Below are 121,896 nucleotides of genomic sequence, written 5' to 3' on the forward strand. Positions count from 1 at the left end.
TCTCCTTGCTCTTCCTGTCGAGGACTGCAGGCTGGGAGAGCTCAACCTTGATGTCCATCAAAGCGGCCCCTCAAGGAGGAACAACCCCCTGAAACATGTAGAATTGGGGTCTCTCATCCCACAGGTTCCCGTAATTAACCTTGCCCCATGTCATGGAGTGATAAACTGCAGGCAGTGTCTTTGTGTCCTTAAAACATTAAATTCCCTAAAACATGCAAAGCGTCTATTGGTGAGTAAAAAAGGGAATCAAAAATGTCACTGACTGTCCTGATGCCTGTGACCCACAGGAATCCCAGCCTGTACACCTGCCGCTGGTAGCAAGGACTAGATGCCACTTCCACAGGCACACAGAAACCAGAGCATTAAAGAAAAAGGTGAAATCGGTGGGGTTAGTGGTTTTGGTTTGTTTTTTCTTAAATAACGCCATTTTTTCATATTTTCTTTACTTTTCAGCTCTGCTCCACACCCCGGCAGCAGGTTTCTGCAAAGGCACAGCGCCTTGCTGGGCGGCTATGCTGATGGGGCGCTGGGCTGGGGTAGAGGTTTGGAGCTGCTGTGGCATCTGGCATGAAAAAATGTCCCGGGAAGCTGTTACATTAAATGGCCAAATCGATTTATTGAATGGCAGGTGTTAGCTACAAACAGATGGAGAACATAAAGGCATAAGCAGGCATTTGTATGGAAAAGAAGCCATCGATTTGTAGCGAGAGACTCAATGGTGATCGTTACAGCCTTTAACAGAAATGCGCTTTTTTTCTCGGGCCGGGCGCGGGGCGGCTCGGGGTGAGCGGGCAGCGGGGAGCGCAGCCCGGCCGGGCCCGGGCCCGCCGGCGGCGGCTGCCGCGGGCTCCCCCGGCGCCCGGGCCGGCCCCGCGCGGGCGGGCGCTGCGTGGCGGTGCCGCCCGCCCCAGTTGCGGCGCGGCGTGTCCGGGCCGCCCGTGGCAGCGCCCCGCGGCAGATGAGGCACGCGCCGGCCTCATTACAATGAGAATGGGCAGGCTGGAGGGGCCATGTGGCAGCAACAGTTTGCAAATCCCCCCTCCTTCTGTGCGAATCGGGAAACATTTCCAAACATTTGTACCCCAAATCGACCACATTAACACCCCTCCGAGCGGCGCTCCCTGGAGGGATGCTCCACGCTACGGGCTTTTAGGTAGAAACAAAACAAGCAAGGGGTATTTTTTTTTCTCTCCTTTTCTTACTCCTTTTTTTCTTTCTTTCTTTTTTTCTTTTTTTTTTTTTTTTTTTTCTTAGAGGCTCTCGGGGTGTGTCAGCGCTGAATCGATGCGCAACTTTCTAGCTAAGGGGTTTAAAGCCATCGGGGAATCTGTCTCAGAAAGTGGGGTTGCGCACATGGAAGGGCTGGCGAACCCTGAATAAATTGGCGTATCTCTGACTAAGAGATCAAACTCACTCCGTGATCAAAAAGGCGACCAGCGAGGCAATCCCAGAAACAAAACGCAGAGCCAGGAATCAGGAGCGCTACCGAGAAAGGCGCGCAAGGTGCACAGTAAAACACCGCACCGCGCTCGTACAGGCACTAGGGATGCTGCACTGACCGACAAACTTGTTATGATAAATTTGAACAAGTGTAGGGCAGCCCGCGGGGCTCTGGAGTTGAGAGGGGTCTCTGGGCGCCCCGCAGCCCACGGGTGAGGGGGTCGGATCCCGGGAAAGGTGACTAAAGGGCTCCAAGGCGCGAGTGCGCTACTCCGCGCCCCGCGCCCCATGATCCGCTCCCAAATGAGTGCGGAGAAGGAGAGGTGGGCAATGGCTGGCGCGGAGGGCAGGGGAGGGGCGTGAGCAGCCGTGCCCCTCGGGCATCCGCACCGTTCCCGGGCACAGGGAAGGGTCAGAGTTAGGGGAAAGGGGAAGACGCAGGACGCCCCCAACTAAGCTTGACCCGGCCAGGAAGCCAGGCCAGCCTGGCTGTGGGTTCATGCTGCTTTAGGGGACAGCCTGGGACAGCAGGGACACAGGAGAGGCAGGGACAGCCTCCGGCGTGTCCCATTCCAAAAACCCCTAGTGGCACCACGGCACGGCCGGAGCATCAGGCAGGTCCTGCCGCGGCCGTAGGTACGGGTGCTCTGTATCTTCAGGATCTTAAAAGCGGCCCAGGAGAAGCCACGCAGAAAGCGCATGGTGGCAACAACATTGCCGGGAGCCGCTCACGCCCAGACCCGCTCCTCGCGGGAGTGTTCCCCCGTGAGTGATGTAAGCAGATTAGAAATCATGGAGCCTTCAGAAAAAGAGAAAAGAGGGGCTGGTGGTCGCGGTGCAGGTGCTGCTGGCCGCGTCTGTGCGGACGATAGCGAGCAGCTCCTTTCCCGGGGTTTGGCAGGCTAAGAGTAGCAAGGACACGGGCGGCCGAGGGCGGGAGCGGCTCGGGCACATCCCGCGGGTAGGGTAGCGCAGGACGTTCCCCCGGGAACGGAGAAGGGCAGCCTGGCACGAGGGCTAGGGGGGAGGGATGGCTTGGGCAGGCTGGCAACTTTCACCCGCCCGGAATTAATTAACGTTGTCTCGTTAGCGAGATGCGTTTGGCCCGGCCACGCGTATGCTGAGCCGGGCCAGCCTAGAGATAAACCGGCAGCAAATGGGGCGCGAAAGAGGGGAAGAAAGCGCCCTGATCTCGAGTAAGTGAGCTGGAGAGAGAGGGAGCAGGGTGGAATGGACGGGGAGGCAGCGACCACCGGCTATGTCCGGTTCGGTCAGTGCCCAGCATCCCGACAGGAGCCGCTGGCACCACCCCCCCCTCCACCCTTGGCAAAGCCGGGGGCTCGGGGGGCTTCCCCCCGTCCTGAGGACAGGTACCCCTCGAACTGAGCCGAGGATCTTAGGGGAGGTGTCTGGGCTGTTGCTCTCCAAGTGACCCAGGATGGCGTGCTGGGCACAGGAAAGAGTTTGCAGGAGTTGCGCTTCTAATCTGCTCTCGGCCGACTTTCAGGCTCAGCTGTTTGATGCTATTAGTGAAACTTTTTTTTTTTTTTTAATCTGAACTCCCTGTGCGTGTGTGTCAACATGCAGCAGGTGGTTTATTATATTCCCCTGTTATTATTTTATTACAAACTCTTTTTATAGCTGCAATCAAAATAATGGTCTGGAGTTTTGCAGAGGATTTGGCGTCTGTTTTGCACCACTCACTTGATCTCCTGAAAATATTTGATTTTTGGGGAGGACGACACGTGCGGAGCTGGAGCGACTTGTGCTCCCACCGGGAACAAGCAGAGCTAGGTGCAAAGCTTGACTCAAAAAACAGTGGCCACCCAAGAGTGGTTGAGCGGGTTGAGGTGTGCTTGGGGGGCTTGCTCCCTTTTCGTCAGATCTGGGGGAAGGCAGAGGTGGCAGTTCTTCTCCAGCCGCCAAGGTGCACTCCACCAGGATGGCAGAGAGGTTTGGCAGAGCTGTGAAAAGCAGAGAAGAGCTTGTCTTGCTTTAACCTACATTAGCTCTGGGTCCATATGGTAGATGCTGCCTGTGGATCCTCAGCACCAAAGCAAGGCCCTATTCTTGCACGCCGCCCTGCTTGTGCCAGATGGTGCCTGGACCAAGTGGCCATGCGTGGGGTGGCTCTGGTTAGCCTAATAAACGTCCAATACAAGTCAAAAATCAAAACACACACATACTAACATCTGCTAGAGCCTGCAGTACCCAGCTAGCCTTTCAATACTGAATTAAAGAGCCCCACAGCCCTTCTGTTCCCCTAGGTTAGACACTCATTACCATTTATCAAGCACTGATGTTATCTGGCCTCTCATTTTATTTAGTACCGAAGCTATTAGCATCAGATTTGATTTTGACAGTTGACGCTGCTGCTGGTAAAGCCGGGATCTGGCCGGGTGGATCGCTGCAAAATTCCGAGTTCATCAGCGGCGACACATTCCTCCTTCCCACTTGTTTACGAGGCCGAGACAAAAGAGCTCCTCGCCTGTGCCTCTCTGCCTCGCGGTTTATCTCCACCACGGACACGGCTCCCGTTCGCGCAAACACGTACCCCGGGCGACAGCCGGGCTACGCGGGACGGAGCCAAGCCAAGGCTGCCCGGCCTCGGGTGCAGTCTCCCGACATTGCCAGAGTCTGTGCCTCCCGGCTTCGGCTTTCGCAGGCGCAGTGGGGACCGGGAGAAGTTTTAATCCTCTTTTGGTGCGACCCCGATTTCTAGCCTGCTCCTCTGCCCAAACCAATCCACGGCGGCGGTGCCCGTGGCTTTCCCCCACACTTTCTCAGCGAAGCCGTGTCGTGTTCCCCACCCCCTCCCCCGGCCCTCCCAGTGACACCTCGGGCGTTTGGACCCTGACCACATCCTGGGCCAAAGCCGGTCTCCAGGGAGAGCAGCCGCTTTAAACGTACGAGGGAGCGCGACAGCCTGGGAAGTTTGGCTGGAGTGTGCCCTCCCCATGATGCCTCGCCTCCAAACGATCCAGACCCCCGGTTTTCTTTATCCCCCCCCCCAAAGAACTCGGAGTGGGGAAGTAACGCCGCGAGAAAAGACCCTTTGGGAGAGGAGAGGGGTGGAAGGGGACCGGCAGCGCTCTGCGCTCCGCGTTGCTCCCCAGGTGACCCACGCCGCGGAGGCCCGCAGCCTGGCGCGCCGGGCCCTGGCAGAAAGGTGGCAAGACCTCATTACCATACAGCTGAGGGTTTATCTCTCCCTCCCTCCCTCCCTCCTTCCCTCCCCCACTCCGGCCTCCCATCCATTTAACAAGCTGAAATAAAAAGCCACATGAAAGGCCTTCTCTGTGCTTGGCTTTAATGAGGGACACGCGACCCAACAATAAGCGCACGCTGCAATCAGGCCAAGGGCTTTATGGCACACGCCAGACCGCAACCCGGCCGCGGCCAGGCGGCCAGACACGGCCCGCGGCCACGCTCCCGCCCCGCTGGCCTGCAGGCGCCCGAGTTTTCCCCTTGCCCATGTTTCTGGGAGCGGGGGCAGCCCGGGGAAAACCCAGCTCCGTCCCTGCTGTGGACCCCGGCCACCTCGCAGGAGCGCTCGTTCGCCACCGAATTCGGAAGGGCGACCGAGCGTCCGTCGATCCCCGCCATGCCCGCGTCCCCTGCCATCACCACCCCTTCCTCGGTGGGCTCCGGTAGCAGGGGTCAGAAATGGGGCCGGGCCTGCGGCACGGGCGCCCCAGAGCCGGGCGCTGCGCCCCGGGAGCCGCCCCGGGTGCCCGCCTGCCGGGCAAACACCGTTTTACTTTTGGTTTCTAGCCGGGGCCAGCCCCCGCCGGGCAGGGCAGCTCCTGCCCGCGGCTGCGGGGCACCGCGCCGCCCCGTCCCGCCGCCCGGGACACCGCCGGAGAGGGGGCACACGCGTGGAGTTGTGGGGTGGAGGGCAACGGGGAACGAACAAACTAACTAACTAACAAGCGTATTTTTGAAACATTTCATCCTCTATTGTTCGGCCGCCGTAGAAAGCTGCCCTGTGGAGAGGCGTCTGATTTTCGAGGGAACTCTCTCTCCCAGTGTGAGCGCCGTAAATATCTCAACAGATGCTCGGCTCGTTCGTAATCAGCTCGGCTCCTCGGCGGGCAGCGCGGCAGCAGCAGCGGCGGCGGCGGCAGCAGGGTATTAATTCGGGATATGAGGGCTCTCCGCAACATTTGGTTCTTTTTTCCAGAAAGGAAAGATGGAAAAGGGGAGGGATCGCCCGTGAGTCTGACTGACAGTTTACATAATGAGCTTGTGAGGATGCGAGGCAACTATATAAACAGCTCGAAGCGAAGCAAGTTTTCCATTTACTGAGCGCTGTTAGCACCGGTTAAAGGAGGAGCGGTTCCACACTAAGCACTCCCCTCCGCGTCTCTCACCAAACCCACCCGGCTTTGGAGTTTATAAAGGCGACGACAGCGATCAGAGGTCGGCGGCTGGCTGCAGGATTAATTCCCAGAAGGGAAGGGATCGACATCTGGATTTTACCTTCCGATTTCTGCTGGTGCTCGGGGAATATTTGGAAGAGCAGGTTGCTCCCGGAGAATCGCCGTGACGCCTCTCTTTTCTCCCTCGACCGAGAAGAGCTTGCTTGGTCCATTTGAGGAATACAGAAGGAAAACTAAACCCACTAAGAACTGGGAGCTCGAATAGCACAAGGATGACAGCCTTGCGCATCTTTGGCTTGACGTTTCTGTTAACGATTTTGCAGCAGGTAATCGCAGAGGCAAAAAAAAAAAAAAAAAAAGGGGTTCGCGAAATGTAAAGTGGGTGATGGAAGCAAGTTTGCATGGCAAAGCCGGGTAAGGTCTGATTTGGCTATTTTGTGTGTCTCCCCTTTGTGCAGAGGGTGTCCGGCTCCGGTGTCTTCCAGCTGGAGCTACACGAATTCGTGAATAGCCACGCGTCTCTAGCCAGCGGGAAGCCCTGCTACCCCCACTGCAGGACCTTCTTTCGCGTTTGTTTGAAGCATTTTCAGGCAGTGGTTTCCCCGGGCTCCTGCACTTTCGGCAGCATCATCACCCCGGTTCTGGGAATAAACTCCTTCAGCATCAAGGATACAGAGAGATTTGACAGCCCCATTAAGCTGCCCTTTAACTTCACGTGGCCGGTGAGATTCTACTTTAAACCTGATTTTGATGGTGGGGCAGGAGGGTGGCAAGAGCAGGCTAGCCGCGGCGGGCGGATAACCTGTAATGTAAACAAACTACTTTTGCTTTTAGATTTATTTCCAGAACTTCCTTTAAAAAAAAAAAAAAAAAGAAAAGAAAAGAAAAGAAAAGAAAAGAAAAGAAAAGAAAAGAAAAGAAAAGAAAAGAAAAGAAAAGAAAAGAAAAGAAAAGAAAAGAAAAGAAAAGAAAAGAAAAGAAAAGAAAAGAAAAGAAAAGAAAAGAAAAGAAAAGGGGGGGAAAGTGCAATGAGAAAGCTCATTTAGATCAGAAGCCCTTGGGTTAACTAATATTATTAAGAGAAATAAAGCAAGTGGCTGGGGGGCTTGGAGGTGGGGATGTGTATCCATGGTCTGCGGGAGGGAGGGAAGGAGAGAAGTGTGTAGCCGCGGGGACAGAACGCAAACGCGGGGCAGGGCAGGGTAGGGCCGGTGTGCGGTGGCGCGGTGGGGCGCGGCTCGGCTCGGTCCGGCCGTGCGCGCTGGGGTGCGGGGCTGACGCTGGTTTCTCTCCCGCAGGGAACCTTCTCCCTGATCATCCAGGCCTGGCACGCGCCCGACAACTACCTGCCGGAAGGTGAATACTGCGCGCGCCGCCGGCAGGGGGCGCCCGCGCGGCGGGAGCGCCCCCGGGCCCGTCCCGCGTCCCCCCCGGTCCGAGCAGCCCCCCCGGCTCAGCTGTTTATACCATAACTCCAGGGCCGGCTTTATCCCACCATCAGGAGCCGGTCCCCCAACGATATCCATCAGGGGCCGCTTTGATTCTTCCCCGGCCTAATCTCCAACACAATTGCGTTTCCTCCGGTTTATTTTTGGCGTGGGAAAGCGAGGCGGGCTGCGGTGAGAAAGCCGGGAGCCTGCCAGCAAGCCCCGTCCGCCTTTTCCTGTATTTTACACCTTGCTCGAATTCCGCCCTTTGGAAAGGAATAATGGCTTTGGGATGTTTTTCTGAGAGGAGAGGAAAAGGATATTTCACAGCAGCTCTCCTTTCACAGGCCCCTCGGCTGAGTCCCTTTGGCCCGGGTTCGCACACCCTGGTGGCCACCTTTCTGTACCCTTACATACATTAACATCCACACGCGTGCCTGTGCGTATGTGTATATATGTGTGTGTACGTATGTATGTGCGTATGTACGTGTACACATGTGCGAGCGGGGTATCCCGCTCCGCTGGCCCGGCGGGGCGGGACGCGGCGGGCTCAGAGCCGCTGACCCGCGCCCGTTGACCCCGCAGGCTCCCGGCCGCCCCCGCAGGAGTGGCTCATCAGCCAGATGTCGATCCAGCGGTCGCTGTCGGTGGGCGAGGACTGGTCGCAGGACGTGCATCAGGGCCCGCTGACCAAGCTGCGCTACTCCTACCGCGTGGTCTGCAGCGAGAACTACTACGGCGAGAGCTGCTCCCGCCTCTGCAAGCGCCGCGACGACCGCTTCGGGCACTACGTGTGCGCGGCGGACGGCAGCCTGGCCTGCCTGCCCGGTTGGGCCGGCGAGTACTGCACCGAGCGTGAGTGCCGGGGACAGCCGGGCGGGGGGGCAGCGCGGCGGGCGTCGGCCGCGGCTCTAAAGCTCGGAGGCCTCCCGTGGCCCGGGCCGTGTTTTCATGCCGACCTCTCCACTCCCTTGTCTGGAGAGGCAAAGTTGCGCGCTGAGGACTTTGGCCCCTTTGGCTGCAACCACCCAACGCCGTGCTGCACCTATGCGCGCCCTAGCAGCAAAGAGCAGGCTGACAGGAAAGCGACCTTGGCTGATAGCCCTGAGAAGCAGTAGCTGTTGCAAGGTAAAAGGGTAGCAGCATGCTCTCACGAAGTCTGCCACCAAGCATCACCTGCAGCCAGAGGACATGAGACGGGTGTTGCAGTGTAGTAATGGGAACTTTTACTCTGAGCTTAGGGTATCTTTGGGTTTTTTCAGCCTTTCATTAGCACAAGCCAAAGCCTCTTTCTCTTGCTGCTTTTCTAGCAAGAGTTGCAAGAGTTCATGTTTGTTGCATAAACAGAAAAACTAAAGGACAACTTGTCAAGTGTTGGCTCTCCCTGTTCACTTCCTCCTGTTCCAGAACTCCCCATACAAAGAAGTTTTAAAACAAAGCTTTGAAAGTGTAAAACTCTTTATAAAGTGTTTTTTAAAAGCTTTTTATCCTTTAAAAGTGTATTCTGTAGCACCATGTGTATTTACCTAAACATTTATGCTTTTTTATGTTCTTTTCACAGCCATCTGTCTGGCTGGATGTACCGAACAGAATGGATATTGCAACAAGCCTGGAGAGTGCATGTGAGTAGATGGCAAATGCAGTCTGAACATCAGTTAAAATGTCACCTTGTAATAGAAACTTAAACTCTTCTCCATGTCATTAATGTTTTAATTGGACTTTTCTTTTAGCTGCCGTCCTGGTTGGCAAGGCCGCTACTGTGATGAATGCATTCCCCATATAGGCTGCCGCCACGGGACTTGTAAAACACAATGGCAGTGCATATGTGATGAAGGATGGGGTGGCCTCTTCTGTGATCAAGGTTAGTTCTGAAGCTTGCACTTACAGCAATAGGTTGGGTACTCCTTAGTACTGCACTAAGGAATCTGACCCACTGGATTGGGAATTAAACTTCCCCAAGGTACATCTTCACAGGCATTAGTTTGTAGCACTGCAGCCTTGCATACCAGTTCTTGTAGTAATTTTGTTTGAAAACAAGGAAACCTTTTTGGTATCTGCAGTTTTTCTCTTGCAAAAGAAGTTTCTCTTGGAGAAAGACCTAATAATCTCAATGAGTGTTGAACAGACAAGTTTTCTGCCTGCTCGAGCTAAGTTTAACTTATTCCTTGTACAAGTATAAGAGTTTACTAAATAGTTTCCAGCAGCAGTAAACACCATAATTTGGGCCTTCCTTATTTTGCATACAAGGAAGTTAACTCATGTGATAAGTCTGGAGCATGAGAGAAAAATCATGTAAGCAAGAATGAAAAGTACAGGTTCCATTTTAAGGTACACCAGACCACTTCCACCTATTCAACCCACTGAATCACTGAACCGTAGCCAGCTGAGCAGTCATGTCCTCAAGGCCACATATATGCACTGCTGGCACTGAGATCATTAAGTGCTCAAAGCAGGCTAAGTGTTTCCAGGACAGTTATAGGATTAAGAGGGTGAAGGCTGAATTAAGCAGGAAAAGTAAAGCTGCAGATTTTTTTTTTTTTGCTTATAGTTATCTATTAATCAGTTGCATTCAAATTACTCTATAGTATTTATAGAGATAATAAAGCTTTTCATACTTACGTCCTATGAGCTTATGCTTAACCTCTGTCTCAAATTTAAAGGAAAAAAAATAAAACCGTCAAGCTTGGCAGGGCATTTGACAGTTTAATCTACTAACATCCATAACAAAAGAGCAAATAAACAATAAAAGATTTCTAGTGCTTGTTTAAATCTCAAGGCCAAAACATCTTTTGTTTTTCCTCCCTTTCTAGAATGTGCCTCAAAGCACACCTTTTTAAGATGGGGCTCACTCTTTTAGTGTGTAACATGCTGTACATGAAGTGGCCATAGTGCTGTGTTGTGTGTTTTGCAGAACACACACTTATGAAGTACATTTTTGATTGTGGTACCTAAATCCCATTGCAGCTAACAGTTTTATAACCACAAAAAAGGGAGAATATACCAAAACACTAAGAAAGTTATATTTTTGCCAGCTCTTTCAAAATTCAGAGCTCAAGTGATAGATGGTAATCTGATTATTACTGATGATAACCAAGATATCAATCTCCAGTATTCCCATTGATACCAAAATGAAATGCTTCATTGGAAATTCTGTCTTTTTTCTTGACTACAGCCTTTCTGTATGTATATCATTTCCCAGCCATCAAAGATGCGTTTTCCTAACTCCTGGTATCTTTGCAGATCTGAACTACTGCACTCACCACAGGCCATGCAAAAATGGAGCAACTTGCATGAACACTGGCCAGGGCAGCTACACGTGTGCGTGCAAACCCGGCTTCACCGGCGTCGATTGCGAACACGAGATCAGCGAGTGCGACAGCAATCCCTGTAGGAATGGTGGCAGTTGCACGGTAGGGGCATTTTAAATGCAAAGCCTTTGTGTGCAGCAAGCCCCGGTGTACCTTTCCAGCAATGGTTCTGTAACAACATAATGGGAATTCGATAGGACGCGGGTTCATTACTGACGCTCACAACTATCATACTGAACCCTTTCCGAGAGGTGTCAGGGGAGGAAGTCTGTTACAGGAGGAGATGTATCATCTAGATTAGAACTGGTCAACTGATCCTTGGGTTTCTGTGGCAGCCATTATGAGAGCTTGGCAAGATCCAGGGTTGATGAGGGAGCAGATCTGTTAAAAATAAGCTTCTCAAACCACCGTTCATACAGAAATGCACTAAGTATGTATTTTAATAGCAAATAAAATAAAATGTTGCTTTCTGCTATAAAAAGTGAGAAGATAGTGTCAAACAATTTGGGGGCAATCAGCTGAAACATCCTGTGAAACAGAATTCCACACTTTTGGATTCTCGTAGTTTAGTGTTTCAGCCTGTTTTTGGATCCACTTAATGATGGATTCGTACCAATGATGGATTGGTAAAGGCTGATTGATTATAGATATCAAATGTAATCTGATGCATGTTTAGATTAAAGCCAATGCAATTTTTAGATTAGAGCATAAGACCCTACCTCCCTTCTCCCAAGGCCTTGGACATACAGCCCTTGGAAAGTAGAAACAGTTTGTTGTGATTTAAGTGGTGGGACTTACACAAGCCAAAGCAACTTAAATCCTTGTGAAATAAAAAAGGGCTCTCACACTGAGGATAAATGGCCTGATCACAGCTCTGAGGTCAACACATACACCCTCCTCTGGGAAGATGTCTGGGCAGACCTCTGGATGCCATTAGACAGTAGTGGTGTTAGCAGTGCTTTTGTGTAGCTGCCTGTGTGCTCCCTACAGCTTCATCTGCTCTGCGTGCGTAGCTCCATGATTACTCCTGTAACGCTGAGTATGGCTGATCCACAGCTCTGTCCCTCACAGTCCAACCTGCAGTTGTTTGCTCTCCTGAAGTCGCTTTTGCCACATCAGGCTGTGGAGGAGAGGAGACTGAACAGTGCTTGCTGCTGACCAGAACTAAGCATGCAGGGAGCTATCATTTCTTTCCATTAAATAACAGTGGCCTAATGTTGTGTTTTGCAGGATATGGAGAACGGTTATCACTGCCTGTGCCCCCCTGGCTACTATGGCACTCACTGTGAGCACAGCGCTCTGACATGTATAGATTCTCCGTGCTTCAACGGTGGCACGTGCTTGGAAAAGGATCAAGGGGCCAGCTACACTTGCGTTTGCCCTTTTGGCTTCACAGGGTCTAACTGTGAAAAAAAAGTAGACAGGTGCACAAGCAACCCGTGTGCAAATGGTGAGACTTTTTATCAAAAAATCTCATGACCCTGACTCATTTGTGCTTTTCAGTGCAGAAGTGATAGAAATCCAATCTGACCTCTACTCTTCCTCTAGAACATTAGTCCCTCTCTCCCACTGTATTCCACATCCACCCTAATTTTAGTCTCTTGCTGGGGTGGGACTTGCACTGCCATTTTCTATTCAACAAAACAATGCATGAGGTTTATCATATGGTGGGGAAGATGGTGGAATTAAATTAAATTAACTCTATTACATATTTAGAAGGGACATAATTTTAAGGCGCGGTGATACAATTAGGCAAAGCGGAATGAACTTTTAGATGTGCGGTTGTTTTTTAAAATAACCTCTCTCTCCTTGAGGTAGTATAACATGCTGACCAGAGAAGGGTTTAGATTTCTGAGTGAAGTGCATTGCAAACTAATTTTTATTTCACTTTTTTCCCCTCAGATGGTAGTTGCTTTTACCTTGGGCAGATTCGTATGTGCCGCTGTCGGGCTGGTTTCTCTGGTCAGAAATGTGAGATAAACATCGATGAATGTGCCAGAAAACCATGTTCCAATGGGGGAACTTGTCATGATCTGATCAACGATTACACCTGCACATGCATGCCAGGCTACAGTGGCAGGAACTGTGACATCAAAACCAGAGATGAATGTGCTTCTGGGCCATGTGAGAATGGAGGCACATGCTACAGTGGACTTTATAGTGCCAACTTTGTTTGCTACTGTCCTTCTGGCTTCATGGGCAACCGCTGTGAATTGCCAGTTTATTCAGTGCCCGTTACACTTCCTCCTAAACCAGTCCCCTGGATTGCTATATCCATGGGGGTGGGGCTGGTGGCTTTGCTCATACTGTTCTGCATGATAGCAATGGTCATCAGGCAGATGAGGATGCACCCAGAGCAGGAGTTGGAGACAATGAACAACCTGTCTGACTTCCAGAAGGACAATCTCATTCCAGCTTCCCAGCTGAAAAACACCAATAAAAATAAAGACCTTGAAGTGGACTGTGGGCTGGAGAAATCAAACTACAAACCCAAGAACCATAAACTGGACTACAATCTGGTAAAAGATCTGACAAGTAGAGGGACACCAGAAGATAAATATTTCAAAAGTGAAAAGTGTTTAGGAGAGAAGTCTCCCCTCCGACTACACAGGTGAGAATGCAGTTTTTATTATAGTCTTAAGGCCACTCATCTTCATATCAGTCTAGAAGCAGGTAATATACAAAACAAACCAGATCAAAGCCAGGAATCTTCGTACTGGAGTATGCGTGTCACAACCAAGTGCTATCCTTAGCTAAGTCAATGAATTTGAGTGTTTGTGCAGGGTGCTGCTGGTATGGATACTGTGAAGGAACCTGGAGTGGCTAGGCCAGTGGTGAAAGGAAGAAGTATCTTTCCTTCCTCAGTAGATCTTGGAGGAATGACATAATGTAAAGGCATACAGTGATTAAAAATAAGTATTTCACGTTGTAGGAAGGCAAGATGATCTACTTACTGAGAAGAATGATGGAGTGAAAACAACTACTCTTTTTCAAAAGGAGAAAAGGGCAGGTGTTCAGTGGCTTATCAGTCTTCCGATTCACATGCTGAAGGTCTTGTGTGGGATCTGCATGTGGTTGCTAGACCGAGGGCTCTGAGGAACCCACTCTTAGGTTGGACATGGCAGGAACATAGGAAGACTCTCACTGTTCCTTATTTCCACTTCTCTAGCATAATATCCTGACAGACACAGAACATGAGAAACTTGATCCCATGCACTTCCCTTCCACACCTTCATGGCTATCTCGTTCCACCGCTCCATATTCATGGTAGATTTTGAGAGTCGGGCTTGTCAGTAATCAGCTAATGTTCTTTTTTTCTCTGCCCTGCCTTAGTGAAAAGCCAGAATGCAGAATATCAGCGATATGCTCTCCAAGGGATTCAATGTACCAGTCCGTCTTTGTGATAACAGAAGAACGGAATGAGTGCATCATAGCCACAGAGGTAAGTAAGTGCAGAGGTGGACAGGCATAACTTCACAAGGTAAAAGGGTAAATTATCCTTTAGTATTGTATCTGAGAAGGTTCCTTTATTTCCAGGGATTATGATACTTCCAGCATTTTCCTCTCCTCTTCTGTGGCCCACACAGAACATGTAGTAGGGAAAATAAAAAAATAAGCTGCTCTGACTTTATTAAACCAGAGGTTTTGGGCATAGATAAGTCAGTGGTAGATGAAAACACAGAACATCAGCCCATAAAAATTCAGCACATTGTAGGATTATTTCCTCTTAAATAGGTGGTCAGAAAAAAATGGACATAATAATCGTTCTTAGGCCCATTGATGTAAAGCCATGTTTTTTCCTGTGACTACAATGGATAATCTTTGTTCTGTGGAAGCAGGCAAAGCTATAGATTTCTAGCTGAAGATGGAAGGTAGCAGGATGTGTTAATGGATAGGCATAACAGCCATTTAGGAAGTCTATTATAAGGTAATTTCAGCCTCTTAGCATTTAAGCTCCAGCTCAATACTCTCTAGCAGAAGTTAATGCTGTTACTGATAAAAACATCTCAATTTTTATGTTACATTGAAAAGTTGGATACACAAAAAAAGGAAAGGCCTTTCTGAACTTTAAAGACTTTGAAAAGCAGATATTGAGGAACCAAATAGTTCCTGAAGAACTACCAGCCTTTTGGAAAAAGTCTCAGTGGAAGTTAAAGGCAATTTGACTTTAACCAATACCTGCCTTCTTCGGTGTATCATCTATAGGACTAATTTCAGCCTGTAGGAAAGAGAAGCTTGCTGTGCCATACAGCAGTGATCTGTGAAGTCAGATCTGCAGGATTCAGTCTCCCTTTCCAGGGTGGATATCAGATTTCCCCTTGAAAGCAAGCTGGAACACAAGTCAACCAACAATATTAAAAGTTTAAGACTAAGCGAAAGGATTCAGAGATACAAATGACAGCTAGACACTTCATTTCCATTAAGGACCTAAATACTGTATCTTCAGAGATCTTGCTGACCAAACCTAGGCTCCCAAATTTACATCAGGCATCTCCAGAAATGCTTCTGCTTTCAGAATGACAACCCATAGAATCTCTCTGCACACCATTCACGCTTAATACTTCTAAACACAAACTATTTAACTATACCATGTACTTTTTTTACAGATCCCTAATGTTACGCACCCAGGTTTGTAAGCATTCTCCCCCTCAGGCCAGGTAGAGAGGCCACTTATCACACAGATGACTATTTTTTTTTTTCGCCTGTGATTCTTTGCCTCTGGACCCAACTGAAAACATTAAACACTGAGAGTTAAACTGCAGTAATATTTGGCTTAAAATGCTTTGGTTTGATATAGCTGAATTATAGTTTTTAGTTCTGCACTACTCTGTATTCTGTGATTCCTTCTCATTCCTGGTGTTATTTTATATCCTGACAGGTATAAGACTGAAGATCAGACCATTTGCACCTCAGATTTGATGATGCCAGTAGATGGACGTTCCTGCTGCATTGTTTACAATTCAGAACTGGATTGGACTGTTTTTAATTACATGCAACTTGCTGCTCTCAGGCGGAGGATGGAACTGAGTGAACTGGACAGACTGTGAATTTACTGAAAGATGCAATACACCTTTTTGTTCTTACTGCCCTTGTTTGAAGTTTGATACCAGAAATCTCATTTCCTATTGAAAAGGGGAGGCAGAGGGAAGAGAGAGGTTAAAAATGTTGGTGTTTTAAAAGATGCTGAGGCCAGTTCCTCATGGACAGACCCCTGGCTTTCCAGAACTCTGGTTATGGGAGGTGCTGGTAGATAAGGAGGCACATAAGTGTCACAGATGTTGCCATGGAAGGTGCGAAGCAAGACACATTGCTATGCAGATAATGGATACAGTATAAATGAGGTCTCAATTTTTTCTGGGTTTAAAAGTGCCTATAACGTGTCAAGAGAATCTTACAAGCCCAAACAGAAACTTGACTGCTCTTTTTGCAGTTACCTGAACAGTAGTAGAGGTAGTTGATACTTCCTGCTAAACATCCATTTGCATCTCCTCTCTCCTGCTGCATGAACTGGAGACTGTGTAAGGGGTGAGAGGAGGAGGAAAGAAGAAAACCCAATTTACATGTCAGCTCATTTGGTGATGCTCTGGAGAACTGATTGACTCAAGCCATGATGTGGAACGTGATTTTTGTGGAAGCTGTGATAAGGAATGTGTACTGCCTCATCCCTATTGATAGGGAAGAGGTGATCCCAGCTCTATATAAGGCCTTACAAATGTGTTTAAAATGAATCAGCTCCTAGAACCTTTATGTGCTGAGCTGTCTCAGCTGTTTTCATGCCCTTTGCACTACCAGTGATTGTGAATAGAGATTACTTCTTTTCTTCTCCTTCCTCATTCTCTTTCCCCTGCCTTATTTTGACACAAATTCAGGGGTCTATGTAGTGTTTCTGAATTAGATGCCACCTTTTACTGCAAATAGTCTCAAAATTGCAGCTGTAACTTTCTGAAGAAGCAGCAGCAGTGTGACACAACCCACTTACTCACCCCTCCATTTCTCAATCTGATTACGAAACTCCAACTCTTGCTCTTCATCCCGGTTCTAAATGCCCAGTAGTGAAGCACTCACTGAGATGCCCTCTGCCTAGACAGGTGGAGATTAAAGTTAGAAGGCTTTAGGCTCATCCTGTTTCTTTCTTACCCACCCAGTGCTACATGGAAAATTCGCTGTGTCTGTCCCTGGCAGCCAGAGGCGGGCAGAAGCTCCTTTCTTCTATACATATTTACAGCAATAATACCGGCCAGCCCAGTGGAAAGTGCCGTGACACTCATGAATGAGACCAGGGCAAGGGGCAGAATGAGGAGGGAGGAACAAGATCTCTTCAAGGAAACCCGGACTGTGCTGTCTCTCTGACAGAGATATTCCTGCCCTTGTAAAGCCTGTTGGACTAGCCCGTCTACTCCCTTGAACTTTGCAGACAAGACCCTTTCATATTGTCCACTACTGACTTTCTGCTCTGACCACGTAGGACCATTTTGAAGATGACCTTCAGAAATCAATAATATGGGTTTTAGTTTGTCTGTTTGTAGTTTATTTTGAAGACTAGTATTTCAGTAATTTAAAAAAAATCAGAAGCACTGAACTTTCTACGTTTTATAACATTATTTTGTATATAATGTATATTTATAATCAAAACAGAAGTGTAAATATGTTTATTACTTCTCATGTAATGTTTTTAATGTGATGACAAAGTTTGAATTTTATTTTTTTTTTCGAGCAATGAAAATACTTTCCTGCTACTACAAAGTTTGTTGTGGTTCGTCCTTTTACACTTTACTCTGTGACAGCCAAAGTTAGCAAAGCCCCCCAGAAGTAACCTCGCCTGCCTGGTCCCCGCCTTTACATTTTGCACACCAACTGAGGTCAGCTGCTTTTTATAAAAAAAGTTTTAGTGTTAACACATGTCAACAAAGTTGTTCAGCTGAGTGGCATTCATCTGACATTTTGAAATGTTATACATATTTACATTTTGATAGATAATATTTAAATTACATGTATACACACACGTATATATATACACACATTCTCTTGCTATGTGTGGGACTGAACTGTCAAGAAAGTTATTTTTATTAATGCTTCACTCTTCCTCTCCCCTGACAACTCATGAAACAAAAGATGCAGATTTAATACCATATCAAGGTGGCTTAATAAATGTGTTGTCTTGGGCTTCACTTACAGAACAAAACACTATTACTGTCTTTTTTAATCCTGTTTCTTTAAACACTTTTAATAAGATCCAAAGCTAGTCCGCAGGTTACTCTGGCACAGCCTCTGCACCTACACATGTAAGACTGTACCCTTGTTTGTTTGATTGCAAAGGGTAAAATCTGTCTTTCACTTGTGCGATTAGGGGGAGTTTCAGGCTTTCTCCTCCCGAGTTCCCCACACTACATCAGCAGCTGTGTCCTCCCGGGGCATCACAAAGTCGTTATCCTCTACAGCCCTTTTGGAGGACATTTCCACCAAAAAAAAAGTATAAAAAGCACACTTGTATAAACACTCCCAGCAGGTTTAGTAGCCTTTGAAGCACATACATTTACAGGCAATTAAGTCTCTCACTAAATCAGCTAGGTGCAATACAGCCAAGATCTGAGTGCACAAAAGCAAAACTATAAGAACAGGAAACTACTGCTGCTCTATTTTAAAATCAAGGGTTTTGCTGTTGTTGACAAAGTGCCAAAAAATCATCTGAATATTGGATGCCTTTCCTATCTTTCCCCAAAATAAAATCAAAGCAAAATTTGCTAATTTTTTTCAAAAAATAAAAAATTAAAAACCCCAGTGACATTTAAAAAGCACCATAACAAATTCTTTTTACTTCATTAAAAATGAGTCATTAAAATACTGCAAATAACGATTCATAAGGGTCCTTCTGAGTGTATTATTAGGGTTACATAAATACTGTTTACTTTGGGTGGTTTTGTTTCTCCGTCTTTAGACCTTTTCACAGCAAAATTAACTTTCAAATACCAGCCAATTTCCCCAGCTACCATAAAAATAAATTTAAGATGAAACTCAGAAATAGAAAGCCACCTCCCCCTCCCCAAACATTCACCCTGTAGAGCAAATTATGAAAAACAAGCCATTGACAAAAAGCTGAGCAGATGCTCCCTGCTTGCAGTCCTTCCTCGGCAATGTGAAATAAACCCAACAGATGCCTCTCTTAATTGAGCACATGGATTACATACACACATGCACTCTGTCCTGCTTAAAACAAAACACACACAAAAATCAAACAGGAAAATAGACAGAGAACTCTTCCCAATGCCTAGGCAAGCAGGAATGCTAAGACCAAAAAAGACTCAGCTCTTCCTGCTCAAAACATGACAGGAAACTGTACCCATAGACAGAAAGGAGTTGAAATCCATTAAAACCTGTGGACCTGATTATGTAGATCCCATGGGGTAAAGCAGGTACAACACATGCCTTTGTGTATCCACACAGGAGAGAGGAAAAAAAAAATAGCATCATCTTACAAGGAAATCTGTGAATATTTACTGGAGGCAGCACTGCACAATGCAGCTACCGGAATAGATCACAGATCCTACTCAGGAAAAACAGGAGCAATGCCTGCTTCCACACAGGGGGACATGGAAAGCATGTGTGAATCCCTGCACGTGTGCACATCCCCAAGTCCTTGCCAAAGAAACCACAAGAAAGTTAGCTGAACAGATAATATGACCTGGATTTAACCCACATCTTTGGCCAAAACCTTCCTCACTGAGGGCCACTGTGCTCTGCCTGCTCAGCAGCCTGGTCCCCCCCAGGTGAGTACATCTCTGAGCCACAGTGTGGGAATTCACCAGGAGGAGATGAGATCCTTCTGGCTGTAAAGACTCCTCAACCTCAGTTTCACAGATTCTTCTTGAGGACCACAGACCATGTCAGGACCAAAATATTGTGATAAGCAGTGCCTTTTCTCTCAAAAAGCTCTTGACAAGCTTATAGACTTCTCAGACCAAACTGTACAATTTATTGCTTTCAGCATAATTTGCAGTAACTATGGTAAGATTATGGATTTGGCTCAAGGACTGTAGCTAAACTTGGCATTCAGTTTTAAAAGACTTCACAAATTCACTTGAAAGCCATGTGACAAAACAACAATTTTAAGAATGGACTCTGCTTCTGAGAAACTCTTGCATGTTTCCTTGTATTAGCACCTGTTAAAAACTATTCCACAGCCATGCAGAGCACTGCAGGCTAAGTAATTCTGGAGCTGGAATGAGTGAGAGGTACTGCCGCGGGCAGTGCCTCCCCTGAGCTGTTTCACGCTCGGCTCCGGCCCTACATCACTTTCCTCTTTGACGACTCCGCTGCTGAAGGGAGACATGCCGGGATATACCCGTAGCTATAGCACCCACTGGTGCTGAGACAACATGCAGCAGGACACAGCACAGGGCACAGAGTTTACTTAAATTAGTGTAGGTGAGGGGCGCTTGTAGAACTTGGGGTCGATACAGGACATGCACAAGACTTGACCAGCAACAGCTTTCAGCCTTGAAAGAGCTGCTGAGGAAGAGTAAATTAGTTATTGTGCAATTGCAGCCATCTAGTTCAACAGATGAAACTATCTCTGGAAAAATGCATATCAGGTATTTTCTTTACTCCTCAGTCTCTCCTTTCACTAATTCATGCTAAAATGAGAAAGGCACCATAGGTCACTAACAAACCCTCACTCTGGCAGCCTAAGCGACAGTTACCTATCTGTGTTTGCCTGTCATTCCCTTATCTCCCATACCTGACCCATAAATACACATTGCTTTCACGTAGCAAATATGACACTCCCAGCACATTTTGCTCTCGATCCAAACTCCAGTTGTGGAGAACTGACATCACTCAGTGGCCCTCTGGCACACTTCACTGTTTTCACAACTTCAATTTTACACCCTCTCCATCAAGATTCCCTGCCCTCATTGTGCCTCTCCCTCCCTAAGTCCTGCTCTTTCTTTTGAAGTTTTTCCAGCTCAGCTCCCAGAGCTGTCAGGTTGGCCAGTGACGCCCAAAGCAGTGAGATTTCTCCTTGATCGCTCTTCCATCTGCTCTAAACCATCCTACTCTGCTCTCAGACCTTCTCTGGGAAATGGTGTGACCAAGCAGCATAAAGCTACCCTTTCTCCTGTCTCTGCTGGGCATTACCATTGCCATCCTTGCTTCTCTGCCCCTGTACAGTTCTGGGGCATATTTCTGCAGCACAGTGGTCTGTCATGCTGCAGGGTTAGGATGGAACTCTGGTCCATCAGGTAATTGATTGTGTACACAGCAATCATTTCAGCCGCCAATGCAATTGTTCCACTCACAGCACTTGATTCCAAGGACCTTTGTACTTTGTGGAATGTACCCTTGTTTCCTCCCTTTTAGATCTTGATGACAGATCATCAGCTTCCCAGAGGTGCTCCATTCTCAGATACATCAGCTGTCCCCTCCAAAGAGCTTTTCACCTCTCAGGAGACCAAAAGGGAAAGAGACACACCACTGATCTGCTTACACAGCTCACCCAGCAGTCACTGCCACCCAGAGGTCTTCACTGCCTTCAAGCAGCACTCCACACATGTCCCTGAGGAACTCAATGGCGACAGGCTCTGTGCAGCTCCCCACACTGCAGGAGTGCTCCCCTGGACAGGAAGAGGTCAAGTTTAAAAGCCCAAGGCATGGAATGGACTGGAAAATAACTCCTGCTGCCCAAGTCTCCATCTCTCCATCCTCCCCTCTGACTGGGTCACTTCTGGCTGACATGTCATATGAGAGGGGACACCCACAGCTACGGCACCATGAGGGGTATACACCTGGGGGTAACATAGCCCTGGCTGTTGTGTGACCTGCATAACACAGATGATCCCATGACTACCTTATCTCTTCCACAGACTGTACAATAGTGATGGGCTTGCCTCTCACAGAGATTGCAGCATAATATACAACCACCATGGAAGAGCTTAATCCTTCTTCGTTTCCTCTGCAAGCATTCTGTCTTTCCTCTTGCCAGCCAAGCTGGAGACAGCGCTCAGACTCCATCTATCCCTGCAGCCAACTCACCCTGCCAGCTGCTCAGCATGAAGATCAGGTCATCCCCAGGGAGAGTCCCAAGGTTCAATAGGAGCACCTTGCTCATAATCATGTTTTGCAAATACACATTTAATGGAGGAAATCACGCAGTTTGAGGAGAGGCTGTTTGGTGATGGTGATTATATTTTTAACTAACTGTCTAGAAGGTCACAGAGACACCATGTGTGTTTTTATAAATGAAATCAAACTAAGTTGTATTTAACATCCAAACAGATCTGCTGAGAGTTAGGTTAATAGCTGGAGAGGCCTTCACCAGTTAGAACAGGATTTGGCCATTCCTGGCATCATGCAAGAGCTCTGATGATCCCTGTACTGGGACACATGGCTCCCATGGAGGTTTGTGAGGAGGGCTGAAATTCCTGGTGCAGATATGAATCACTGTGCATTTGAAAGTACTTCTCTATTAACACTATTTAATATTTGCCTTACATTTTATGCTTTGGCAGAAAATGCTGAAGTGTTGCCAAAGCATTTTGTTCTTGATCATAAACTCATTTGTTCTCTGGAAAATTGTCAACAAAAAAACAAAAGACAATTTGAACAACATGTATCTGGGGGGTAAAAATCCACATGAGATAGAAGCATGGTAATTAAAAAAGAAATGGCCCTGTTCTAATCCGCTCTTTCAATTCAGCCCACCAGGTCCTAGTGTTAGTTTCTTCATCAATAGTTTCCTGTCCTCTTATGCCTCCTTATAGTACAGAGGCTCTTTTCTACCTCCCAACCCTCTCCTTTCACGAAGATTATATTGATTTTCATGCTTTTAATGGTATTTATGTTTGTCATAAGTTGCTTAGGAGGAGGTTTTTGAAGTTCTTCAAAACTCTAGCTACAATTCACAATGCCTGTCCAGGTTTCTGGAGATAGAGTTCACTTACATCCTAGGAAGAGGTAGAAATACCCGTGTGCTTATAATTCCAAAAATCTCCTTTTTCATGGAGACGGTAATGTGTTAAGGAACCCTTGCATCAGATGCACATTTTTCAAACATGAGGAGGAAGAATTTCCTTGCCTTTTTTGGCAGTTGCTGCACAATCTGCTCTCAGTCATCTCCAGCAGATGCAGATTCATCTCACCTCACTGCAGCCATCCAAGCGTGAAGCGTCTCGTTTAAGCCAACCGTGTGACTGATCTAGGGGTCACGGAGAAAGGTAGATCCTTCCAATGCTTGCTCCTGGACAGGCATCTGAAATAACTGGGGGGAAGGACGACGCTTGGAAGGGACAAAGTCAATAACTGAAACCTGACAACTGCTTTTAAGATGGTTTGAGCTGCGCAAGAGGCATCCTAAAGCATGAATTTGAGAAGCAGGCAGTGCTTCTCTGAAGCGAGTGGGATGCAGACACTTAACCCCTACATGCCCTTGAGGAGGTCTCCGTTTCCATGGCTGGCCGCTTCTCTCTCCTGAAGTACGAGGTGGAATTGTTGCCGCTAACGCGGCTTAGAAGGATGTTGGAAGGGCTCGCTCGTATCCTTCAGCCTCCTCATGGCTGCGGAAGTGTAAACAAGCCTTCACCGGTTTGCTCTGATTGTTTAAGTAGCTGCTAAGGATAAACAGCCCCTGGGCACGGCGAGGACCGTGCAGAGCAGACGCTGCCCCGCCGCCTCCCTCACAGCTGAGGGAGCCGCGCTCCCCTTCCCTCGGAGCCTGCGCTGGGCCGCGCTGGGCCGCCATCGGCGCTTCCTGTTTGTTACCTCACAACACCATTTCCCGTTTCCTGCCTGATTATGACCATGCCAACTGCTTTTCCCAGGCCTGAACCAGCTTCCCAGCACCCTCGTTTCAACTCATATGGAAACACCATGATGGACACTGTCCCGGTGGCAGAGGGTGCTCCTGGCCGCCATGTGAAGTACAGCCCTCTCCCACACCGCCACCTTCCCGCTCCCTGCCCACGTGGGTGCCCAGTCCCAAGTTAAAGAAGTGAGTCTCACACATTCCATAAAGTGGGAGAGAACAAAATGAAGCGCTGATAATTCCCAGGGTTTTACTGCAAGCCAGCAGAAGGCAGCAAGGTTTCCTGCAGAGCAAGAGTCAGCCGGACAGAGAAGGTGGCGACATGAGGGACTCAAGGGGCCCATCTCGACAGACACCCTCTCTGCCACTGGACTTTCTGCTTCCTCAGACACCTGGCACTGAGCTGCCTAAAGCAAAACACTGGGAAATCACGTGAAAGCATCAAAATACAAGGGATTAACATGGTCTCCAGCAGCGAGTCCCAGTACCTTATCACCCCCATGGTAGAAATGCTTCCACTTCCATCGCTGAACTTGCTTTCAGCATCCAGATACTTCTGGTTATGTCTTTCTCCACTCTATTTTATTAGTGTGTGGTATTTTCTCATTACTTGTAATAAAGTGATGTTCCCAGTCTTGTTTTGGTGGCTGAGGCAGCTGAGCCCTTTCTGTCTCTCCTTGAATGTCACAGCCTCTAAAGCTGAGGTGAGGTCCCTGGCTCAGGTGGGAAGAAAACCTTCCTCCTACTATTCTTCACACTCTTGTTTAAGCACCCAAGGAACTCGTGGCCCTTAGAAGATGTCCCTTTCCCCAGTTAGGGGCCTTAGTAGGTGTCCCTACCCTTCTAGTAGCCAGTTCAGGGCCTGACCCAGCTAATATATATTGCCAGTAACTTACTGTGTTGTGTCACCACTTTTCAGATATGCAAAAAATAAATAGCTTTGCAGACAAACACCAGGGGTATGGTACTTTTTAGCTGGTGCTTTTATTTCCATTCATCTCACCTACAGTAGGTAAAAAAAAAACAAAAAACCAACAAAAAGCAATATTCCTGTTCCTTCACCTTTTGCCTGTTCAGTCTGTTTAAACTGTGAGGTATTTCAGGAAGGACTTGTCCTTTGCTGCAGCTTTCATAATATTTAGGTGTTTCACAGATATAACACTTGAAAGATCCTGGGCATTCTAAACTGCAGAGTGAAGACATGGAAGTGGTAATAACTGATCTATAACATAAAAAAACAAAAGCTGATTTCCCTAGCTGACCCTGAATGAACACAATGTGCATGTTTGTACTAGGTGTTTTCTTATTAAAACACCTGGCAGTAAGACTGTACCACTATGGGTGGTCCCCTTGCAGTATAAAGTTTTTGACCATTCCATTTGAGGGTTCTTATGAGAAATCTGAGCAGGCAACGGTAGCAGGGCACTTTCTGCACATTATATTTGGAATAGGCTCTCCCACAATGAGTAACTGTGGGGCACACTGCTGGAAACAGGCTGGAGAGGAATGGAGCATACCAGGTGAATCCAAATTGGCAGCATCTGAGAGTGGAGACAGTGCTGGTGTGGAAGGAGCTCTTCACCATGGACAAGCTGCTGCACTCAGATTTTGTCTTTAAAAAGCTGAGTATATTCATCTGTACCAGAGAGTGGGGAGAGCAGCAGGAAAAGGGAGCACGCGTTTGCAGCAGTTCCAGAAGCCTGCAGCCCGCGGGAGCCGGCGGTACAGCATCCCTGAGCAGCCCAGTTCAGCCAGCAGGGGTCTGTAGAGTCGGCACAGCCTGAGCCTGCAGCTGCTCAGGGTAGGTGGCAGACTACATCTTCCTGTCACAAGGCACCTTAACTGAGCAGAACTGTGGGTCTCTTGGAACTGAAGGCACACCAAGCTCTGTCTCTGTGCACTGTGGTTACTGGGGAACAGAAAAATGGGGCTAATAGAGGGTAAATATTGCAAGATTTGTGGCTGCGGGGATCCCTTACTAATATTGGGAGTATGGTCACATCATTGCATGGTCACAGTTTGCAGATGTCTGGCCAAAATGGGGTTTTTAACATAGTTAAAAGGTTTTGCACAGGTCTGGAACCCCAACTGCAAGGTCACAAGTGACCATGGAAAGTGCACTGAGGCACTGCAAAACACTGCCTTCAAGGGTCAGGTTGGAGTCATGGGAGGAGGGTGTGTGGCACCCAAACCCACATTACAGTACACACAAGGGATCAGAACGTTCCCCAGTAGCAAAGGGAGGCAACTCAGGCATTTTCAATGAGACTCAATGTTAACACCCTCTCTAAGCTGTAAGAGACAAACCAAACTCTACCCTTTCAAAAGCCCACAGGGATCAGGGAAGCTTCATACCCTGTCCTTCAGTGACTAATTTCTGCATGGCAGATGATGCAGCACATCAGGTAACACGCACTAATTCAGTGCCAGTGTGCAGAGCCAGGAAGGGCATCTCTCTGAAAGTCACTGCTCATGTTTCACCTTCAGCCTGCAGCTCCAGATGGGGAGCATTACTGCAGAGCAGCAGGCACAGGGAGGAAACAAACAGCATTGTTCCCCCTCAGTACCAGATTCCCACCCCAGGACCCTCCTCTGGTGCGCTCCCTGGCCATGAGCTGGATTGGTGGGCTGGAGATGTAGCACCAGGAGGAGCTCCTCGGTGACAAAAGACAGGCTAACAGTGTGTGGGAGACAGCAAGTTGCATCTCTCCCCAGCCCATTATCACAAAACTGACAGAAAATAGCTGAACCAGAAGGCTGCAGCACAGCCACCCTGTAGTTGGTGCTTTGAGGGCACAGAAAAGCTTTCTGCTTTTCTCTTTTACAGGTGTCCCCTTTGCTTCAGGGGACAGCTTAACACCTGCTTCAGCAGCAGTAGGGTTCTTGGCAGCACTGGAGCCCTCGGGGGGCAAGAATCAGCTCCAGATGTCCAAACAGCAGCCTGTACATGCAGCCCTGTGTTTCTTGTTAGAGGCTCATTAACATACAGCTATTTAATCGGTGCCTCTAAGGCAAACAGGGAGAGAGGCCATGGAGTATTGGGCTTCTGAATGTTTGCAGGAGAGGCAGCAATCCTGTCAGTGGGACTGCAGGCTCAGAAAGCCTGACCCCCATGGCAGCCTGGAGGCTGGGAAGAGCAGACCATGTTCTTCTTTAGCTGTGGCTAAAGATGTCACCAGAACCCCTCAGGGTCAAGCACAGTTAGTCAGTTCTGCAGCCCTGATGTTTTGGGTGTGGTTGGTTAGCTTCAGTTTTCCTTTTCTCAGGCTCACACACATGCTGGAATTATACTACTGAAAGGGCAGTTAGAACAATTTAAGGGCTATTTGTAAGCCTACAGCACAATTAGATAACAATACCTGATGGGGAATGTGAGAGACAGAGGGTGAACTCTGCAGTGGGCAGTTGCAGAGCCTGACCAAAAAATGGATGCCCCATCTCTGGAAGTGTTCGGGGCCAGACTGGATGGGGCTTTGGGCAACCCTGGTCTAGTGGAAGCTGTCCTTGTCCTTGTCCACAGCAGGACAATTGGAACTAGATGGTCTTTAGCGTCCCTTCCAACCCAAATGTTCTGAGATTCTATAAAAAGGCATCAGAATGTCATAGCAAATAACTGCACTGTGTACATTTACTTTGAAAAGGATTTCTCACTGTCTACCTCTGCTTCTCTTTCACTATTGTTTCATTGCTAGAGCCTGTTCCCTCCTTCCTGAGTAAGGGAAGCTAACTGCAGCTCTCCAACTTTTTGAGTCATGTTCCGGAGAGACAGAGGCATTCACGGCACTGCTAGGCAGCCACACAGGACAGATACCTCAGGAGAAGACACCCCCCCCAGACCTGCAGAGAACAATGGCTGATCTCTGCAGGTCTGGGGCGGTGTCTTCTCCTGAGGTACCTGTCCCAGGAGGGTGGATGCCATTCTCTGTATCTTTCTAGGTGCAATTGTTCACTTCCACAAACACCACCTCTGTTTTAACAGTAAGTCCAGCCATGTCCCTGTGTCCTGTGGCAGCTAATGCCACAGGGCTGCAGTTGCCAAATGAAAGAGAACCCTCTTCATGCAGGCACACGTCTGCCTTCAGGGTGCTGAGCAGCCTCACCCATAATTTTGCAGAGCTGAATGATTATTAGGTTCAAAATGCCTTTGCATTAACCTGAGCAGTATTTTATGCACACATCTTGTGTTCTCCTTTTGTCCTCTGCTTTAGTTTTATATAAAAAGCATTGCTAAACAGTTGCAGCATGTAATTTCCTGTAAGCTGGATGGAGTGTGTTCTGGAGTGTGAAGAAAGCTTTGCTAGTAGTACAAAGAACAACTGATGAAGTCACATGGAGCTAATTTTTTTATTTCTCAGTCAGCTTTCCTACTAATGCAATGGCACTGACTCCAACAGTTACATTTGTGTAAATCAGGATGAGAGGGATTCAGGGTTAGACATCCATTCCCTCTCTTCTCTCCCAGCTCCTACTGTACAGTCTCTGCAGGTGCCCTCTGCAGAACCCCCCATTTCTTTGTCCACCATATTCTCCATCAGGCATTGTTTATCCACTGTAGTGTTACAGCACTGTCCAGTGCTTGGAGATCCTCTGTCCATGGAGGCAAGAGTTAACATTAAGGACAAACGCCTCTCTGCAGTCCTGCCCTCCGCCTTGCTGTCACTCAGCACCGTGTGGGATGTGCCCAAGCAAATGGCAGAGCTTACAGGGACACGAAGAGAGCCCTGAAGAGGCACTACTGAAGGGATTCCTTTTGGCTGCAGACCCGCGCTGCGGGAGCCGACTGCTTGTCCAAAGAGAGGTGTTACCACAGCATGGCGCTGTGGGTCCTGCGGGCACTCCTGCTCCTCCACTCTCAGCTGGACAAGCTTTATACTGGGGAGACAGAAGAATTAAGAGAAAATAAGAAGGATTGGTGTTTACCTGGTGCTTTAGTGGCTTCAAAAGCTTTCGGCATGAGTTCATTCTTTGCCCCTTCATCCGTGTCTCAACAGAGGGACTCAAGATCCCTATACCAATAGATTCACATGCAAACAGAAATCTTCATAAAAAGGAGAGCAGCTCTGCCACTGAGGACTCAGTGCAGACTTTTTGCTTGCCTGATGTGAGACACACACATTTCCCATTCTCAACTTTCCTTTAGGGAACAGTTAAGGTGTGCTTTTTCTAATCTTTTCCTGTGGGACCATGAGGACTGCTCAGGGCATGGGAGTGTTGTTAAGCAGTCACATGAGTCTTTTGAATAAGTCCATAAGGAATTCACCCTTTAGGTCATAATTAAGTGTATTATATCTTTATTGCTGTATTGTGGGGTTTCCAACAGCCACTGTCACTGACACAGGACTTGCTCTCCAAATTGTTTTGAATGCCATAAAGAGAAGGTTTTTTTCAATGGCTTCTGCTGGAATTCTCCAAGCTCAAGTACCTGCTCAGTATGTGATCAGCTCTCTAATTCTAATGTTCAGTTAAAAATTCATCCACTATAGAGGATGTTTTGATTGGTTGGCTTGGGGTTTTTCTGGGTTTTGGGGTCTTTGGTGGGAGGGAGGGGGGGTATTGGTTTGGTTTTTTATGGGTTTTTTGGTATTTTTTGTTTTAATGAATACCTCATTACTTCCATACTTTGTCTTAATATTCCAAAGCAGCAGCTGGTGGTGAAGTTTGAAAACAACTTTGAAGGATGAACCTTTATGCTCTTTGGATCACAGAGGAACTCACTTTTGATCTCTTTAAACCTACTTGCTCACACTTTTTTGCAGAAAAATTCCTACTAGTTCCAGGATGACATTCCTGCCAGACTCTGAATGTCATCATATGGAGATCTGCTCCCACACAGAAGGGTGCAGAAAAGATGATGTGCTAATGAGCTACCTTCTTATCCCTGCTGTCAGTTCAGTGACTCTCCCTCCTCCTCTTCCCCTCCCCTGAACTGCAAATGTAATTGCTTTCCAGCAGCCCTGCAAACAGCCCAGTCCATCTGCAGCCCTGGAATCCCTCCAGAGGGCAAAGCCTTGGCTTTTTGCTTCAAATTATCTTGTCTTTTCTTGAGAGGAGAAGGAAGGAAATACCAACCAGGGCACTGATGCAGCCAGACTGAGCAGTTGAAATGAGGCCAGCATCCCTTTTGCCATCAGACTACCCAGGCTGTCCTCCTGCCAGTGCTCAGCAGGCCACTGAAGCCTGTTGCCTGACTACCATGTCACTAGCACTGTTATTCTCCTTGGCAATGCAGCTTGTGCCCCTGAGCCCACCCCCCTCGTGCATTTCTCAACACATTACCTGGCACCCACCATGCAATATAAGATCTAACACAGAATGTTAGCCCAACACTTAACTCCTCTTCCATGTTCTGCAAGGAACTTCATCACTTCTGCATGCACAGGGCTCGGGTGCAGGCAAACAGGGTATTTGACATTGCTCACACTGGTTGCCAATTAATCGTGGGTCAAGAAACTTTCCCCTCCCACTCTTCCTAGGTGTAAAGTGGGGCTGGTACTCACTCATCTGCCAAGAGGGGTAGTTAGACTCAATTAACTGGTGTTAAAAGTGTTCTGTGTGTTACTAGAGGACACTGATGCAACGTCTGGGCCTGCTCAGGCAAGAGGTATGCTCAGGCTAGAGCATACTGAAAGGAGCAAGGTCAATACAAACTTTGATAGATATTTGTGGTCTACTAAAGCCATAAAATAATTTCAGAAGTCATGGTCATCAGCGTCTTTCTTTCACATCACCTCTCCATATGCAGATTAGAGCTTGCTAAGAGGCACATGATGTGATTCTTGAGGCTGTCCTGTGCAGGGCTTGGAGTTCAACTCAGATGATCCCATGGGTCCTTCCAAACCAGAATATTCTGTGATTCTCAGTGGTCCTGCTTAGGGCACTTGGAAATGGGGAGAATGAGAGATCAGAGGGAAAAAACCTGCATGAGAAGAGGAATTTGCCTGCTCAGTTTTCTTAAGAGGATCCATTGGTACAATATTTGTCAAATAACACTATCTAAGCGGTTGCTTTAATTTCTCATACAGAGGCAACATACCAGGAAAAAGATTTGTCAATAAAAATCTGACAAAAGACAATGATGCTTTCAAATTGTGTTGTTCCCCAACTCCCTTGTTTATGAAATCTATGCCAGCCTTTTATAGCTTTTTCAATTTAAAGGGTCATATTGAGAGCTCAGCTCTGTTTCCTGCCCTGCCTTTGTTTCTCAGTTTCCCATTTGTAGCTGTTTTTTGACTAGCCTGGTCACAAAGCATGAAATCAATTGTTTTCAAATCTAGTGCACTATGTTCCCAACAAACACACAGAAAAACTGGGGGATTCAGCTTGTAACTATTTTGATCTGATATCTTCTGGGAAAAGCCACATGTGAAAACCAGCTGGCCTTCCCAGCCAGCTGGATTTCTCCCACTTAAAGGATCTTTAGATGCTCTTTAATGCTAATGCTCAGCCTTATGATGCAATCTTTGCTACATGTATCATGGATGCTGTATCATGCCACAATGACCCTTCCACCCAGGTACTGAGTCCTCTCACAGCACGTTCCGCCGTGAGCAATACCTAAAACGTGAGGCTATTGCACAATCATATCATGACACCTTCTTTCCATTACCTCCAGCACAGCACCTTGAAATTCCTCTTTAATTGTTCTCATTATCTTCCTCTACCACATATATCTCTAAAGAACAGCCAAAAATAGCTCAAAGAAAATAGGCCAGCTCTGTTACAGGAAAGTGGCTGAAGTTTGTCGGAGGGGTTGCCTCTCAGGTTCAAGGCTCCACAGAGGATGCTATGGAATCTAGCTTTGACTTTTCTTTGGTGCATAACCCAATGTTATGACAGAACTAGAAGACTTCACACCTGCTGATGTTTGAAAGAAGACACATGGCAAAGCTATATTTATGTTCAACATACACCAAGTCACCCTGGCATGAAGGAAGGAAGATAAGAGACTGTTCTTGGCTTAGATTTGGTCTCCCATTGCCTGTATTGCAGTATTGCCTGACTGCAAAGAAGTGCAGTACATGGGCTTTGTTAGATGAATGGAGCTCCCCTCAGCTACACAGTCACAGCTTGGTGCCATTCCATCACCTTGCAGCGAAATCTAAATCCTTTCTGCTGCTGCATTTAACCTGCCTATCCGTGTATCCACCCGCAACTGCTCTTTTACAGCCAAGCCCTTGACACACAATAGTTGTCTGCTCCCTTTCCCTTTGTCTGCTCATTCATGGAAATCCAAGGGCTAAGAAATCCTAAGGCTCTACTGTGATGCTTTGCAATACAGGGAAGGGAAAATTTTGTAAAGCCAGTTTAATGAGGCAGTTAAGGAAAAAGAGGGATGCTTGGAGGTGCACTTGGAGCACTCTAAGCTACTGTGCCATCAGATGTCATCTTAAACTGCTGAAGAGCAACTTGCTTGTCCTGCTCATTTAGGATAAAACATATACACACAGCTCTGCCAGCAGCTCTGGAGAAGCAACAAGAAAAGCTGGGGCTTTCCCGCCTTTGGGATCGAGAAGAGAACAGCCATCCACAGAAGGAAACTTCGTGTTAGAGGCTCCCATTTCAGCACAGAAGGTAATGGAGTGAGGGATAGGAGAAGAATAGATGATGATTATTCAATTGGAGATGCATCATGAAACAGTCCTTGGGCAATAGTGTGATGCCACAGCCATCTTCAGGATTAGACAGAAAAGGCACTGGCAGATTTGGAGGGATTCTTTCTATCTCTGACTCTGAAGACCTCTCATGCATAGGCTCGGACTCAAATTAAAGGAATCACTAACTGCTTAATCTTAAGCACATTATTAAGTTCTGCATCAAGTGATTTAAACACATTCTTATCAATCTTCAGTCAGGAACCTCTGATCCTTATTTTCTTGTCTGAGCTTTAAAACACAACGGGGTCTGATCATAACATTATACATGCAGATGGTCAATCTATGAGAGGGCAGCATTGTCACTGCCTATTCCACAGTTTGAGGCAGTGTGACAGGGGATAAAGCTAAAGGCTTTGGCATTAGCTTGCAGTGACAGACTTTAGGAATAAGCATCTTCTAACTAAGATCTTAGAGAGAAGAACACTACTGTCCTTTCACCCTGCATCCACCTCTGCACGAAGCTTCTCTCCTCCAGACAGTGCCCAGGTGCTCCAGCTGATGCTGCAAGCTACTTGCTGCTAGACTGGGGTCTTGGCAGATTGTAGCCAAGTGCTCTCAAGAGGTTGAGATTAGAGGGCAATTTTAAAAAGAGAAAATTATTATCCTGAAGAATCATTAACCTCTTAAAATCAATAAGACAACAGCCTTCCTATCTTAGCTGGCACAGATTTCCTAAAATGGGAGCACAACTAGAACAGATTAAAATATATTGGAAACCACTCATTGTTCCACAACGTGACATGTATGTGTAAAATTAAGAATAGGTTGTACATGTCCCAGCACTGCTGATAGCAATGCCACATTCATCAGAAACTGCAACACAAGCAGCTGTACAGCCACTTTGTTATAATGGTCTGGAGGCTCTGGGGTAAGACCTTATTTCTTCTTTTACTGAGAAGATGTACTCAAGGAACTGTTTCTATCCAAAACACGCAGATATGGGACAGAGTCTTTACTCAGTAGTGCAAACTGTACCAAGGTGGGATTCACTCATGTCTGAGTATTTGAAATACATGTGTTAGCTGAGAGTCCTGAAATCTTATACTGAGGATACCATCAAGGGAACATTTAGAGGCTTTTCCTTGAAATGAGGGGAGGGAAATACCTCTCAAAAAAAGCTGACATTGTCAGCTGCTGTCCTGGCACCAGTTAGTGTTCCCACCTCGAGAATCTGTCTGTGTGCTCTTTAGCCTGATGTAACCTCAGGCTATGTGTAACATCAGAGTTAGTAAACAGGTGGTGACGGTGCCTCTGCTTGTGTACAACATTCCAGTCCAATCATTACGTAACATACCAACCACTCAAGCTATGATTTTGATATTCCACTGACACACCAGTCATCAGCTTCCAGTGTCCATGCCACCAGAGTGTCTGCAGGTTTCGTCTGTCTCAAGAGCAGATTCCCCGTGGTCAGCACTGTACTGCTCACTGCCAAATTTCACACTGGCCATTAAATAGGGATGGTCCTTGCTAAAATCTGGATCCAGTTTCAACCAAAACATATCACCCTTTACTCTGTGTCATTACAATTGGCTTTGGAAGGATGAGTTCTACAAATGTTGTTATAAGTAGAATGCAGGTAGAATTCAGATTGGATTAATTTAAGTAGATTACATCTAAAAAAACACATAAGCCAAATCAATCTCACTTCTCCCTCTTTTCCACCTCCTCTCAAAAAAGTCCCATTGTTTTTTAAGAGCCAGTCGAGTCCAGATGCATGTAATACTGCACCCTACACTATCCTTTACTCCAGACAAGGCAGATAAACTGTACTTACATTCTGCTTTGGTGACATCGTTACTGTCTCCACATACAGATAGATGTAACTTGGCAGGGTATTTGGCATTGAGAAGATACCACAGCACCTCAAACTACTGGAGAGCTGCTAAGAGATGACATTAGAATGGGAAGAATGACAAGAAAATCTCTGGCCTTGACATAAAGACATGAAGTTACTGAATTCAGCATGGCTCACCTGAGCTTCTGCTCTCACATCCATTCCAAAAAACTCAGCATGTAGCAGGGTTTCAGACAAGACAAGGTTAGGAACATGAGAAGAATTAAAATCTGCAATGGAGATGTGTCACGGCAGAGCTGGAAAAGGTTAATGCCAGAACAGGATCAATAGCAGAATCAGACCAGACAGAGAAAAGCAATCTCACAGGGAACATTGATAGGTCAGAGCTAGCCAAAAGAGCAGCAGTATCAGGACATGGTGAGTGCAGCAAAGAGTTCAGACTGACACTGCAGTTACATGCACAGAGAAGTTATGCAAGCAGACAGGTTAACAGTAAATACCTCATTCTGTCAACACTGGATGCTGTTTTCAGCCATGGCTATTAAAACCTTGGCACAGTATGACAGCTCTGGACGGAGCAGAACTCTATTTGCTGGTGCCCACAGGTCATTGATAGCTGAGGAACTCCTAAGAGGAGCTCAGATGACCTCAGTTGGGACTTTAACCAGCCAAGAGCTTGGTCACTGTCAGCCTATATCATTTTGCTGTCAATCCCACAGCTTCTGTGTGGTCCAGTGCCTGTTCTTCAAGTCACCATGTTGCCTGCACAGAGGAGGATGCAATGTCTCGTGAGTCACTTTCCTGTTGCTTCCCAATTAGGAGCACGGCCCACAGAACTGCACTGTCAACACTTCCCACACACTGCTTACATGGCAAGAAGGTGTAGAGAAACATCTCTGCACCTAGAAAAGCTGTTGAGCTACCCTTCCTTGCCACACATTCCATCAAAAAGCTGACAGAAACCTTCTCACACATGCAGTGGGAGCAGAGATGTTATAATTAGCTCACGGAGAGGCTGCTCAGGGCTGCAGGAGCCCTGCTTGCTCAGGCATTCTGACACAGCACAGGAACAGAGCTACCATTGCACAAAGCGCACCCAAGACCAGAGAAGAAAAGCAAAGACACAGTTTCTGGGTAGGGACTTGTGGTTTCTGCCTGGAGGAGGGAGGTGAAGCCAGTGCCTGCAGGCACAGGCATGTCTAGGTGACACAAAGCTGGGGCAGAAACACCAGCGGTCACTGTAAGCCCGGCTGCTAGAGACGCGCAGTCCAGGGCTCTGCACTGACAGTGCCGTGTGTCACAGGCAGCACAGGTGAATCAGCCCAGTCTTATACGTGCCTGGAGTCAGCTTCCCCCAAACACACCCCCTTACACACAGTGCAGCCACAGGGAATTCACCTCAATTCATGCTAATGCCTGACTCACCCTGTTGATCAGCTTCTCTCTTTGCAGCCACTACAACAGCAGTCTTGGCCCGGCAGTCAAGCGCCTGAAGCCAGGACACTGGTGCTCCTCCTGCCTACCTTCTGTTACCACCACAGCCTATGACTTGACATTTTCTCACAAGCCCTCTGTTTCCATCTTAGTGCAGGACAGCACAACCCTCTGCTATGTGGCCCCAGTGTTCCATACAGAGCAGAAAGGAAACCTTCCCTCCCCCAGAAGAGCACAGTAAGACACACATATTGCTGGGGTTTTTGTAAAGCCAAACCAGCTTTCAAAGAGGCTGTGACCAGAGCCACTGCCTGTCTGGTAACAAGACCACAAAAATCACGCCTTCTCTTCAAGACAGGATTCATCTCATTTCACTAGAAAAATTCTGTTTCTACATAGGCTACAGCTGCACTTTCTGACCTCTCATTCCAGTAGACTTGGAAGCATCATATCTGCTTAAAACTCAACCGAAAGAGGTTTAATGTTAAATAAATTTACCTTTGTAATCAACAATGGTTTTAAAGTATTTGAGGGTCATGATATCCCCATGATGGAAATGATAACACCAATATTTCAAATGCTTCTACAGCAAACTGCCACAAAGGTTATGAAGCATGGAATGCACCAGGACAACCCAGGACTGGCCACAACCAACACGCAGGACAGCTCTGTCCAGGCAGATGCTTTTCCTGTTTTGATCTTGCATGTGGTTGAGCTTAGGAGGACAATGCCCATCCTTGGCCATACAGAAAATCCAACAGCCACTGATTACTTTTGAGTATTCTCAGCTGTCCAGCCATGCAAGTTTTTGCTGTTCCCACATGTAAGAAGGTGGCAGGCACTTGACTTCAGAGAGCAGCATGACTGGTACAGGCAGGAGTCTACCCAGCTTTGGAGAGATGCTCCAGCACTGACTGCTGGCCCACAAGACGGGAAGGATGGTGTGGACTGACTGTTGGGCAGCACATGTTACTTATACATTTGTGCTCCAGGCTGAATGAGAAGTGTTTCTGTGGAACCTGCATGTCTTCACACAAGTTCTCATGCCTGTTATCCTGGCACTCATTTTTGTCTTCTGGAGCAGAGACAGCATGAGCTGATACACAGATGCTCTCTCTGAATTAAAGAGCTGGCAGATCTTGCTTATCATATTTGCCAGGGCACCACAAGGAAGACAGGCAACACTTAGCAGGTGTGTGAGTCATGTCTTGGCTTATTAAGTAGCTTTTTTCCATAGCATTTTGCTCTAAATAAATAGCATTGGGCTTTAAGGAAGGTGGTGATCATTGGCATGTTCTGCTCCTCGTCTTAGGGAAGATCCCCTGTAATTAGGAAGGACAGGTCTTTGGATCTGCTGGGCTAATCACAGGAAGATTCGGAAAAGGAAACTGCAGACTTAGGTTACCAAATTAAAGGGCAAAGAAAGCAGGGTTTTATTTTGAGACAGCTAAGAAATAAGTGTCCAAAACCTAAGTGGACATGACTTAGGAAATCACAAAAGGAATGGAGCTACTGTTGAGACAGAATCTGTCCTGTTAATGCCACAAAACCAAACATGCTAGATCACATACAACACATCTACATCTGGTTTTCAAACCACAAACAGTTTTCAATGTATGTGCCAGAGACACTAAAGCAGAAAGACAAATATTTTCAGCAGGACTGCAAATTTCCTTCAGACAGAAATGTAGTCTTTACATCAGAATACAAAATTCTGCCCAGCATGGCCACATTTAAAGCAAAATCTTTCAGTACTTGTCACTAACAATAATCTGCTTGCTATGAGCCACAATCTCAAGACTATTTGGGGTTTTTGGTCACAGCAATGAGACTTTTAGTCATTCTAGAAATAAACAAATCCCATTTACTGATACAACAGCAAAAGCATCTGTCTTCCTCTGCATTAAGCATCACATTAGGTAGGTCATTTGCTTGCAAATGTTCAAAAGAGTGAAATACAAAATAAGTGAGTCATATGGACACATTAAAAACTGTAAAGGAGAAGGGATGCAGTGAAGGAGGAAGTTCTTATTGAGATAACTACTTATCACTCTTTCTCCACACTGATTCATAAGTCCCACACATTGAGTGGCAGGGTTATTGATTTGATTGTAAAGTCAACACACACATCTTCCTGCCCTGGAGCAATCAAGAGTCAAAAGCACTGTTCCTACTCTCCTTTTTGCCTTGATAAGGACTTGTATGAAGGGGTAGCAGGTGGATTTTCTTCCTCTCTCAGATGAAGACTATTAGTGACTGTTCCAGGTGCAAATCCATCCCTCTGGCCATTACAAAGAGGGGCAGGGCTGCTGGGAGGCTGGCTCTCTCCTTATAGTGGGATATGGCAGTGTTACCAGATGCCTGGTAGAGGGAGGACTTTGTTCCTCTTTGGGCTGTTCAGTCTTGTTGTAGACTTTGCTCTTTCTCTCATCTCTTTAGCTGTGTGTTTTATGGGTTTTCTTCCCAAGGAGAAACCTCTTGTGCCTTTATTATGCTTGGCAGCTTGCTGCTTCCTCTCCTTGAAAACTATGCTGGCTACTTGTAGTTCTTTCTTAAAGCTTGGTGGCTGACTTTATAGCTCACTTCTCTGCTGCTAAGCAGAACATGAATTTGAACTTCCTTCTATCCTTCAAAATTCCAGATGATACTGTAATGTTGCTTTATCTGGGCTTTCTCAGATAGTCAAGGGATGAGGTAATGTTTCACAGGGTTTGCATTTGTTCTGTAGCCCTTGTTTTGTCATTAATATATCAGTCAGATATTTCAGAACTCTCAGTTTGTGCTTGTTTAGGGCTTTGTGGTTATGTTCTAGCCAGCAGTGTTGTAGAAAATGAATCCATAGCAGAAGAGAAGCAATGCTTGTTACAAAGACACTGTGACAATCTGGGTAACAGCTGCAAGCGTGTCAGGACAAAACCTCATCACTGCAAACTGATGAAGCCTCTCTGACACTACAAATCTGGGGAAATTCTGGTGCTTGGCTATACTTCAGCTACTTCCTGTGATACTCCTGAAATGAAAACTTTCTGCTCATCAAACAAGAGTGCTGGATGGAAAGGCAGCAGGTAATAGAGGTAATGACATCACATAGTCTCTGTTGCAGTTAAAGCTACATAAAAAACTTATTTTCCTGTTATTGGCCCTTCATATAGAGGAGTGGTGGTTGCAGATTTAAAAACTTGCTGCTCTGCAGGTTAGGATATTCTTAAGCTTCAAGCTAAGCCACTCATATCTAGTTAATGCTCATATCCCTTTGTGTGAATTCAGTTTCAATAACAGGGCTTTAGTTTGCTCAATTGTGATTTATTTTCATGTCTCAAATACAGGAACCACTTGCTATATTCCACTTGTGGTACCTGCCACATTTATATATTTACATTCTTTGCTAATAAACTTTTGGGTTGTGTCTCTTTTTTTCACCTCCCTTGACACAAGCACCAGGAGTTCTAAGAATAGTGCTTTTCTTCAGATGTGGTAATTTTTTTAAAGGACTCACAGCAATCAGCATCCTGACTTTTATTGGTTTGCATCTAAGGTATCTTTGGTGTTGACCAAAGTCATATCCCTGCCAGTAATCTCACTTTTATCTTAATCCTCTTTTTATTTGAATAAAGAGCTTCTTATTGCGTTTTAAACTCTTTGCAAATGTGCAAACTGGCCCAAACTTCTGCAGTTCTTACTTCATTACATAGCTAAGTGCCAAAACAGAAGTTTCTCTGTTGCATTATTCCTTTTCCATCCCATTTAAGAAATAATAGGGAATTCCATAAATTCCCTATTATTTCTTAAAGTGTTATTGAAATCACCTGGTTACTTCCCTAAACAGTTATCCTTTCCTACTTAGGATGCGAATCATAGATTTGCTTTCTACCTTTGAATTAAAATTTCTGTTGTTCTGCCATATTTCTGTCTTTGGACTCTTCAGTCTACCTGCTTGTATCAACCAGTTCCTTCAGGTTTTTCCTTGGACCTGTTTAAAATTTTAGCTGTAAACCCATCTTTCTTCTTTTTGTACTGGAACTGAAACTAAATCACTTCCTGCATTGAAACTAAATGAAATTACATCAGCCCAGAAAAGATGCTGACTTTTACAGCCTGGGTTGAGGTTCCCAACCCCGGCCTTGTGAGCCCATGCCTCCTCCATCCCTGTCTCACCTTAAAGCTGCCCGTGTGGACATCCACATGACTCCTCACAAAGCCTCTCTGGTGTTTGGGCAGCAGAGTGAGGCCATGGGGACCAAAGAGCAGGGGGTTATACTGTACCAAAAGATGAGCCAATTGAGTTAATGACTCACAGCATGGCACTCAGATGAGCTCCTACATTTGGGATGCTGTGGGCTCAAGCAAAAGGAGTTTCCACAAGTCTGTACTCTGATTTAAAGTTCAGTCTCCAATTTGTTCATGCCTCAAGCTAAGCTACTAGGAAGTGTTTGAGCTTCTTTCCTACCCTGAAGGGAGGAAAGCCAAAATTCCCTAAGCTGCTACAACTCTACACAGTTTCTTCAGTCTCTGCTCACTATATCTACCTTTACCCTTTAAAAAAACAAATCTGAATTTGTGGTTCTGATTCTTTATAGAGAATTTTTTTATGTATTAATGCTGAGAGGAACTTTGTCAGCAACATGGAATATGAGAGAGGGACAGGATGACCAGAGCAATCAAGTCCAGCTCCTGCCAGGGGAGTCAAAACTGCCCACCAGCTTGAAGTGAGAACAGGGTGGGGGCACTCAGCAAAACCCATTGTGCAGCAGATCACTCTGGTGTACAACTCAAAAACCAAAATGATAGTGCTGGATTTTCTTAAAGGACACCTCAGCCAACTACCAAGACACTGGTAGGGTATTGATGGCATGTTAAAACACTTATTAGATATATAGATTTATTTTTTCCCCTAATAGAACTAATTCAAATACAAATCAAGTTTGTCACTCTCATCTGTGAACTGGAGACACTGCAAAATCTCCCAAGACAGCTGACAACAGTCAGAGCTGTAGCAATCATGGGGTAAACAGACTAAATGTGGAGTAAGTCAACATCAGTTCAAGTTCTGTCCTGCAGAAGAATCACCCTAGACTTGGTTTTCAGTCTGATGTCCTTACAGTACTTTTTCCTCTGGATTTTACAGTTGTTCTCTTCAACATACTGGTATGTCCTTTGCCATTTTTAGTTCTCTGTGCTCAAGACTGCATTTAACCCCATGAGTTAATGAATTTAACAATGGCAGTATGTTCCCTTTGGATGCAGCAAACAAATTCAAATACACTTATTCCCTACTGTTCTATATGTCTTTCTGGATCCCCAGGTTTTAATACAAAAGCTTTGACAATGTGGCTTCTGCATTGCCATGTTTGAAACAAGGCTGACTGCATGTTTCTATGGTAAGTGTTCACATCTGGAGGGGATTTGTGAATGCCATAAGAATTGGATTCCTCAAACAGACGTGAGTAAGACCCCTGATGATGCACATGGATGTGGCTTTGTGAATATCAGGTGAATAGCACTGATTTACATTTCTTTATAAAGTCTGTGGCATTGTTTGAACCTAATCTCCAATTCCAGTAGCTTTGATCTTTACTGAAGCCTTCAGGAAAAGAGGACAATTAGTTTTTATATTCTCCTGTCTGCTCATTGTAGAGAAGAAAGCAGTGCCAAGGTTTTGGAAGATTATCTGGTATCTGGAAATGATCTGGCAATCTTCCTATCACCAGCTGATATTTTCTGAACATACCAACTTTTGGTAAGACCCGGTATGTGCCCTCAGTTTATTGAAGTAAATAAGAGCCTGACACACAAGCCACTGCTATGTGTCATGCCAGCCCTGTTGTTGGTTCCTCTGGCTCTAAGGTGATTCACCAATATCCTGAAAAACAGGCAGCCCTGGCACTGCTGGTCACCCCACACTAACATGGGAATGCCTGCTCTGGGGAAGCACAGCACATACTGCTAAAGAGAAACTAGCTCCTCCTTTTCCTGAAACATGGAAAAACTTGTTTCAGGAGTAACAAATAAAGCTATGATTGCCTTTTTCTCTTTCCCAAAGGTTCCAGGGCAAAGCAAACATTCTTACTGCTGTTAAGGGTTTGGTTTTTTTAAAATTATCATTATATTAACAGAGTATAACCATTATATTCCATCTCTTTTTCCCTTAGACACTTTTAAATTGTTGAAATGCTATGGCTTTTTTCAATCTTCTTTTGCTGTACTACAAAATCTACATCATATTCCCCAGCAGTTAACTCCACTGCTGTTCCAAGTCCTCTCTGACATCTGTTTGAACATTCCTGTGTTTCAGTTTGGCAGGCTGCTTCCCTGGCCTTTTGAACACAAGCTCCAACCATCTCCTTTATACCCACCTGCTTCACTTACATAGCTGCACCTACACCGCCTGCAAGACACCTTTTCTGCTCAGGCATTTGCCCCTAGTGATCCTCATGCCCTTAGTTTATTTAACCAAAGTACAGTGAAGGTACAGTCAAGGTAAGAAATTAATGAAAGAAATCTTGAAACAACAACAAAAAATTCTGAAGTTCTTGCTGTATATGCTACAACTTCAGTTACAGTCTGCCCTTAGGCTGTGCTCCTAATGATGGAGCAATATTCCAATTAACACAAGAAAATCAGGGACTTCAAAAGGAGTTTCTAACCTCATACTTCATTGATCTAGTTGTACAGCACTGCAGGGAGCAGAGACCTGTAGTGTCTAACTGGTGTGGGATCTGAAGCTGATCCCCTGAGGCTTTTGCTGTACACATTGGCTCTCCATTGCAAATCTGGCTTAGCCATGCACCAGAGCCTTTAAGCAAAGGCAGACACACAAATGAGACAGCTCTGCAAAGGAGAGGAGCAATTTTTCTCCTTCACCAGCAAGCATGCAGTCACTTCCCAGTGATATAATTTTGAATTTCTTGGTCCAGTTTTCCTTGGCTTAGTACCAGCAGATAAGATACCTAGAGCTTTGTTTGTCACACATGCACTTCTCAGTCACAGTGCATTTCTCAGATGACAGAATCACAGAAGATGCTGAGTTGGAAGGGACCCATCAGGATCATCGAGTCCAACTCCTGGCCCTGACCCCAAGAATCACACCCTGTGCCTGAGAGTGTCATTCAAACACTTCTTGAAACCAGACAGGCTTGGTGCTGTGACCACTTCCTTGGGAAGCCTGTTTCAGTGCTCAGCCACATTTGGATGGAAAACTTTTTCCTGATATCAAACCTAAATCTTCCCTGACTCAGCTTCATGATTTTTCCTTGTTTCCCTGGTCATGAGAATGAAGAGATTGGCACTTGCCCCTTTGCTTCCCCTCATGAGGATGTTCAAGACCACAATGAGGTCTTTCCTCAGTTTCCTCCAGACTGAACAAACCAAGAAAATGGATAAAATTCATATCCTGGGGAAAGCTGAAGACAGAGGTCTGAATTTTTTTTTTTTCCAGCTGGTGTTACTAAGACCAGAACCTAGCAAGACCACCTTCATCTTATCTTTTAGACTGATTTGTCTCTTTTTGTGCTCTTAATAATGAGGATGCACCTACAGACAAGTGTTTCAATGCTTTTATTAACTACATATTGGGGATTTGCTCAAATTTCCTTGATTTTAGCAGGATACAAAAAGTAAAGAACTGAATATGAAAAATATACATGCCCTACATATACAATGGGACACAGAAGATGGTTTAATTCCCAGAGGACACTGTTTTCATTTGATTGAAAGGCTACATCATTTTAGCATTGACAAACTCCTGCTAAGGCAGGAGTCTTGTATGTTAGGGGACAGGAGCCACAAGACTGAAAAAATATAAGACTAGACATTAATTTCTTGTTTTGCCAAGTGGAGCTTTGATACAGACAGCTGACAAGAACAGTTTCTGGAGCATGTTCTGGTCTGACTAAGGACTCTGAATAAAGCAGCTGTACAAACAGGTGACAGATTCACCTTCTGCCTATGGAAAGGGACCAGCAGAAAAGGATTAAGAGGCTGCAACCTGTGCCAGTATGGGTGTGTGGTGTGAAGAGCTGGGAGCATGCCATGCCAACCCCATACCTTTGAGCCTGAGTAAGACAGAGAAGGTGACTGGGAAAAGCGCAAGTGGAGAGGAAAATGAAGGCGCTTTGGTCTCCATAACAAGGCTGACCTTGTGAAGGGTCATCCATGGTGACAAGTCAGAGAGTCAGTCGTGCAGGGCAGGAGTAAAGGACGTGCTGTGTGAGGCACAGAGCAGCAGGGCAGATGTGAGAGCCATGCAGACTCTTGCCACCCATGCTGAACACACCACAGTACAGGGAGCACTCACCACAGACAGCGGGCGTTGTAGCTGCGACACCCTGTGAAGTGGAATGGAAAGGTGGGTGCCGGTTGGATGGGGACCCACAGGAAACTAAATAAAAGCCAGTAAACAGACTGTTTAGATTGATTTAGTGCAAGGACAAGAACAATAATGAGAAACACTTTGGTAATTTTGTTTCTTATTCTCTCTCCTCCTCTCTCACCAAAAGGAGTTACTTTGTAATGTTAAAAGTCCACCTCTTTAGCTGTCGCAACCTGCCTAGAGCTGGTTGACAGCTGGATGTCCATCCCATACACAGACAGCACTTGCACCCCTCCACGTAACAAATGTTATGTATTACAAGCTGACACTCCAGCCTAGATAGTACTAGGGAAAATGCACTCAAGTAGCTGGATTCGGCACTGTGTCCTCGCATTAGAGTGGATGTTATTATTCTATTTCGCCTATGTTCCTTACACCGTGGCCCTGTGGACGTCAGGAGCTGTCGCGCCACCCTGTTAAACATTAACTGCTTGATTTTCCAACGCAGCACCTCAGGTTCTGGGGTAAAGCCAAAGCCGGGAGCACGGGCAGGCTCCTGCGGAGAGCCGGCCCGCTCATTCCAGCCCAGCTTCTCCCTTTTGGGCACGGCGCGCTCTGCTCCGGCGGCCTCTGGCTTCGGGCAGCGGCCGATCCCCCGGCATCCCCAGGCGGGAATGTGGCACCCAGCGCTGCCGGACGGGCCGACCCCGGGCCGGGCACCCCGCCTGACGCAACCCGCGCCCCGCTTTGCCCCACGCGCGGCGCCGCGAAACCTCCCGCCCTCGTTGCATCACCCGGGCGGGGCGGGGCGGGGCGGGCGGCCCGGGCCGCCTTTAAAGCGCCGCGGCGGCCGAGCCGCCCCACAGCCGCAGCCACAGCCCCGACATGAAGCGCGACGCGCAGCTCCCCGAGGAGAGCCCGGAGCCGCCGCCACGCCCGCTCCTCTCCTCCTCCTCCTCTTCCTCGCCCTCGGGGCAGGCGGAGGGCGCAGAGCTGGCGGCGCCGGTGTGGATCTTCGGGTACGGTTCGCTGGTGTGGAGGCCGGGCTTCGAGTTCACGTCGCGCAAGGTGGGCTTCATCCGCGGGTACAGCCGCCGCTTCTGGCAGGGGGACACCTTCCACCGCGGCAGCGAGAAGATGGTAAGGGGGGGCGGCGGCGGGGGGGCCGCGGGGCGCCGGTGCCGCGGCTCGGCTCTAACGGCGCTGCCTTTTCTGTGCCCACAGCCCGGCCGGGTGGTGACGCTGCTGGAGGACTGCGGGGTGAGTACCGGGGGAGCTGGGGGCAGGCCCGGGCGGGGGGTGCCCGCGTCACCTCCTGGAAAGGTGTGGCCGCAGCCGAGTGCTCTTGAGCCCCGCCGGGATCGTGGGGGGTTGTGCGGTGTGTTACCCTTCTCTGCCCTCTTATCACTTGTGGGGGACCCCCCGGAGTAAGGGAACCTTGATTTGAAACATTAGCGGGCGGCTAGACGGGCCAGTGCGGTCACAGCATCCCGTAACTACCCTGCTCTTTGGCTTTCAGGCATGCACGTGGGGTGTAGCCTATGAAGTCCGTGGGGAACAAATTGCTGCATCGCTCGAGTATCTCAACATGCGAGAAGCTGTCCTGGGAGGCTATGACACCAAGCTGGTGAAGTTCCACCCTCAGGAGAAAGATGCAGAGGAACCCATCTTGGCTCTTGTTTACATTGCAACACCCCAGAACCCTTCCTACCTTGGCCCAGCATCTGAAGAAGACATTGCAGCTCAAATCATTGTCTCAAGTGGTTGTGCTGGTCATAACATAGAGTACTTGCTGAGACTGGCAGACTTTATGCGCTACTTCTGTCCTCAAGCAGAGGATAAACATCTCTTCTCCATTGAAGAGGCTCTTATTTCCATCCTTCCATGTCTATACTACACAGAGGAGTCTCTAGAAGAAACTGCAAGTGTCCCTTCGAAGTCTAAGAGTTGAAATAGGAAACTTTTTTGCAGGGTTCAGTAGAAGGGACTTAAGGGAGAAGAAAGCAGTGGGGACAATCTTAACTCTGATAAAATATACTGGACTGAGTGAATAAAGGGAGAACTAGCAAGTAGTTGGGGAGGGAGGAAGTGGAGAGTAAAACACTTGCTATAGGACTTGCAATTAGTACTTGTTACACTCCTTATCTGTAGCATCACGATACCCATCACTGCTTTCCAGCTGAGAGCTGGGATCTTCACAGGAACTCTGCTCTGTAACAGACTTGCTTCTGGGAGTCAAACCTGAGGCACTCATTTTCTGTAGAGAAAGAGGCTCATCTGTTCTGTGCACTTTCTCTTTTTTTCTTATCTTTTTTTTTTTCTTTGAAGACTAGTTGAGCAGGACTTGACTGGGTTTAAGCAGTATCTCTGTAATTCTACCTCAGATTGGCAAAAAGCTGTTTATGTGCTAGTGGAGACTTTGGCAGATTCCGCCAAATAAAACCTTTATTTTTTTTTTTTCCCCTGCCTTGTCCCACCTTCAATGCAATGACCTGACACTAAATTTTAGAATGTTTGTGCAATATAAAGTGAACAGACCTCTTAATGCTCTTGAGGGTCCTACTTCCTTATGTTGGGAAGGGTCACAGTAATGCACTCCTTTTCTAAAATGTCATAGTGTATTTATTATGTGATACATTTCCTCTTAGGAGGGGTATCTAAACTACTCACATGCCACGGTGGTATGCAGCCCACACTCAACCTTGCATTTGTGCCTTCTAGTTTTAAATCTGTTTTCTGAGGAGCTAAGCCTGCTTTAATGACAAGCTTTTTTCCAAGTTTCACCGTCCTTGTGCTGCTCCAGACATAACTGATACTGTAAGAAAAGGTCCTGCCTGTGTGGGAAGCCTGTGCTGCCTGCAGGAAAGCTGTCAGGATGCAGGGCAGTTTTAACTAGCCCTGAACTGGATAAACCTCTGGTGCTTCAGGATGACGTGGGCTTCTGTAGAAGCATTTTTTGAGGGTTCTAGTTCCATACAGGGCTGGATGTCTGGCAGCTTCCATTTGACTGCAGAGCACCATGAGTGAGCATACTTGTAAGCCTGTGAGCTGCTGAAAAACCTGCCATGATGGTGTTAAGCAGAGGCACTGCTACAAGCTCAGACTTTTTCAGCTTCACGTATTAACAGCATGAAAACCCACAGTATTTTATGAGAAAACTGCTGCTACTGCAGCTGCAGCAAAATAGCTCTTTAGAGCTCACCCCTGGGACTGCTGGCTCCTCCCAAATGCCATGTGATTTTTTAATTATAAAAAAGGCTAGGGATTGTTTGTATTACTGTGGCTTGTATGCATATGAAGTGGTACGGTGCTGTGCCCAGTAATAAAACAAACTGACAAAGTCAGTCTCATGTACTTTGGTGTTAGTCTTTTTCATTGTGGACTTAGAGTTCAAACTAAGAAGTCTTGGGTTTTTGTTTTTGTTTGGGGTTTTTTTTGTGTGTAGTTCTTTTTGTCAGGTTTTTTGTGTGTTTTTGTTTGTTTTTTGTGGTTTTTAATGGTGGGGTTTTTTTTAACAAAGTTGTAATTGCTAATGCTGCTGAAGTTCCTATGGATTTTTTTTTGTTTTGTTTTGGGTTTTGTTTTGGTTTTTTTAAATCATCTAGCTGAGCAGCATGCCTCTGCCAAACCTAGTGGAAGAACCTGATTGACTCTTTCCCTTTGAGGAAAGGGGATTCAGTGACTTTCTCTTTCCAGCTCTTGTTGATTGTGGAGTGCTGGTACTGATAACAGACACAAGCCAGCCCTCCAAACTCTGCAGGGCAGGCACAGAAATGTAATTCTTCTTTGGCAGGTGACAGGATTTTCATTCTGAAAACTTGGCATTGCTGTTTCCAAGAAGTAATAGTGGACGGACCAGAAACTGCAGCTGCAGCCAGATCTGCTACAGTAAGGGAGTCAGTTATTTTTTCCTGCCTTGTGCCCCATGTGGTGTGTACAGGGGTAATGAGCACATTCCCACTCCTCTAGTTACCAGCTCCCTCAGCACCAGCAGATCACTGTACCTACCAGGACCACTGTGCCTGCCTCAAGACTGGAGTGATGGAATAAAAACTAACTGAAACAACTGAATATACCACTAATTAAAGGCAGGGAAAACAGACTAGAGAAAAATACGCTTTCACTGTCCTGTGGAGGCTCTCTTCAGCCGAGCAGCTGCACCCTGGGGGCTGGGTGTCCTCCAGCTGGAAACTCAAAGGGTTAAAGACTGAGCTTACCTGCAGAGAAACACTCCCTCACTAGTACAAGACTGGGATCAGATTGCAGAATAACTCCAGATAAAATAAAACCATCTTCACACCTTTCCAATCTTCACAGGCGCAAAGATGCCACCAACAGGAATGTGCACTGAGCCACCTCCATTGCCATTGCACAGGGAGAGCCCCTTGCCTTGTCCTGCCTAGCCTGGGTTGGCCCTGTCATCTTTCACATCTGGTAAAAGACAAGCAGTGAATGCTTGTGAACAATGCAGCTGCACTAGGAATGTTCCTTCAGTGGCTGTTTCTTCTTCCCTGAAAACCTTCACTGTTTTAAGCACAGATACACTACTCCACTGAACTACCATTTTCTTCCCAAGGAATTCTTTGTAGTGGACTTTAAAAAAAGGGACCCCATTTTCTCATCAGAAGCGATGAAAATGGCAGCTTGCTGCTGTCACCCTGTCACTGCATCTTCAAGTCAGTAAGACACTGAGGTAATTAGTTAACTTCTTTCTCCCAAGGCTTTTACTGTGTCCTGTGAGTCTGGAAACTGGCCATTGTTTGGTCAGTTGATTAATTTAAAAGGTTAACATCCCAGATTTGAACTTTGGCCATGTGATTGAGCAGAGATGGCACCCTGCAACATTTGCTACATGCCCAGACTTTGTACTGCTATACAAAGAGGGGGGTTACTTGCTTCTGATGAGCCAAGTGGGAGGAATATAATTGCTGCCTGGAGGCAGTCTCACAGCCATGGCACTTGGGAGTGCCAAGTGGATGGTGACACACAAAGACAGTGTCCTACCCCGGGTATATTTCACTATAGGTTTCCTGTCCCCATGCCATGACTTGCCAGCCCAAGCGAAGCAGCTGGCTGTGGGTGCAGCTCCAGCTTCCGGCAGCTCTGCCACTGACAACTGGCCTGGGAAAAAACACTCACCATTGTCAGAGGGTGGGACAACCAGTGTTGCCAGACACTTCTGGAGATGCTTCCCTATCCAGCAGCTTCCTACTGCATGTGCAGTTTTTCCTGACTTCCCTATGACAAGCTTGTGCCTATCAGGTAACCTCACGTTAGAAACCAATTGCAATGGAAACGAATTTACAAGCTCTATCAATTGCGCATTTCCCAAGCCTAAAACCAGCACAATTCATAAGGTTTCAGTTCCTTCTTCAGCCTTTTCCATTTTCCTGCCTAGCAGTTCCCACACATGTCCTGGAACATGTTCCCATGTCTTGGAACATGGGCCTGACTCACCATTTCCTTGAGTACATTAAGACAGGACCTATCCAGCTGCTTTGCAGTGGCAAAAGCCCTCTAAGTAAAGTAGATGACAACAGTTATCCAGCCCCAGCCTTCATATGTTAAAGCAATCCTGAAGGCAAACAGTCCTTGAAAGGCAGGGAAAGGATAAGCAAACTCAGCAATGTTAAAAAGATTCAGAGAAGACCAAACCAAGAGGAAAAATCTCTGGTTTTTAGATGCTGCAGTATAATTGCAGTTTCAAGGTGTAGTGTCCAGAACAGAGGAGACCACACAGGTAAATCCACGAAAGTGATTCCAGCTTTAGTAAAAATGTAGTTTAAATATAGCATCTCCAAGGTGCGAACTTACCTGTGCTTCATGTACTTCTCCATGTCAGAAAAATAATGAGACCAAATTAATATTTGTGGCTGATGACAATAAATGCATGCAACTTTGCGAGGGAAGGAGGTGGTAGGAAAGGGGAGAAGAGAGGGAACAGACCAGATTTCCTCAAATGGGTGTGAAAGCAGCCAATGCTTGGTCACATCTACCTGAGGAAAAGGTACATTTGAGCATCCCAAGAGTGGGGCCAGCTCACAAACTTTGAAGGCTACTGAGGAGCCAGCCCAGAATCTCAGTCCCAGGAGGAGCTGAAGGGGGAAGGTGGAGCTCTGCATGCATGCCCACAGGCTTGAGAGGCTCCCTGGGGCTCTGCCATGCGTGGCAGGGAGAGTCTTGCAGGTGGCCTGCAAGTCACAGGGAATGGCACATGCTGGACTTAGCATCTGTTACAGGAACTGCAGCTGGCTATATGTAGCACATGTTATTCCATATGTGTCAGCCTGCTCCTCAAGAGACAGGCTGTAATATGGATTTAATCACCTACAGACGTTTCACAGGCAGAGGAATAGCAAAAGATAAAACCCCAAAGAAAGCTTCTGAGCTCTGCAGGCCGGCCCCTGCAGCCAGAGCTGCCGTGTGTGGGAGCCTGCGGAGGCCGTGCTGGCGGCGCTCCCCGACAGCAGCCGAGGCACTTTGTGCACACTGAACACGGGGTGCATCTGCCCAGAAAGCACGCCTGGCTTGGTAACAGCCTGTTCTTCTGCTCCTGCTACCAGGAAAGCTTGGAGGGAAGAGAAAGCAGGGGAAAGAAACAGAGGCTGCTGTGTATAGAGCTGCACCAGCACAAGGCAGACAGACTTTGCATGAAATATCCAGACGTGGCCACCTGTGTGCTTTGACACTTCTCCAGGTAACACATTCCAGATAGTTCAGCACCAGAATGGGGGCATAGCTGGCATGTCCCAAAACCTGGTAGTCAATCTAGGGCTGAAACTTTAAATCAGGTTTTATCACATTCACGGCAGTAATTTCAGCCCAAAGGCAGGAAGGAAAGCAAATGAGCAGAATCTGGATGGGAGATGTTCCCTGAGTCAGACTTCTTTCTCACTTTGATGCTGCTGGTTTTCAGAACAGGACGCAGACTTCAGTAGTGCCAAATCCAAATGTTTTTTAGAACACAAGGACTGATGCAGCATAAAAAAGCACAGTCCCAGTGCATGACTGAGCAGTGATATGCCATCAGCACTCAGCCCAGCTCGGTACAGAATCAGTCCCTGTGCATGGGAGGAACAGGAAGGGATTAATAAAATTGATTTACAGTCAAGCTGTGGAAAAACTACACTTGCAGCAAAACTAGCTGCTGCTCAAAGCACTTAGGAATTTCCTACTAACTTAGTTGCCTTGGCTTAGGTGAAAACCTCCCTGATTTATATGCTGTATTAAAATGATGAGAGAAGCCCCTTGTGGGTTTGAAGGAGCCTTGAGCCCTGGAGGGGAGGGAGGGTGGAAGGAAGTGGGCATTCTGGGCAGCACTGGGGAAGCTCTACATGCTTTGTTTACAAACCCTGTACACTTTTTGTTTGGCTTTTGGATGTTTTTTATCCCTTCTCAACTCCCTTTTCATCTCATCATAGTGCCAGCCACACTGGCACTATGTGTTTATGCTTGTGAATTCCTGAAGCACAGCCAGTACCTTGAACTCTAGAGAATGAGACTGAAATAACGTAAAAGGTCAGGGAAGTTCAAAGACAGAGGTGCTGTTTTCCTAGCTGGGGACACCGCACTGTTCCCAGACCACACTGGGCTGCTCTGGGAACACAAGAACAAAGACTTCTCTCTTATGTCCTCCTGTTTACGCTGCTTTTTGCCTCCCTCACCTCACTGTTTTAAAAGGACTCATTTCCATGAAGCTTCAATTAAAACCACCAGGGATCAATTTGGCCTAAGCCTGACAACTGAGGAGACACTTGATAGCTACCAGCACCTAAAACTCCTGTCACCAAAGGAAAAGGGAAGTTTTTATCCCACTACCCAAATCCTGCTGGCTCACATAGCAGGAGGAAGCCCCAGAGTGCTGCTTTGACCACAAGCAGGTACTGAGGCACCTGGAAACCTGTAAGAGTTTCACTCACAGAACGGCAAGTCAGAGGGTGAATTTTGGAGAGGTTTCATGTACCCATGCTGGCTAGCAAACCTGAGATTCAGAAACAGGCACCCGAGCTGGCTGGGCACATGGCTACGTGCAGCTCACCTGTGCCCTGCAAGCAGAGCTCCGGCACACCGGGCCCTGCCCGCGCTCCCCCTTCCAGCCGCGCCGCTGCACGCCGGCGCTTCCCTGCCACCTGCACAGAGCACGACGCGAGGTGCTCATCGGCACGGCACCGCACCCGCCCCGGTGCCCGCATTCACGGGCAAAGGCAGGCCAGGGAATGGTCCAGCATGGCCCGAGCTCTGTGTTTCACTACCTTCTGGCCTCAGCTCTCTGCTTTGCCTTAAACTGAGCCTGAGAACTCAGAGACAGCAACGGCACAGACAATATGGAAGTCATTTCACAGACGCACATCCAGCCCACTTACAGCAATTAGAACCTCGTCTACAAACAAGCCGCCTGGGGGACAACCAGCCAGCTTGCTGATATTAAACTCTGTCTACACAAAGCATATGTGACATTTGAAAACATTTAGAAAACAAACTTTTTAAAGCAGCTTTTTATCCCCTCCTTGTGTAGACGCCGTACCAGCCCTTCCAGACTCCGAGTCCGGCCCGAGGAAGCGGGCGATGCCCGGGCCAGGAGGGCGCCCGGGGCCGGCCGGGAGAGGCAGCGGCGCCCTCCTGCCGCGGGCACGGGAGAGCGCTGGCACGTGTGCCTCCGCGTGTCACAGCACCGAGTGACAGCCAGCGCCGCCAGTGACCTCCCAGGAGCGCGGCTGACGCCTTGTTGGATGTGCTGGAGGTGCACAGGGGTGGGAGATCCTGTTACAGACAGCTGGGGTCAGCAGCTCTGTCCTCGGGGTGCTTCTACTGGCATCATGGGCTGAAATCTCTCACTTATTCTTGTTTTCCCGTGAAGTACTCATTTGTTTAGATAAAATTGAGCCAAAAGTATGTTTTGAACAGCTAGCAGGTTCTTTGATTATACATAAATTCATTTCAGATGATACATACATTCATTATTTGCTCTGCTTTTTAGGAGTGTGTTTTACTTCAAGTTGTTTCTCCCCACAAACACACAATCCCATCTTTAGAGAGGGAGAAGTGCAGCTCCCCACAGCTATGATAGATGCTGCTTTTCATCTTTCCTTTGACAGCAGCTGTTGAGACTCAATTACCTCTGGACATGTTAGGCAGGAGCCAGATGAAAGTGTTCCTTGCTGCTGCACAGCACAGTTGATTCTGGAAGCATTTCTGTCTCTAAACTACATATACACTGAATCTATTCCTGGGAATATATCCTGTAATTTGAGGGCAGATGACTTCAGGACTGAGGAGAAAAAAGTAACTGTGGGACTAGGCTCATTCAGAATAAATATCCACTATTTTTTCCCCAGAGGATTGCTGCCTCATTTCATTTGATGGGAGGACCTTAAAAATGAGCAGCGGTTCAATTCCTTTTTCTCTTGTGTGGTCCTATGTTTGTTCATGCCTTTATGCACATGAATGCAGGGGGACTGTTCCCTCCCCACTTTTTCTCTGGCAAATCACAATAGCAACATCTGCACATCACTGTGGCACCTTGGCAAGCCTAAATTCCTCTTCATGAGACGTTTGTGAAGAGGTGTAATTTCTATGGTACAGATGGGCAGCTGAGACATCAAGAACATGATTTCAAAAGCAAGCACATTGTGAAATATTGAAGGAAGATGTTTTTCAGAGTACTCGGAACTGTACACTGGGTGCTCAGTGATACCACACTGGAAAAGAGATAGTGCGTGCTCCTGTAATCAGCACTACATTCTGAGGCAAACGTGCAAGAGTCATCTCGTATTTTCATGGATCCTCTTATGCTTGCAGTTGTTCAGTAAGGATCTGTGTGGTTGCAAATTTAGTGATTTGCTATCAATATTCTTAAACTTTCACATACCAAAGCAACTAAAATTTAAGCACAGCAGAGAAACATTTTTATGCAGCTTGAGGTGTTTTTGCTTTATAGGCATCACTCAAATTTCTTGCAGTATCTCAAGCTCTTTTACCTGCTGACAGTTCCAAACTTCTCACTTGTGTTAATTCCTGTAACATCTCAAAGATGAGATCTGGTCTAAAGCAAAAATTTAAACATTGCTTTTCCCATATGCTATCAATTATATCATTGCAAGGCAGAGCTGGGCTTCTCTAATCTGTCTGTGAATATTCTACCAAACCACTTCTCACTCTTAGTATTTAGTTATTTGATTCCAGACAGACACACTGATACAAACAACAGCAAATTGCAGTGAAACCGAATTACATTAATTATACAATATATACCCCTGACTGCATATGCTAACAGCAAGTCATCAAAAGCCAGGGAAGCTGCAAAGCTCATGACTGGTTGTTTCAATATCATGTAAAGAACTTCAAAGCAGCCAATAAAAGGAGTTGTCAGGACTTACAGTCCCACATCAACACTGTTTTAGAAAGCTCCTTGTGCATTAGATTCAGAATCACAGTGTCAGTAAGCTTCCAATTAGTCAATTGCAATTGAACTGATTGTCAAATTACTTGAATACTAAGAAAATATTTTCTTATTGTGCAACTAGATTAAATAAGTATCTCAATAAATGATGACTGCGGGATAGTTACAGTAATTTCTTCCAAACTGAACATGCAGAGAATGATGAAAGACTGCAGTCATCTGGACAAACAGACATTATGAAGCTGAATTACTGTGTCAGGGGCCGTTGAACAGAGACTGAAATGTCCCATTATGCACCTTTAGAGCTATTTTGAGATCCACTTCAACAAAAATAGTGTCCCTGCCCATGGCAGGGGGTTTGGAAGCAGATGATCTTCAAGGTCCCTTCCAACTAAAACCTGACAGTTTTAGCTACATTCTATGGTTCTATGAAATACCATAGTACTGTGATTGTAAATAAGATGAAATCAATCAAAAATCTAGATTAAATGGCAAGAAGAGGGAGGTCTGCAGAAATGCAGACGTTGTTCACACGAACTCTAAGGAAAGACCAGGAGTAGCAAGAAAAACAAGACTCAGAAGGGCCCTCGCATTAGCACCCACCGGAAGCACGGACTAACCCCCCAAAACAGGTTTTTGGCTGATAGTTTTCAAAATTCTCTTAAGGTTTATATAGCCTGGACATCTCTTGTCTCCCCTGCTTGCAAAGGAAAACCCAGGAGCTTCGTCACAGACGATGAAGTGTCACTCAAGGGTGTGTCGGCCACGTGCCATTGCATTTACTGTGCAGCAGCACGTAGCTAATTGCAGTCACACGCCAAAAGCTTAATGTAGTTTAAAAAAAACCTCAAGCAACATTCAGCCAACTACAGGTGAAATTTGCTGACTCTCCCATTCTTAAAAAAAACCCATCAGCCTTCCATAGGCTGAGTGAAATACAGACAGGCACTCTGCGCTGCCGCTTCTGACTGACTGTGGAGGGCAAGGGCTGCCAAAGGTGACTGCTTTGGAAGCACTTCTGTGAGGAACTGAGATGGGTTTAGACCAATCCTGATACAAGTTTTGACCTGATTGTGGAGGAAAGTAACTTGAATTACAGAAGACTGTGAATTGTAGAATAGTTGTTCCCAGCAAATGTCAATGTTCTTCCTCAGCAAAGAGCTTACCTGTGAGGGGAGTTCTTCAGGAACACTCTTGAAGAACAAGCATCATAAAACCACTTGTCTACACAGCAGCTGCAAAACTCTAAAATGTACTCACTAAACTGAATAAAAATGAGAATTTCTGTGTTTTAACTCTACTGTAACATCAAGGGAAACTGTAACACCACACTTGAAAAGAAACCTGAAGGATGGTCACCTGAAAGACAGACTACATTTTACCCTGGTATGGAGGGAGGGCTCCCACCTGTGATGTACTTCTTCCTAGAGGAAGACCCAGTTGGGAAGTTAATATGTAGGGATACATCAGAGGAACTACAGAAATAGATGAGAGGTGAGATTAACAAGATTTGCTTCACCTAAGAGGAGAGTATTTCTTAAAGACATCTTGAGAAGAAAGCTGCTAGTTTCTTGTTATGAGTAAGAAAATTTGAAAAATTTTAACAAATGGTCAAAAAATCAGTTTTGTGAGACAATCCAAGTCAGTAGTGAATTTCCAAGTAAATTCTAATATCTGAGCAACAGTAAGAGTTTTTCTTGTATGCTTAGCTTTATCTTAATTCACAGTCCTCACAACAGAGGTGCAAGGCATAAGGGTCGTGCATTTAAAAGTGAACTTTAGACAGAAGCATTTCCCCTACCATCCAAAAGCACCGAAGACAACACTTGGGTCTCAAAGAGAGTTGGATAAGGCTGAGGACAGGGAGGAAAAAAACAACTGCTTGCAAAAAAAAAGTTACAGAGGTGACAAGGGATACTTGTAGTGCTTGGATGTTTAGAAGCTCACATGGTCACCTGTTAAATACAACAAACCTAACAGAACCAGCAATACTGACAAAGAATGAAGAGACAGTCCACGGGAAACTCAAGAAGACACAAAAATGGTGTTCCAATGTTTTCATCCCTCATTCTATCAGGGATGCTCATCAGATGAGGAAGGAAGGCGTCATTGTTTCATACCTGTGTACTGAAACACTTCCTCATGCTTAGGATACAAAAGCATTCCCTCATATGCCCCTAGAAGAGCATTCTATAAATAGAGTACAGTACGAAATGCCTGGAAGGCCCATTAGCTTTGGAGTAACTTCACTTTTCTGAAGGGGTAGGCAGGAGCGAAGAGGAGGCTGAAGCTGGAGGAAACCCAACTCATCTTATCATGCATTCCTCCATTTCAGGAGGCGTTTGTTGGATGCTTTTCAGAGGAGCACATGCTAATGTGAGTGCTACAAGAACAACTTGTTTACTCTACAGATCTGGTTGAATCTGAGAGCTGGGCCATCTGTATTGTCCTAATGGATGCTCCTGAGAGAAAGGCTGAATCATTCCTTCCCCTCTCATTCACTGCTATGCAACTGGTGCAGGCTGCAAATAAAAAACAAATCCTTCACAGTTCTAGGAGTATAAGATATGATTACCTTTATTTGAGTATGTATGTCTCAGTTATACTTCACATGCAAGCAGCATCCCTTTGGGTAGTGAACTACAAATTGTTTCCCAGCTACTCCAACAGAAATTTCCAGAGGACAGCAGGGTGTGCACCACCATCCCTCCTGGAGCAGGAAGGGGAGCACAAGACATGCCTCTAAGGCTCCCTGAGAGTTATAATGTGTGTTTCAGACTGGAGAGTCAATAAAAAAAGAAAGGTGGAGGCAGAAGTGAGAAGCTGAGGAACCTGTAAGTCCATTTGGGAGCAGAAGCAGGCCAGCTCACTGAGAAGACCAGGACAGAACATGCAGTGCAGTGGTCACAGGCAGCACTTCCCCAACTGCACTGCTCCACATCCTGCCCCAGAGTGATTTTATCAATTGTGCTCTTCCTCCTCTCAGCTGCAACTGGGCTGTTCCTGAGCTACAATCAAAGTAGTGCAGATCCCTATTCCTGCTGCATGGAGCTTTTCCCACTGAGCTTTGCGTGCCTCCCCCACTGGGAAATGCTGCTGAAGGAAATACTTTGGGGATATGGAAATAAAGCAAGATACAGCTCTAGGCAGACAGGCAGCTTTCTACAAAGGGGACACAAGACAGCGAGGAGCAGGGACACTGTGGTGGGGAAAGCATGCGACAGAGAGGGGAGAAGGCACAGAAGTACGCTACATTTGGACAGTGCAGCAATAATATCCTAAAGTGAAGAATTAAAGCAGTTCCCGGTTCAAACCATCCTGCAGAACATGTTCCTCTCTTTGCAGAATAAGGAAAGGAAATTTAGTGGCTGGCTAAATGGAAAGGACAGCAGACTTGAGCCATAATAGAAAAGAGAAAATGCAAGCTAGGGGACAAAGGGTGTTCTGGGACCCTTCTGAACTAGACAACCCTTGTAGGCTAAACTACAAAAATGTGTGTGAGGCTGGGACTCATCACTTTAAAGTCCTAACTTCTCAAGACCTAAGAAAATTATCACCTTTAAATGTCAATAGGAGCATTGATCAGTGAACTGTATTTAACAGTTCTGTAGCAATCAGTGAGTAAAACGCTAAAATCAACCAGCATGGTGAATACTTGGCACTCCCAACATGCCCCAAACCACACTGACAGCTATTTCACTATTCCAGCTCAATACACAAACTCAGTTCATTCAATCATTGTGTCCACCTTTAGCAAATACCATGATCTCTTGGAATAAAGTGAATTTCTCTGCCATTAATGCATGTAAGTGCATAGCACATAGTTGGAGTGAAAAGATGCTCAGATGAAATGATAAAGAAGCAAGCTTCAATGTGCACACCCATTTGTTCACTTCAACAGAAGTGTTCTCCAGGTATTGATTACAAACCTACCTCCACATTCTTAAAAAATTCCCAGTCTTTGTCTTTATAGCACTACTTCCTTCCCCAAACCAAGGTCTCAGACTAGGACAGCCATCACATGATTTTTCCCAGTTCCTTGATTACTATCACAGAATCTTTTCTCCTGTGATGCATAATACCAAGAATGTTGAAATGTAATGTCTAACAGAAATTGAACTGAAGATGATCTAGCAGTTCATTTATTTTACAACTATGTCAGATCTTACTGAACTTCTTGGACTGACACAAACTGTGCAAGCAGATGGGCTACCACTGCTTTTGCCACAACTTGTGATGTCACTTGGTGTTTCTCTTGAAGATTAAATGATTTAAAATATTTTAAAATTTTTATTTATGTCGCATTAAATATATTCAATTATTTATTTTATAAATATAATCTAATTATATTCCTACTCTTAAATAAATATTTTTATTTTTATATTTATCAGTGCTTTAAATATCAATAATTTAATCTTCCAAAAGTATAGCATGTGACAGTACATATTACATTTTTGCAAGCTTTTCAAATTATAATTTTTTTTTCTCTCAATTTTGGATTATAATCTAATGCAACTGTCTTGCAGTTTGGAGATCAAGACTGTGCATAAAAAAGTCCTTTCAACTCCCACTGGAAAGAAAAAACAAAGAAAAAAAAAGAAATAACTATAAGAGAATAATGTCTCAACAATCAACTGTACTGAATTCAATCACTGAAGTCCAGGTACTGTTTAATATTATAGTTGCTTCTGTTTTCTTGTGACCTGCTGCACACTTACTCCAAAATAGATTATGAGGTAATCAGTGAATACAAACATGGGCTAAGGGTACAGTTGTAACTGAAGAAGGTTACAAACATGATACTTGCCAGAGCGCTAGAGCTTTACATTGAGCAGCCTTTGTCTCCAGAAGCACTTCCAGATGCACGCCCCTCCATGCTCTCTTCCCTATTCCTCTCATTCATACAGCTACATGCATAAAAACCACAAAGACACTGATTTACATAAAATTATCTCACTCCATTTTATTTAAGATTTTCTCCTCCAGTTAGTAAAAGAAAGATGTGTCTCTCTTTATACATATGTACAAGTTCAGTTACAAAAATAGACAGCACATTCAAAGAGAAAAAAAGGCTTGGCATTTGTCTGATTCCCTCTAAATATCATATATACATGTGAATAGAAGGGGAAGGGGGAAGTCTTCATGAGTTAATTAAACATCACCTCCCCCTCAATTATCCCCTGCAAATCTGTTCAAAAATCAATCTAACTATGCTCAGTTCTGCTATTTTCAGGTGTGCAAATTAGAGGCAGAACCAACAGGAAGCACTCGCTCTACACTGTAGGACGCCAGGCAAAGGATTTGGGGTCAGAAAAAAATTATAATAATAAAAAAAGAAATCATCTTCCACTGTCACAGCCTACACCTGCAACTCAACTTGCTTCTCTCAAGGGATGAAAGTGCCCCGGCAGAACAGCCTCTTAATTCAACGTGTGAGACAGAACAACTGTCCCGCACCTAAATCTCAGTGCAATGCAGACAACGCTTACAGCAAAGCAAGGGGCTACGGGCAGGGTTTGTGCATCAAGAACGGGGAAGGAACAACCAGGGAACAAGAACACGGATGGGTGATGGCAGCACTGCCTTCCACCAGCCTCATGGGACACAGCTACCGCCCACACTGCAGTGAACTCAACCACGCCAGTATGTGTGATGATCACAAAGATGAAGGGAAAACACACTGCAGGAACAGTCAATGGGATGGCTGGGATATGAGACAATTTTTTTCCCAGGATTTGGCTGGAAGGGGGAATGGCACAGTTCTCTCTCTCTCAGGATTGCTCCTCTCACATCACTGCAAGCTGCAGATCCATGCTCTGCTACGGCACGGTGAGAGGAGCAGCACAAACTCCTCCTCAACACTTCAGCTTTCCTCCTTCTCGAGATTTACACAAATAGAGCATTATTTTCTTTCTAAGCTTTTAAAGAGTTCTGCGCACCTCATAAATGAGAGAAATCATTCTGAACACGGTTAGTGTTCGTGCTGATGAGAACTCTGAAATGCAAACCAATCACTGGCCTGTGGTTTCTTCCACTGTGTGAAGCAGAGGCTGTGCTGCTGCTCTCACGAGGCCTGACAGCGCTCCCCGAATTCTGCAGCTCTGGACATCTTCCTGACAAATGGTGCTGAAAAGAGTCTGCTCCCTGGAAACCACCTGAGACACCTTCCTTTGAATTTCAAGTCTTTAAAGAACCCAGAGATCCACACCAGAAGAACCCAAGAATTTTTTTGATCATACATCATCTTCAGCATAGCCCCCAATTACTCCTGCATGTTCACTGACCAGCTGCCAGGACAGAAATGTCTTGTGACTCTACAGGATTCTCCTGGGGGTTCAGATACTGATTTCATAGAACAAAATTAATGCTGGGCTCCACCTCAGGCTACAAGAGAGGAAGTATACTGGTGTGACTTCAAGCACACACAGATGCAGGATATTGCATGGAGTAGTTGAATGCTTTCTTACCCCAGACTCCCTTCCCTCCTTCTTGCAGTGTCTGCAAAGATAGTTTTTTGGAATACACATAATCAAAGTGCTCACATCAACCACCCACTCCCATTGTGCTTTGATTTTCTTCCCACACATGTGCTGGACAGCAACAAGGCATTTGTTAGCACGCCTTCGACTGGCAGGGTGGTCTACTCAGAAAGCCAACACAGTTCAGACAAGCTTTGGGGGTTCGAAATTACTACCGACCACCTGAGGTGTGGGCACCTTTGCTTTGCTTCCGAATTGAAGTTTCTGATATGAGACTGCTGGTCAGGTTTAAACTTTTGGGGGTCCCACAAATACTGTTTCCTTTGCTCAAAGGGGAGCTCAAGGGAGAAGAGGCGTTTGAAGGTCCAAAATCTGCAAGTCCGGAAGGCCGAATGATTGCTGTTTGTAGAGGGCTACTTGCAGACATGCCTAGCAATGGAAAAGAGAATCAAATTCTACATGAGCATATTATTCCACTTGTGGTTCTTCAACAGCAGACAATGGATTAACAATCAGTCCTAAGACCACTCTGTATTCATGACTTACAACAGTTTAATGAAGAGGGAAGTCCTTAAGATACAAAACATCTTGCAGTTATACCCTGGGCCATCTTCAGCTGTTGTAAAGCTGCACCTCAATCACCATCAGCTTAGCAGGTTTTGGAGTGCAATACTGTGACTTCAACATGATGCAATGCAGGAAAACCACAGCCACAGCCATGGCATAAACAACACTATCTGATCTGTCTGAATACCACATAAAAAAACCCAAAAACCAACAAAAAAAAAACCAAAAGGAAAAATATTTGGTGTGAGACAATTCAAAGGGCAGATGAAACTCAAGGTTATCTGAGGTAAAACTGGCCATCCTCTCACACCCTTACCATGTCACACTTGGTATAGCCTGGATCTCAGAATACGATGGACAAGCAATACCAACAACACAACACTGAACCTATCTGCTGACAGGCAGTAAGCAGCCATCAGGCCAGCTCAGCTGGCTGTGCTCTGGGCAGCCCAGCGCCTGCCCTGCCCCACGTACCTTTGGAGACGTTGTAGCCGTAGGCAGCGTACGCCGCTGCAGAGGCCGCCGCCGCCCCCGCCTTGGCCCCTGCCATGGCCGCCGCGCTCCCCGCTATCGACTTCCGGCTCCTGCCTTTCCCAGAGCCACCTTTGGAGCCACCTTTGGGACGACCGCGGCTTCGGCTTGACTGGCCTCTCACAGTGAGAGATGTATCTTGCATTGAAACGCCTGAAGGAGGAAAGAATGTTAAACCAGTGACTCTAGAGTGTTTCACACGCCTCACAAGTGCTGCACCAAAGCTGCCCACCAGTTACAAGAATACTGCTCCTTTGTGGCATTTACAGTAACACGGACACTGCTAGCAGGCAGCGGTCTCATGAAAAGAAATTATATATACAAAACTTCACTCTTCAGCAACAGTATCTTAACTGCAACTACTTGTATTATTATGAATCCAACCCACAAAGAGGTGGAGTATTCCAAGTTCTACTTCAGGATGATGCATTTTCTTGTTTGAAGATGGAGATTGTCTTCCATCTGCTATCTCTAGAGAAACTCATCAAAAACTATGATTCTACTTGTTTCACTGTGAAAAACTACAGTAATTAAAACCACTTGACATTATCTAAAATTACAGTGCACTTCAAAAAAATTGTTCCAACCACCCACTGGAGATAAAGAACTGATTATTAACCCAATAGCAAATTCAAGGAAAAGCTTAGAGATTAATAGTTATGTGGTTGTCTGTAATTTGGTAACAAACTTAAGGGTAAGGAGAGCCCTCAATAACATAGGAACAAAGGACACAAGGTTTTGAAGTGACTAATACAGAAAAGAGGTAAGTGTGGTAAATGACAGACTATAAACAGATTTCCTATCAAATCAGAAGTAACTTTGCAATGAAAAGGCAATTATTTTCTCCCCAAATCTTGCCAACCATATATCCTGGGTAGAATGCAGGAAACCTATTACTTAGCTATGCAAAGTCATGGTTTAATAAATGTTAGTAATAAATCAAGGTGAGAGTACTGACCATTCACGGTGTCTGAAACAGAGCCAGTAATGGAAGCAGGAGAGTTTGTTGCCCTTGACTGAGGTGCTGAAGAAGCTGGATCATCCACAATCACAAGCATATCATTACTGCTCTCATCGGGAGGGATAGAGCCCATATGTAATTCACTGCTGATGGAGATCTAAATGTGCCAGAGAACAAAGCCATGAGCTCTTCAGGTTCGGAAAGGGTACAAAAATAGTAAAATCTTCAAAACCTGTACAATCACAAGTAACTGGTACTTGTTCTTTCCCATTTTCTCTACAATAGCAGCATGAGCATGATACATCATCTGCCTGATCACACCACACTTTGTTTACAGGCTGAGCAGCAGTAAAGACCACCACCCTCTATTTAATTTTAATTCATGAAAATACATGTTAAGTTATGAAATAAAAGACTAATGGGCTCAGCAGAGATTTAAGCAAATTGCTGTTCAACTGTGCATGTTCAACTGCTAAAGAGAAAATAGGATTCTTAATCCACTACTACTGCTAATAAAAATTTTGACCAATAAAGGAACATTACAATACAAAAACCTTAATCGACTTGGCACAGAACAAAATACATTTGCTGCTAAAACCAATTTGCAATTCTTTACAGACAGATGAAGGAAAATAAGATGCATGCCACTGAGAATTTTTAATTTAAATTCCAGAGGAGAAAAACCACAATAATTCAGAACCTGAGGCAAGTGAGGAAGCAGAGACAGAGACACAAATGAAACTAGTGAGGGGTACTTACAAAGACACTGAATGTCAAGGAGCTATTTGAGGGATACTGTTTGGCTCAGGAGCAGAGTTTTCTTGCTATGGAAGATATTGGTATGGGAGAGGGCACACGATTATAAATGAGAGAATGAGAAAGGCAGGGAAAAGGAACAAGAAAGCAGGAAGAAAGTTAAGTGGGTCTCAGGTAAGAGTGGAAAAATTTCATGGACTGGAAGGAAGGAAAGTCAGGGGATAAATTCACTGTAAGAAAAGGGAGGCAGAGTGTGAAGGAAGAGGGGAATAATGGAATGTCAAATAACATGAGGAGCTATAAGGCAGCTTATTAGCAGCTGTTGCATTTTCAGTAAACGATTTTCATTTGCATGGCTCACCTTTAAGACACGTCACTTCCCCACACACTCAAAGCTCTACGAGAGCTAAAGTACCAGACAGCAAGAATCCTACAAGATGTAGGGCCACAACTGAAACAGTATGTGGGTTAAAGCAGCAGTGAGTCTTACCTCACTGAAAGGACTGGGCATGGCAGAGTCTACACTAATGAAAGAGTCATCCCCATCAGCAGACAGGTTGGAGTTATCAGCTGAGGGAACAAATGGGATCACAAGGTTCACGTTCTCTTTCTTTCTCTTCCCATCCAATTCATCTTCCTTCTTCTTCTGAAATAAATGAAGTAATACCAGGAATGAAAAGGCAATAAAACAGAAGAAGGCGAACAAACAACCCAAAATCTCAAAATCTAGTGCAGTATTTTAACTCAGGAATGCCACTGTAAGAATTTCCCAAAACAAGTTTCTGAAGGATATGGTAACAGATCCCTTAAATGCTCCTTCTTTTGATTTCAGAAGAGTTTTGTTTGTTTTTCTTCATTAAATAGCTGGAATTATGGAGTATTACTCTTACAAAATTATTTTGATTTCAAGTACCTTGTGGAGTGAGCTTGAAATTCTTTACCATTACACAAAATTGCAATTAATTAATGCAAAGCCTTCCTGTCTTAAAAACTCAGAATTTTCATAAACTGGTTTTAGTGATGCTTTTTAAACAAACTAATCTTCCCTAGTTCATGGAAGCCTCATAGCTATATGGGATTTACCTGTGTCTGGTGCTTCCTTTACACGTCCCTTTTGTCCTTGCAAAGCAAAATCTTGATAAAGTCACCAATTTAATGATCAGTTGATTGTCAGGTTTGTTTGGATAGGCAGTACTTCCCTGTTTTTGAAGTTGCTAATAGCTAAAATAATATGCATTACTTATTTTTTAATATCCCTCTTCTCTGTAAGGAATTGCCACAGACTGACTTTCAACAACAAAGGCAAGGTGGTTTACTCATTAAGACTGCCTTGGCATAAAATGTTTCAACATTTCCTAAAAGTGATCCTGAAGCTCTTCTGGCTCTGTTACTGACACAGGTAACCCCTCTGTATCAAAGTACCTTCTCAGCATATTTTTCCCTTTTACGTTTACGTTCCTTCACACGATTTGTTTCTTCTTGCTGTCGCTTCTCTTCTTGACGCTGACGCACTGTTGGAAAAGAAATACAAAGTTGTCACCATTAAACAAAAAAATACAAAGCTGTCATCAAGATATTTCCTATACTTTTATGAATCTTACAAGAAGTTCTTATTCTAACAGAACTGGGAAGAAGAGTCAGTTGTATTGAAACTAAAACACATTGAAAGCATTACTCTATTAAAACCATTTGTTTTCAACTCACTAAAAAGTCTTACAGGGAAATTCTTCTTTCAAGCAACATGAAAGACTATGCCTCTAACTTCAAAACTACGATAAAATACAGCACTTTTACTAATACTTTTCTTGTCATGACCCACATAGTTCTTGTCAAAACTCTGTCATTCAGGAACAATGTAATGATCCTGAATGAGTGCCAATAAAAACTTAATCACATCATGTCTCATTTTGCACAACTTCATTCAGCTCAGCAGTGATATCAAACCAGCTTGTACTAACAAGAGTTGGCAATACAAAAAGGGACAGGAAACAGAAGTTGTTATCAGCAATACATGTGTTTGTAGAGATAAAACCACAGATTTCATAAGGTAATGAAGTGGAAAATGGGGGAATTGCTGAAACACTAATTTCACATACATTTTTTTTCTAGCTCCTCATCATCCAGCAGAAGGCTGACCACCTCTTTTGGCTTCAAGGTGTCAGGTTTGAAATTGCCACCTGAAATTACCATTCGTTGAATCTAGAAGGAAAAAAACAAGTGAAGAAAAGATTAGTCAAAGCCACCATGAAACATTTCTCATTACCCATCACTAAAAGCCCGCTGCAAAAATCATGCAAGGTACATCTAAGTTAGACTTGATCCAGTTTCTCTATCATACGAAATTTAGCAGCAAACTTCAGGGTATAAAATACAAGAAGCAATTGCAATAGAAAGCAGAAAATTTCCATCCCTTATGGAAAGTTACATTTTTTCTGAAGCAGTATGTAATGAACTGCAAATTATAATAGTATTAATTAATACACTGCTGAACAAAACAAAACAAAAAATACAGCAACAGCCCTCTCAAGTATTATTTACCCATTCAAATTTTCAAGTAATTGCACAGACGATCATGAAGATCACATTCTTAAAGGGTGCAACATTTTTAGTCTCCTTGACTGAAAATTGTACCTCCATCCTGAGGTGTTGCAATTTAAGCAATTCACTCAGCCTCTATTACTAAACTGTATTAAAAACAAACCCAACAACTAAGAAGAGTTGTAACTTAACAGAAGAGAACAAGCTTTAGCATAAGGCGATTTCAATGATTTGGATCACCAGCAGACTGCACCTAATTTTCATGCTGATTTCAGGTAACTCTAGTGCAGTATCTCAGAAAAAAATGTTTCAACCAGGGAAATGTGAATGCATCCAGTTGCTGCAACATCATGAGCAGCATCCAAGTAAGACAAAAGCTAGGAAAAACTCCAATATACAAAACATCTGAATGTTCTATATAGCATACCTACTGCTACCAAAAAACATGAATCTCCTTAGTTATTTTCTTGCCAATAAAGTATCATAAGGTTTAAAGTTCCTAGTTCACTTATTTCTTGATGCTGCAGGACACTGAGCTTTTCTGGCAACCCTAACACTTCAAATAATTTCCACTTGATTACCTTCCAAATGTCTTTAAAAAAAAATCAGCTGTTGTGTAACATGAGAAGAATCAGTAACTCTGACAGAGCAAAGACAGAAGCCCTAGTCTTAAAGAAGCCTTAAAAGTTTCACTGCAACACAAGAAATAGTTTTCATGAAGTCATAATGTAAATAATTAACTTCTTTCCAGTTCATATGTCACTGAACTGCTGCTGTGTTAGAGACACATATTTGAACAAAGACACTTCCTTCTGTCTTCTCTTCTGTCTCCCTGCAGACACTTTCTCTGTCTCTTTACTCACGTTGATACACACTTTATGATACCATTCCTGTAAGTTCTCATGGCAGGCGAGTTCCTTATTCCTACCTCGCTCTTCTCCTTTGCCCGCTGCAGGATGCGCTCCTCGATGGTGCCTTTACAAATCAAGCGGTACACGGTGACCTGTTTGGTCTGACCCAGCCTGTGGGCCCGGTCCATGGCTTGCTGGTCTACTGTTGGGTTCCAATCACTGTCATAGAAAATTACCTGCAAGGCAACACCAGAAGGGATTAAATAAAAACACACATTTAGAGCACCTGGTGACTAAGCAAACAGAAATCCAATATACTGATAACAACAGAAGTTCAATCATGTTTCACAGAATTACAGCCCCACTGTAGGCTGTGTTAAACTAGCCTTGCCCAGTCCTGTTAAATCTCTTCCACTGCATTTCAGGTGCATTCAAACTAACTGACACTATGAATGTTTCAACTTCCAAAGAATGTCTTTATTATCTTCTTAAAAGACCTGATAGGGAGGCACAAAATTCTTAAGTTTGTTATCACATTAAATCACTGTCATACAATTAATTATAGACTACACTCCACATCATGGATGCATTTTAGTGTTACTTACCATCATATCAGAATTTCATGAAGAAAGTAATACTCCAATTTTTATTCAAAACCTAGATAAAGTCTAATTTTTCTAGTACTTTGACTATAAAAAACTGAAATGCTACATTAAATTCATATTGCACTATCACTCTAATAGTACTTTATGCACAATAAGCATCAAAACCAATAGCATTTAAAAAATTTTAGACAGCAAAGTATTAAGAAAGTTACACAGAACACCACAAAAAGTACTCATGCAAGGAACCTGCCTGGGCTTCCACCTGTTTATTTCTTCTTTTAAACCCTGAAAATCCTACAGATGCTTGTTTTCTTCTGATTTCTTGTGACTGACAAATAGGACAGGATTTTTTTTTATTCAGGGGTCTTTGGGTTTGTGTGGCTACAGACTTGAGGTCAAATCTGCAAGCACGCCAGGTGCAGGTTAGAAGCACAAGAATAGCTGTTAATGAAAAGATTAATGGTTCATCAGTATTCCTTCCCTAGTGATTAGTGGCAGCTGCTCTAGAGTGCAAATCCTTGCAATTCACCTAAATCAGTCTGTCTTTACATCTCAAGGGAAGAATTTTATCCTTCCTGAGTAGCTGATCCTCAACTACAAATGCCTTCCTACTTTTATAGGCATTGTATCATTCTTCTGGGCACAGAAAAAAGGGTAACTGATAACTATTCCACTCTTCCTTTGCAACTGAACCTTAGGAGCAAAGGTACAGCATTCATACAGTGAATGCTGTTTCATCTAAGTGTCATTTGCACCTGTAAACCCCTTCAGTAATCCAACTCCTTTCTGGACCCTGGTACTGAAGTATGTGTGGAGTGGGAAGAAATTTCCAACTGTAACCAAAAACTGTGTACCAAAATGTCCAATATTCTACAACTTGATCATCAAGACAATATTACATTGTGAATAACAAAGTAAACAGTATATGCAATTTCACAGTGTGAATGGCAGTACTAAAAATATTGATCAGTATGGGCAAGAGAGTGCCAACTTTGGCACAGAATGACCGATTTTCCAACATAAATTGTTACCAAATTTCACCTACCGTATCTGCAGCTGTAAGGTTAATGCCCAAGCCTCCAGCTCTTGTACTTAACAGGAACACGAAAATATCATTCCTGTAGAGGAAAGAGATGAAACTCCCTTATTATCTGCATGAACAAGGAATAACCACAGAAGCAATTTTTTGACCCATATGAAGCAATCAGGGCTATTTCTATTGCTTGAACAGTTCAGAACACTTTGTGCTGTTCATTCACAGTCAAGGAAAAGAAACATATGAAAGAGTGAAAGAAGGTAATCTACAAATGAGGACTGTCTGAACATGTAAACATTCTATTTGCAATAGCAGTTTATTAATCTGTATCAAAACAAACAAGGGCTTGTTTATCTTGCCCACACTAGAAATTAAGATTTCATACACACAAAGACCAATCTATTGTTTCACAGAACTGATCCGATGTTAAAGAAATCTTGTCATTAATGATGCTCAACTGATAAAAAAGAAAAATAAAAGTCAAAACTGTAGATGCAAGTTTTGTTCTAAATTTGGTGCTTTGAACAGAACAACAACAAGACAAGCCTATATGTAGCATGACCGAGTACTGATGAAAACTCAAGTGATAACAGCAAAATCAAAGTTTCTACCTTTCTAGCTAATAAAATCCCTATTTTATCTTTTGTATACTAGTTTAAGGTTTCTTAGTAAAATATGGTTAAATGGTTTGTTTTGCAGAAAAGTAGGTCCCTTTCAATAAACTAGCATATGCAAGATTTTCAGTCTCATCTTTACAGTGTCAATTGTCAAAGCATTTAATAACCATTGGACATTTGCTGCTTTTCTGTTGAGCTTCTTTCTAAGCAACAGCCTATTCGGATTGGCAAGAAGTACAAGACAGAGCTACCCTAAAACTGCTTCCAGTACTCTTTCACAGATTCGTATCAAAACCACTGACTACTGGTCAGCAAACCACCAAGAAATTGTTTCAGATAAATGAGGTCAATTTGATATAAAGAAAGATAAGTGCAAATTTATGTCATTTATTTCCATTACATCTTACATCAATTTCCGAGGTACATGTATTTTAGCACGAACACACCTTGCAAACTACATTACCTGTTCTGAAAATCTGCTACCATGTCCCTTCGCTCAGAAATCTTTGAAGAGCCATCCAATCTCATGTAGGTATGTTTCCTATAAACCATGTATTCCTGCAAAAAACATGCACCAAAAAAATACAGTTGTTCTTGAAACTGTTCAATCTTGATTCTTGCAGAGCCCGCCACCAAACACAATAAAAACAGGATTGCTAATTACAACAAGGTTCCATAAACATCATCAGCAAATGTTCTGTAAGCAATACTTGATAATAATACAATCCAGAAATTAAAGCTACTCAATCATATGTCAGCTTCTGCATTTCACGTAAGAGATAAATGACAATGTCAATTCAGAGTTGGGGATACATTTGCTGCACTGCAGACCTGGTACATGCCTTTTTCTATAAATAAACAGGTAAACAAAAATCACTAAAATGGGAAGTTTGTTTTCACAAAGTCTAAATTTTTATTAATCCCAAGTTTTTACTGTGCAAGGAAACCTTCCCAAACAAACCAACTGCACCTGCTCCCTGTCAATTGTATACCATTTGACTGGTGGTTTTAAAAACGTGGTGCTGTATAATGTCTGTCCAGCCTGTATCTCAGCAGCGAAGTGCCTCCTATGCTCTCTCTTGCCCAGGAGAACATTGAACATTTACACTGGTGTGTCAGCCCACAGCTCCTGCCAAGCAGTGGAACTGAAACCATTGCCTGAGACACAAATCAAATGGCATCAGCTAGGAATGCTGTAAGCAAAGGTTTTTTCCACTGAGACACATTTTTCATGCTCTAAGGGTCTCAGCATTTCTTGATACCTGTGCAACTATCAGCAAACTCTGAATTACATACAAAGCTCAAATAACCACGGAGTTTCTCTGGAAAGACATCCTCTGGGGTGCTTAAACAATGGGGTCCTTGATTGGCTGAAAAGATGCAACACCTACTGGTTACAGGAGTTAGGTTTAGCCATACTGGTGCATGAGTCTTTTTGAGACGCCGTGAGTGCAAATGAAGACAGAAAGGAACAGATGGTGCTTTAGCAGCAAGAACTATTGGATTCATCTTGCTCCAAGCCACAGTGCTCAGCAGACACAGAACTGATGTGTTGTGAGAAGACATGGCAGTGCTTGCACTCTAATGAACCTTCTGACAGTACCATGCCCAGTTCTACTTTTCACCTATCCTTCGGGGCTCCTGATCCCTTTGTGTTCTGCATAAATAGTGAAAGAGCTGCCATATTATAAGGAAACTGAGAAAAAGACTGATGAAGAGGAAGCAAGCTTCAACATGAGGCAGATGAAAGAGAAAATGAGGTAAATCAAACAGTGTGGAAATGGCCAAATCCAGACTTGGATTACCTCCATGAAAAAGGGCTTGTGGCTAGTAGGATTTCTGGAGTACAACAACAGAAGTTCAAGGCAGAGAACAGCTACTTCACCACACAGACAAACAAATCCTAATTAACTAATAATTTATTCCATTTCCATGACAGATTTCTGTCACCAACTAAAACCAGAGAGGATAGAGTTGTCGGGCACTATGCCACCTTTTCTCCAGATTTGATAAATTATTTTACTATTATCACAAGAACCTTTTCCTTTCATTTCTTTGTTACTGTCTTTATCTGCCTTTATGATGATTCAACCTTTTGATCTTGACTTAGTCTTCCCTCATCTGTTAACCATCTTTTCATTATCTGTCTTCTAAACAAACTTCAGCACAAACAGAAAACAACTTATTTCATTCCATCAGGTGCATTTATGCTTATTCCATACTTCACAAAGGCACAAAGTGCAAAAGAACAATTTATTCTACACCTGCAGTACTAGCATTTATCCCCCAGGTCTGCAAACTAGCTTGGTAGATTAGCCCTTAGCTGAGTATGGCAAGAACGCAGTGCTGCTAAAGCCGGTGCTCTTCTGGGCTTCTACAATGATACTTTCTCAGGAAAATGTTTTCCCTTCATATTACTTCACAGTCTAAATAGAGTACTCTTCTGTTTTCACACAACTCATTAACGTATGATAGAGTATAACCAAGAATTTTACTTCATGCAGAACATAATTCAACCCCTCATCTCATGAATACAATCTGATTCCCAATGAAACCAAGTTTCATTCCCAATGAAACTTTTACAGAAGAAAGCAATCACATGGAGAGAAACAAGCAAAATCTTAAAAAGTATGAAATACACATCTGCATGAAAAAACAATACTGAAATTATAATTTATCCTCTTCTGTTGAAAGAAAATAATTTTCCTCTTTGTATTTATATCTGCCATTTTATAATGGCTGAACTACGCAGGAGATCTTCAGCTGAAGCTACATAAAACAATCATTTTATAACTCTGTAAACAAAGTGCTTTGTGCTCTCTGCCCTGCATAGATTAGGTTAGTTATAAATACTGTTAAAAAAGACATCCTGTGTCTTTTCATATTCAACTAGGCAGATATATTTTGACGGATCAGGAGAAAAATAGGTATTTACAGATACACAGCTTTTGCAAGGATTTTCTTATTAATGGAGTCCTTACTTGATTTTTAGCTTGCTTAACTTCAGCTTCTGTTACTTGGGTGGGGAGAAAGAAAAACTAGCGACTTAGTAGGTGGCTTATTTGGATAATAAAACACAAGTGAAGTTGAACATTCAAGAGATGGAACAGCAAAACGGTATGTTCATAAGCCTTTCAAATTGAATGCTAAGAGAAAAGACAGAAGCACTAAACACAGCTTTATGAGCTTCATGGTGTAATGCAGGGTATCAACAAACCCACACCATGTCCAATGTTTGCCAAAAAAAGAGGCATACACAGCAATGCTAGGCGAAGTGCCAAAATACAGAATTGCAACCATGCAAGTTCTGTTTTTCCTCACAGCAGCAAAAACAAAATTCAGCTTGTGATTTGTTATTGAACTATTAACTGCTGACCTTAAAATACTCTCCTGTTCATACAGAACCCATGACTTAGGCAGCTATTGATTCAGGCTTCTCACTTTTTCTCTTCAGTTTATTGTGGAGAAGATAGTATCCTAGCTCTTTGATGGCACAGCTGCTCATCAAATAAAGACTTTTTTTTTTCTTCAGAGGCAGAATGTCTGGTTTTAAATTATATGACTTCATTCCTTATTTCTTTCCTATCCCATATGCCAGAGAACCTCCTAATGTTTATGAAACTTCTGCAGAGGAATCAGAGGGAAATGGTAATTGTCTGTGAAATTACAAGCAACATAAACACTAAAATTTACCACTGTTCTCCCTCTTCCTTCCAATAAAAAGGCATGTAGGCATCAAATGAAAAAAGAAGGAAGCAGTTCAAACCAGGAAATGAGGATAATTAAGCTATGTGACCCCTTGCCACAGGGCAGTGCAAACACCAACACCTAACAAGGTGTCAAGATGCAAATTAACAAGTCCATGGAAGAAGAATCCATGCTGGACAACTGAGTATTTAGGAGGCACACTTGGTTCAGAAACCCCTTGAACTGCAAACTGCTGGAAATTGAGTGAGTAATGGTGAAGTATCAGTATTCTTGTACTTATTTTATGCAGAACATCTGTTGTTATACACTGGAATCAGGAGAACACTAGGTCAGACCTTAGGTCTAACTTTGTAAGGCAGTTCTTATATTCTCATATTAATGCACTGACCTCTGGGTATCCTCTGGTATAGTAATTTTATTTAGGTTTGCTGCACCCAAATTAATGTACTTTCTCCAAAACAGTGTTGCTAAATCTCCATCTTCATAATTTGTCTTCTGTCAGCTATAGCTCTCCTACCTCCAGTAAGTCAATCATCCGTGTCATCTGGGAGTAAATGAGAACTCTGTGTCCTTGAGATTTCAGCCGTGTCAACAGAAGATCAAGAGCATGAAGTTTTCCACTGTCAGTGATCAGACTCTCTTTATCTAAAAAGAAATATAAGAAAAGCAGCTAATTAATAAAGCAAACCCAGATACATGCAACAAGTTATCTTCTAAGTGTTCCTAGTGCTTCACTGCATTATAATCTCTGAAGGAGGCGTGATGGAAGAAACTGCAACATCCCTTCTGGCTGATACTTAAAATCACAATGCTAAGAATAATTTTTGTTTGCTGGGATGGGAGCACACCTATATGCTCCACATGGCAAAATCTCATTACAGACTGGTCTTAAGTATGGGCTCAATCCTTTTTTTGGACAGCCACATCCCCCATCTAAGGTTTTATTCTGCCCTGATCAACAAGCACTAAATGCCTTGCAACTTGAAGAAATATTTTCCACTACACACATGAAAATTATGTCCTTTGCACATTTGCTACTACCTGCTGCTGAGCTTTAGACTTACCCACAAATCAAACCCCTCACCTTCCCAGGAAAGAAGAACAGCTGTCTAGGTTGCTGTAGAACAACAATCCCCTCACAGCACTGCCTTGAATTCTTCCCTGCCCTCTCCTTTTTTTCTTCTTTTGTTTTGTTTAAGAAATATTTCCAGATGGCAATCTTTTCAGTGACTTCAGATTTTATACTACATGTCCTGTCTATTTCAGCACTGCTCATGAAGTATTTTTCAGGAAGGAGATCTTCCTGTTTGTACATTCTGTACATAAACTTCAGTAAACAATACACTACTGTTGAAAGAGGATGAAGAGAAATTTTCTTCCAAAAAATTATCTGTTGGAAAGGCCATTGATGATTCTCTATTCTTCTGGATGTCTGAACTTAGGTTTACAGCCAAAACGGAAAGCTGACAACTGCAGATGGTGCAGGCTAGTACAAAACCCAAGGATTTTCAGCATGTCTAGCAGGTAATGTTCTCTAATGCCTAGCTGGTAACACTTTTGCACACTTCCTTCTTCACGGAATGAATTAACTCATGGGCTGAAGAAAATTCAGCTTTCTGTAAGGCAGTTAACTGTCTTGCCCAATACCCCAATTGAAAAAAAAAAAGTTATATACAAAATTAATTCTTTCATCTGACCACCATGTATTTTAATATAATCAAAACCAGGTTCATACTAGTAGAAGAGAGGAGCACAGATCATATAACAGCACTCCTAAAAAGGTCTTACAAGCACAGCAGGCAACACAGTCCATGAGTACCAAAGTCACCTGGTAGGTGTGCAGTGATGTGGCAGAGTAGTAAGCAATCCCTGCAAATACAGCTATGGGCTTGCTGGGAAAAGCAGGACTGCAGCTGCTCTCTTTCAAAAGTATCTTTAGTTTAAATATAAATAATGGACTTGATGCTGGAATCTACATCAGAACATCAGAAAATTGAACCAACCGTCTCCTTTCTGAAATTCAAAAAACTGTGAGTTTCCATATAGTTTAAAATAATTAGCTATTCCACTTGCTCTATAAAACAATGCTGTGAATGCTCTCTCCTATGGCAATTTTAGAGCCATGCACCTGCAATGCACTAGTTGAGAACCCAAGACAAGACAGGTCTGCCCTTTCTTGCTTTTCTGCCTATCTAGACAGTGACTGTATTTCCTCCTTTTGGCAGTGATGATCTTGCTCTGCCTGGAGCAAGTACCATACCATTGCTTAAATTGTTGGCAACTTAGGGAATCCATTAACTGGAGAGCTGAGTCAAGGAAATACTGTAAGGAAAACTTGAGCCCACACATCAGACTAGCATTTGTTCTAAGAACAACATAATATATAATGATGCACTCATCTCTAGAACAGCATTCAGTCTCAATTACATCTAAATCATTAAGAGCCTCATGTGTTCTTCTAAGGAAAACCAAATTTTCAACTTAAGCAGTTAAGCAAAATGGAAATGACTTGCAACTACTTGGTTTTAAAATACATTTATGGAAGCCAAAGCCTTTGTTCAACAACAGTATTTACATTTATACAAAATGTTATTATTTCATTTAATTATAAATACAGCCATGACATTCTGCTTTCATTCTAAATTGGTCAGCTTGCTATTTTAGAACAAATTATATTGAGTGAAGCTACATGAATAGTCTAGATATATTATCTAGATATAGTGCCAAACTAACATGATTATTAACCAAAAGCTATCTAACTGGAATAAAACTCAGAGAATCAGCAGGGTCTGTTCAAAAGTTAGTGTTGACAGGATCAGATGAACATATTAGCAAGTTTTCAAAAGCAAAATGCTACTGTTTTTCTCACACAGGCACCAATAGGTAGAATTAAGCTTTGCTAACTGGAAATGATGCATGTCCTCTGCTGCTGGCTCCTGAGGTCTCCATTGTGTAAGTTACTATTTTTAAATTGCAATGAAATGCAAATTACAAGAAAATAATTTATTTGCAGATGATTTGAAAAGTTAGCAACTTGCTAACAGCTCATAAGTCATCCAACAGCTCATCAGTAGAGCAGACTGCACTGGTGAGAAAGTTTTTGAGGTTTTTTTAGGAGAGCAAAACAGTACTACCAAAAAAGAGATTTATCATCTCTGGAAGAGAAAATCATTTGTCCTTAACCTGGCACCTTTAAGCATGCTATCCTGATGCCATTGTGTTTTCCAAGATCAAGTATTTTTCCATGCTGAAAGCCTGCCACCTAGTGCTTCAAAAAACAAATTCTGGAAAATGATAACAGAAAATGTGCTTTACTCATGCAAATCTTTAGAAAAAACAGAATTATTCAAAAGAGAAAAAAACCCCGTGTCTTCCACCTCTAGTTTCTGTCACTTCTATTTCTAATTTTCTCTCACCTAGGAGAAGAAAAACACTATTACTTTTTTAAAGAGGATTGCCAAAATTTGCAGTTCTCCATGTTTTTACATTTAATGATCAGCAACAACTTCAAATGACAAATTCTTCGGATTTTTTTGTTGTTGTTGTTGTTGTTGTTGCTGTTTAAAAGGAACTTTTAAAACTTTCAGTCAGTCAACAGATAGAGGTCCTGTACTGCAGTGTCCAAGAGCTCTCCCCAGGACACAATTTTTGGGTTCTTCAGCACTGTATGAAATAAACAAGAAAAAGGAACCAGACCAAATGGCTGTCAGTCTGAAAAAATCCCCGAACCCAACTGCCTCCAGCCATGCTAGGATGTGGACATAAATTATCTACAAGGGGATACAGTGGGCCTGGGAAGAATAGTTACAAATGATTATGACTCAGAATAACCTTTGTCAGGAGCTCTGGCTGATGACTGTAGATGGGCTCAGCGCTCTCTGGAGAATGAGAAAAAGTGCCTCTGGACATGCAAAAAGCAGAGGAAAGAGAGATAAAGCCTGGGTTCCAGTTGACACCCCTGGTTCCCCTCCTGACGGCACAATGGGGTCAGTGAGGAGCTAGCTGGCTCTCACAGTAAACAGCCAGTGAGGCCGGTGCTTTTTATCGATACTAAAAGGACTCAGACACTTCCTGCCATTTAATCCAGGACCATTTTTCTTTCAAAGAACAGGAAAAACCTCAAGAGATTCCCACAGTGATCACAGCTAAGCCTGCTGCCAGGGTACTGGGAACACAGAGTCTGGGAGAGGATAGATCAGGGTTTAGGAGAGAGAGGTGTCCCCTTTCTTCTCACCAATTTGCCACAGACCTTCACAGCCACCATTCCATTTGACATTTGCTACTTTAGTCTTGCAAATGGCTCCTTCAGCACATCACTCACTTTCTGTAAGGCACCGTGCCTGTTTCTGCACCTATGAACACAGCTGTCCTGTTGTGGTGTGTGATCTCTCCTCTTAGAGTAAGTTTAGGTTCGAATGCTACTTTCCACTTAATTAAAACACAGCTATACAAAACTACTTTTTTACCCCACTTTTAGGTCCAACACTTCCTAAATTAAGCCAGCTTTATGTAACACACTCATTCCCAACCTCCTTCTCAACCAAATTCTGCTGTGCTTTGACAACAGTTTGCCCAACCTTGCACCTATTGTTTCACTTCTGAAAGCTTCTCGTACCCTACCTTTATTCCTCTAAAATTTTTTGCTGATAACAAAGTCTCCAGCTTAAAATAGAAGTCTTTCAAGAGAATGCAGCCCCATTTCTTTCCTGCATTGGCAACTTTTCTGCATTTCTCTATCCATGTCCTCTGTCTTCATTTATCTCTTCAATACTTCCCACTTTTCTGCTACAGAGATTTGTTTTCTTTTTCCGAATAACCAACAAACAATTAAGAGAATTGCTGAAGAAATTATAAAATCATCAACTATGACTGAGTATTAATCCAGTGCAAACTCATGAAAAATGGTTTCTCCATTTCTCAGGTACAAACGTGCATGTACTTCAAGTGACTCCAAACACTTAAGAAGGTACCTTCTTAAACCGGACTGTAGCAAGCAAAAGGCCATTTTCCTTTTACTGCACTAACTTCCCCTGCCAAACATCCTTGACCCAAAAGGGTCTGGGAATAACTCTGCATCTGGCAATGTAAGCTGTTTTTCCTCTTGGCTATCTGTCAGATCTCTAGTACTTTCTACAGAATTCTGCTTGCTGCTAAGGACCACCTTCTGACAGCTAGAGCATGTCTGGCCCATGAAAGTCACCGCAGTACTGGCAATCAAACCCTATGAGATCTTGGATTACTTGAGTCTAATTCTAAGAAAAAACAGTACATTTATTTTACTGGTACACTGGTACCTTTTTCCTACTTTACAAGGAAATATGAATAAGTCTTTATTTCAACAGAAATTCAGTAAATCCCTCATGCCTTATTTTTCAGACTGATTTCTTCTGAACTTGGTCCTCAAACTTATCATTCTCATAGCAGACTGCTAAAAGTAATTTTAACCTTTTCACCAGGCAGGCCAATAAAAGATCTTTTAGAACAATATGAAGCTCTTCCAACACCTTAGGAGGCAAGGTATGTCTCTAACTTTTCATGCAATCTTCCCATCTCCAACTTCAAATCAGTATGTGGTTGTGAGAGCAGACTGTGCTCTAATAAGCAAGTTATCTCTTTATAGTCATTTGGAGGACTGACATGCAAAGAGAGGTCTGTAAGCATTAAAAAACCTGTATTAGATGTTTTCGGTATCCACTGAAGATTTACTTCAGACAGAGGATGCAAAATCATGGTGTATTTCAAGATACCAGGTTAACTTTCACCCGGAAGGAAAAACAAACACACAACCATCCACAATCCTTCAAAAAGCCACAGCCAAGCATAAATTACCACCAAATAATACATGTCCTCATTTATCTCATCTCCATCCCACTGCAACCTCCAAAGTTACCTGGTATCCTGATAAAAGACCAGCCGTTCTGAGGCCTGATCCCTAAGAGCCCTCCTGGATGCTCTGGGAAGAACTGGGAGCACTGCTTGAGCCAGTCAGCTGCTAGCTCAGGGGATCCATGGAGTACACACTGCTTTGCTTCCAGACTGCCTCCTTCCCTTAGTGCCCTGCGCTCGTATTCTGCACTTCGGTCATTGCAGTAGAACTCCAGTGGCACAGCTGTTACCTACAAGTAAAATAATAGCAATCAATATTCTTGTTCACATTTCTCCCTGTCCCCAAATCCCCAGTTCAAGTACCTTACCACAGGATCAAATTTTAGAAGTTAGGTCATTATGAAATGTAGAAACAGAAGACAATCTTTGGCTGGGCTTAAACCAAGCAAAGTTGCAACATCTCTCCACACCACAAAAAACACCATATGAACGACCAGGCACAGAAAACTTGCCTTTTGATAAACTATACCTTCTGCCAACTGCTGCACAACTGATAGCAAAACTATAAGAATAATATCTTTGCTCTACCTCTCCTTTTGCCAAGATTTATTTATTTTTAGTTCCACCCTTCACAATTATTTATCTCATTAGCAGAAACTGCACATATTGTCCTTAACAGAAATTCACGTGATAATCCAAAATTAGGGCAATTCATAAATTAGAAATGAGGAAAAAAGGAACAGCATATTTCTTGGGCTTTACAGTTGCTTTGAATGAAGTGGGCCACAGAAATAGTGCTCTTCTTGTGACATTCTATGAATCCTATGCCCTATTACCTGTTTCAGTACATACAACCCAGCTGGACAAACCAGTGTTGCAAACACGGGAAGTGTGATTTCATGCCATGTGAGCTGTTCTGGAATAGCTCCATCAGTTTAACTCCCCCTTTTCTGTCCCATCCACCCAAATCTGTACAGAGTGGAAGGTGCACATGAGCCAAACAGCTGAATGCCAATGGCTGCAAGGTGCTCAAGAAAAACTCTGTTCCAGCAGAAAAGGCTGGATTTTATAAAATCTGCAGCTTTCTCATATCTCTCCCTTACCACAACAGGACAACAACCAAAAGTGAAACTGAGCCATGGAACACAGCAGGACAGACTGCTCTGCTGGATTTAACTTCAGATATTTCACCAGGAGTTAAATACCATGATCCAAAGTAAACACAATTACAACACTTTAACGCAAATACAAATGCAAAACAATTCACTTCACTGTCTAGCACAAGATTTCAAAAAAAAAAAAAAAAAACCCACAAAAAACACCAAACAAACAAAAAAAACCAAAACAACCCTCAACAGATTACCAACTTCTTTCTACATTTTTTGAATGTAAGTCTGTTTTGGGAAAACATTCTGGGATATTTACAAAATCTATTTATAACCAAGTTTACAAAAGAAAGCTAGTAGAAGCTTTTACAAACTATCTAAAGACTTAATAATGTGTTATAAACTCACAGAGAAATGAAAACAAATTTTACTACTAAGACAACCTTACAATATAGGCTAGTAACAGAGACACTTGAAATGCCATGACAATTTCTTCACCAATGTAAGAAGCAATTGTATCATTAATTTAGAAGTCACTGTTGCTTTTATTTCAGAAGTACAATGAAAAAATCCCCCACGTACAGTCATGTAAATTAAAAACATTGTCATGAATCCTAAGAGTGTGCAAAATGACATTCCCTCCATGACTATAAAAAGCAATGAAACAAATGAAACAGAGCAAATCAAGCTTGTGAGAGTTTTCACATTTAAAAGAGGCAAGTGGGGCTGCATAGGAAGAAACAGTACAGGAGGCCTATAGGTTTTAATGGTGAACAGTAAGCCGTGGACTTCCTGCAGAACTGAGATGGGGTGGGAATTAGGGTGATAATGGGACATCTGAAACACTAAACACAATAAAAGAACCATCTTTGTATGGCAGTTGAAAAGCTTCTATATTTTAAATTTTAAATTTGGGAGTTTAAATTTTTGTTCCAGCTTATTCTGGTGTGATAAAACTGCTATACTGAGAGTAACATATACAACATTCTATCATGCAAATGAAAATATTTTAACAGCTTGTCTAAATGATAAGCAAAAGATAGTTTAATTATCACTAGTTTTAAACACTGCACTTTAGAACTGTAAGGTAAAGAGAGCAACCCATACCTCAGGACTGCCTGGTATCTTAGATATTGGCTGTACCTCTCTGAACATTTGTCAGCTAACTCAAAAGTAACAGGTATTAAGCAAGGTTTCCTAGCTGGAACTGTAGCCCAGATCAGTTTCACAGGAGTTCTTCTCATAGGAAAAAATTAATCTCATAGAGACTTCTGTTTACAAGGGCCAAACAACTGTTTAAACAGATTATTGAGCACAGTTATAACACTTAAAAAAAAAAAAGCAACAACAAAAAAGCATACACAATCTTTGCACTAATGGTAAAGCCATTGCTTTTCAAGATGCCAAGAGATATTTTAACACCTGTCTATGGGTCTTACACATAACCACACAAAACACTGCAAAGTGGAACAGGGTGTGTTAAGACTTTGGACATATTTCCTCTACCTAAAAGGTACTCTTAGAGTTGCTGCTATCCTGTGCTGCCACCTGCAGTCAAAGCAGATGTTTGACCTTTGCAAAAAACGGTGAAACCTCTTTCAAATTACAAAAAAAATTCAAAATGCAAACAAGTTCTGTCACCTGAACACTGCTATAAACCACAAATAATGGTACAGACTTAGGTTGTTTAAGAGAAACTATTCACCATCACATTTCAGTTCACATTTCTACACTGGTCAGACTGGAACAAATACTCCTTTCAAGCACAGGCAACTTGCTATACTGATTTCCAGGATCTAGATCTTCCGCCCCTAGAACAGGCAGCCACTACACACAAAACAGAGCAGACTAACTTCTGACACATTAACATACCCTGTCTTCTGAAAAGAATACACAGATTTGTACACCAGGATTTTTACAAGACAAATGAAGTCAGAAGATTCTACAAGCCATGTTTCAGTAACACCTTGACCTAAGGAAGAACTGGAAGGAGACAATCTTGACACAAACTCTGTGTGCCTCAGTGCTATTTCTACACTAACAAGAACTACTCTTCCTACAAAACCCGTGCAAAACTGATTGACCTCTGTGGACCTAAGACTATCTTTACCATCAGTTCTTTTTTTTTTTTGAATGCAGGCACATATTTCTAGGGTAGAGTCCTGTATCTTTTGCATGGAATACTTACAAGTGAAAACAAGACTTTTCTGAAACGGACAAAACAAAAAGTCTTTCATTCAAGTTTGTTCAGTCTCTTTATTTTGCCATGGTGCATTTTTTAAAATTGTTCTCCCCACAGGTTTGGTTTTGTGGCTTTACTAGTAAGAAAAGGTAGAGCAGTCTTCAGTATTGAATCCTCCTCTGTCAACACATTATTGTCAGACTGATTGATTGTAAGAGTCATGGTTCAGAAATACATCAAAAATACAGTGATAGGGGTGTATGAATGCATTTCCACCCTAAATTAAACAAGTTAGCTTAGCTAAGGCAATTGTAAAATGCTTCCTGCATTTATCTTCATGCAAAGTTAACCTTCCAGACAGTGTGAGATGACCAAAATGGCTTTACACAATATTCCAGTATGTAAGAAATCTATTGAAGTTAAACCAAACAGTATTATTCAAAATTTATTTAATTAGCTCTTAATGACAATGCAAGATCCATCCTCCAAGTTACATTTTTTTGATTGAGACCTGTCTGTACTCACGAAAACTGCCTGCATAGAAAGAAGACTTACTCCCTCCCCCAGCTGCTACATAAACATACACTCCTATTTCTATCATTTGCTCCATTAACTTCCCAAAATTCATCACAGGTCAAACAAGAGAAGGCTATAGCTTCTAGGAACACATGTGCTCTTTCAGGCCTTCTACATTCCTGCCAAAAGTTTCTAAGAAGCATAAAATTAAATTTTTGTGCTCCTAGAAACAAAAAGCCATGTCTACACTTAATCATTTTTATTCACCAGCCAAGCCAAAACAAATAACTTTTTTTCACTAGAATAAACGTCACATATGATTTCTTTTTGCCTTTCCCTTCATTTGTAGCCTTCTAAGCCCCTCTCCACCCTTTCTGCTGTAGGGGAGCAACTCAACATACTCTTCATCCATGATGCAAATTTAGGTACAAAGAGGAACAAATCAAAGGAATCTGAAGGCGAAGTGGTTTTCACAATATACTCTAAGAATAACCTCTTGCTCTCCAGCGAGGCAGTACATTTTAACAGGGAGGTGACATGTGACTTTGAGCAATTCAGCTGGATTCCCAGCCCTTGAGCTGCTGACACAGATAAATTCAGCTTGAGCAGTAGCAGGTAGGTAATGAGCTTGCCATCCACTCTTCTCCAAATGCAAAAGTATAATTGCACATCATTTTATGAGGCCTACAGCAATAACTTCAACAGTGACTAAAGAATATAACATCTGAATGGTCTGGTAATAAAATTGCGTTTTGTCCAGTTTTGACAAGATCAGCAACATCGAATGCAATAGCCAGAGACCTAATGAAGGTCTCTTGCGTCAGCCAGGAAACTTCAACCAAATTAATTTCAAAATTGATTTAATAGATGACTGAGAACCCCATGCAGTAGCACTAAACATCCAAAGGACCTAGAAATGCCAACTTGAATAATCCTTACATACTGCAATTTGGTGATTCCTCTCTGGAGTGTAAGAGAGAAAACAAACACCTTTTTCAAAAAAGCATCGCTTCCCAGCTCTCTTTTGTCATCTGAGTCGACCAAACAATCACCTCATTCTGTGGTGATGACACCTAAATCTCCCCCTTGGATTATCAATTAATAATTTACTTTAATCTCTCTTCTATAATTGCTTTAGGTATTAGGAGAGAAAGTGAAATCTTAGATCTCAATCTGTTGGGTGCATCTTACAACTTTCCTTTTCCCCTCAGTACACATTACAGTCACTTCCCCTACGAAAAACCACTATTGAATACCGTAGCAAAAGGATATCCTCACAACAGTTTTACCCAACCAAAAGAAAGTCATATATCATTGTGTTCCAAAGACACAATCCTACTAAGGTTTAAAACACAATAGAAAATACATAATTTACAACTTAACTTGGACTTACCCGTGGACTGGCTATGCTCAGGAAGGACGGCAGCTCAGTCACCTGGCAGCATCGTACACATGAGGTAGCTGATCTCCTTCTATATATGACATGGTCTGAATAGCCAGTAACTGCTTTACAGTGGCTGCTGAACACAAGGTTCTGAAAACAAAATTAAAATTAAAAAGTTAATGTCTATGAAGAAACACTCCTCTCAAATCTTTTATCCAACCACGAGGAGGACAAAGCACATTCTGTATGTATTTCTCTTTGAATAAGGAAAACTCTATGCATCTTCTGCAGAGAATATGTGTAATTATTGGAACATTCAAGTCCAGAAATGTTGCAATCAGAATAGATCATATCAACACTTGTCTTGATGCTCAGTTGGAACCAGAAACAAGTTTTTCTGCCTTGAACCTTTTGACCTTAGCTTTTCTAATGAAGGCAGTACAGGAATATTCTAGTAGGTCTGATGCTCAGGGTGTTTTCTAGCTACTCATTTATCTATTCTGAGTTAAATTTTGCAGAGAGAAAAAAATTAAGAATTGAAATAAAGCTGGATTGGTATCTTTAGACTTGCATCTTTTCCAACCTTTTCCTTCTCTTCTCTGCAAAAGGGCTCTAAATTTTATCCTGAAGATTTTAGAAGTGCTAGCAGGATTATACACACGAACAAATCCATGTTTAAAACCTGGAATTTGCCAAAATGTCCTTTTGATACAGAAAAATATGCTGACTCAGAAGTGGGGATACTCAGATGACAGTACAAAGAAAGGAAAGCTCTTTGAGGATGCTCAGCTCTACATAGAAAAATAACAAAAAATGAAATTTTCTCTATTTGCATCAGTTATAGTTCCTTTTTTCTTGTTAATATCTGCATCAAACAATGAAATAAATGCTTATAGACTAAGCCATTTCTGCCACTTAGCTTTTATTGACTCTTCTACATTCATAAAGATCAATAGTTCTATATTATATTTGTTACCTACTGGATGCAGAGCATTATTCTGCACACAATAGGAAACTAGCAATAATTTTAGAAGCAGAAAGAGGTACACCTCTCACTGCCATAGGATCATAGGATGTGCCTTCCTGGCAATTCCAGCACTTAAGTTCAATTAAGTAAAAGGTAAAACTAATGGCATGCTACTTTTACTTTACAGAGCCTCCCAATTTTATGAAATCCCAGCATTTGAAGTCATAAACATCCAGATACATGATAGAAGCAGACACCCTGTATAGCATGTCATTCACTGGATATATGCATTTCTATGTAGGTCAGAAAATGCTAGAAAACACCCACAGCAGGAGTCTATTATGGATCATGCATTCTGGGCCCTTTCTTTTCCATTCACTGGGCAAGATGCAGATGGGAAGCATGTATCATTTGGAACCTGCTGACCAGAGAAGAAAACAGTCTGACTGTACACACATGCCAGCATTACCTGCACTCAACCCTAGCCCCTTAAGCATGTCTTTTGCCTGCTGTCAGCAAGACTCATGGGGCTGGAGTTAGCAAAAATAAAGTTCATACTCTGACTGAACATTTCCTCCTCTATATATGAAAGCTGAGAGCTGAAAGCTGACAATAGTCTTTCAATGACACTCAGCAGAGTTAAAAAGTACAGGTCAAAGCTTGGCGCACACTGGATAATGTGAAGTGATCCCAAAAACAGGTTCTTACTCAGCTGACAATTCTTAATCAGTAATGCTGGCTTAAGCAACAACTGCTTCACATGTTTTCTCCAGTCCTCACAGAGCCCATCCTTGTTGGCCTAGCTGTCTGTATTCATTAAGATGCTGATCAAGATGAAAACAAACCCTTGCCCCTCAGCTCCAAGCGAGTTTTGTGACATGCTTCACCACCCGGTAAAACTGGCCATGTGCTGAAACAATAGTGTGGGACTCACAGGGCTGGGAATACATGCCTGGGGACAATGGATATGAATGCTGGCTTACTCATCTGAGAACAGAAACAGTGGCAACAGAGCAGCAACACTGCTGCTAAAAAGGGCAAGTCCTTTCCCATTATATATCTGTGCCACTTCCTGTGCTAATTTTGTCTCCTCTCCAGAAGCCTCTTGGGCTACACATCAAACAAAAAATTAAACAGCCATGAAAATACAAGGTTTTCTGCAGTTGGCTCATACAAGGATGTGGGGTATGCCTGCATCAGCAGGGTTCCACAGCTGAGAGTAAAGAAAGGACGGCAAGAGTGGGGGGAAGAGTGAACAACTGCTTTAGCTCAAAGCCTCCCTCTTCTCCAGCCCTGGACCCCACACTGGGAGTACAGCTGATTTTATGAAGAAGAATCATCATTGCAGGCAGTCACAAGAGCTTTCCAGTAAGTCTTACACAGCAAGCATTGACAAACTGATTGCGGCCCTGGTCAATAGTGGGGTTTGGTAATTATTTCCTTGAAAGTCAGAATACATGAAATGGATAGAGAGGAAGTTAACAAACTGTAATTCCAAACCTATGCAAGTTTGTTACTTAATTCTCTTTTGGAAAACAATATCAAAGACCAATTTAAGATGATTTTAGGGCAATTGAAGTACCTAGGAAGAAACAAGTTAATCTTCAAGAAGGCACCCAAAAAAGGAGAAAAATATTTGTACCTGGGCACTAATCTGCTTTGAGTGCTAGATTCCTGTGTACAAACTATGAGCAGGTCATATAAGAAACATCACTCTGAATTCTGACATATGCAGCTGTTAAGTATTCATGAATGGAGCAGTCACCAGATATAACAGGGACAGTGGAAACACATCAGCTTCCCATCAACCACATACATGGAAAAGACTGGGTAAAGTTACAGGACTGAACATAGCCACAGCTCTGAAATGGCTCACATACTTTAGTACAACAAAGCCAAAAACCAGAGAGGAAGATTGTTAGAAGCCACGAATGTACAACTATGCACTCCAAAATAAGTTGAAAGAGGGTCTCCTATACTGCAAATAGAGCTGCACATAAATATGGGTGACTGCTACCAACATCTTAAGAGAATGAACACTCCTAAATCTTTTAACAGAAATAAAATTACGAAAGGAAAGGAGGGAAGGGTTCATGTAAACAGAGCAGATTTTATATTCATTTACTTCAATGCATACAAACGAATACATATCATGTGGAGGTGTTGAGCAGGGGTAATGAAGAGACCTCACACTCTGCAAGCAATGTCTGTATTTATATGATTAAACACATCTTTAAACAGATGCTACTTCAATTTCAGAAATATCCATTAAAAATAAATGTGTCTCTTTTTCTACTGACTTATTTTCATACTTTGTCTCTTTCATCGGAAATGCTGATCTGAGCAGTTAAAAAAAGCCTTTCGAGATTTTTATCATTTCCTTTTTCCTCTTTTCTCACCCTTCTCATTCCCTACACGTGACTATCTTATGAAGCCCAAGAGGAAGCCTTGGGAACTGTTATATTGAAAGCTTCTCCAGTTTGGGCTAAGGAAAAAGTTAATTTCACTCACAGTAATGTGCAGTGCTAAATGACAGGCATGTAAAGGGCAGCTTGATTTTCAACTCTCCTTTAGGTTTTGCACTCTCCAAACACCCTTTTTTTTTTTTATGGTGTTCTGAACATAAGCTCTGCAAACAAAATTCTATAAATATAGCTTATTTTAAAGTGACTTCAGGTAGTAATTTATCTAACAGGAAGGCTAGGAAACAACTTAAAAGTATCTATCATAACTGCAGGGCTATTCTTCCTTTAGATTCACTGGAGTTGCAATACAAATGCACTGTATTGTACACACTGATGAACTCCGCTCCTCAGTTGGCTTTTTTTCTGTATTGAACTTATTAGTTGCAACAGTCATTAGTTACACACAGTCAATAGCCCTGGGAACCCCTAGGACACAAGTATTGACATCCTCAAAGAACAGAAATTATCTGGAGAAACCAAAGTAATGTTAAAATCTTCCTAGACTGTGGTATAGGTGGGTCTGTAGCCCATTCTATTAATCCAATAGTTAATACTAAAACCTACACATGCATATTCCACATCTTACATTTAAAATCTATAATCTTAATCCATCTTCTGTCCTTCAGAAAATCTAATGATTTTCATTTTGATATTAATACACACCAAACCAAGGGCTATGTAAGGACTCAGATCATCTTTCTACATATGTTAAAATGAATGCTACCTTCTCGAAGTGCACACAACTTCTGATACCATCTTCTTTATTGCCACACTTACAACAACATACAAATTCTCCTCAATTCTTCTTTGTATGAACAAGAGGACAGAGCTACACTGCAGTCTCAGAGAGAAGCACTGCAGTCACTATAGAAAGAGCTGACTGTTATCTTAAAAAAACGAACTGAAAGCAAATTCATATAGCATAGAGATGTTATCAAGCTAGACATGGAAACATGGACTACTGAAATACCAGCACAGCCAGAGTTAACAGGCACACGTTCACTTGGCTGGCTCTTTGTTTGATAACTAGGAGGACTCATTTTGTTGGCTTTGCTGTTAACGCTGCAAAACATGACACCAAGTCCAAGGTTGGTTTCCTACTGCTTATGCGTCTTCAATTTCAACTTCCTCTACACAATATTCAATTGAATTCTGGCTATCTCCTTTCCCCTTCCAGACTCATGAGCAGAAGCAATATTCCCTTGAGAAATCTGGCACTATCTCACTGTTTCAGAAAAGATTTTTTTTTTCTGCATATCTGCTAACTGCCCTAGATGTTTTCCTGACTCCACGCTAGCACTTCTGTGAACTTATTTCCCAGTGAACTGAATCAATGGAGCCTTAATCTAGCTCAGGAAATCAACTGCAATTTAGTCATAAAACGGCAAAGTCTTCATACATATCCTAGGCCAAAGATTAACAAAAATGATCTTGCATTACACAGTAATTTGAATACATCTGGATCTACCAGTCAGTAGCAGAAGCAAATTTCAGAGTAGAAATACAGCACTGAAAATGCTTGTTCATCAAATATAAAACACTGTCAGGCTGGTCTCTGTTTTTCCCAACTGCAGCAACAACGTATTGAACTGGACAAGAAAAGAGTCGTTTCAGCCAGAAAATGAGCATTTTGCATGTAAAAGACATTATGAAACTCCTAAGCTTATATATAGAGTCTATCCCTGACAAATATCATGAGCCTAGTTCTGTTGCTCCTGTATCTACTTTTGGTGCTCCAATAATATTTTGAAGTCTTCTAAGTCAAATGATTTATTCATTATAGCAAGTTTTGAAATGTAATCCCACATGTGAAGGAGATAGGGGTTAAACTATTTTTCTGTTCAGCACTCTAAAGTCTCTTAACTGTATCTAAAAAATCAGACAGCATCAACATCCCATTATCAAGTTTGTTTTCCCTGTTTTATAAGGACAGAATAGTTTTCACCATTTCTCACTCATGAGGATTTGCTATTGTCTCCAGATCACAGAAATTTTGCTTACCTGCAGCAAAGTGCAGCTGTGCAAGTTAGGGAAAGACAGTGGGAAATTTACATCAAGCAAGAAATCCCTGTTCCTCAGAAAACATGACCCCTGCTCTTTGTCCTCTTCAGTCTCCATCCAGGAGCGCATGTGATGGAGCCTGTAGGATGCTTTCAGAGACAGGAAAAGAGCTAACCATCTGAAAAAAACCACAGGAGATGCATTTATTCACTGCTTTGTGAAAGAAAGGCTTGAATATATGTACACATATATTTGACTGTATTTGAAAGAAATGGGTTTTTTCAGAATATCAGGCTTATAGCGTCCTGCCTTAAAGAAAATAATTTCATAACAACATGTGTAATGAATGCAGAATTTATCATAAATACCATTGAGAGACATCAAGAGAAATCTGAATTGTGTTACTGAAATGCAGTCAAGAAACATTCATTCAAAATAACCGGAACAAAAAAATAGTATTACACTTAAAAAGCCTAAAGTGGAACATTTCTATTTAATAATAAAGACTTACATTTAGTCTAAAATTTCTTACAGTCCCTGTTAACTTGACTCAGAGTCCTTTCAGACTACACTATAACTTAAAAGATCACCTCTCCTTTCAAGATAATACAGTTGATACTATAAATCCACAGTTCAAAGCCTATGCCACAGAATTACATTCCATATTAAAAACAAGACGTGGAAAGCATGGCTCAGGGCTGAAGAACAACTACCACAGCACAAGCTTATTCCACGTGTGTTTAAAACAGACACTCAAGTGCAACTGGTAAGAACTTAAGAACTGCACTGAACTGGCCTTCCAAAGTCTGTATTTTGTGCTTGATAACACCAGCAACCTGCAGCACGACCCTAAGCAAACTCTCCTTTTGCCCTTTGACCATCCTGTGTATTTACAATACCAACTCTTGGTAACACACAGTTTCTTGTGACAGGGCATAAAACTACATTGCATAATGATGCCCTATATCGGGAGGACACTCTAGAAGCTGTTCCAGTATTAGATAATGATAGAGAAATGATAATATTAGGAGGCACAGAAAACACAGGTTTAGAGAGGAATGACTGACATCATCTGTACTTTTCCTGTAATTACTAAAAGAGAAAAAAAAAAGTTGTCCTCACCTGGCTAAATGTCCCTGATTCATAAGGTTTGCCATTTCTGCTGGAGAGACATCAATAAACCGGAGGAAAGAAAAACAGCTTTCTTCATTGATGCCTAGGTCACAGAAATACTGAAGTTAGGCCAGTACATTTCATAGACCCTCATAGCTGAAAATTAAATTTACTTCATCAATTGAGGATACACATTCTATGGCATATGACAAATCTAGGTGAGCAAACAGGAGATCCTAATTACACCTAGATCTTTTAGAAATACTGAAAATTAAATTTGAATTGCTGTTGCTAGACTCCATACTCCAGTTCATTTTCTAGTGTGGGCAAGAGAAGGGCTCTTATCAAAAAAGAGAAATATATTCTAGGCCCAAGTTCAGTGGACATTTGTTTCACATACTAAGAATCAATAGGCAGAGTGCATATTTGCAAATTTGAACAAATATCTTCCAGACAGCTGACCAGAACATGCATACCTCAGGATGCCTGTCTCACATCCTCCCTCTCACCCACTAAGTCAAATGGGTTAGAAGGAGCTGCAGGTATTGGTAAGGAAAAGCCTTGCAGGCCCACCCATGTGCACTGCATAGCCCCAGTACCAGCTGAAGAGGTCCATGCTAACAGATTTCAGCAGCCAGTATTTCTCTTGCTTTATACTTCTGAAGATTTTCCCATCTCAGTAGCTGAATGATCTAATTAGCTCTTATAGGAAAAATATTCAATCATCTATAATAAATTGTATCTGCCAATATCAGCAGCTTTTCTGGGGTTTTTGCTCATTGATAGATTCTGGGTGACTTGCATCTCATCTAGTTTTTAGCTGAAAGTAAATTGGCAGTTTAAGATACAACACAGAATGTACTGAAATGAATCCAAGATTTCTTAGAATTGAATCTATGAAAAATTCACATTAGATTAAAAAGGCAGCACTACTCTCTTGAAGCAAGTTAAGACAGACTGAATTAAAATACCGCACTAGGATTAAGCAGTAACTAAATGAAAAGTTATACACAGATTCTTCCAGCTACTTTCCATCATTTCCTTTCTGAGCAAATGAAATGTATGTACAAACACTAACAAAATTCTAGTAAGTTCTCATCATATTATCTAAGAGAAGTAATTAATCTAGCCTCTCAGTCTTTCCCCCTGAAGAAGATGGCATATTAAAATCCAACTTGCTTCCCAAGACTTGAAAACTTACCCTTCCTGTGGAAAAGAGACTGCTGGATGTGGTCTGGTGCAAATGGCGAAAGTAAAACCCGTAACCACCTGAAAATTAAAGAAACAAAACCAAACAACATCAATAAGAAGGCGTTAACACATAACATGTTCAATCACACAAAGCAGAAGATACAGAGCAGCCATTCACTTCTTCATTGTAAGTATTTTAGTGCTCTGAATATCTGGAATTGGACAGCAGTAGAAGGAAAGTGCCATCAGTCTACATGCACTGCTGTTAATTTGACATTGAGACACACCACTGTTGTGCTGGAACTGCAATGTATGTTCTAGAGAAGCTGATCTTGTCTTCATACATGTCCCTCAGCACTTCTCGTAACTGAATGCAGACAAAATTAATCAAGAACTGGCATGGTTGGAGAAAATAGCAAACTGCACTTGGGCAGTTAATATTCATCTCATCCAAGGTGAGCATTAAAAGCTGTCAGGCCACTAGCAGCTCACATTATACCATGTAGCAATAGACAGATATTGACAGCTTCCTTGCATGAGAAAACTCACTGAAAGGAAATCAGGTGGGGCTTTTTTGTTGTTTCAAGGATCTTTTAAAGCTTAATTCTACTACACATCATCGCAACAACTCCAAACTCCTTTTCCTGGCTTTCTTACTCAATCAAAGGGATATTCTGTGATTAGGATTCCACCAAGAAAGAGCACCTCTATCAGATGTTTAACAGCTGAATGACTAAAGGAAAAGGAATGCTCAGCCAACATCATTTAAGTACACCAGGTAAGGGAGCTAATTAGCATTTATAAAAATAAGTGTAAGCAATAATACTAAATATGCTAAACTGGATAGGAAGTGGAATAGGCTTGCCTGTCCCGTGAGTGGTTAAAGACCCTGATCTGTCCATGACGGTAGAGGAACTTGGAAATCTGGTATGGCTTTAGGGAGATGTGAAATGGAGACCAAGTTTCTTGTCGCTCAAACAGCTCTGGGTGATTGCACACCTGTAAGACAGAGAGTGTGTCAAAAGCTGGGAGGAATTAACTTAGTCCAATGCAGCATCTATATCCCAAATCAACCATGACCAATGATCACTGAAACTTGAGTATTGCTTAATATTGCATGGTTATTTTAGTGTATCTGTTCCAATTTGAATATGGCATCATACCTTTTGCTATTCATATAACTGCTACTGCATCTTCTTCCCAAGTGAATGGCCTCCTTCAACCAAACCAACCTTTGTAACCAAACCAGTTAGCAGATGCATGCATCATGGGGCTAAAGCTCTTCTTCACCCAACATCAATGCTACATTGCATCTGAAACACAACTGAATTGCATGCAAACTTCCTTGCCTATACCAGATTTTTTTCAATATGGTGTTTTCTAGAAGCTGTATCTTAGTTTTGTGCTAGTCAATGATCATACTTTTCAAAAATTATTATTTAAAATAGCCTTACCTTCCTAAACTGCATGACTAGATTCATGAGACTACTAGTGGTGGTCTGTGCTTGCTGAGTAGTGCCCATTGATGACTGCAAGAGGTCATCAATAGAGATTTTGTTTTTCAGAGCTTGGTACAAGAGCTTCTGTCGACTTGTCTGCTGGCAGTACATAAGAATTTCAATCTGCAAAATGATAATGAAGATTTAGCCATTACTCTCTCTAAAAAGAAGGATGATAACATCAGTGTACATAAAGCTGAAACACACTTTGAGGAAAACAACTTTCTCAAAAAATACATTTATAGGCATTTGCATTCAGATCTGCATTTCAGGATCTAACCTGTAAAGGACATAACTCACAGATGTGTTTTGGAAGGCTTGTGTAATGATGTAGGAGACAGACCTTTAAAAGCACATGAACACAACTGAGCAAACAGATGGATTCTTAAGAAGCTGACATCACACCTGCAGCTGATCAGTTTAAAATCTGACTTCAATTCTACCATCCTACAGCTCCCCACTTAGAGCCATGCTAAGGAGTGTCAGGACCCACAGCAGCGATGGGTGCATCGCACAACAACAGTGTCTGTAGGAAGTCCACTGAAATTAATAAGCACATCAGAACCAACCAGATGTCTCTCAGCCAATATCTCTCAACCTGGGGACTGCTGACCACAAGATCATCTATTACTGCTAACATCCATGTGAAATTAAGAGACTGGCAAGAGAAAAGAGCATGATGCTGCCATTTCTCTGTACAGGCAAGCAAAAAAAAAAAAAAAAAAAATCCTAAATCCATACCAAATCCTTCACAAAGGCAACTGGAAATGTTTATCAGCCAGTAACTGATAAATCAATCTCCTTCACTGCCATTAGGGATACTTCTGTCAACTTAACCAGGATTGAAGAGATTTCATTTTTAACTGGTAATAAAATGCTTTCCCAAGAAAAATGTTTGTTAATTAGAAGTTCTTCAGTTATTTTCACATCTAATGACATAGCTGGGATGTGGTGCAAGAAGGTGAAGGTTGAAGAGAAGCCTACAGTCATATTTCAGGTATGCAGACTGACAAACTAGTTTGCAAAAACCAGATCAGAGAACAGAGCTATGACAATAGAGCTGTAATACCCATTCCAGAGAAACACTTTTTCTCACCTTATCTGACAGCTCATTTTCCACATCCTTCTTGATTCTTCTCAACATGAAAGGCTTCAGGATCATGTGCAAGCGGGATAACTGGTCTGAATTAAGGGAAGGGGAAAGAAAGAACAATTAATTCATCAAAAAGGAAAATTATATGGTGTTTTATGACAAATTAAGTCCCTAACTGCTCAGTCATTCCCCCCCATGTGAGTTCTTACAGCATAGAGTTGATATTTCTCTGTTGATTTTTCTTTTTTAAATGAGTGCTGTGCCATGCTGTTTTTCTATTCATTACACATGCTATATTACAGTCAGAAACAGAAACTTCAACATAAACTATCAACAGCAATCCAGTAATGTTCCAATCTCATTATGCATCCTCTGCTTTAGATGCCACATCTTATAGAAAATTTAGCCATTATTAGTTAAAAAAGGCAACAGATGCTTAATATAAAAATTATAGCAGTTACACACTGCACTCACTCTCATCAATAGCAGATTTGTTCTCTGCATGACTCTCTATGTCCTTAGAAAACCACTCATTGAACTCTTCATGGGAATCAAACAGTGTTGGCATGATAAAATGCAGCAGGGCCCACAGCTAAAAGGAGAGGAGAAAACATCAGATTAGCAAATGGACGAGGTAATTGGGGATCTCAAAATCTTGCAGCTCTTTATAAGCAAAATCCCTTCACTAGATCATGAGACATGGCAAAATTAAGCAAAACCCCAGCTGCATTCTCTTCCTGCCTCTCCCCACAATGTCATAGATATCAACAGAACCACATTAGAAAGCAGTGACAAACACAGTCTAATTACTTCAGCCAATAAAAGGAAAAGTCACTAGAATTAGATTTCATCCTGTAACCTAAGTATTACTTCAAATATCTTTAGTTTTATTTAAATGTGTGGCAGGTTTCCATATTTTTCCCTCCCAGGGCTGATCCCATGTTTGTCTGCCAGTGGTTTGCTACAAGCATGATCCCACAACCACACAAATACAACAGATTTCCCAATTGTTTACATATATCTGGTATGTATTATTGTTAAAAAGAAAAATCCACTCTTTTGAGCTCCCAAATACCTCAGCCATTGTGTTCTGGATTGGGGTGCCAGTCAACAACAATCTGTTTCGACACTGGAACTGTAGTAGGATCTTCCAACGAACACTGATGAATAAAAGCAAGAAAAATAATTTCTAGAGAAAACTGTAGAATGATATCAAACGTAAGGTATTTTAATGCAAATTGTTTCCAGTGAGTTTCCCAAATGATCTTTGGAAGTCACTGGACAAAACTATTACAGCTGTTCCCCAGTCTTTCAAAAGACAACTACAGGAAAAAATAGCCTTTTTCCAAATTAAAAATAAAAATTAAATTACATAATTTAAAATTATGTAATTTATTTTCTTTTTCTAAGTATCTTTTTTACTCATTTTTAAAACAAATGCTTACTAATTAAGTCTCATGATCAGAATCATTAACTTTCAAAAAAATACAGGTACTTTGAATCAGAATGTCATGTACTTTTCACACTTTACAAGAGGAAGAGTATAGGCTACTGTGGCAGGTGTGCTGTGCTATACATTAAAATCCTCTTTGAGGGGTGGTTTCCCAAGAATGCTGAAAAGACAAACTTTGGTCAGAATCAGCCTGCATCTAAAGCAGTCCTCAACTTACTGTGTACAGTGGCAACTTGGACAAAGGTTATGGGAAAGCAATTACAGAAATAAAGACAGACTAATCCACTACTTGAAAACAAACAAAATTTTCTGGCATGGAGTCTCATAACACAGATTGGGCTTTACTGCAGCCAACAGTACTCATGGGGTTCTGACCTTCATTCATGCCTGGAAGTGCCACTGAATAAGGAATCAAAATAATGCATTTAATGGAGCCAATATAAGCAATATAAGCTAAAGACTACAGATCACTCACCAGGCAAAATTCAGTGAGCAGTCAGGAGGGAAAGTGAACAGCATTTCACACTGTTTTCTTTAACTGTCCTGTGCTTCATACAAGGTTCTGCTCCAAAGCTACCTTTTAATTACATTTTACATATTTGGAAAATCTAAATGCAAAAACCTAATGGACTTATCCAGTGTCAGAGAGTTATATAGATATTTAACCAGGTTAGATACTTAAGGGGTCTTATGTGTGTCAATTTTAACTTCTATCAATTTATGTTCTCTTGATGCTTTCTTGATACTCCTCCAAGAGGCTGATCCACAGAAAATATTTTGTTTCCAGTTAGTTTATTACCTGGAGCTGCTTTTGAGTGCTTGTGCTTCATCCAGCACCATATACTGCCACTTCACTCGCTGGAAATACTTCACATCCTGCACTACCAGCTGGTAACTGGTAATTACCACGTGGAAAGGAGCATCCTGAGTATACAATGTCTTCTACAACCGCAAAAGGAGAAACAAATGTCCACATAATGTATACATTGTCAGGAGTTCACTGTAATTTCAGACTTCTGTTTTCCAATCTTCTCATTACTACTGCATTTTCCCCAGCTGACTTGTAAAATTAATTATATCACAGTTACTCAACTAGTGGACCTGGACTTCAGCCCTTGAACAATTTCAGACAGTACTTAACATGCAAGACGAGACCTGGGTACTGAACCCTACAAAACTCCTTATTGTTAAATAAGGAACAATCTTGGCAGAACTGCAGGGATCCTGCACTGGGGCACCCTGAGCTACGTTACTCAAACAGAATAAACAGTCCTTGACACTAAAACTTCCTGCTTTATTTACAGAGCTCTAGTTCTTCATCTGAACCCCACACTGCATTGAATTGCCCTGTATGGTATTGCTCTTCAGCACAAGAGAAGTCTTCCACCTCATTATCTTAATGAAAATGCTGCTACAGGAATTAAGAAACTCTGCATCCACACATTAGTTTAGTTTGGTGATGTGTAGCAACAGTTTCTGGTTTACTCTGCACAGAGAAAGACAGTCAAAGTACATGTTCATGCTAGTATTACCTGACTCCAGAACTTTCTGATCACCTTTCTATCATGAGGATTTCCCCAATAAGGTAGCACCTGAAACAGTAAAAAAATTAGAAAGACATTATTTTCAAATAATGACACCAGCTCTGGAATTTATAGTCTGTAGTCTACAAAATGACATACTTCTTTCTCCAAAACAACAAAAAGGGAAATTCTCTTTTTACCATCGAGAAAAATCAGAAAGCATTTAAAAATACTTTGAAAAAGAGCATTTCAAGAAAAGACATCAAGAAACTTGGCCTGATCAAGCTATGCTGAGACTCTAAAAATGTCCATTAGCATTTAGCACAAACCTTCTAGTCAGGTTTTTCTAAAAATTAAAAATTATACTTTGCGTATGGCAGAACGAGGTCTATACTCAACTGCTATAATTAAAGCTAGAGGACTAGAAGGCTTGTGGCCTGTTTAACAATCTCCATGGTCCTGTTGGTTTTCTATTTCAGAACTGACCCCAGAAACCTGAGATGAAGTTAAAATGTCTGGCATGGATATATTTAATATAAGAATTTTAAAAGCAAGCAGTACTGCCAGAGAAAGCTGTTAAACTATCTACAGTTCAAAACTGCATGGGTCCTATTACTCAGACCTTCGCACAGCACTGACTCCTGCCGCTGCTTAGTAACACTGTACTGCCATCTCCTGCCGGGTGGAAAGACTCACAGTCAGCTAAGACTGGAAGGTTTGGGAGGGAGGAAGAATGCTGCTTTCTGAGGTGGTGAAAAGTCTTACAACTTCAACTGACGGTTCCAAAGGCCTTTAATTGAATACTCTTCCTACTGTTCTGTTTGTAAAACAACCAGACTGATTGAAAAGTGATTTGTCTTTCAGTTTACATATTCTGCCATGGACATAAATTCGCTATGATTTACTACAAGCAGAACTGACTGCACACTTCTCTATGATTAGAGGAAGAAACAAAACTGGTTGAAAAAAAGATTGATTGAAGTTGTAAACATGTGACAGTAAGTTTAGAAAACTTCTTTTCAGAATACATTTTGTTCTATGGCTAAGGTAAACATCAGCATGCAATAAGATCAGCGTGCCAGAGAACAGCTATACAATGATATAAACAGTTTGGTGTTTAAGTCAAAAAAGAGAAAACTATCTTTTCACATGCATCCTGACTGCATTTTTCAAACATTTGCTGTATTTCGTTCCTGAGAAGGAGAAAGCATACACAGCTGCTTGCCTATTCTATACAAAGAACTTATCAAAGGAAGTGAGAGAAAGCAAACAGAATGGCCAACAGCTCTCAAGTTTTTTAATCAAAAGCCCCTATTAATTTGGGCTATGAAAAGACATGAATGGATTATATTTAGGTTGTGTTGGCTTTTTTTCTTTTGAATACCTCCTCAATAACACAAGTGCTTGAATTTCTTCATTAGTTGCTTTAAAGGCTCAGTAATGCCAATTTATTCCAAATTACAAGTCACTTGAATAACCTACTATTGAACTATGCTCTAGCAAAACTTCTCCTCATACAGATACCTCAAACTAAACAACACCACAACCTATATACAGTCTCATCAGGATCTCCAAAGCAAGCTATTTGGTAAAAGCTAAGTCCTTCAATTTTGCCCTGCCCCAGATCAAAAATCAAGTATCACTTTTAGTAATACATTCAAAGTTTTTCCTCACACTTTTAAAAGTAGCCAAGACATTCAAACAATTAGCTAGATGTTACTGGTACACTGGTTACTCACAACTAGGTGTCTTCTACTGTTTTCTGTAAATAGGAAAATCTGATGTTTCAAAAAAACCCAATCAAGACTTCTTTATATCAAAGGTTATTATATTAACAACCCAAATACTTAAATTATGATCTGTTCCTCTTTGCAGATGTAACTGCAAGCTTCTGACACTTTTGTCTATCCTGAATTCTGAAATTACAGCATTGTTTTAGCAGTACATTTACATTTCTTTTCCAATTTTCCTTTGCAACACTCCAATGTTTGCCACTGGGGGACAGCTGAGCAGCTTGTTTTTCAGTAACTGATAGTTCCTTGCTTTCTAATTTACTGTTTACTATTTCTATTCACTATGTTTTCACATTCACAATACACCTGAAAAACTCCATTTGTTTTCTTTTAATCTTTTTGTGCTTCACTTCTCTGCTTTTCCTTGATTATTAACTGTATGTCCATAGTTCTTCTATTTTTCTGTAATAGCTGCATTTTGCTTCCCTCTGCTCAGCGTTTGTTCACACACAATCTTCATCTGACTCAAATTCATACGAATGATTGAAAACACGGCTCTAACCCCAAGGATGTTACATAAAACTTGGTATGTAATTCTTGGTTCTGCTGCCAGGCCCACACATTAAAAATTATGCTTCCACATGCTGACCTACTACAGTTCCTTATGGAGAAGGTGCCTTTATTAAGTCAGTGCAAAATGAAAACCATGTGATTAAAGTCAGAATATTTTTAAGCCCTAAATAACTAAACACTTCAGAAAAAAACAGAATGATGAAAAAAAATGCCAGAAACTGGCCCATTACAGAGTTTCATATTCAGTACGCACCCAGATGTGATACAGAACTCAGGAGAACAAAATGGCTTGCTCTCAAGGAAACAGAAAGAAATTTCTTGGACATGCTTATTACCTTAAATTTAGGTACAAATCTGGCAAACTCCTGGTGCCAGTTGTTCAGAGTAGAGGCAGGTGAAATTATTAAAAAAGGTCCCCAGATGTTCTCTCTCTGGAAAACACACATAAAAACTTAAATTAAAAAAATAACTGAAGGGAGGTGATAAAGAGATGGTTTGATATGACTTTAAATCTAATAAATAACAGTGAATACATGAGAGGGAACTGTACACAAAATAGAGAAACTCTCCCAGCACAGCAGGGTGATACAAAATCAAACAGAGCAGATCTAATGTTTAACCAAAACTTATCTCCTAACAGCAAAGTTCTTCCCAGAACAAACTCCTTTGTTTCTCAGAGTAGCCACCTGCATGTTACTAACAGCCCCCGTCATTTTGATAAGAACTTCAGGTCACATTGAAAAACTTTGCTCTTCCACATCACAAATTACAGTGCTCTCTGGTGAAAACTGAGTTGATCCATTAAACTATTAGTAGTTACAAGCTGGCCCTCCTAAGGGAGAGGCAGAAGAATAACACCCTGTGTAACCTTTGAAAAACCTCAAGGTGCAGTGCCACAGGAAGACAAGCTTATCTCATTACTCTTTCCATACAGATGAGCTCAAGAATCTTCAGCTCTGCACACCTTTGCAGTATTTTGGCCAACAGTAGCAGTAACATAAAGAAATGCACACAATTGTCACTTGGACACTAGTGCAGCTAATTTTGCTTCTAGTATCACTTCATTGATATCTCCTATTTAGGGCAAGTGACTGGATTGCAATCAAGACCTTTATTTTTTTAAATAAATGTATCTATTTCTGCATTAAGAAGTAAGCTCCTGTTGCTAATTCTGTTTTGTTTGTCTGCCCTGGTACAGAAGAATCGCTATGCTTCCCAAAAAACCCCACTGGAATATGGAAATGAATGCTAATTGCCATGAAGCTCAGAATCTGAGCACTTTGATCTGTAAAACTCAGTGAACCATCAAGTGTGCAACTTGTTCTCTCCTGAGGCTTTTACATTCAATGCAAGTGAGAAGATTTTACTCTGTGAATAAATAAAAACTCTATATAAATAAAAACTGACATACATACATATTTATAACTATTTCAGTGGCTCCATGTGGAAACAATGTATAAAACACCCTTTAAGACTTTTAAGCTTTATAACCCAAAATTCATTTCCAACATGGGAAATGTATGCATCTTCTACCAAGCATACTACCCAGGAACAAGGTATAACCCACCTACCTCAGCCAGATGTGCAAGGAGAGCAATACTCTGTACTGTTTTACCCAGACCCATTTCATCTGCCAGGATTCCATTGATGCCCTGCAAAAGATCCATAAATGAACACCTTTGCTTTACTACTTTTTAAATTACAAAGAACTGGCAGAACAGTTGCTACTGAATTGAGGGGGAACAGCCCCACTGTAACTCTGAAACTTTATTATGTCTTGAATCTGCTCCTGAGAGGTAATTGATCTAAACTGTATTTCATTCACCTCTCAGTCTAATTTTGCCCCTAAGCCTCTCGGCACTTCATGATCCCATTGTGACCAGGGCACACTCACAAGGACAAGACTGCCTGCAGTTTATCTGCTGACCCAAGCCTGAAACAGTATGCAATAAAGCAGGAAAAGTCTCTTCTATGTATGATCTAAGTGATAAATAGTTGTATAAACCACACAAAGAATACTGAACTCAAAGCCCCATTCAAAGATGTTATGTCCTAAATAATCAAGAACACTGGCACATGGCCTACCTAGTACTTTTCTTTCTTCCAATACATTAAAGATCAAGTATACACAGTCTATTTTTAAAAACAGTATATTTTTTTTGGGCCAACTTTATTCTAATGACTTAAATAATCCCAGAAGTTATAAAAATTTGCAAGATGTACTAATATACCTGCTCATATAGGTTGGCCAGCCAATTCATGCCTTTCAGTTGATAACCTTTCAGTTTTCCATTGAAAATGGTAGGCTGTGGAATATCTTCTCCTGCTCGGATAGATGGGTTTGCTAAACTGTAGCTCTCTCCAAACCCAGTCCCGGATTTGTTAGCAGCCCGTAAAGCAGCTGCACGGCTCTCCTTTGCATCTTCATCAAATGATCTGGTCTGAACAGGAAGAGGAAGGTAACGCATAAGATGGTGAATACATTAACTTATCAAGAAACTGTAGTGTAAAGGGCTTTACAATTCACATTAAGACACGATACTCGCCAGAAATGAAGAGAAAATGAGCCTGTTCCTATAGCCCGAATCCCTATACTCTGGTTTTCTACTTGTTTAACATAGAATGTGTATATGGAATTAAATTCAAATCTGGACTCTACATTAACCTATTTGACTTGGCTGCTATGAAAGATCCTGGTACTGTGGCCTCTGCCAATTACTCTGCTTGCTCTTCTACTTCATGGATCCAAAAAATACATACCCGGGCTTGATGAATCTGGTAAGCATCCTCAGCATTCTTCAGAGCTTGAGCCTTGTAATAGTTGCTATCTGAAAATACCATACCCACATTAGAGCTCTGTATAAGTAACCACCCAAACACAGAGATAAATTAAATAATTGCAGCAGTCCTTGCAGAGAAGGATGTCATGCTTGAAATTGTTAAGTTTGCACGATAACACACAGAGTACAGTAAATTTCAAAAGAGTGCAAGTAAAGGACTGTAGATTAATCACTTACCATAATCTTCTTGGGTGATGTTGACCACTACTCCTCCACCAATATCAATCTGCCTTTGGGTAGAGCTGTCTTCCAGTTTGCGCAGGATTTCCTCCTGTATCCCATCATGTCCAATATCTCGTTTACGACTCATAAAATGGGCATATAATTCAGTTTGTGTGATCAGGAAGTTCAGTTTTCTCTGCTGTCTCTTAGCCTAACAGAAGAGTATTTACCAAAAACAAAAGAAGGGGAAAAAGAGACAGGACAAGAGTTCAATGTTAAAAATATAATTAAACAAAAAATTCATCTAATAATGTATCAACAACTAATCTCTCTAGATTACATTAAGCACATCACTTTGCAAGTGCTATATTATTAGTTGCACACAAGAACACTAATCAACTCCACAAATAACTATACTAAAATATAAAAATGTTATAAATGAAAAGTTTTTTTAAATTCAGCAATCATGACAAAAACACCATAATCTCTTAAAAGAAAGTTTCAAAGTTTTTTTTACACTGAAAACTTAAAATGTCAACAAAAAATAGCACAACTTTAGTGGTCCATAAAGGAACTCAGCAGTTAAGAAATGCTCTCATGGCAACCTCACTCCCACATTCTGTTACTTATTAGTAGAGGGAATTATGTACACGTGAGTACATCAATAGGTGAAACACTTGAGATACTCTCATTCCTCAGCATTCAGCAAGGCATTGCAGAAGCTCTGCTCACCCTTAGACTTTGGCAAAAAATGCAACAGTTAAAATTTGTCTATTTATCTAAGTCAGCAGAAAACTTTGCCAAATGTTAATGAATTTGCAAGAATGAGAGGAACACAATAAACACAAGCATAATTTAAGCATTATAATGCCTTATATTTAGTTTTAAGATTCAACCTTTCCTCATATAAGGTGTACGTATCTAAAATAACAACCACAGTTTCACTAGAGAGCTTTTACAAGGAAACTCTCTTGAATTCAATCCCTTTTACTCTGTAATAGAGTTTAAGAAGTTGTCAATTGGCCAACAAAAAAGCAAGCACAGAAAAATTCTGTGTCTCGTACATAAATGACAGAATCATCTTACAGCAGCAGGGGGAAAAATGAAAGAACAGGACAAAAAAATTCAATGTCAATGAAAAAGTGTCTTCCCTTCTGGATCCAGAAAGATGTACACATCATTACAAAATGTTGGCCCTTACCAACACTGAGCTGTGTATGTCTGTGAGACATGCACAGCTTCTCTGATCCCTTGTACAATTTCACTCAATTAGAAAGAATTTATGCAATTTGAAGGGTTTTTTTAATCACCTCTTGCTAATATTAGAATAATTATGTAAATAAAAAATAAGACAGCAGAAGAAGTATGTGGAATAGCACAAAAACAGAACAAATAACTGAATTTCATGGCTTGGATTTAGAAACTCAAATTTCACTTCTGTGTCTCCTCAGCATACTAAGTATCAGCAACCTGTGATTTTGCTGTACCTCTCTCATCTCCTCATCCAGCTTGCGTTGCTCCAGAGCCTCCTTCTCAGCTCGTTTCCGATGCTCTTTTTCCACCTTTTCATACTTTTTCCAGTAGAGAAGCATCTCCTTGGTGAGACGACGTGCTCGTGGTAGAGTTTCCTTACAGTTTTTCTGGGCTTGGATAGCAGCTCTACGGACCTCCCTCATGCACTGGTGGGCCAGCTATAAGGAAATAAGATTTGGGAACAGTGGTAAAATGGGCAGATTGTAAAGAAAGCCAGCAACAAAGAGTATCAGATTTAATTATAACCAAGTCTGATATTTCAAAAGAGAAAGAACTGTGATACTTTACTCAGCAGCAATGCTTCTGAAATGGCATGAGAGAATGCTATCTGCCAAAAAAATTCTGAGATGGTGGAAAAGACAAAATCTGAAAACAGTTTCAGCATGACATAATACTTAAAAGACTGATCTGATGGATAAGTCCTGGAAAGGGACTCAGAAGAACAAAATTCTAGGCTTGCCTACAGCTCTTACTCACCTATTTCTTGACTTTTCTGGGTTTTTTTTTTCACTTTTCAATAAGAATATAGTTAAGAATACTGCAATAGCAGTATTGATGGAACACAATCCTGTTTACATTAATACACCGAAAAGTGAGGGCACATTCTGCAGTTTTGCTACTATTTCATGAAGCATAAGAAAATGCAATTTTTTTTGTTCAAGTTGAAATCATTTGATCACATCGTAATAATGATCAAAATTGCTGGGTTTTTCAGTTTGTGACGGTTTTTTCTTCCACCAAAATTTGCAGATCAACAATTCTAACATACAGATTTCAAATGATAAAATAAAATAAGGAAAAAAAAAAGTGGAACTTTAAAAAATGTAAATTCTACTGGCCAAGTTTCTTAAACATAAAAACAAGTGCCATTTTCTGCAACGCTTCCGTAGAAAATGCTCCTTTTTTTGATAATGTATATTCAGAACAGGAAATTTTCTACATCACCTTGTCTCTAACAATTCTCAGTCATATGCTTGATTACCTTTTCATCATTAGCCATATAAATGAATTAGACACTTGAGCATAACCCTTGAAAAGTGCTCAGAAAGCTGTTACCCAGTGCTTGTAAGTAAAGTTCTCTAGGTAGAAACAATGCCAACTCTCAGAGAAGACTCTGATGGGAAGATGGATTGCTTTTACAATTACTTAGGCTGAAAACTGCTCTATTTTGAATCACAAGTCCTCTACATATTTATCTAAAGTAAAGCACCTAATATTCCGAGAGCTCCTTTGATTTCAACCAGAATGCTTAAAACCGCAAGTTTTAAGTAGTGGATAGATGGGCAACTCAAAAGTAAAAGTGTAGCAAAGCCACTAATAAACAGTATCAAAGATTAGTAAATTTAAAATGTACAAACTAAACCTTTCAAAAGCCAGAAAGATCTCATGAAAGGAACTCAGGTTGCTTGTTTTATCTGTTGCTTATGCAACAAGACAAAACAACACAACTAAAAAATGAAAAGCCTTATAATAAATCACAATTACTTGTATACAATGCTTTCCCCTATACTGCCCTGCTAGTATAGTCAGTATTGTAAGAAACATGGAAAGGTTACGGTTGGTTTATTACATCCAATACAAAGAACAGTATGAAATTAAACACCACCTACCTTTTTGCTGTTGGTTAGGAAGAGGTTACGGGCTGAAGCTTTCTGTTTGTACGCCTGTAAGAGAGCACAACGCTAAAATGAGTTAAGGGGTAATGGCTTCACAGTATTTTAAAAAATCACTATCTAGTCTTCAGCAGGTACATGTACCAACTTCAGTCATGCACACTACTGTATAATTGAGAACAGGTACTGTAAGTATTCTTCATTTTGACTGAAACAGCTTTTCACCCCTAAATTACCAAAGGCATACATAAATATATTCCAAATCCTGAAGGAAGCATGCAAAACACCTCCTTTTTCACAACTGTTTCTTTAATTATTACTGTTGCAAAGCAGAGGTCTCCTATTCCATTTTTATCACTGAGGCAAACAATATTTTCCACTGTTTCCCAAAGATGTTAAGAATTTATGTAGATCCTGTGTTCTTCACATGATCAAAATTCATCTTTTGAAAAAATATAGTCCTTCTCACTGCAAACATCCTTTGTTTGGCTTTTAAGTCCACAAAAGATGATACAGTCATGATTTGTTTTAACTTCCTAGAATTCAAAGTCTGCTAACTGTGAACTTCAAAAAGCAGGTTCTAAGGTCCACTCTGACCATCTCAGAAACCTACCAACAGTGAACCCAGCCTTCTGTTTCAAAGGTGCCTGAAGCTTGTACTGTAAAGGATACCAACACATTTCCCCAATCTGTTTCTGAGATTAAGGTTTGAAAACACAGGTGCTGTGACTGAAACAGCCCTTTTCTGAACTCCACTGTAAACCTAGATAGTGGTTTGCTCTGTGCTGCCACCCTGTAGATCAGTGTGAGTACCTGCTAGAGCTTCCTGCACTTTTCATTGACAAGGGTTGAATAGCCATGGCAAAGCACTGCATGATCCTTTTAGGTACCACTGGTGATATTTCAACAACACGTTGCTTACGGATTATAGAAAAAAATCAGATCTTACTTTACTCTGTTTTTCTAAGTGTCAAGTCCCCACTAAATTGGTTTTCTATTTCCCTTTCTTGTATCATCACTGATCTACTGCCATTAGCCAAGCTCACCTTTGGCAACTCCTTCTTAACAATGCTAAGCCACACTTTGCGCCGACGTGCGTTAAGTTGCTCAATAGACAAATGCTTTTTCTTGGACCCAGGTGGTGGTGTATCGTGGGAAAACTTGGCAAAAACTTTGGTCTGGTGATGGTGGCGTCGTGGTGACTCCTCTGAAGAGAGTTCTTCATCCCGTCTCCTCTTTTTCTTTACTTTTTTCAACTTGCCTGCATGGCAACAACAATCATAAAAATACATTTCTATTTTCGGGACACATTTAATCAGGCCCCTTTCCTGAGTAAATTCTCCTAGTCAATTTATATGTGGAACCAACAAAAAAGCCAAACTTATCCATGTTTCCCATTTCTGGCACAATTAATTTATACTATTAGATATTTCCTCGGTACTTTATAATTGAAAGATTTTCCTGTTTAATAGAGGGGTGAAATGCAATTACTTCCACCCAGGGAAACACATCTTGTGAGTTAAAATGTTTCGGACTTGGTGCATGTTTCTTGCTTTGCAGCAAAATTCGACTTAATGCTATGTAAAGGTTAGACTTTTAAAGGCAACAACATTATCATTTGGTACAGTTAAGTCTCAAAGCAAACTTTTCAGCAAAGAGAAGACTGCATTGAAAGAGACTGGCATGCTGTCATGTCATACCACCTTTCAGAGGAAATTGATACTGGTATCAGATATTAAAAATGTTCACTGTGAGTATGCAAAATTATGGGTGCTGCAAGATTAATGGAAAAAAAACCCACCACAGTTAAAGGAACTTGCAAAAAGAATGGAAGTCAGCCTGTAACAACCCCTTTAAAAGACAACTCAAACTTAAGTACTTACACTAAGAGAGTTCACCTTATGCTGACAGCTCACAGTCTTCTCTGCTTCCTTACAGATTTACAACTACTGCCAGCCCAAACAAGAAAGGAAATTGTACTTCCTGGCAAATGTGCATCTCAGAAACTCAAGTTGTTATGTCAGATATATAATTCTATTCTGACATCAAACATCAACTCCGAGTTCCCTCTATTTTCCAGAAAACACTCACCCCCTGTAACTTCCTGATCACTAAAACTACATATTCAGAAATAACTGCAGCAGGTACTGGATAAGCTCCTAAACTTTTCAAGGACCTACTATGTTTTCAAAATACTCTTGAGTAAATGGACCATGATATGAAACAATGTATGGATTCCAAACCACTGAATAAGGTCCACAAAGAAAATCTTAAGCCACGAACTCTCCAGTCACACACCTTTTTTCCACCCTAGCTTTCTAAAAGCCAGAGGATAAAGCCCAATATTTTCTGAAGACATTTTTCTTTGCCAGAACCTGGTATTTCCCTGCAAAACCCACAAGTTTTGAGCATTTACGTTTAATCAAAGGAAACAATGTAGGAAAGAAGTTAAACCACAGCAGCCATTTAAAAGCATGAGGTTAGTGACCTTACCTTTTATTTTTTTCTCTTCTTTAAACTTCTTTTTCTTGGGCCCTAGCAGGTGGCGCTGCTGCTCGTAGTAGGGGTCGTAGGTAGAGAGCAGCCCTGCACTGTAGTACTGGTACTGCTGCAACTGAAGGGGAGAGTGAGCAGGTAACAGAAACAGCCCCTCAACAAGCTCAGATCCTGAACATCAAGAAGAGATCAGGAAGCATGCACTTCTCCATATTTTGCATTTGTTATCAACTATCAGAGTGTTTAAAGTGAAACCACTACTCCCCAGGGGTGGCCTCCAAGTTCTGCACTGGGAACTGAGCCCACCTGGTTAAGTAAGAGATGCAGTGAAGTTTGAGAGTTTTGCACTTTCAAAACATACTGCTCTGTCTTTCCCATACAGGTGCTGCCCAGCAAGACAACACTCGACATGAAGAGGTCCAATTACAGACCCAACATTTGTTTTGCCTGCACTCCCAAATTACATACATGTCCTACTTTATCATCCCAAAGGATGTAAAAAGACAGATTTAAAGAAAAGGCATTTAAATGATTTCCACAAGGACAAACAACTTGAACACTCGGATTGTCAAGTAAAAATAAAGCTGCCTCAGCATTTTTTCCTCTAAATGATGAAAAATGCCAGTATATTCCCAGCATTATTCAAATGAAGAAGTGAAGAACTCCACACAGGTTATACATAAACAGGCAAATTAAAGGCAGTACTGCTCAGAAATTAACTAATTAAAATCTAAGCATACTTTTAAATTAATAGAAGATTTTTGAAAAGTGAGATCACAAGCATAAAGAAACTTTTCTGATATATGTTCCTCTCCCTCCATAACTGTGTACTGTTGATCTAACAATACACTCACTGGTTACTTTCATTGGGTATTATTTCTTACAAGTCTGGAAATAAATATTTGTGTAAAATCTAACAAAACTATGACCAGTTTAAAAATATGGTGTATGGATATTTGTGTAGCTATGCAATATTTCAAGAAGCTAACAAAATATTGGTTCAGAGCTTCACAAGTAAACAAAAGAAAGAAGTAGAGAGAAGCAAAGACCTGTGTGGGAAAATATTTCTTCACTCTTCTGGAGAGACTTGAAAAGAATATAAAACAGGAAGACAAATTTTAACTTCAGACACATTCTCAGATAACAGAATAGGATAGCCTCCTTCATCTAAGACTTTCTGCTGCAACTCAAATCAGCAGTGAACATTTCTGCAAAAGTCCTTGTAATTTGAAGAAATACATTATTAGAATCAAAGCAGCCATGGAATTTGGCTTACTGTTAAGAAAAATGCAAAAATGCAGCAGACTATTTTCTTCTAAGGGAAAGAAAGAGAATATCAAAAGAGAATCCAAAACAAACAAAAGGAAAAGGTAAAAAGAAAGAAAAAGAGTCAAGTAAAACCTCAAATCATGACAGAAAATGACAAGGTAGTAAACTAGGCACTCCCTTTCAAGACTGTAAACATCACCTTACTATTCATCACTTCAATGATGATATAAATACACTTGCATAGCAGCTACTACCCGTATTAGAATTTAACTCGCAGCACCTCCATTTTCATATACATTGCATATATATCTTCCAAATCTTGCATTTTAACACACAGTATTTGCTCTAGTGACTTGGACAGAGCACTGTGGAAACTATATACAACATGTGCCAGTACTAGTTACATACATTATTGACAGATTCACAGCATCTCATTCTATGTATGTAATTGATTCAATAACCCTTGTCTAAAACTGCTGTTAAACAGTTACTGTCTACCAAACAGTGTATTTTCCAGTTCACAAAATTATGAGTTTTGACAAAAACATTTAAGCAGTTAAAATAATGCAGTTAAAGGAAAGAATAAAAATCAAGAAAATGTAAAAATTCTTTTTACCTCTTTGTCTTTGCTATATTTACTTTGATGCAATTTCTTATACTTGTGTAATCGCAGCATATCGTGAAGTTCCTCCCTTGAAAGAGAAAATTCTTCTTCCTCCTCTCCATCCTCATCACTTGGTGAATCTGTGTCACTGGAATCATCACTCAGAAGGATACTCTAACAAGAATAAATAGGAACTAATTTAACAATCCCAAGGTGTGCTAAATTGTTTATTTATACAAAGCACTCTTGAGCATTTGCCTAATAAAGGGGTGTGGGTCCCGCCCAACAATGATACTTAGCACTAACAAAGTGTCCATCTAAAAAGAGTCATAGAAAATAGATTTCTGAGGAGCAGACCTGTATAGCAGTGAATTCCATACAAATTTTCTGATTTGGAGGAAAGTAGTTTACTGTTAGTTAGTGACAGTTAAATAATTTTAGTCTCAGAAAAGAGACTAAAATTAGTGGTCTCAGAAAAGCAGCAGTGAGAAAAGACAGGATAATAGCAGGGGTACTTTGTGATGTGTCGTTTGCAGGTGCTTCCCTACCCCATTTGTAGTTTGTCCCGCTATTCTACCACTCCTACCTGCAACGGTTTCTGCAAGTTTGGCTTTTGTTCGACCTCCTGGCAACATGTTTTTGCTAACTTGAGACGGCTACAATACAGTGAAAATGCAAAGACAGCATAAAGCCACCATTCTGCTCTCTTCTACCATCCTCACTGAGACCTTATACTGAGTTCAACTTAAAAACAAATTTTCAGTGGAGTCCCAAATCTCCATTTAATACATTTTATAATGGATTAGTTTAATTTAAAATTAATTCAGATTCTGAATGTAAACTAACTGCCAAGTCCACCACTTAACTCCATTCTCATGTGCCACAACCACATGCCTCTGGGACACCTCCAGGGATAGCAATTCCAAAACTTCCCTGAGCAGCCTGTTCTAATGCTTGACCATCCTCCTAGTGAAGAAAATTTTACTAATATACAATCTAAACCTCCCCTGGCACAACTTGAGGTCATTTCTCTTGCCCTATTGCTTGTTACTTGGGAGAGAAAATTCACCCCCACCTCACTACAATCTCCCTTCAGGGAGTACCCCGCAAACCTCCTTTTCTCCAGGATGAATACCCCCAGCTCCCTCAGCTGCTCCTTATAAGACTTGTGATCCAGAGCCTTCCCCATCTCCACTGCCCTTCCCTGGACACACTCCAGCACCTCAATGTCTTTCTCATAGTGAGAGGCCCAAACTGGACACAGGCCTCGAGGTTTGGCCGCACCAGGACATCAAGTACAGGAAGACAATCAGTGCCCTGGTCCTGCTGGCCACACTACTGCTGATACAGGCCAGGATACCACTGGCCTTCATGGCTACCTGGACACTGCTGGATCATGTTCTGCTGCTGTCAGCCAGCACCCCCAGGTCCTTTTCTGCTGGACAGCCTTACAGCCACGCTTCCCCCAGCCTGTAGTGCTGCATGGGGTTGTTGTCACCCAAGTGCAGGACATTCACTTTGTTGAACCTTGTGCAATCAGCCTTGGCTCATGATCCAGCCTGTCCAGATCCCTCTGCAGAGCCTTCCTGCCCTCCAGCAGATCAACACTGCCACCCAACTTGTCTGCAAGTAACTGAGGGTGCATTTGATCACTTCAGTCAGATCACTCATAAAGACAATAGACAGGACCAGGCCCGGTACTGAGCCCTGGGGATCCCCACTGGAGCTGACTACCAGCTGGATGTAACTCCAGGCACCACCACTGTATGGGCCCAGCCATGCAGGCAGTTTTTCACCTGGTAAATCATGCATCCATCCAAATGTGACCAGCCACCTTGTAAAGGAAAATGCTGTGGGAGACGGTGTCAAAGGCTTTACTGAAGTCTAGACAGACACAGACAGCCTTTCCTTCATCCATTAGGCAGGTCACCTTGTCACAAAATATGATCAGGTTGGTCAAGCAGGACCCGACTTTCATATACCCATGTTGGCTGAGCCTGATCCCCTGGTTATCTTGCACATTGTGTGTGATGACACTCAAGATGATCTGCTTCATAACCTTTCACAGAACACCAAGGACAAGCTGACACCTCTGTAGTTCCCCAGGCCCTCCATCCAGCTTTTCTTGTAAATGGTTGTCATGTTTGCAAACTTTCAGTCAACTGGGACCTCCCTGGTTAGCCAGGACTGCTGCTAAATGACTGAGAATGGCTAGGTGGGTAACTCTACTCACAGATTATTCTACAATAGCTGCATTTCTTCCCAACATTCTTACCTTCAGCCACTTTCTGCTTTTCTTCAGTTTGGAAAAATTATACAAGCTCCCTTTTTCAGACTTTGGTTCTGTTTACAGAAAAAAAAAAATAAAGTTCTTAAGAAATAATGCTTTTCCAGACTAACCCAAAGAAGGCACAAATTCAACCTAATACATGCCCACCTGGCTCGAGTACTCCATTCAGGGAATGTGTGTTCAACATCCCAGAATTCCCTGCCCCAGAAGACTCTCCAAGGAAGGAGTCTGGAGGCTCTTCCTTTACTTGCATCAGGGTATCCCCAGACTGAGGCAGCAAAGGATTGTCATCCAATCCATCTTCACTTTCATCACTGCAAGAAGATCCATAATACAGTGACAATATCAGGAAAATATTCAAAAGAGAAGATGCCCATCCAGCTTTCTTACATATGGGCATTTGTCTAAAGGTTTGAGAATTGAGACTGCTTCAGATGTAATTTTACACATAAGAAATACTGCTATTAGTAATTTCCCATTAACCCTTTAGCAATAGTTAATCATGACATCAGCCTGGCTATGTTATCAACCTGCACCTCCAGTCTTCAACTAGGTGTGCAGTTTTAGAAGCATGAACTATGCAAGTCAAGCAAAAGCACAATACTGTCATACTCATTGGGACATGTGAAAAATGTAGATATACCTTTTCTAATCCTTTTGTGGGTTTTAATACATGCTTATCAATACATCTGTTATCTGTTGCCCATTCTGTTACCAGTTCTGTAACTCTCCAATTCCAAAAGACTGATGAAATTAAATACGTAATTGTTTTGGGACAGAAACACACATTGATGATGCCTCATTGCTAAAACTTACACAAATTCTGCATCTGACAAGTCTTTCCATTTTCTTTATGACTAAACGCTGTAAGTGTCTCTGAAAATCTACTTAGGGCTTCCTCATTCTACTTTTTGCAGATAAAGAAAGTTTTGGCCATGCAGCTACAAAAAAAGAGCTTTAAAACATTGTACTAATTCATACATGAGCTGATAGCACACTGTATTATCACTAGGAACAGAGAGAAGCACAGTCCAGAATCGTTCGTACAATCATAGAATATCCCAAGATGGAAGGAAGCCACAAAAATCTTTAAGTCCAACTCCTGGCCCTGCACAGGAGAGTCCCCAAGAATCACACCATGTCCCTGAGAGTGTTGTCCAAAGGCTTCTTGAACTCTGTTAGGCTGGTGCTGTGACTCATTCCCTGGGGAGTCTGTTCCAATGCCCAACCACCCTCTGGATAGAGAACCTTTCCTTAATATCCCTCCTAAATCTTCCCCAACAAAATTTCATGCCATTGCCTCAGGTCCTATCAGTGGTCACCCGAGAGAAGAAATCAGAAAAGCTTTGTTTCAGAATGCAAAGCTAATGCTAGATTTATTATTAAATTTAATAGTATTGTTTAGATTTCCTCTTCTCTAGGCTGAGCAATCCAAGTGACCTCTCCTCCTTTAAAGCAGAAGAGTTTCTAAAGAACAAGTCACTGATAAATTCTTCATATGGTGTAGGCATAGAACAATATTATAAAAATGTCTGTCTTTCCTTGGCATTCCCAAGGGAAAGTAGAAAAGCTTTTGGTACCTGGATATACTCCTGTTAAAGATGGCAGACGTCTGTCGTAAGAACTGATCCAGTTGCAGAGCTTTTTCCAGGTATTGCAGATAGAGGGGTTTTGCCAGCTCTGAGCAGCTGCCATCCTCCCTGGCACCCAGCTCTGAGGCCATAGAACAAACTTCTCCTCATGCACAGGTGCCTCTGAACACACAGCTGTAAAAGGAAACAATGGCCATCAGCACCACAACTCCTCTGAAAGGAGCAAACAGATCCCTGTTTGACAAAAAAGACAAAAAAACAAGACAACTCCGGGCAAAAGCTTAGGCTGCAGTTAATAAGTATAGTAAACAAACAGAATTTGCCATTCAACTTTCCACCACAGTACTACCACAGCCAAAACCTAGATTCTTAGTTTTCTGGTTTATCACTCTGGGGTTGCTGTTTGATATGAACAAGCACTGTTTTAACCTAGTATGATAATCCAAGTGGTGACATAGAAATTCAAAGTATTATGAAGACAGTCCTCAAGCAACTAAAGTAACCTTTTACCATTATTAAAGATAACATACTTAACCCTGAATGAAGGGCATATATATATAACTGACTCCAAAAAGGAAGAATTACTAAAAATATTGTTCCTCTATTGTTTTTACCATTCAGTTCACAGCTGTAGTCTACTGAATACTTGTAATATTTCTCCTTTACCTTACAGCAATGCTCTTTCAGCACTTAAAAAATAGCTGTTACCTGCTGAGAAACAAGCTACAAACACGTGACTAAAAACCCTTTCCTTCTAAAGCACAACTGTTATTTTATTAAAGAAAAAAATAATACATAAAAAGCAACTTTCAAGATACTTTTTAATATTTACAAATTTAGAATGTATTCTAGCATTATGTTTTTCCACTAGCAGAAACTGTCCACCTGATTTTTTTATTTGTTCTCTGGATTTAAGATTCTTAATAAATCCAAATGCACCCCCTGGCAATATTTGCATACTACATACTCTAAAAACAAAGGTATCAAAGCATTTTATTCCTCTGTCAACTGCAATTTTCTCTTCCTTCAACTACAAAGGATGTCATAACAATTGTTAAAGTAATAGCTCTGTCAAGTCAAATTTTACTTTTCTTTGACTACAAAACATGCCATCACTGTAATAATAACAGTGAGAAGGGTATGTGATTTCCAAAGCCAGAGTTGTTACTTTATAAATCAAAGTACTGTCAAGATCTTAAATATTTACAAACAAAAAATAAATAAATATCTTAAGCTTTTACTTCTGGTGGAGGACAAAAATCATAGCATGGTTTAGGATGGAAAAGCCCTTAGAGAACATCTAGTTCCAACCCCCGCCATAGGTAGGGACACCTCTCAGCTAGAACAGGATGCTCAAATTAAAACCAGTCAGACTTAGATTAATTGCTCTTCTGAAGGATTCTTCTGGTTTCTATCACTTTTTAAAAATACTACAAAATCTAAAGCAAACTTCTCATTAATTTATTGAAAGACATGTATTTGTTCAATTATTAAATCAGTGATGAAATTGTTTATGCTTATGTAAATGAACATACAGACTGAGTATCCAATCCTCAAGCTGTTCTCTCTTCTCATATACAGATCCAAAACCTAGCATCTAACCTTCTCTAAGTCTTTTATCCTCCAAAATTACAGAACAAATTCAGAACTTCAGAGTTACAATAAACTATGATAAGTGATCCTCAGCTTAAGACTAATGGCTGTGCTTGAACAAGAGCAAATTGTATTATTTCTTAACAAATACTGGGTCTTGAGTTAACGTCCTTACCCACAGAGGATAACCAATAACAGACCAGAATTCATTAGACAAGGTAACAGCTCTGTGATAAAAATTATTTTTAGACTGAAGCTTCCTACATATTAGATCTTTGCATACCTGACAGCAGTTGAATGACTGACCTCTGTCACCAAATCCTCATTTCCAGCAGAACTTAGCAACAAGCTAATTTGAAAGCTTTCCCTATGATAAGGGCAGTAAGATGCACATTTTCCAAGCAACTTTCATCTACATATGTCATAGTGCTTAAGAGGCATTTGAAACCAAACCAACCAAACAATAAAACTTAAATCAAAAACTGTCTTCCAAGAGAGAGGAAGACACAAAATGAACCACAAAATCATTCAGGTTGGGAAAGACCTCTAGGATCATCAAATCCAGCTGCTAATCCAACACTGCCAAGTCCACCACTAAACCATATCCCCAAGTACCACATCCACACACCTTTTAAATACCTCCAGGGACAGTGACTCAACGTCTTGCCTGGGCAGCCTGTTCCAATGCTTGACAACCCCTTCTGTGAAGAAATTAAGTAAAAGGGTTAAAAAATGAGAGGAAACATGAAACTTGTGCCTCTAATGGAAGAGATCATTCATGAGGTGGTAGAAAAGAACACCTTGAAGGTGAAAGGGGTTTTCCTTTCCTCATGATCATTAATAAAAATTACATATATTACAAGAGCAAAAATCTCTCCCTAGATTCATAGCAAAACAAGTATGATGATTCCTTTTCCCATTCCATTTCAAAATGTATCCATCAACAAGGGCATGTATTATACTAACACAGTTAACTCAAAACACCATGGCATCTTTCACCTGTCAGCTCTTTGCAGAAAACCACATTCCCAAAACTCAACCTTGCATTTCCACATTTAATGAAGTCCTCCTTGACCTGGCACAGCACAACTCCTCTGCATTTCACCCATATAAAAAGACATGCTTTTGCTAGTCTTCCTATTTTAATTGCTCCACAAGACTCCTGTGCATACAACATTAATTACTCTTGTCCTCAAAACAGTTACTAGTCTGCATCCTGCCTACCAAATAAAGAAATAAGTACAGGAGAGCTTAACAGTATCCTTAAAACATACTGACAATGCCCAAAAGAAATTTAGTAAGTGTTACACAGACATACTGAATAGTGAATAACTCAGACATTTAATTCAGCCTTTCATTTATTTATATGCTGACAGTCACAGAGAGCTTCTCTGCTCATCAAAGTAATAATACAGAAGGCTAAGTGACAGATAATTCATTCTCTATCCTTTCATTTCCACTATAGGCTTTAACAAACAAAGATTTCCAATAGCAAAACCTGACTGAACACTGAAGTGAGAGAAGACAGGAACAAACAGAGGCACACAGCCTGACCCACTACTGTATATAACTGTGTATGACATCACCAACATACTGCTTCAGTGGATTTACATGATGATGACATTCATTCCACCTTTCTTTGACATTTTTGAAACAAATCTATCCTTTTGTCTACTCAGTTTAAGGACAAAACACAGATTTTCAAAAATATTTCATTACTGATGGTAACATTTAGGTAAATACTCCTATGTTACAGGAGTAAAATGAGTTGAAGCTGCAGAGTAATCCTTGTGCCATCATGAATTTCTTACTGATATATACCAACTTCATGTTAAGTTTCAGTACCAAATTCAATAGCTATTTCCTTTCTCCCTTCATCTTGCCCAAAGTTCTAACAGTTTAGAAAAACAGATTTTGGAAATAAATAGCTTCTGCACTGCCAGGCTGGCACTTTGAATCTTCTAAAACACTTAATCAGAAGTTCTGAAGCCATTTAATTGTATCATATGGACCACTAAATTATTAAAAGTACAGGTAAAATATCAGCAGTAATGTAATAACTTCATGCAAATAACTTTTATAGTAATTGTATTTTTTTAATATCTAAGTTCAGTTCTGAAAGAGCCTTCCTTATCCCGTTTTAAATCCCATTGCTTAGTTCAATGTTAATGTAGGTGTGGGGTTTCTTCCCTCACTCCTGTTTTCAAGTCTGCCCATTTATAGCATCCTGTCAGTAAGCAAACACCCTGCACTGGAGAAGAATCCTCCAAGGACATCTTCTGAGAGCAGCTAGGTTTTATAACAAGGTTTCTAAATTTTATGCCCACTGACCTGCACCAACCAAAGAGCACAACCATGGTCTCCTAAAACAGCTTAGCTTTAAAAGTAGATTCTCTCTTTTTAAACAAATATCCACTGCATAATTCTGAATGGAAGTCCAGCAAGCTTTTCCTGCTGGTAACAAACAGGAACCCCATAAGTGGTAAGTGCAAAATCTGGCTCATGTGCCTAGCAGCAAGCTGGATGGGGTTTGCTTTGCAGAGCTGTTTGAAGCAATACTTTTCCATCCATGAGTTTCTTGCGTTTTTTCCTTTCAGCTGCTGCCACCACTACACCTCAGATAAGGCCCAGAGGATTAGTTTTTCTGCTCTTTATGACTAACATCAACTGTCATAGCAAATAATGGTAACAACTCCACTCCTAGCTGAGGGCACATACACAAATACAAGCTGCCATGCAAGTAAAAGGTACTGGACTGTAGCTAATGCACAGTACCTCTTCTTAGCAAGGCAAATCAGGGAGGTAAAAGTAATTCAGTCTCCCCAGCCACACACTAAGTGCATGGATATGAAGTGTGACCAGTTGGCGGGTGAGCACCAATACTTGTTCCAGTATTTCAGCCCACAGAAGCAGCCTCTTCTCTTTTCTCCATCCCATCACTGCAAACACACTGACAAAACATCCATGTGGACAAAAACCTGAAATCACAGAAAGCATGTATTCCTCATTTATTTACAGCATGGAAGGTTTTATCAATACCAGGATTATAACTGGTCAAAAATACAGTCTTCTATGCCACCATAATTGCCGTGCAATTTTAGCAGCTTCCAGGGGTTTTCCCAAACAGATTTTCCAAACTTATGCAAATCCCTAAAATACTTTTTCTTCTTGAAGAAATTTAGAATTGAGACATACAGGTCTTATTGGAGAAGCAGAATAGTTAATCCTGCAAGATGCTCCAGTAGTAAGATCTTCAGAATAAATGCTGACATAAATATATCCAAACAGAAGATTCACCAAGTCAAGGTCTGTGTGGAAAACATAGACTAGCACAGTAACGGCAGCTAGGCATATTTTTGTCAGGCTTCTTTAAATGCATATAACCTCCAATGGAAAAAATTGTAGTGGTATAAAAAACCTGAAGAAATATTTTGTTTGAAGAATTACATGATCTCCTTTCCCCACTCATTTTAGCTTGCTTCGGTAAATGCATAGTTACACTAACAATTTCCCAGAGCTATAGACCACATTTTAAAGCAAAACATAATTCCCATATGTTTTTTTTTTTAATGGCAGCATTTTAAATATAACTGGGATATATAAGACACTATAGCTTTTCAAAAAGCAAATACGAAATTTCATATGAACTGAAAGCCTCCACTAACCTCAAGTTGAACAAATAAAATTAATGTATATACAACGCTGAGTTCACACCATTTGAGTTTGAAATTAAAAAAAGACATTTTAATTGCTTTTCTGAGTAATGAAATCTAGGTAAACTAGATGCTTTACTTTGCTGTTCTGCTTTTGTGGTAAGGTTTCATGTTGGTTTCCAAGGAATGAGACAGCATTTCAGTGATCTGTGTTCCACCTTTTAATCACTTTTAAATACAGAGGAGAGTCAGCAGGGCATTGCCTCTGTATTTTCCAATTCCCAAAAAAAAACCCCAGATACAGAGAGGGCCTAATTTATTATTTAAAAGAAAAACTATACAGCAGTGTATCAGAAGCATATATGTAGCAAACAGCAGAATACCCTCAAACACACTGAACACAAAAGTAGGTGTGTCAGAGCTCTGCTTCCGAGTTTAAATTAGCAGAAAAACAAACCTATTTAATTGTTCAATTAGAGTAACTCTTGCCCCAAGAGAGTTAATAGTGTTTATGGAGGCCTTGACAATGCATTTATAGTCTCTGCTCTACACAGCAGCACCAACAGTTACCCTCACACTTTGACATTCTGTGCACATTCTGTGCACACAAAATAACAACTGCATGGATATTTTCAGTTTTGTTTGGTTTTTACTCCCTCCACCCCAGACCACAAAAAGGGAACTATGTCCAAAAAGAGCTCTAAGAGCACTTGCCATCTATACCAATGTAGTGTGTAGTCTAGCCTGTCAAAGAGCAGGCTTATTACAGAATTTACAGCTTATTATGTTATACCCAAATGGAACAAAACTTGCTCATTTGAACCATCAAGAATTGGGAGGCAGAATTTTCAGCAACTTCAACAATATACACGTGAGTATATACAAGAGAAGAATTACAGGCAATATCCTTTAGCCCTGGAAAAAGGTTCAAGCCACAAGTTCTATTTTTTGTACTTTTCCCTCACTATCTTACCAATCCTGCAGTGTCAGGGCACTCTTATACATACACACTAACAAGTGACAACAAAAATGAATCGTTTGTTAAAAGCTGTGTAGGTCACATACACACAGGGCTTATCAGATGTACTGTACAAATCCATGCAGTAGATTTGTTTGTAAGAAAGGAAACTAAAATCCGAATTATACACATTTCACTATAAACTAACTTGACTTGAACCATTTTCTTCACGCAAAGGCAAAAATAAACTAAAGGAGTTTATTATTATCTGCAACACCACAGTGGGAGAAATCATACACAGAAGAGAGGCAACAGCGTTAAGAACGTATAACGCTAAATCATGAACAGAAATTGTACTGAGTCACACAGAGAAATTGCACTAGGCTACCTGTTTGCAGTCAAACAGGAGCGGAGTTTACAGCGCAGCTTTAGGGAAGTGCGCATTCACCAGCGCGAACACAACGCTGAACTACGTTTCAGGGGCACCCGGGAGACACTTTACATCAACAACGCCACGAGTCTGGCAGGCGGCCCCTTCCTGCAGGTGCCGGTGGCTATTCCGGGAGCGCTGGGGCAGCCCGGGCCCCCGCCCCGCCGGGCTCTGCGGGCACCACCGCGCCACGCGGCCTCACGCACTGGGGCAGCCCGGCCGGGCCGCGGGGCGGAGGCCGCGCTCTGACGGCACCGGGAGTGAGTGGGGAGGCGAGCGCGTTCCCGCAGGCGCGCCCCCGCAGGCGGCGGCGGCGGGCACGCGCTCTCGCCGGTGACGCGGCGCTCCCGGCCCGGCCGCGCCGCCGCCCTCGCCGCGCGCGCCCCCCCCCCCCGCCCCGCACCCCCCGCCCGCACCCGCGCACGCGCCACCGCCCGCACGTGCGCCGGCAGGTGCGCGGCGGCGCCCCCGTCCCCCCTCCCCCCGCCGAGCCCCCCCCACGCCTGGCGGGACCCGGCCGCCGCTCTAGACGGGGGCTGGGGGGGTCGGGGAGAACGGCGGCTCCACGGCCGCCGGTACCGCGGGGCGCATCCGGCGGGCAGGGCGGGGAAGGGGCCTGTCTCTTTAAGAAGAGGCCCGGCTGCTGCGGCCGCCGGTCGGCGCGGGGGGTGAAGCCGCGGCCTGCCCAGCCGGCGCCCCCACTGCCGCCTCCAGTAGCCCCGGCCCGGCGTGCCCTTGCGCAGTGGCCGCGGTGCCTCACCTGGGTACCGGGCCCGGCGGCGACGCGGCGGCGGCGGCGGGGGGCTGGGGGTGTCTCCCGGGCTCGCTCCCCCGCTTGCTCCACCCGGCCTCTCGCCCCGCGTTGCCGGGGCTGGCGTTGCCTGTCTCCTGCCGCGGGGCGCTCCCGGCTCCTGCCTCGCCAAGATGGCGCCCGCGCTGGTGCTGAGGAGGAGGCGGCGGCTGCGGGCGCTGGGACGGCGGCGGCGGCCACTTTCGCTCACTGAGAGGAGAGGAGCAGGGACACGGGGAGCCATGGCGGGGGGGAGGAGAGGCGCCATGCCCAGGCCTGATCAATCGAACCCCGCATGCCTCCCCGCCGCCCCGGCCCCGCGCTTGGGCTCCGCCGCCCCGCCCGCGCCTCCGTGGCCGCCGCACGGACCCCAGGCTCGCACCGCGGGGCTCGGCCCCGCAGGGACCCCGCGGGGGGCCCTTCCTCATCGATGCGCTCCTGCGGCCGATTGGTAGGGTCTGGCGGTGACGGAAATTGCCGAAGGGACTCGGCCAGACGGCCGGGTGAGCCAGCGAGTCTCGCGCGAGGCGGGGCGGGGTCTCGCGATGCTGGCGCGGGGAGGCGGGTGCGTCCCGGAAGTGACGCGCGCTCGCCCTTGAGGCGCCGCGGGGGGCGCCGGGTTGGCCCGGCCGCGCTCGGGGTTCGGGGGCCGCTCGTTCTCGCTCCCGAGCCCGGGCAGGCGGGGAGGCTGTGCCGGGCCTGTGTGCGTGTCGCGGAGGCCGCCCGCGGCAGCTAGGCAGCTTGTGCCGGCCTGTCAGCCCCCGCAGATGACGAGAGCGGTGAGGGGCTGGCGGCGCTGGAACCGGGGCGCTGCCAGGGTTAACACGTGGGGGCATTTGGTGGGGCTGCGTGC

General features: G+C 42.7%; 3 protein-coding genes across 6 annotated transcripts; 2 read left to right on the forward strand and 1 right to left on the reverse strand.

Moving 5' to 3' along the window:
* Positions 1 to 5,280: 5,280 nt before the first annotated feature.
* DLL4 (delta like canonical Notch ligand 4) lies at positions 5,281 to 17,301 on the forward strand. Its single transcript, XM_059849463.1, has 11 exons — positions 5,281 to 6,148; positions 6,281 to 6,544; positions 7,121 to 7,178; positions 7,835 to 8,104; positions 8,811 to 8,871; positions 8,980 to 9,110; positions 10,490 to 10,659; positions 11,788 to 12,007; positions 12,460 to 13,168; positions 13,891 to 13,999; positions 15,437 to 17,301. The coding sequence occupies exons 1-11, from the start codon at positions 6,095 to 6,097 to the stop codon at positions 15,440 to 15,442; spliced, it is 2,052 nt and encodes a 683-aa protein (XP_059705446.1). The 5' UTR covers positions 5,281 to 6,094; the 3' UTR covers positions 15,443 to 17,301.
* A 27,096-nt stretch (positions 17,302 to 44,397) lies between these two features.
* CHAC1 (ChaC glutathione specific gamma-glutamylcyclotransferase 1) lies at positions 44,398 to 46,901 on the forward strand. Its single transcript, XM_059849464.1, has 3 exons — positions 44,398 to 44,687; positions 44,772 to 44,807; positions 45,067 to 46,901. The coding sequence occupies exons 1-3, from the start codon at positions 44,433 to 44,435 to the stop codon at positions 45,496 to 45,498; spliced, it is 723 nt and encodes a 240-aa protein (XP_059705447.1). The 5' UTR covers positions 44,398 to 44,432; the 3' UTR covers positions 45,499 to 46,901.
* An 11,982-nt stretch (positions 46,902 to 58,883) lies between these two features.
* Positions 58,884 to 121,154, reverse strand: INO80 (INO80 complex ATPase subunit). Of its 4 annotated transcripts, none has more exons than XM_059849465.1 (37): positions 121,014 to 121,154; positions 115,841 to 115,913; positions 113,608 to 113,793; positions 112,175 to 112,341; positions 112,013 to 112,080; positions 109,750 to 109,911; positions 107,862 to 107,982; positions 106,415 to 106,629; positions 105,366 to 105,419; positions 103,710 to 103,913; positions 102,238 to 102,433; positions 101,981 to 102,048; positions 101,452 to 101,661; positions 100,792 to 100,872; positions 99,556 to 99,651; positions 96,924 to 96,983; positions 96,191 to 96,333; positions 95,014 to 95,098; positions 94,413 to 94,530; positions 93,942 to 94,027; positions 92,801 to 92,968; positions 92,212 to 92,345; positions 91,357 to 91,424; positions 90,165 to 90,258; positions 89,043 to 89,220; positions 83,619 to 83,759; positions 78,486 to 78,711; positions 73,113 to 73,240; positions 69,351 to 69,445; positions 68,280 to 68,352; positions 66,707 to 66,865; positions 65,337 to 65,439; positions 64,663 to 64,751; positions 63,731 to 63,886; positions 62,482 to 62,641; positions 61,467 to 61,676; positions 58,884 to 60,854 (listed from the first exon to the last, which is right to left on the reverse strand). In XM_059849465.1, the coding sequence occupies exons 3-37, from the start codon at positions 113,748 to 113,750 to the stop codon at positions 60,637 to 60,639; spliced, it is 4,677 nt and encodes a 1,558-aa protein (XP_059705448.1). In that variant the 5' UTR covers positions 113,751 to 113,793; positions 115,841 to 115,913; positions 121,014 to 121,154; the 3' UTR covers positions 58,884 to 60,636. The 4 variants fall into 4 exon arrangements, with proteins under 4 accessions (XP_059705448.1, XP_059705450.1, XP_059705449.1 ...); XM_059849467.1 differs by lacking the exon at positions 121,014 to 121,154 and adding an exon at positions 120,212 to 120,404; XM_059849466.1 differs by lacking the exon at positions 121,014 to 121,154 and adding an exon at positions 117,988 to 118,293.
* Between the last annotated feature and the right edge of the window lie 742 nt (positions 121,155 to 121,896).

The sequence above is a fragment of the Haemorhous mexicanus genome, chromosome 6, assembly GCF_027477595.1.
Source record: "Haemorhous mexicanus isolate bHaeMex1 chromosome 6, bHaeMex1.pri, whole genome shotgun sequence".
Classification (NCBI taxonomy): Eukaryota; Metazoa; Chordata; class Aves; order Passeriformes; family Fringillidae; genus Haemorhous; species Haemorhous mexicanus.

What these genes read in the sequence shown, in the direction of transcription:
- DLL4 (XM_059849463.1), top strand. Translation starts at nt 6,095, where the DNA reads ATGACAGCCTTGCGCATCTTTGGCTTGACGTTTCTGTTAACGATTTTG. An exon ending in TGTTAACGATTTTGCAGCAG is followed by an intron (nt 6,149 to 6,280) that starts GTAATCGCAGAG and finishes CCCTTTGTGCAG; the next exon opens with AGGGTGTCCGGCTCCGGTGT. An exon ending in TCTCCCCTCCGACTACACAG is followed by an intron (nt 13,169 to 13,890) that starts GTGAGAATGCAG and finishes GCCCTGCCTTAG; the next exon opens with TGAAAAGCCAGAATGCAGAA.
- INO80 (XM_059849465.1), bottom strand. Translation starts at nt 113,750, where the DNA reads ATGGCCTCAGAGCTGGGTGCCAGGGAGGATGGCAGCTGCTCAGAGCTG. An exon ending in ACCAGATTCATCAAGCCCGG is followed by an intron (nt 101,662 to 101,980) that starts GTATGTATTTTT and finishes CTTCCTGTTCAG; the next exon opens with ACCAGATCATTTGATGAAGA. An exon ending in ACAGCTGCACTTTGCTGCAG is followed by an intron (nt 83,760 to 89,042) that starts GTAAGCAAAATT and finishes TTTTGTTTTCAG; the next exon opens with AACCTTGTGTTCAGCAGCCA.
- CHAC1 (XM_059849464.1), top strand. Translation starts at nt 44,433, where the DNA reads ATGAAGCGCGACGCGCAGCTCCCCGAGGAGAGCCCGGAGCCGCCGCCA. An exon ending in ACCGCGGCAGCGAGAAGATG is followed by an intron (nt 44,688 to 44,771) that starts GTAAGGGGGGGC and finishes CTGTGCCCACAG; the next exon opens with CCCGGCCGGGTGGTGACGCT. An exon ending in CGCTGCTGGAGGACTGCGGG is followed by an intron (nt 44,808 to 45,066) that starts GTGAGTACCGGG and finishes TTTGGCTTTCAG; the next exon opens with GCATGCACGTGGGGTGTAGC.